At 39.0% G+C, this 144,179-nt stretch overlaps 2 protein-coding genes across 9 annotated transcripts; both read left to right on the top strand.

Moving 5' to 3' along the window:
• Positions 1 to 44,390: 44,390 nt before the first annotated feature.
• On the top strand, positions 44,391 to 99,039 carry STK38L (serine/threonine kinase 38 like). Of its 3 annotated transcripts, XM_062008603.1 has the most exons (15): positions 57,721 to 57,755; positions 72,683 to 72,827; positions 74,708 to 74,759; positions 76,058 to 76,180; positions 76,778 to 76,861; positions 79,364 to 79,487; positions 80,070 to 80,224; positions 81,087 to 81,189; positions 81,980 to 82,041; positions 83,264 to 83,381; positions 83,776 to 83,899; positions 86,571 to 86,666; positions 88,317 to 88,408; positions 89,922 to 90,093; positions 93,387 to 99,039. In XM_062008603.1, exons 2-14 carry the CDS (start codon positions 72,694 to 72,696, stop codon positions 90,047 to 90,049), a joined length of 1,395 nt encoding a protein of 464 aa, XP_061864587.1. In that variant the 5' UTR covers positions 57,721 to 57,755; positions 72,683 to 72,693; the 3' UTR covers positions 90,050 to 90,093; positions 93,387 to 99,039. The 3 variants fall into 3 exon arrangements, with proteins under 3 accessions (XP_061864596.1, XP_061864587.1, XP_061864581.1); XM_062008612.1 differs by lacking the exon at positions 57,721 to 57,755 and adding an exon at positions 44,391 to 44,526 and having other exon boundaries at positions 89,922 to 99,039; XM_062008597.1 differs by having other exon boundaries at positions 89,922 to 99,039.
• A 5,106-nt stretch (positions 99,040 to 104,145) lies between these two features.
• BMAL2 (basic helix-loop-helix ARNT like 2) lies at positions 104,146 to 141,542 on the top strand. Of its 6 annotated transcripts, XR_009819803.1 has the most exons (18): positions 104,146 to 104,371; positions 112,510 to 112,657; positions 113,972 to 114,007; positions 118,107 to 118,145; positions 120,578 to 120,735; positions 122,962 to 123,041; positions 124,046 to 124,138; positions 126,128 to 126,245; positions 127,031 to 127,174; positions 128,778 to 129,018; positions 129,936 to 130,042; positions 130,625 to 130,775; positions 132,027 to 132,082; positions 132,837 to 132,945; positions 136,277 to 136,364; positions 138,018 to 138,126; positions 139,486 to 139,906; positions 140,905 to 141,542. XR_009819803.1 is itself a non-coding variant. In XM_062008560.1 (17 exons), the coding sequence occupies exons 1-17, from the start codon at positions 104,311 to 104,313 to the stop codon at positions 139,620 to 139,622; spliced, it is 1,875 nt and encodes a 624-aa protein (XP_061864544.1). In that variant the 5' UTR covers positions 104,146 to 104,310; the 3' UTR covers positions 139,623 to 141,542. The 6 variants fall into 6 exon arrangements, 4 of the variants coding, with proteins under 4 accessions (XP_061864544.1, XP_061864548.1, XP_061864556.1 ...); XM_062008560.1 differs by having other exon boundaries at positions 139,486 to 141,542; XM_062008564.1 differs by lacking the exon at positions 113,972 to 114,007 and having other exon boundaries at positions 139,486 to 141,542.
• Positions 141,543 to 144,179: the final 2,637 nt, after the last annotated feature.

The raw sequence follows: 144,179 nt of genomic DNA, 5'->3' as shown, positions 1-144,179 counted from the left end.
CACTGGTGAGAGTTCATCTCAAATACTGTGTCCAGTTCTGGGCCTCTCACTATAAGGACATTGAGGTGCTGAAGCATGTCCAGACATGGGCAAGGAAGCTGGTGAAAGGTCTGGAACATAAATGCTGTGAGGATCAGCTGAGGCAGCTGAGGTTATTTCTCCTGGAGGAGGCTGAGAGGATATGTGAAAGGAGGTTATAGTAAGCTGGAGGTCAGTTTCTTTTCTCCAGTAATTAATGATGGGACAAGAGGAAATGGGGCTCAATTTACACCAGGGGAGGTTTAGTTTGGACATTAGGAAGAACTTTTTCCCGTGAGTTGTTAGACACTGGCATGGGCTGCCCAGGGAGGTGGTGGAGTCACCTTGCCTGGAGATATTTGAAAGATGCATAGATGAGACTCTGAGGGATATGGTTTAGTTTAGTGATGGGCTTGGCAGTTGGTTAGTGGTTGGACACTATGATCTTAAAAGTCTTTTCGAGCAAGGAAAGGCATTATAAAGAAGTTCAGAAAGCTGAAGGTATGTCCAAAGGGAGAAAACAGGTAGGATCATAAACTCTGGCAGATTAAATGTAAAAATGCAATAAGGGTGGCAAAAAAGGACTTTGAAGAACAAATCACTAAAATTATCCAAACTACTTATATTTAAATTTTTTTTTTTAATACATCAAGAACAGAAAACTTGCCAGAGCCTGCAAGAGCAGCTAAGGACTGGGGTGCCAGAGGAGTTACCTGGAATGTACTTAAAATGAGAAGCAAAGCTTAGGGGATTTCCCATCTTGAAACTCATGTCACATCCAAGACCTATAACTAGAACTACTACCCCCAAGTGCAAATTAATGCACCTGGGTAGGGGCAACCCCTCATATCAATACAGGCTGGATGATGACTAGATTGAGAGCAGCCCTGTGAAGAAGGACTTAAAGGGTACTGGTGAATCAGAAAACTGGACATGACCAACAATGTGCAGTTGCAGCCAAGAAAGCCAACTATATCCTGGGCTGCATCCAAAAGAACGTGTCCAGCAGGTCAAGGGAGAGTATTCTGTCCCTCTGCACTGCTCTGGTGAGACCTCACCTGCAGTATTGCATGCAGCTCTGGCATGAGAAGGTCATGGACATGTTGGTGCAAGTCCAGAGGAGGGACATGAAGATGATCGGAGGGATGGAATACCTCTCCTGCGAGGAAAGGCTGAGAGAGGTGAGGATGTACAGTTTGGAGAAAAGGCAGCTCCAGGGAGACTCTATTGCAGTACTTTCAGTACTTTTAAAGGAACAGAAGGTAGACTCAGGCTAGATATAAGGAAGACCTTTTCCACAATGAGGGTGGTGAAAAACTGGAACAGGTTTCCCAGGGAGGTGGTAGATGCCCCATCCCTGGAAACATACAAGGTCAGGTTAGACAGGGCATCTGAAGTTGTCCCTGCTCATCCCTGTCTTTAAAGGTCCCTTCCAACACAAACTATTCTATGATTCTACTTTGCACAATGAAACTTCATTTCAGTAAGCGAATTCTCATGCTTTTGGACAAGCCAGTCTCCTTCTTGCAAATGTCCCCATTTCTATTATACTACCTGGTCTAATAAATGAGTACTCTGATAAGGGGTAGTGCTACAGTAAAAATTTTCTGCTAGGTGGTACTACTGGTGTATACAAGGGCCTGACAACAGATCTACAGACAGCATTTGAACCATAGGCCATGAATCAGTCCTTCTGCATCTGTCTTCTGGAATGTGGACATGGCATTACAGAGGGGATCTCAGGCTGCAGAGAGATGTCTTGGGCTCCTGTAAGGAAGGGCTGCAGACCACAGCTGCCTATGGTACATTTAAACATTGCAGTAGCTAATCCACATTGTATCATCTCTTTTTTTCTTCCTACTTTGTCTTCAGGGAGCTACTCAAAGGTAGATGAGGCCCTTGTGCAGCAGTTATTCCTACTGGGCAGAGGAGGTAGTCACACTGTAACCCCAGGGACACCGATGTTGAGACGTGGCATGTTTATCCCCCAGTGACCTGAGCAGTTATTAGGGCCCTCCAGGCACTTGGCATTTTGAGTGGCATAACACTTCAGTACACCTCTCAGAGCTTGCTCACCCCCAAAACCAGCAGGCCTAATATTAAATACCTACTCAGATTGCTTCAAAGATGTAGTTAGAAACATGAAATGACCCTTTGAATAGAGTTACAGCTGTATCTGTGGGTGTGTCATCCATCCTCTGTAGGATTGTGTACTTCTTCACTGAAAAAAGAGATTAATATTATACTACTTTTCTCTAGCAACAGGTAAACATTCAAAATGTCAGTGACATACACAGGTAAGGAGTAATTACTATATTTCCATAAATCCTGCTGTCAGAAAATAATGCATACTTTACAAAAATGTGACTTCTCTACAAGTACTTTGAATCTTCATCATTTTTGTGCCAGAAATAAAAAGAAAAAAGACCCTTATGAGTGGTGAGTTAGTCATTTAAAACAGTCTGTGGAAAACTGACATACTTCCTTATTTATCTTTCAGAAGGAACAATTTCATTAGGTACTGCAGAAGAAAATACAGTGCCACATTATGCAAGGGAGTTTCCATTTAAAATAATTGAGTATTTGAAATTCATTCTCTTGCTTACTCAGTAAAGCACTCAGCAACTCTAAAGCTGGAAAAGGCCATTAGTATTATCTTATCTGACACTTTCCATAACTTCATCCAATTTCCTTCAATAATGGATTTTTTGGTTAAAGCTGATTTTCAGAAAATTATCTAATCTTGATTAAAAAACTTCCAGAAGATGATTTGTTGTGTCCCATGTCAGTCTGTTCTAATGCATAATCATACACAAAGGTATACTGGTTTTGGGGTTTTTTTTCCTGACTTTACATACCAGTCAGTTGTTTTGCTTTATGCCTTTCTCTGTCAAAAGGAAGGATGAGTTCATCCTTCAGTTATATATAGCTGTATCTAATAAGATTTGAGTATAAAAGTAGGAAGACTCTAAGTTTCAAAACTACAGAAGAAGCTTAAGAAAAAAGTTAAGGGGGAGAAAACTCAGTCTCTGGTAAACCTATTTGTTAGAAGTGTCTAGAGTAAAGACACTGCAAATGAGGATCAGACCATGCCATTAGGAAGGCAGAATTCCAGTCTTCACTAAGACAAAATATGCATCAGCATTGGATGGAAATTTGAGCTTTATAGTGGATGATTAAGGATAATAACATGACTTTCCATATTTAAATGTATTTTAAATATTTCTGGTAAGTGCCACATACTTTTAATTTCCCTTCTTATAGGATTTTTTTTTATTCCACTGGTCCACTGTATATGTTAGTGCAGTTGGAGACATTTAGAAATCTGCCTTTCTTGACAGGGATTTTACAGTATCAAAGGAAAGGGTTTATTACAGATTCAGCATAGCCCTTGAAATGTTTTTTCTGCTAAAGACATGACTACTTGTTGAAATATTTTTCTGAATCAAAGCCTTATTCCCCTATTCATTAAGTCTGACTGATAGGCAAAACTAGTATTGTGATCCCAGGCTCTCAGATAAAACCATGCATCAAATAACACTGCAAATGCTCCCCATACATGCCAAGGCTCTTCATGCAGGGCAAACCCAGGATGGGATTAGGAGCCTACATTTTTGTCCTCAAAGGGCTGAAGTTTCCTGATGTTTTTCTCGCACCCAACCAGAGCATTGCTCTCCTTCCCACCAGCTTCAGATTTTTCAATGGGGGGGAGGAAATCTGTGTCGTGCACGCAGTGCAAGCAGGAGGCAGAAGGACATGGCTCAGGGCTTTCTGCGAGGGTGCTGTTTAGACTGAGTCAGATATTCCGCAGGCTGGGTCAGGAGGGCTCAGGACAGCCTTGCCCAGCAATATGAGGAAGCATAATAAGGGTAAACAAGCTTATACCCATGTTCCCATCCCTCAAGCCTTCCCCGAGTCACCCACCACTGCTACTGCCTTCACTCTGTCCTAGCACTTTGGCTGTGTCCTGTCTCTGCTCCATGCAGCCCTGTTTGGTGAGACTTGGCTGGGTTAGCAGTCCTCATACTAAAGGTGGAAAGCACAAGGCACAGAAAATAATCTGACAGGACTGGAAACAAAACCATTTGACCTCTCTCACATGGCTACTCTTAGTGCAAGCACAGAATAGTATTTCAGTATCTTTAGAGGTGAAAAACTAATCCAGTACATGTAGAGAAACAACAGCTGCTGGATGCCTGCTTTGAAATGTGTAGTTGTAAGGCCAATTAGTGGAAGACTTTCTATCTCTAAGATCTCCTCTTTATCTTAACAAAGGTAGATAGTCTGGTTAAAGTGTTTGTTAATACATTTTTCATCTTTCTGTCATCTGACTTCACAGTTAACAGCATTCATAATTTGTATTCCAGAATTTTTATGACTCTTTTAACACCAGTGCAACTGCATAGCAGTAAGGGCTATTTTCTCAACAAATTCTCTGCTAAGGAAAGAGAAGGTGAGGCTCACTATTCCTTCCTGACAAAAGGTCTGGCAATACAGCATGAAATCAATTTTCCTCAAAAAAAAGATCTTTGCAGGTATTACAGTAAAATTAAAAGTCACTTACAGGCTTACCTCTTAGAAACTAAACAGTAACAGAGCTAACTAGAAAAGGAGGCAATTTCTTTGGCTTTTCACAGAATTACAGCATGAATCTACTGCACTTGGATTTTGATGTAGAAACACATGAAACAGTGTCATTATTGGGTTCGCATTCACTGGATTATCTTCTACCCGACAGTCAAATACTTCAGTTTTTTCCAGCTTATCAATTCCAAAGACAGTTTCTTTTCACCACTGAATGGAGGAAAAGCGGCAGACATTTTATTCTACAGCCTCAATTAAGCAGATGCTGATGGAGGATGAGAAGACTTTTGGTGCTAAGGCTTGTTCTGGCAACAGTCCTAGTCCTTACCAGTTGATTTTAGCAAACTGGAAATAAATCTGCAGGATGAGAATTTCCAATGGAATGAACGTCCAATAGACTACCGCATTGGCAGATAAAAAGAAACACTTGTGTGATTCATGTTCTGTTTCCAAAAGCACAGCATATTTTGGCCCATGCAGAGCTTCACAAAAAATGTCCTCCAAAATACAAGAAACTTATTAAAGCATAAAAAACAGCAGGACACAAATACTACAAGTTACATGGTGGCCTGGCCCTTGTAATCAAATTCAGGCCTTAATATGAGACTGGAAGGGTATAAGTTGCAAAAATAACATAAAAGTAATGATGCTTATAAATCATCCTGACAGTGGTATGTTACAACATAGTTGTTTTCCTTTCTCCAGAAAGGGCTTGCACTCATTATCGGTCAGTGATTTTCCCAGATATATTCATTTGGCTCCATTTCCCCATACTTTATCTACATGCCAGAATAAGTGCTTGCCAAAGATAAATTCACAAGCAGACTAGGAGGAGTCTCAGGAGATCACCTCGTCCAACATCCTGCACTGAAAGCAGTCTAAAAGTATCTGGACAATCTCCCTGACACTCTTCTCCAGTTTGAGAAATCAATATCCCTGGGTCCAACACTTTGCCACACTTTCAGCTAGAAAGACTTACCTAATATCCTGCCTTTAGGTGAAGGTGAAACTGATTCTTTCTTGCCCTTACCTAAACAGACATGCAAAGTAACTTGCAGTTGTTGCCCTTCCATGACATTTCTCAGTCTTCTCTTTTCAATCCAGTGCCTTCACCTTCCTTTTTATGAGTAACATTTTCTACACCTCTTATCATGCATGTAGCTTTTCTGTGCTTTTCCCCTGACTGTGTCTACTTACTGCTTCCAGTTGAGACAAAGAACTCCAGCTGGGACTTCACCACTACTTCAGAAAGTGGAACAATTGCTACTACTGCCTACATAAAGACAGTTCTATTGTCAGAATAAAGTGCATCTCTTCCTCAGCAGTATCTTACTATTGACATATACCTAGCTTGAGCTCTGTAGTGTGGATCATAGAATGCCAGAATTGCAAGGGGATAGAGACTATTTAGTGAATGACACCTAGAAATCTTCAAAAGATGTTTGCTTCACTTGTTCTTTAAAAACTTCCAACAAGGGAGATTCCTTGATTACCATAGACAATCTATTCTGGCAATTCATTGTCTTCACATTGAGATGTTAGGAGACAAACATGTTACCTTAAATCATATTGTAGGATCCAGTAAGAAAAATCTCTCTAGTGCCGCCCAGCCAATATCTGCAGTTTTGTGCCTGTCTGCTAAATTTCTCCTCCTTAAGAAGGAAGACTTCTGTATTTATCTTTGATGAGTTTCAGCTGTTTTGATTTCAGATCCTCTCTAATTTTGAAGCATATGTTGAATTCTGATGCTCTGTGTGTCCACAGAGCTTGCAACCTTGGCCTATGCCACTCCCATTCACTAATATTATGATCATAGTCTCTTAGGGGTCCTCCAAACCATCAAGAGAAGTATTGAAGAGAGCCAAGTCCAGAAAAGAGCACCACTAAACTGCAGCTGAAACTTGTCAGCAAACAGCTGATGAGTGCTCTTTGAGAGAAAGGTTTCAAGCACTGCATACCTTTCTTCTGATGACCACATCTGCACTGTATTTCATTAGTTTCCTTAGGGAATGTCATGGAGAAGTGTCAGAAATTTCATGGTGATTGAATGACACTCAGTAAGAGAGTATTGCATTAGTTGTGTCCTCTATTTGTTCCTCACTAGGCCACTTAACCAGCCAAAGACCGAAATGAAATAGTCTTGACACAACCCATTCTCAGCAATCTTTGTTGGCTATTTCTTGTATCTGTTGATAATAATTTAGGTACTCACAAAGGATTTTTTTTTTTAACAGCTTGTTCCAGAATCTTCTCTGGAATCAAAGTTGCACTGACAGATTCAAAAGAATAACACATCTTCCTGTATGAAAACACAGATAGAGCACATGTCCACAGAGTTTCCTAATTCCTCATATCAGAATACAGGTCTTCTTTCACACCTGAAGCATTGCTACTGTTATCTCATAACTTCAGTTGCTACCTTCAGGTCAATAGCCTCAACAGAGGCTCAAGCATGTTAAGAGTGACATTTCCAGTGGTTTTCACTGTTAAGCACCACTGAGCATTTACCTACTGTTTTTCTCAAGGGTTTGTGACCCAATGTAATATATTCTAAAGGAGATTTTACACCAAATGACTAGACACTGGCCCAAATCAGACAGCAATTCTGGAATCTTTCTCTAAGAGAACAAAATTATATTTTTTTCTCTCCTAGTTCCACTCTTGCAATTGCTGAGTTGTTTTGCTTGAATCTTTCAAGAAAATAAAGCAATTATGGGGGGTGAAAAAGGCAGTGTCCTGGGTGGAATACCACCCCTTGAATGGAAGTTTGCACTGCTACTGACATTTTGGTTATAACTCTTCCTGGTTGTCCTACATGGAAAAAAATCTTTGTGTCCCCACCATATCTGTGTCTCATATGAGTGCATTAGAAATGTTGAGCTATGTTCACATAATTTTACAGGAAACAGAAATATTATTACTCTCTTATCACAGTCAAGAAAACATAAAGAGGCTTTGTTGAAGGTTGACGTGAGTCAGCAGGGAGCACAGGATGAAACTAAGCTAATCTCATATATTAATAACTAAGACAATATTCTCCTTTTTTTATCCCTTTCAGAGAGTGTTCACCTGCATAATCTTATCTTCAAACCAGAAGAGCTCCTCAGAGGTCTATAGTGGAAATACTGGTGAAGGTCAAAGGGAAATGAGCGTTCTCACTGGTCTATTGGTTTACAATGCCCTACAGAATGGTTAGGGGGTATAGTGTGACTAATGGACAGTTACCGAAGTTAGCTGTAATATAGCACATATTTTCTTACAAAAAATAGCTTTATAAAATAGAGATATCACTTACAGACCCATTTATGAGGTGAAGAGTACCTTTGTCTCCCGGCTTTTTTTTTTAACTTTAAAATACAATGAGGGGGAGATAAATCAGAATTGCAGTGAGGCTGGTCTGAGGGTGATGTTGCTTCACAGAAACTTTCAGTACATGCGCATCACTCTGGAATCTGAACAAGGACTCAGGTCTTCCTTATACAAATACCCATTGCTCTGAATAGTTATAGGCCCTTGAAGTAACTGGTGTTCTCACTTCAAATCACTACAGCTGGACTCTCCAGAAGAAAGTAAGTAAAAAACCTATGACACACTGGATTGTGAGGACTGAAGGAGAATTTACAAATATGATCTGAAATGTGTCTGAAGAGCAGACAAGTAACTGCATTTCTCTGCCTGAAAGCCAGTGATAGTCTGATCAGTGAATGCATATATTTTCTTATCTCATTTGAGAGAGTTATTTTTAAGGCAAGGATCTGTGTAGGTGCAATTCAATTTTTGGAATTTCTAACACTGCCAAAGGCTATTGTGTAGACAAATATTTAATTGGAAAAAACACTGAAAGTATCATTCTACCCCTAAGCTACTCTGTGATTCTGTGTGTGATCCATTTGGAAAACAGAATAAAATAAGGCTCTTATGTGGCTGCATCTGAGATGTGTTGTAGTTGCCACTTTCATTCACGGGTTTGCATGCACAGCAACAAATAGATACTTGAAAAGTTAGGTATATGGAATAAACTTTATCTAGAAAGCTTTAGCTGATAGATGAGCAACTCAAGGGAGCTACTCAAAGAACTCAAGGAGCAGTAGGCAAGAAAAAAAAACTCACAAAGACACTTTACAAGGCTGGGAAACATAAAAGTAACAGCAAATTATCTGTGATACAGCAAAGCTTTTTTCTTTTTTTCACTTCCATATAATCATATTTTGTAATATTCTTTCTTTCTAAAGGTCAGGGTGTGTTTGAAATCATAAAATCAGGAAAGACCTGCTCTTTGAACAGGATACAAACTTCTGCCAGTTATTCTACCTAAAGGTTTGAAAAATTGAAACATGACAGCCCCAAAAGCTTGGAAACTTCAGATCTATTCTCTCAAAAAAGAAAATGGGAGAAGCAATCTCCACTATAACCCCAAAGGTTTGTTTGTTTGTTTGTTTCCCAGGGTTAATTTACCTGTGCAGTTGGGCACTAGTTTTCGTAAGTCCAGAATACTATATGGTGAACTGATGCATTTGGCAAAGTGACAAAATATGGCAATCACATTCAGTGTGGTGTCTTTTGATGAAACACAGCAATTTATAAATTATTAGGGGTAGAAATTACATTTATTCTTTATCAATACTTTGTAAATACTGCCATAAGAAAAGACTAAAGATAACTGTAAACCCAAGGACACAGAGCAGGATGGTATAGGCTGATTATCCTGTTGGAGTAAGGGATGAAGAGAAAGCATTAGTGTAAAGGTTGGTTTAATTCGTGGAAGATGCTGTCTAAGTTACAATTTCTTGCACATGCTTGCCGTGTGCCCTTACAAGGTCACTTAGGACTAGCCTCACAATCATTAAATGCCATTGCTGATCATAGAGTCACAAAATTATTTGGGTTGGAAAGCTCATCTAGTCCAGCCTCCATGCAATGAGCAGGGTTGTCTTCAACTAGATCAGGTTGCCAGAGCCTCGTCCAACCAAACTGAATGTTTCCAGGGACAGGGCATCTAGGCAATCTGTTCCAGTGTTTCACCACCCTCATTGTTAAAAATGTCTTCCTTATATTTAGTCTGAATCTACCCACTTTTAGTATAAAACTATTACCTCTTGTCCTGTCAAAACAGGTACTACTAAAAAGTTTGTCCTCATCTTTCTTATGAGTACTAAAAGACTGCAGTAAGGTCTCCCCAGAGCCTCCTCTTCTCCAGGCTGAACAACCCCAGCTCTCTCAGCCTGTCTTCGTAGGAGAGGTTCCATCCCTCTGACCATTTTTGTGGCCTTCCTCTGGATTCACTGCAACAGGTCCATGTCTTTGCTGTGCTGAGGACTCCAGAACTGAATTCAGTACTGTAGGTGAGGTCTTATGAGAAAGGAGCAGAGGGAAAAAAATCACCTCCCTTGACCTACTGGACATGCATCTATGATACTGGCCAGAATCTAGTCTTCTATGCCTAAGTTACCCACCTGTAAATTCCAGACAACAATACTTTCCTATTTTAGTGTGGTATTAGGAAGATGGATAAATACATTCAAGACATTGAAATTCTGTAGTGAACACAGTCATGCACGTAGCAAAGACAGAAAGAAATGAGCCTCAGTTTGCAATGCCTACCAGGATAGAGAGCACAGGGACTGGAATCAAGGAAGAAAGAAACAGGAGAGAATAGAGCTGCCAGTCCCCACAATACACTTTCCTAGAGGGCAAGAAAGCCTAGTTTGAAAGATGACAGCAAAGTCAGTGCCTTTCACAAAGCAGAGGATGGCTGGGTCTATTCTGTGAGCAAGATAAAATCCCCTATAAAGCCTGGACACAAACCAAATGCTTTTCTCTGTGCAACTGTGCCTGTCCCCATGTCTATGGGCAGGTGCGCTTTGATAGCTTCCTCTGTGAAAGGGAAAGGGTGTTTGTGTATTTTATTTAATACCTCTCTCTGATGGTTACTGCCCTGCGATCACAATTTTAAGCTGCTAGTATATTTCTGGCATTATACCCCAAGAGGAGGGGTATAATGTGAGCAGGGCTTAGAAAGAGGCAGGTTTTGTTCCCACTGGACAAACCACTTAATTTTTTTTCTGTCTTTCTTTCCCTATTCCCAGCAGTGTCCCCAAAGGCTGTAGTCCCCAGGGAGGAGAGATATCACAGGTTGACATGACTGGGTGCCTTGTTTTGAACTCCCTTGAGAACTCACAGTGGCTATTGCTGTCTGATCACTGAAAAAGGGATTTCCTAAAATGTTAAGCTCATTAGGACTACAGTAACTCTTCTTATGGTCTAAAAGGAAACATTTTGATGGAGAATTTGCACTGGCCTTATGAACAATGTGGTTTGCGTCCCTTTTTTTAATAATTTTCTTCCTGAGGAGAGCTGGTGGGAGATCAGGCAAAGCAACCCACCTGTAGCATCAGCCTCTGAGAAGTCCACAGAGTATGCTAGCACACCAACAAAGCTTGGCACTACACAAAGGAAGATGCAGAAACCCAGCTCAGAAAGGGTTACTTAGATATACCACCACCTACTTCCCTCCCTACTGGGAACTAGAACTTTGTACATGGCACTAGTTCTACTTGAGGTTTTAATTACTGTACAAATATTGATTATCACTTAAAAAGAGGAGCTCAAACGGATGATTGTCTCTGAATTGTTGTTATTGTAGTCACAAGAAATCACACTTCCTTGCGAGATATTGTGTAAACCCTCAAAGTTCATGGACAATAAGCACATGATCTTTCTTCTGGAAGCACCCTACAGTATTCATTTGATACAGGTTGAACTTGTGTATTATGTTCCTTAGAAAAAAGAGGATTCTCTTCTCCTCCTACACAGCCCATCTCTTAAAAAAAGGACAGAAGTAAATGTTTAAGCACACCAGCTGATATGACCGTTATAAAAAAACCAAACAGAAGTAAATGAGCATATCCAGTTGTCATTGATATTCTCTGCTCCTTGAAGACCTGATGTGGACTAATCAAAGGTGGCAGATTTCATGGGACACTGTTTTCCTGTAATTTGCATAACAAATTTTTCTTGCCCTGTTATTTTTGGTTTTGAGATCAGATCTTGGCAAAGCAGAAACAACTCTTACACAGTATATGGTATATTTTCACTGTAGGGGGGAGCAAAACTCTTGTCAGCAGGTTTTTCATTCATGGAGTTCTCAATAGCTACTCTCCCTTTCTGTGCAACAAAGCAGGTTTTATAAATCCACCAGTACTTCAAAATATGTCCTCTGGTGGAAGAGAAAACATTCTCCTTCTTTCTTCTCTTACTTCTGCTTCTCTCCCTTTTTTCCAATTCCAATTTTAGCTCAAGAAAAAAAATACTGATGTATCTCACTCTTTCAAGTGAGAAGGAACAAACGTTCCTATGGACCTAGTTCCAAACACACTGAAGGTAACACTAAGTCTTCCAAACAATTCAACTAGCTCTGCATCAAGCTCAAGAAGGATAAAAATATGCCCTCCATGTAATGAAAATAAATGAACATCCAGATTTTAAGCTTCTGACAGCCTATCTGGTAATACTCAATGAATTAGCTGCTGTCAACTCCTTGGCTAAGCCGAGTTAATAATGATATGAAACAGGTGAGGAAATCAAGCTGCAAGTGTGTGCTTCTGAGTGGCTCCACAGCAAACCTACACATTCTTAGTGAGATGGAGATTTGGCAGAGACTCTTACTTGATAGTGCATCATAGTGATCCCATCATAAGCACCCTGGTGTCTAAATGAATTATTAAAGGAATATAGCCACATGAATACACCACAAAGAAGAATAATTCTTTAGAAGATGGTTTTGTATGGGAATTGGTCCAGTATGCTGGTCTGCTCCTAGGTGGGAATTGTGTTCTTCTGTCTGAAAGTGAACACGCACAAGAGAGATAGCAAAAAGAACAGTGTCTTACTCTACAATGCTGTACTGGGAGGGAGGTAGTAAGAAGCTTTATCCCAAGAAAGCCCAGAGGCAGGAGAACGGTCAGGGTCTCAGTGATTTACCTAAAGAAAACATGGTGCAGAGGGAATCAACTGTGTTTAGGAGACACTTTCAAGAGAAAAAATTCTCTCCTTCACAAAGCAGCTGGATACAGCTCTCTTCTCTTCCAAGTATCTATTTGCTAGAATAAATAAATACCTCAGAAGAATTTCCTGCAGGCCCCTGGTGATAGGAATTGGTCATTAAAGATCCTGTGGTAGCTTCAAGTGGAAGAGGACTGTCAAATCCCAGTTGATGATGGCATTGCCTAGGCAGGTTCCCTTCTCACTACTCTGCCCAGCTTAAAAAGGATTCACTAGCCTTTATTTTCTGCATTTGCACTCTCTAAGATGCTGATTTTCTGCTTTTTCCCACACTAAAGGGAAATTCTTTTCAGCAACTGCCAATTTCTACTGTGTAGAGGTATCATATAGATATGTTCATTGACTTGGAATAGATTTAAGACCATCAAACAAAACATCTAACAGAAGTTCAGAAAACTCCTCTCAATTTTGTCAAAGTGCTAGTCTCAATGTTTTAACTCCAGATAGCATGTTTCCAAATCATAGAATCATAGAATGGTAGGGATTAGAAGGGACTTTTAGAGATCATCTAGTCCACCCCCCCCCCCCTATTTCTTTTGTTTCTATGCTGGCTGTAGTAAGAACTAATGCAAAACAATCTTTATACATAGAAATAATATTCTGGCACACTTTGCTGGTGTGTTTTCTGCCCCTTTTCATCCAGTTGCTACATCTGAGGCTTCTGGTAAAAGTGCTTGGACTTGAAGAGCTCTACCCTCCCCAGACTTATCCGAGCTGGCCCTAAAGTCCTTGACCAGAAGAGTGAAACAAGGCCTTGACAGAAGACACTTTTAATGGGTTTTATAGTTTTAAAGTCTAGAATTTTAACCCCAGCTACTATAATTCACCATACATTTTGATCTGTAACCGTAATAAAAGCCACTTCCTATGAAGCTAAGCTGTGCAGAAGTGGCTGCTATTTTACTGGAAAATTAAAAAAAACCCAACCCTTACATATTACAAGAGACTCTGGGCCATCACATGTGGTCTCCAGCATTTATTATCTGATTTGATGTGTTAATGGCTGGTTATTCTCATTAGCTGCTCTCTGGATTGATACAAGCTGTTTTTCTGCACTTAGACTGTGCAGCCTACTGTGTAAAGGTAATTAGAACAGTGCCTATGGACTAACTGGAGAATCAGATGTCAGCTGTGTTTCCATTCTCTAGCAGTAGCCTGAAGGAAATGATGCTTCTGCAATGGAGTTAGCTATGCAATGTCAGGAGACCCTGACTGAGATGAAGGCACTGATGTACAAACAGGAAGGCAGTTGATGCCCTTATGAACTTGCACCAGGGAAAGAGGAGGCAAACAAGGTGGAGGTGAACCACAGAGATTATCTGTTAAACAGGAATATGCCAAGTGGGAGACAGGGCTCTGCAAACATGCTTCTTTGCAGAAGAGTGCTAGCTTTTAAGCAGTTATACCTGGCTGCTCCATTTGCTGTGACAGATCCCTCCCTTGTGTTAAATAAAAGGTGTTAAGGCAATCTGTGAAACAATGATTGATCACTCTGTACTAGGACCAATAAAAGATCAAATGAGAGAAAACTGTGGAAAGCTACATTAGCAATTTCAGCAAAGCAACTCTTGTCTCATGAGGCCTGACATTTAAGTGTACAGACATTCTCTTGCGTGTGAGGTAATGCTGTCCTCAAGGGCAAAATCACTTTAAGTGCTATGACTGCAAGAAATATAGTACTTCACCTTATTCTTAAACCATCTGAGAACAGAAAGCCTTTTGTTTTGCTCTTTTGTAGTCAGAGTGAGTTCAGCATAGAAGTTGGAAACCAAGAGCATAATCCTTCATCTGATGCTGAAAAGAGGTTGTCTTTACAGCTGGAACAAAGAGCTATCAGACTTCAGCTTTCAGGCATAAAATCCTTGTCCAGGCTGCATGAAACCTTTCTGTTGCCACAAAGTATTACAGAAGCTAGTGACAGATCCTAGATGGGACCTGGAAACAGATCTTGTCACCCAGCATGGCAAGATTACTTGCATGCTGCTGATGGATGAAGCAAGGCTGGTAATTGCAGCCGGCCTGCTTAGCATGCCCAAAACCCACATAAAGAAAGCTAAACAATAACACATACAGAAAGCAAAATTTTGAATGCATTTTCATATTAGAGGAGGAAAAGCATGAGGAAAGCATAAACAAAACGTCAGAAAAGACAAACCTAGTAGCTTAGCCTGGGATCTTAAAAAGAGTATTTGAGAAAGAGGATGAAAAAAAAAGCACACGTGGTCAGAAGGATTCAGGCCCATCTAGATCACTTTGAAAAGCCTAAATAAGCCCAGCCAAGGTTTGTACCTAAACTGAACTCATAAAACTGGAGCATGCCAAGGAAGCCATAGGAACTCACCGTGTTCAGTGTGAGGGACATTGGCAAAATAAGAATGTTGCCATTGATATACACTACTGTATCCGCAATACCAATTGTTGGTTCACTGGAGAAGCTGGTCAGCTGAACAAAAAGGTGTAGACAGACTTTGGCAAGAAGCCAGAAAGCCACTCATCCATGACCCCTAGCATCCGTATTGCCCTATGCTTAGTGTGGCTTGTGGTAACATTATTCCAAGGCTATGGCTGTTGCACTACACTTCTACAGCAGGGTCTTCTGGAACTGTATGGTAATATGTTGGCATTACCAATTTACAAGTGCTAAAAAGTGTATCCTGTAAGTATGTTAGGTGCTAAATCTAACTCTAAAGCAAATCATTTGAGTAGCCATGATGTGAATGTCATCCCACTGCTCTGAACTTGCAGGGGGCTAAATCAAGGCTAGTAACTTAGATACATGGTTTCTGGCAGCCAATTAATATTTAATACATCTCCACCCAAACAAACCATCATTATGTAGGTCAGCCATATTGACTGCCTGGCAGTCAACAGATGCTTATGTTCCCCTTATACACCCAGCAACTCACCAAAAACATTACTGAAGCCTTTTAGAGGAATCACCTAAAGACACAATACTCTTGTATTCAGAGAAGTAGGTTATTCAATCTATAAAACTGTTCTGATTATCAGAAGTATCTATTAGTATGCTCTCAAATTATCATGCACAAGCTAAAGCATGGTAAAGATTTGACCTGTAATGATGGTTTTGAAGGTATGTGTAATATATCAGCTGCTTCTAGCAAACTTGGTTTGGCCAAATATGGGAGATGTCAGTCCATCTTGACAACAGCTGATTACCTTTCAAATAGATCACTCTGAAAAAGTATTGCACAAGCAGAAGCCAGAAGAAAGAAGTGGGGAGATGATTCTGGCTCTTCTGCAGCTGCCCTACAATGGCATTCTCATTAGCTGCAGGAAAGATAGAGAGAAACATTGGATACACTGACAGTGATGGGGAGAGGCAAATCGTGATCCACCTGGGACAGAAATATTCTCAGATATTAAAGTAGAGGGTGACTGTCATGATTAGGGGAAAATGCTAAACACCACAGCTGCGCATACATCCTAACAGGATCTTGCTGTTCCAGGGTAATCACTCACTATCTATGCTGAAGGAGCAAGCACTGGTGACCTGCACAGCTGTCATACATTCACATTCTTATAAACTCAGGCAAACAACCCTAGCCTTTGAGGAATAATCACAATGAGCACAATGGGAGAAAAGCAATCTTATCTGCTCATCCCTGTGAAACCACCCACAGGCAGACACAAAGCTCAGCAGTTGAGTCCTCAGAGACTATTTTACATCAGTAACTGGAAGATGTCAGCCACAAGCAGCTGGGGCAGCATTTTGGGCAAGCCAAGTGGTAAACTGATGGCATATAGTGACACAGATTCAGTCAGCCTCAAAACAGCCTGATAGGGGGCAAAAGAAGAGTGAGACACATGCTGCTGTCAGCTATGCCATCATGTGTGACAGCTGGAGGCCCTGGGCTTTGCCAAGCTGTCAGCCATACGGCAAATGAGGTAGAGAACTGTTAATCTACACAATAAAGCTCTTCAGATAATGAAAGCAGGGGGCCATGTTAGCACACTACAAATCTGTACAAAAAACAAATGACACACACGCATCCCACATGCACTTGCAGTTCAGGTAAATAGGGAAACAGTTCATGGTTCCATTGACCTAACCTCACGGGTGAGTCACCTGGCAGGATGCACGTGGGATAACAAGGTCCTGCTAGCCATGCTTGTCTGAGCCACCCTGCCAGACCTGGAAACAGCACAGAGCTCTTGCCTTTCAGAAAAAGTATCTTCTCTTAGGAGAGTTATCAGGGTTAAAAACTGGGCTAATGTTCAAAGGATTTGGTTCTAGGGTTAAAGGAAGCACTGAGGCTGTTGAAAGGGGAGCCTTCTCCCTCTCTACCCCCAGTGGTAGGAAGCTGATGTGATTGTCCTCTTTGAGTTTTGCTTTCACGAGTTAAACAGGAAACCTTGGACTTCCCCCAGGGCTGAGCTACAGAAACAGATAGGATGAAGCACTTCAAATTCCAGAAAGATGCTGTAATAAAATATGGAAATCAGATGCAAATTATTTACTATATTTATGATACCACATTATTTACTGGTACTGCAGTTTGACACTCACAGCAAAAATTTTCAAATTACCTTTGCTCAGCATTCACTCTCTTTTATGAGTACCAAAATGCTTCCTGTTCTTAAGTAGAGGGGATTTCTAAGATGTATCCTATGCTCCTAAATTGAAACAATTTGCAAATGAGTACAGAGGACCAAAAGGGCAAAAACAGCAGTGAAGAATTGTTTCTTTACAGACAACAGGACATTCAGTTAATGTTTTGTCATGGACCACACAAAAATTGTCACATAAAACACTACATTAAACTCATGACTCCTAATTCCCAGGTAATGAGGAAAAATAAACAAAAAGCCACTAAACCAGCTTTCATAAGAAATGTTTACTTGTTATGTTTACTTGCTCCTCATATACAGTGATTGTCTCTAACTGTGTATCTGACGAGCATGCATGTCCATGAACATGGTATAGCTGAGGAGACAATCTGCACCTGATAAACTGCACCCTGGGACATCTGCTCAGTATTGACTTGCTTAGGTCTAATTGTTGGCTGGAACACATGGTGAATCAGGACATCAGATATGTGCCAGGAGTAGGTGGAAGATCAGAAATATGATCCTGGGAGCCAGTATCTTGGCATACTACATATCCAGGCAGGTGGTTGACTATGAACAGGAAACTTTCCTTTCCTATTAAATCAATTACCCATTAACAAATTAGCCAGAACAACAGTATAAAATAGGTCCAAGAATAAACACAGCTAGGCAAGACATGCTGAGTATCACAACTTCTAAGAGGTGCTCAGGGAGAACAATCTCACAAAAGTTATCCTCCATCAAAATGATCTGACTCCATATGAGGAGACACTGAAATATAGCTGTTCATGATGGTCATCTTTCAGCTGTGTCTTTCTGATGTCTGCACTCTGGGATAAAAGCAGATATGGATTACTTAACTGATGATGCACACGGTGTATATTTTATCCCAGAGACATGTATTAAAAAAAGCACATTTATATGCTTATTATGTATAATGCAATACAAATTAAAAAGCAAACCTAAACCAATTAATTGCTTCCTTGAAAAGGTTTTGCTTAATTATGTGCATGGTTGTGCTGAGTAATGCTGTATTGACTATGCTGACACATACTCAGCTTAGTTTACTCACTGATAAAAAGAGAAATGTCAGTGAAATACTCATTCACATTAGCAATTTAATGTGTTGTCTCATTCTTGTGTTTTTGATAATTAAGGATGTTGTGCATCATAGGGCAAGATAGCAGGTAGCAATTAGTTATTACCTGCACTCCATGCAGTGCAATATATCTAGTAAGGATAAGCAGAACAGAAAAAGCCCAGAATGAAAATATGAACCTGCTCACATGCTTTCTCAGGAGCCCTTTGAATTTACTACAATTAAAAGTAGTAAAAAAAAGTTTTGCCCACCTTTAAACTACAGCCTTTGTTGTTGTCACACTAGGATGAAATTTCTCTCGTCTAACTTTGCTGTCCTGAAACAGAGGTATTGAGTCTACTTCTGTAGGCTGCCTTTCAGGCTAGTGGGGGAGAGCAAGGCATCTCATGAAACCTGCCCCCTTTAAGAGTGCTCAAAGCCAGGAGAGTAAATCCCTCTCATGGCTCTGTACTCATGCACGCTGGCAAGAAGTGCACATGCATTAGATGGACACATTAACGGTGCATCTCTGGAGAGACTCTGCAGTGGTGCTAGAAAATACTCTAGCATTTACAGACTTATTTGAAGTATGAGAGTCAGATCCTTGGCTCATAACTACTTGTATCCACTTGCAAGGGCCACAGAAGCTTGCAAGTACCAAGTTCTCCAAAGAATTAAGCAGTCAACAGAAGCAGTGTGTTAACACAAAGTATGCTAGCATAGCCATAGTGTAGCACCTTTACTCCAGAGTTACCAACCTTATTCTCACTGCAAAGTCAAAGTTTCTCCCTATCATCCCTACACCATTGTCCTGGTTTGGGCTAGGATAGAGTTAACTTTGATGAGGAAGTAGGAAGGGGCACAACATGGGCAGCTGACCCGGGCTGGACAACAGGTATTCGATACCATACTGACATCATGCCCAGTACCTAGAGGCAGGGAGCTAGTCGGGGGCGGGGCTTCGGGAGCACAGGCGGGGGCTGCCGGTTGGAAGGGGTCGCGTCGGGTCCCGGGTGGTGAGCAGCCGCGGCACGCACCATTCCTTTTGTATATTCCCCTCATTTACTGTTAAAACTGTTCCTTTTCCCCCCTGAACTTGTTTCTTCTTATTGTTGTTCTATTAAACCGTTCTTATTTCAACCTACGCGGGTTTCCCCCCTTTTTCTCTGGTTCCCCTTCCCGCTCCACCGTGGGGGGGGGGGAAGGAGTGAGCGAGCACGCTCGTGGCTCTTTGTTCCCGGCTGGGCAAAACCACGACAACCATGAAACCTACTGGTTTGCAGTATCTTGTAGCTGTTTCACATCCAACATTTTATCAGACATTTGTTGGGTAATTACATGTCACTTACTTAAAAATTCTGTCTTTCCTTCCTATGCTATGAAACCAATTATGCTTCCAGTAACGCCAACCAGCTGGATATAACAAAGCCTGAAATTACTTACACATTTCAAATTCCCTATCTGTTATTTCTGAAATCTATGCATTTCATGGGAGGTTTATTACTCAGCCATACCCTTTGCAGTATTATAATGCAAGCTTTTGCTTGTAGGACAGAGTAGGTATTTGTATTTCACATTTACTTAACAATCTCACCATGAGGCTTCTGTTCTACTACAACCACAGATTGTCTTATTTACAGACTGGGTAAAACTAATAATTAGTCTAGAGAGACAACTAGGCAAAGGCCATCAATTATCAACTGTGTAAACAAAACAGGTTTATATCAGCATTCACAAAGCTGAACAGCTGACCTTTCCATCATAGCAAGCCTTTTCTTGTCTGCTTCTCTTGTATTTACTGCTGAAGTAATTTACCTCGTATTTAGTTGTCAGGTTGCAATGGCCCACAAGGTGCCCCTTTTGCCATCATCCCCACTACTGTAAAAGCTGATCTCATTTTCAGATAGTGCATAGGGAGGAGATCCTGCCAGGTGGCCCAAAGTGCTCTGCAGGAATGTGTCAGTGTCAATGAATTTCTGATGAAATCCAGGCTGGTTTCTGGGGGAAACATGCCTGCCAGGTTGATATACACTGGAAGGCAGGCTGCACCCTGTTAGTGTGCCTGCCTCACACTTGCACAGCTGTTATGGCAGGCAGCTCAGCTGCCAGCTTTCTCAAGCTCCCAGTTCCTCAATAACTTGCCTTTGCACTTGAGATCATCCAACTCCTTGGCAAATAGGAGGTTGTTCCACTTCCCACTGAAAGTGTGTTAGCAACTGCTCTCTTTAGATCTTAGTAAGTATTCTGATCACTTGTTATTTTTTTTATATTTCAGGTGACTTTTTTCACTTCTTTATCATCTGCTGGCTCTGCATTTGTGTTAGGTACATTTTATTGTCCAGGACCACACTGGTTTCATTGCTGCGGGGAGAATACAAGACACCTTCAAGAAACAGCACAGCATTGTTCTCAGCTTCAACCTTTTTGTTATAAAGTCCTCCCTTCCTCTTGAGGCTGAAGATTTTTTTATCTGTGTTCAGCTCTTCTTGTGGACCACATGTATTAGAAATGAGACATATAAAACAAACTGACCGATGGACTGGAGCAGAATGCTGCTGCAACTGATAGCAGCAAAACATGTTGTACCAGCAGTAGGCTAGGAAGGTTCAGGGAAGTGTGTGAAGAAAAGCTAAACATATAGAACAAGTGGAGAGATATTGGCATATTTTGATTGTGCTCTGCACACCCTGAGCTTCCATCTTACGCTGGGTGGCTTCTTCTGGTCTGTGACACACAGACACTGTCAAGAGCTCAAGCTCTTAAAACTGGATCCAATTGTCAAAAGTCCATCAACAATCTGTTCTTCTTGTAACGCTTAAGGGCCAGATTTTTTGCTGATTCAGCTAACCTTTTTTTTTTTAAAGATCATCAGAATGCTTGACCCTGTGTGGAATATTCAGTCACTCAAAAAATCCTGCCAAAAAGAATAAAATGCATAGAGAACCTGTGCTAGTAAACCATAGCACTCCATAAACCAGAATAAAGCAAATAGTAACCTCTACTGGGAATTTGTACCCTTGCAGGAAAGGTATTGGCTTTGTTGCCAGTGCTGCTGTAGCTTAGTGAACATGCACCCTCTCATTAAACATTTTATTACAAACCATGAAATAGCTATCGACCAGAAGCTATATATTTTTTTATAACAATCATAACAGTCCATAAGATTCATATGGTTCTTTGTTTTTCCCAATACAGAATTTTTGCCAAAAACACATTTGAAATAGATAATGCACCATGTTTTGGGTAGCTGATGAGACCATTACAATTTCGTTACCTACTGAGGCCTTCACATTTCCTGAAGGATTTCCTCTGTCTGCTTGAATTGTGTGTTTGATGGAAATACTCTTTAGCCTCCAAGTCTAAAAAGTGCAGGTTTCAAACACATCTGGTTTTCTTCTGGGTATATCTCACTCTGAAGCCCTGGAGAAGGATCACATGCAATAAGTTTGCATTGGTCTATGTGGCATTTTCTGTCCTGCTGGAATAAAAACTGAAACTACTGTCCATCTATGAAACATTTCCCATGAAATGCCTTTTGATTTATAAATGAACCTTGAATAGAGTTACCCAACAAGAGCAAAGCTTCCTAAGAGAGTTTTTCCCCTTAACTTGCAGGGACCAAGGCTACGTGCTTATGCACTGATAAATTCCTGAGACACCTGTATTTACCTGTTACAGTAAAGAAATATAGGAGTGGTCAATCTGCACTTTAGCCCCACGGCATCTGCAAGACAAAACTAGCTCTATCTTGTTCAGTTCTGATTCCAGAAAAAACAATTAAATTGAACCCTGAATGGCCCACGAGATAATGATGAAAGGTGTGCTTTACCTGCCTTTGGTAAATATTTGGTCACCAAAAATCTGTCACAGGTGTAAACAGACTCTGGCTTGCAGCCCTCCATGCACCTGCCTTTTGTTCTGCTGCTCTCCCTTTACTTTACAGTTCCTCACTCCACAGCTTTTTCATGATAACTACAAATAGAAGTGATCCCAACAAGAGAAACCAAGAGAGGCTCATGCTAAAAGACACTCAAGCATGGTATTAGGAGACTTATTTTCAAAGCCCCACTGCAAATTAGTAGACTCATGTTTCCAAAGTAAATACCTGCCTTAACTGCCTTAACATATAGCTGAACTGCAATGCAGTTTCTCTTTGTTTCTGGGCTTTTTGCTTTTCCTTAATATGGCAGTGGCTCACTTGGATTGGGGAGGAGACTCAAAAATTAACTTTATGCAGAAAAAGAAGAACAAAGAAAATCATCTACTTCTATCTCCATACTGACTTTCAAGATTAACCTTAGGCATACTCCTCTGCGTTTCCCTCTGGCTGATTTGGGGAGTTTCTTGGTCAACTTGATGCTTTCTCTGAATCTCTTTATCAAACATATATACTCCAGCAGAGCACCTGTACAGGGCAACACAGTATCTAACTTGGAGCCAGTTAAACTAGATGGCATGACAGATCCCTTGTCAAGGAGTTATGTAATGCAGTGCATAAACCCATCTGTAGATTTCTGTCCCACAGAGTTTGTAAGGCAGATGGGGAAATCTGATCAATTCCACGTTCATGGCTTCATTCTTTCTAACCCTTGAAATACTCATAGAAAGACAAACTGAGTATGAACAAGCAGTATAAATTCCTTCTTCAAATACTGCAGTCACCACAAGATTTCTGTTGTTGCAAATCCTTAGTCATGAGAGCTTCCAGCCCTCAGCTTGGATATATACAAGGACTAACAACTTATTACTGTGACCTCTGCATTTATACTGATGCTTCATGATTCAATTCCTGTGGTTCAGTTAAAGCACCTTCTTACTGCAAAATTACTGCATTTGAAGCATTTCGCTCTGGTATTTTTAAAGCTTTCATGGGTGATAGGTGGCAACTGAGGCAAGATCAATAAATACAAGACCACTCTACTTGTTCCAGCTTTGAGCTCCTACTTAAAGACAATCTGGAAATGGGAAAGATGTAGGGCATTTTCTTTTAAGTTTCTCTTCTGATGTAAAAGCAGATGTGAAATAGCTTGACCTCACTTTAGAAATATCAAGTCTTGCTTTCATTTCCTTACTGGAGATTTCTTTTGGAACAAATTCTGCTTCTTTTTGAAGGAGATTTTAAGCCTTCTTGGGATGAAGCTAAGGGAAATTTAACTGGTTGCTAAACACTCAGAGGATAAAGAACATGAAAAATGTAAACTATAGTGAAGAGAGTGCAGAATTAAGAGTTCTAGGAAAACAAATTAAGTAAAGTTAAATGTAAGATGAAAGCAGAATGCTAATGAAAAGCATAAATACCATGTAAGGAAAACCAACCAACACTATTGGGTATCCAGTCTTCTTTGAAATTCAATAAAACAATAAATTTGTGGAGCAAAATCCCCAATCACTAAGACAATACTCAAAAGGATTACAAAAATGTCAAGAGATAGTGTAAAAGTGAGAAATGTAAAGTACATATGAGACCATAAAAAAGTTACTATTGCCACAGACTTACCATTTCCCATCCTACTTTCCTCAAAACCTCGGTCCTGCTGTTCTTCAGAATTATACAGTAACTGCTTTAAGCACAAAATATTTACACAAGTTGGAGAATGGGAAAAAATTTAAAATCTCTCTGAGTAAAGTCAGGCCGTGCTATAAAATGCAGTGCAATTGTGAAAAGAGCTCAACCCAATTAAACAATAGTATTCGGCATTTGTACAGTTCCTTCATTCACTTGTAAATTCTTCACAGGTATTATCCAACTTAGAGCATAAAAGACCTTCCCAAACTGTTTGGCTTTTTGGCACAAGCTTGAGGTTCCTGTCCACACAAAAAGCTCTGCCTTTGCTGCTTATCTGCTCCAGTGCAAAGCCAGGGTGGTGAGCTCAGTCACTTCCAGTGACGTGTTATGAGGAACACTTACCTGTATTCTCATCCTTCAGAGGGATGGCAACACTCACAAGGGATGAAATAAAGCAGTATTTTCAAGTGCTCTTGTTTTGTAACGTAGATATGTTCTCGACCTCCCACTTGAAAGACAAGTAAATACTGTTACTCCTAATGGCAATGGCACTCCTATCTCAGAACTTCTTTTGGAGTACCATTGCAGACAGAAAAAAACTCCAGCCTGTCCCCTCTCCTACTAAAGCTGTTGACGAGGTGAAATGATGATTTATTGGTGCTGCATTTCTGCAGCACGGAATTTTGGCAGCAATAAATCTCTGTCCAGACATATGATGTAATAATCTGAGCCTTCTACAAACGACTTAATGTTTCCTGGTGATTCCTACAACAGTTCATATTTCTTAATTGAATGAGGAAATGCATAGACAATTTTTCCTTACCCTGAATCAGTTTCAGAAAAAGGTTAGTTGTTGTGTTTTTTTTAAATTGTCCTGTCCTGTCTGGAATGGTAAATTGGTCCAGTTGGTCATAAAACAAATACATGCAATTTCTCAGCCTTTTCCATCTGCAAATTTTCAGGTGCCTTTGTGACTCATACGATATAAGCAAATGGAGAAAGACATAAATCTGAAATCCAGATCTGAATCCACACACTCCACCCTTCTGAAGGAGTCTGAGGCAAATTTAATTTCACCAGCATTGTGACTGTGCTAGAGAGGCTTTTGTGGTGGAGTCTAGTTTCTTCAAACACGCATGAATACATATAAACACATGCACACCTATTCTATAGTTTGCACAATGTCCATGCATCTCAGTGATCAATTCTTCTAAATCATGAAAATTGCCTAAGGGATACCTACTTTATATTTGGTTGATATAAAGCTTTCATTTGAATGCAGTAATCCTGCAAATAGTATCTGTATTTTAACAATAATCAGGGCTAAACAACCTTCCTAATGCTACCCAATGAATCAGGAATAAGTTCTTCTGGTCTTTGTTTCCAATTTTCTGCACTAACTACTTTGCAGCTCTAGGTTGCCAAGAACTAATGGCTGCCTTGCCTTTTTCAGGTTTCTCTTTTCTTTCTAAGAGTGTACATATAGACACTTAAGCTACTTTCCTCTTCTTCAGAGCTCATCACTTCACCATTTCAAAAAGAAAAGCTTGAACAGAAACAACAGAGCTGAACTCCCTGAACTTTAGAGATAGTGATATCTTGATGCTGTCTCTGTGTTTTGTGACTCACACATCTTCGTAGCTTTGAAAAGTAAAATAAGTAAATTGCCTCTGTGTCACTTTGTCAAGACAGCAGCCAAACTAGCCAAATTATTCTATCTTCATGTAGATGCTTTGCTGCAAGAAACAAAGCAAAATTATGCAGATCATCTGCGAAAGCTACTTGTTGTGCAGGGCAATGTATTTTACCATTATGAAGAAACTGCTGCGGGGATAATGCACATCATATTTCATCATTCTCTCCTGCCTGTTTCTAGCTAGACCAGCTGGGTAAATTGATGACAGTAAGGCATCAATAAAATAATTTGTGATGAGATCCTTTATAAAGTTCGTAATTAAACAAAACGATCCCTGATTCCCTACGTAAATCAAATTTACTGAAATCTTGTATTTCTTTCTGACTGATTTCCATAACATTATATTAAATTACAGTGATGAGATTAGCTAAAAAAGCTGTGTCCACCCTTTGCATCCTCTGAAATACCTGCAGGACAATTTCCCTCCAGGGATCAGGTTACCTTTCACTTGACTAAACAACAAGTTCTTAAATTTTAGCAAAGAATACATCTCGACAAGATCAAATATTTCAGTTTCTATGTCCATTTAAACATCACTGAAAATGTTATATGTCCTTGGAGGACACTTGATACAAATTAAATCAGAAGGATCTATACACATTTTTTCATGTCAACTCCCTTTCTCTTTTGGGTAAACAGAAGGTTTCTGGGAACTTCAACAGAGATAACTCAACATTTTTTTCCATTATTAATTCAGTAAGGAGGCATGGATATGGCAAAGAGTGAGTGAGCATCAGTGATTCTATTTAGATTAACCAATAGGACACTAGAACTTACACCATCCAAACTGGAAATCCAGTATCATGCTTCATCTTTCCCCAGCCTGGGACCAGCCCACACCTTCACTCCACTGCAGAGCCACTGTCAGCTATGCACACAGCTGACAAGTGTCACTCATGGTACCAGCTGAAGCTATGGGTCAGCACCTACAAGGAGTCAGACAGATGATACACACACTACAATAGGAGAGCCCATGTGCTCAAAAGAAAGCAGCTTACTCTATTGCTCCTCCACAAGGAGATTGTCCTTCAGCATATCTTCTGAAGACACGCGCTAATTTCCTTAGTACTGGTTGTGTTACTTCCCAAAGTCGGGCAAATTTTAAAAAGCTCCTTCTGTGAGGTTGCTTATAAGACTAGCACTGAGTACAACAGAAATCGCCTGCCCAATTACTTCTCCCAAGTAATAAATCATACGACAAGAGGAAACAGCATCAAGTTGTACCAGGGGAGGTTTAGATTGGAGGTTAGGAAGAACTTTTTCACTGAGAGGGTTGTAAGACACTGCAACAAGCTGCCCAGGGAGGTGGTGGAGTGTCCAGCCCTGGAAGTACTTAAAAGACACATAGGTGATGTGCTGAGGGACATGGGTTAGTGATGGGCTTGGCAGGGCTGAGTTCGTGGTTGGACTTGATGATCTTGAAGGTCTTTTCCAACTGAAACAATTCTAAGACTCTGTTGGTCCTCTGCACCTAATATCTATCCTGAACTTTGAGCCACTCTGAACAGGAAAAATTTACCTCTGATATGTGGAACATCCCATCGCCACCCAACAACAACCAGGATTTCTTAGATGTAGATCCAGGACACCGATGTATTTGATACTAGATGCTGGACAGTTAGAGTGACAGATCCTATAAGATTTTCTTCTCAGACAACAAACCTGTGGGACTTGTTGCTTTCATAGCATGAACTGTGTGTTTGCATGCATAGTGGCACTTGGCAATAGGCACTGACTTGCCCTCTCCATAAGCAGTGGGGTTCTGTAGTAGGGTGTTCACCCTGATAAGCATTCTCAGCCTGAAAGCAAGTGGGCTGGGGAGGACATTCCAAAATCAGGCTAATTAGGGAAAATGGAGTGAATAATTTCTCCACTTAATTGATCTTCTTAACATCTTACATAGACACGTCTTTTTCAGATGATTCAATCAACGTTTTACCCTACACTTCGAGCACAATGACAAATAAAAGTTCTGTTAACTTTGAGTACATCTTACCCTATTGACTCGTGCATGCTTGCATAACCAGCTTTACTTTAAGCTTTCATTACATAACTTTTTTGAAAGTAAAAATCACCAACAACTTATTGCCTTTTTACTTCCCTTTAATTTCAAGAGTCTTAGCTCAACAAGACCTACAGTTTGGCTTGCTCTTTGTTTCACACTTTTATGGTCATTCCACTAACATTTTTTTTCCTGATGACATAGTCCTTTTCTGTATTTTTAATTAAAATATCATCATTAAAATGCACACAGATGAAAAGATGTAAAATGTGTACAGAGTCCTTTCCTCTCTAAAGAATAACTTTGAAGAATAGATATTGCATTGATAAAATACATTAATGAGAGAGAAGAGTCAATGTATCAGTGATGCAGTTGTTGCTCTCACCTCCATCACTAAAGTCATAACTTCATATGTGCACATAAGTTGTGGAAGCTTCATCTCACATGTGATGTCTGAAGGGAACAACCCCATGGCAGGAATAGGAAGGCAGAGATTAGAAGATTGGAAGAGCAACATCCCTTGACTTTAACAGTGTAAGACTGAACTTAGCTGTGAACTGTAATTCGATGTTGCCACGTTCTTTCATTAACAAATGATGCCTGCTTTTTTTAATACCTTACTTGAAGAGATCTTATTTTGGCAATAATGGAGTATTTCTGAACACTTTTCAAGAGAGCTTAAGAAACTAAGTTAAGAGGTTTAGTGCCAGTTTTAAATATTACAATAGCTTGAACTTTTGTCAATCACTTTCACATTCAGGAGCTGTCTCATCCTTTCCTGGCAGATTTATTTCAGAGGTGTCACTTTAAGAAGGGTGTGATGGAAATTTCGGAAGCAAAAGGGTGTAGTCTTGCGTGACATATCTAATTGAGATGTGTTTGTTGCTTTTATTTTTGCCTGACTGATGTTACTGCACACCTAAGAATACTATTTCAGGCAAGAGAAGCAGAAATTTGTCACCTGCTTCATGGCATTGCATGCAGCTACCCCAGTCCCTGCAAACCTAGCCTCGTCACAGCTGATGCATTTCATGAACAGCATGCTAATCTTGCAGATCTCAGGCTGTTTGCCCTGTCTTATCAGTGCTTATATCTATCTGTTTCATGGGTCATATATGCTTCAGTCCATACCTGAGGTTGATGTGGCAACTACCAAGTTGCTGTAATAATAAGGAAGTTCTCTAAGGAACTGGTATTTTTGGCTACTTGATCCAGCTTAAACAAGGCATTGCATGGTGCTTTAGACATGAGGTGAGGAAATTATGTCAATTTAAATAAAAATCAGGAACTTTCATCATTAGATAAGCCAAAATTGCTGGACCAGATGTGGTAACACATGAAGTAGCTTTACCAATACATTACTTACAAATTATTCCTCTGTGAATGTCCTCCTTTTGAGGGACTCTTAAGAATTTCTTTGCAATTCTACTCAACTCAAAACAGCTCTTAAATGGAGTAATAGCACAATGGTGTAAATTCTGCTTTCTTGGATTTAGTTGTGCCACATTATACTTTTTAAAGTCCAGCTAGTGATTTTTACTCTCAATGGAGGTAGCTTTTCGTCTTCTTTTTACCTCATCAAGAGTAATGCAGAAATCTTGCACTAGGCTGCAGACAATTATTTGTAAGGCCGTCAGTAGTTTGTTCATTGTCAAGATTAGCTCTGTTCACATAGTTGGTAGAATTAGAATTTCATGCTTAAAATACAGGATGTGAACTTGAAATGAAACGAAGGATGGATATAAAAAAGCAAGCTCAAAAAAACTCAGATGTAGTGATTGCTTTGCTAAAGTTAATGGTGTGGCTTAGTCTGACAAGCCAGAACAGTAGTAGGATAAAAACTCTGCTTAAAATAGATTCTTCTTGAGTGAGTAAAAAGTAGAGGTAGTTGCAGTGTTTCAGTTTCCCCAGTATTTTGTAGAGGACTGTAAGGAATTCTTTTAACATCTATTTTAATAAAATGGATAGGGTCTTCCAGAGTGGGGAGAAACAAGCAGAGCACTCTGATTAGCATCTCTTGTGATGAAACTTATATTGCTGTACACCTGAAGTTAGTGTGGAGAGTCATAGCTTTGGATTTTGGCCTAAGCCTCTCAAAGCATTGTGTGCCTTGGTGAATAGAGGCATTTAGTGAAGTCCTACTTCACTAAATGTTATATCTATATACCTACTTACTCTAAAGTACGTTCTGTGCCCATTTGGGCAGCAATTGACATCTAACAAAAGTCATCCTAAAGCAAAATCAGAGAAGATCAAATGAGATTAAAACCAGCCTCATGGACAGCCTAAGAAACACATTGACCTGCATGTTCTATACAAGCATTCAGTTGCCAAAAAACCTCTAATGGTCAATAAAATGCAATAAAATGCCTGACTAAATTAATGCACCGTTCAGTGTGCCTTCAAGAACTCTAAACTCAGACTCTGGTGTATCTCCTGGGGAAAAAAAGATCTCTCAGCAAGATGTCTTAACATGAATACGTTGTACTAGTCCTAGAGCTTTCCAGAGAGCTTCCACGTGATCACAAAAGCTGAGCAGCTGAACTTGATTAAGCTGAATTGTGATTAAGCTGAACTTCACAATATTCATAGGAATATATGGGAAAAAGGAGTTTTCAGATATGTTCAGGGCTATTAGAGATTGCAGCCGACACCATTTACAGGAAATGGTAAATAAGAAAGCATCTGTTGTTGGTTATTACTAAAGAACATTTTGGGGATTTTCAGCCACAGGAGCAACTGACAGTACCAGCTATGAGGCTTAAACTGTTACCAGTGGATTCATAGCTTTGGAACATAAAATATTAATGTTTTAATAATGAGAAGATGGGATTTGAACCTAAAGAAAAAAAAATGTCACTGGATCTCCTTAGTCTGCTCTCCTATCTATGGCTGATGTTCTTGGACCTTACTAGGTCTGCTACTCATATGCAGACAGCCACATGATACTCAGATAGAACTTGCATAGAGAACCATTTCTCAGAACCAGTTACAAAAATGCTCACATAGCAGTTTTGGCATCCTGTAAAGTGGATGCTCACTAAAGTAGTATGATTATTTTTAAAGAAGAATTAAAAAGAAAACAAAAGTACTTGGAGAGAAGTTTTAAAGATGACAGCCAAACTCTCTTCCACAGTGGCAGATGGCATAGGAAGATGTGGAGACCACAAACTGAGTATGACCCTCATTATTGACACTGGACCTAATCTTTACTTGCTGACTTATCTTCCCTTGGCTCTGCCTCATTACCACAGACTCACTTGATCTGGACTCCTGGTTGACCCAGCTGCCATCCCAGGGTGGTCCTGCTCACATTGCTTGGAGGCAGAGATGCAGTGCCTGGCTAGTAAAGCCCCAGTCCTGAGGATCACAGTATCATGTTTGGTTCCATATCCCCTTGGGGTACAGCCAGTTCCTGATGAGCTCCGACAGATCAGGAAAGAGAATTGGCCTTTCAAAGACACGTCTCTTCTGAAAGTCTTTCAAGAATTCCTTTTTCTTCTGGAAATAGCTTTTGAGATTTTTGCCTTCATGTTCTGTCTCTGTGAGCCCATAACACTCTTAACAGAGGTGAAAGCTCTGTGTTGGGACTCCAAAGAATTACTTGACGCATAAGTCATAAAAGCCTTGTATAGCAGCATTACTGTGTACACGTTGACATTGGAGACATGGCTCTGACTTTTGGTTCACTGTCTATATCTGACCTAATTTCAAACTGGAGTCCTTGGCACTGCCAGCATTCTACTGGCAGCAGCCTGAAGCTCATAGCAGGCTTCCAAACCATACTGATAAGAGCAACTGCAAAGGGGATTATCTGAACTGATCTCTGGGCTACTCTGTCTAGATTCCTTCCTATCATCAGTCTCCCGGGGCAGTTAACCTGTGAGAGTCAGGCTGGTACTTCATCAGAGTATGCATGGGGCCAGAACTAGTGTAGTAGAGAGTAGGGGTCCTTCTGTCCAGTAGCAGAAGAGTGGCAAGCCCAGTTCTTGCTCTGTATCTGCCACTTCTCTTGCTGATTCCATGCCTGGCAGAGGTGGGAAGCGCTCAGCCAACTCCAGCCCTTCCTTTTTAAAACAGGAAAGAAACCCTAATTTTTCTTCCACAGCTGGGAAGCCTGGAGACAGCTCTGTTGTCACCAGTTTCCAGGCTGGATGGTTTGTTCTGGTTTAGCAAGGAGCAGCTTTTGCTTGGTAACAGGGGGAGCGGGTTGCAGTGAAGACCCAGTAAAGGGTTTTTTGACTCTCTCCTGGCTCCTGGGTTCACACCACCTCTGGCCCGGCTGGGCCAATCTGGCGCCTCTGTGATCACTATTTAGGGGACGGGAATTTGACGTGCTGGCAGGGGGTGTAAGAGTAATACAAGATGGAGGTGGCCATGCAGACCCTTCAGTCAGAGAAGGAGGAAGGAAGGAGAAGCAATAGACCAGAGACCCCTCTGCAAGCCGTAGCGAGAATGCAAGCTGTACCCCTGCAACCTATGGAGACCCATGGCAGGACTGAGTTACCAGCAGCTCCATGTGAGTGAGCCCGGAAGGGCGAGGGACTGTGTGGGGAGACGGCCATGGCCCAGGCCGTGCTGGAGAGCCTGCACGTCGCAGAGCAGCCCCACATGAGAGGCAGAGAGGAGCTGCAGCCTTTGGGAGCAGCCCGTGCAGGTCTGCTATGCGTGTGAGTTACCCCACGGACTTGCAGGGAGGATGGGTGAGCAGCCCACCTGTCCTGAGGAGTGACGAACGGCAGAAGCTGTCGGGAATAGACTGACTGAAACCCCACTCCCTGCCCCCCCCCCCCCCCAGCCGTTCGTGTCGGGAGGAGGCAAAACCCCCAGGATCAGGGCTATGAGCCCGGGAAGAGGGGAGGTGTGGTAAGAAGGTGTTCTTAAAAAGGCTGTTCAGACTCTTCATTGTTGTATTACTCTGTGTTGTTTTATTTTGGTTATGTTTTGGGGTTTTAAGGTTATGTTTTAATTGATGTTGCATTAAATTATTTTCTGTTTTCTTCCCCAAACCGAGTAGCCTGGTCTGTTTTGTCCTGAACCTTAAGAGGCAATTAAGCTCTCACTGCCCTTTGGCAATTCTCAGCCTCTTCGGTAGTTAAGGCTCATTGTGATCTTTTGTTCCCTAATGGGCCTAAACCACGACATGGTTTAAAACTTGCTCCACAGGACTGTACAGAGGACGCCAGTATAGACTTACTTTGTAATGCAAGTGAAATTTCACATTATGGTCAAAATGACACCTTAGATTTCCCTGTGTACTGTAAACAGTAAACATACAAACAGCACATGGTATCATGAAAGTGAGTATGCAGCTAATAATGTTTCACTCAAAGATATTAGATGTATGTCCTCTAAATGTTAGCAAATTGATGTATTTTTCACTAGCAGTGGAACTTGGAAAGACCTTAGTGTCTTTTTTATCAGTTTTTAATGAGTAAACCTCACTAAAATTGTTTAACTCCAAACTAGAGCAGGAGTAGGGACACTGACAGATTATGATATGAAAACATCTCAATTTCTGCTGTTTATGCTACTTAATGCTGGTGGCACTGGGCTTTGAGGCCTGGAGTGACAGAAGATTGAGTAGGTCAGGTTCAGAGAACAAAATCTTGAAAAAACAGATACAAAATGAGCATCATTGAGTACGTGTCTTCATTTGTCTTCAGTTATCTGTATCAGGCAATGACAAGTGGGAAAGGGAAGAAGGCCACTACTTACATGATTTTGTATGTCCTCATGTAATAAATACAACTAGTTCTCACAACTCAAGAAATCAGATTTTTGGCTATTGCTGTTGAAGGGTAAATTCTCCCACTTTACTTAATAGCTGATATAAATTGCTGAAATACGCAGAAGGTCATCTGTGAGCAAAATAAAACCATGGAAAAACTACAAGGAGCTAGAGATAACAAAGGGGGAGTAATGTATATGCAGCTAGCAATCCCTGACCTGTGACTACACTAATAAGATAACAATATGAAAAATTGTAGAAATGAGAAACCTACTTAAATAACAAAAGAGGGTGTTACCGACTGAAGTAGAAATTATTAAAGCACTAATAAGCAAAAAAAAGCAAAGGAAGGACAATGGAACAACAATTAAACAGTGTGGGTTGTTATTTGGGCTGGGATGAGGGTAGGAAAGAGAAAGAAACTGAGAAGGTGAAAAGAGGAATATATGAGAATGCAAACAAAAGAACTGACTGAGGTACCTGTGACAACTCTGCACTTAACCTCTTCAGTTTAGAGGATAATAATCTTGGCTGTTTCCACCTTATTCATATCTGACTTGCTTTTCTGGTCGGGAGAGACCTGACATCTTTCCTTGTCAGGGCCTTTAGTCCTTGCCCCAGTTATGTTGTAGATATTCCTGTGTCCAGGCCTGTCTCTGGCACTGTTTCCCAGTTGGATGTCCAAACCATGTTCTAAGTAACCTGTATACTGTCCCCTGGACAGCCCTCAGATCTATGTTATATTCTTGTCTTCAGTTCTGTCTTGTGCTGCTCCTGACTGGATTCCCTAGACAGACTCCAGACCTCATCATCACCTTGTCTTGTCTGGGGCTGTTGAAGGATGCTGCACACCCTATTCATACACAGTGGCACTGTGGCCTGGTCAGTGAGGGCGTGATCTGTGCTGTGGTCACCCTTGGCCTCAGCTTGTTTTCACTCACAGAGAAACACTGCTCTTGCTGCTCCCTGATTCTAATAAACATCAACAAAGGAAGACCTAGAAGGTACTATCTTAGTACCACTACCATCACATCACATATTTGTCTCCTGGTATAAACTCTCTAAATTACTTTCTGGATCTTATTTATTGCAACAAATGTTTATGAAAAGTGAGCTTCCATATTCTTCTCCCCCTTCAACAACATATTTCGTCAGTCACATCTGAAATATTTTTTCCAGTACGAAATTCCTCCAGCTTCTCTGAAGAATTTGTTTGGTGTTTGCTTTTGTCATATGTTCCCTTTCCATATTCATTGCCATGATGTTTTCTTAGCATATGTTACTTAGAATGCAGAACCAAAGGCTTCAGTCTTTTATTTTACAGTTGCTCCACAGGCCACTCCTCTGCCTCTACAGGAAAAAGGACAAGAGTCTTATTAAAGAGTAGGAATTCATAGTTTGTTCAGCTTATGAAAAATTTCTAGCTAATTAAATGTATGATGTATGCAATCTCTTTGAAAACAGCTTTGGAACTACTGTTTTTACTAAAAAATGTTACTGTCCCAGAGAGATAGGAAACTAGTTAAAAACCTTAAAAACCTAAGAGTTTTCATCCATGCCTACTTTTTAGTATGCACTTCCTATCACCAGGCTGCTTGTTTTAATAGTCTCTCACAAATCTAGGTTAGATAATCAACTTCTTGTTGTCTTTCCAAGGCCACTTTCTTTTGTCAGTAATCCTTTCAAGTATATTGCTTTTTTCAACAATTGAGTTAACTCAGGTGGTCAAGCTCAAGCCATGCAGCGCTAAGTATAGCAGAAGGAGAAAACTGAGTACATTGATTAACATTCTGTTCCCTTTGGAGAGACTAGGAAATGACTTTGGCAGCTCCAGATTTACTGACACCCTGCTGGCAGCTTATTGCCCATGTTTTCTGATTTGCAATCGTTTTTGAAAACTGTGGTTGATCCTTAACTGTTGACTGGGAAGGTGAGAATGGAGTTCTTGGGATTTGATGTTTGATGCCCTTTAAAAAAGCTTTTTTCCACTGGGCCTCCTGTGGCCTTTCTCCGCAGTGGACTTAAGCATTGCAGGCTTGCTCTGTTTCCATTCATGCACAGAAGCCTCAGCACAGGGCTCCTGAGGACTCCAGAAGAACCTAATTCTTCTCCAGAAGAACCTAATTCAAGAGATATCCAGCATCACACAACTAGTCCTGCTAAATGTGCCTGAGCTGACTGCTCGACCTCTCAATGACATTATACTTCCTCAGAAACAATGCTGAGAAGGCTATAGAAAAGTGCTCAAAACCAGGTATTTTTTTAGCTTATATTAAGACTTGAAACATATATATTCTCTTTAGGGTTCTGCCTCATCTTTCTCAGACCCAATTGCCGCCTTCATGCTGTGACAATTAATTGGATTATGCTCATTTGAGGATCCAAGTCCACAAGATAAATGGAAAGAAACAGAATTGTTTTCCTTTCTCTTGCTCTCTCTCATTAGTAGTCTAGTGTATGGCTGCATTAAGTTTGTGACTATTTTGTTAGCTTGGAATTGCTTTCTTCTCTCTGCAGATGGAGATAATGTTTAGATCATTTTGTAGTGTGTGCTTGTGGCATATTAAAAGTGAAAAGGCTAGTTACATAATTTACATTTTCAGTTACCTTAATAGTGAAAAAGAAGGTATGCCTCACAAAGAAGAGCAGCTAAAAAGGGGGGAACTTATTACATGTTTGCATATTTTTTTACTACAAAAGCAGCATAAAAGGTTAGCTAATCAAACCTCTGTGCTCAGAGGTTAAATTGAGATGATAGTATCCTTGCAACCTCTGCCTGCAACACAGACATGACTTAAAAATGTTACTCTGTTTATTATGCATGTCTTCCCAAGGTGATTGTCTCAATTTCTTATGAGCTTGACCTAGAAATGTAATGGTTGATCAGTTCCTGTCCTCAGTAAACTTTGCAAACTATTACAGAAATGCTGAAACTAATGCCTAAAGGGCCACAGTAGTTAACACTTCATGTGGAAACCTGCAGAGGGTTGCTCTTGAGATGAATGGGAAAAGCTCACACTGCATTAGCATTGCAGACTGACTGATCATTTATTGCATATATCCTTCTGTGTATGGCAATAGGAAGTAGCAGTTACTTGTTTTTTATTGACATTGAAACTTAAGAATGCAAGTGATCTTGTTAACATAGGCCAGTACGAGTGACATCTTCATGTGCCAGATTTAATGACACTGTGTGTGTATGTGCTTGTGTGTAGGACAGACAAAAGGACAGAGTCAGAAACCCCACAAAATTTATGTCAACCAAGAACTGCTTCTTTATATTTTATCAAGCCTTATCCAGCAGCAAAATTGATCTTTTAGTAGTAAAAGAGTACATTTTCTGGACATTTATAGGGACTGTTTAAGAGACATGAGTAAACTGATTATTTTATATCCCCATTTTAAATTAGAATTATACTTTGATCTTGAAATGTTCTGTCTATAAACTTCTACTTCGCATTAGATGATACATGGTAGCTAAGCAAATTTTCTGAGGAGACAGTTTATTTAAGAACTGACCTTTGCCAAGCTGAGAACTAATATTTTTATATCCCTGTAGTTTTTTACCACATTTAATTGATGTATGAGAAACACTCAGACCTCAAGAGCTGACAGCTCTGCTCCTGCAAAGAATTCCCTCTCTCTTTGCTCTACATAGCAGAGCCAAAGTTTACTCTTTACTGCCAAAGCTGGAGAAGTGCCCTTTCTGCAACTTTGCAGTAAACAGCACCTTCCTCACTGGCAGCCTACAGCTCTGAGGGAAGAGCAGAGGTGTAGAAGCACAGTTATGGTAGAAACAGAAGGGGTTCAAGGACTTGCCTTCAGTGCTGGCTGAGAGGCAAAACTTCTCAAGAGAGAGACAGATTAGTGTTAAACATTTTGAGGAGACCTCTCGTTATTAAACAGCATGCAATATGGAAAATGCCCCCAATACTGTTCAGTAAGGAAGAGTTAATAACAAAAGACATATCATAAGTACATGCTATACACACATTGGAACAAAGGAGAAGCTGTGCCAATTCATTAGTGGGTTGGGAAAATCTGATAGGAATGTGCAGGGACAGTCAGGTACTGTTAAGGGGACTTAGGGAACAGGGATGGCTCTATGAAATAGGGCTGGAAGATAAGGAGAAAGGACTGGAAATGTAAATGAAGAATGCAGCAGAGCAGGGATTGCATCTTTGTGCATATTTAGTTTCAGCCTTTCAATTATTCCAGTGACATGAAGGGCAGCTGAGGAACAGGCAGAGGAAATTAAATAACCAAAGTACTTGACTAAACCCCAGGATTTCATCACCATCACCTCCCATCTTCTTTTCCAGACTCATGATTTTGTGAGTTTTATGAAAGTTTGGGAGGCAAGAGCCAATTTAAGATTTTTGAGCACTGAGGAGTTTGCAGAGCTGCATTAGTCTTGTATTAGCTTAGCTTTGGGCAAGAAATACTTGCAAAGTTGTTTCTGGTAATCCCTTTACGCTGACTTTACTTCTTCCATCATGGAAGGAGTTAAGTATGCTCTTGAGACTCCTTGATCCTTGGAACTGTGGTTTTCTTGGGCCACCTGTGACCTTTCCTCTAGCCTCTTCCTTCACCAAATACTTCTTTAAGTGCAGCTCCTCTGAGCTATCTACAGCTGGTCCATGCATCTTAGTAACAAAGCACCTAAACATGAGTGCAAGCATGTGTTCTAAGATTATACCAGACATTTTTTTGACAATTTTTTCATGATCTTAGAGACATTTCTTCAAAACACCAGTGATGTTTTATCCCACCTCCTTGTAACCCAACCTCCTACCTTCCATGCTGACTCCATACTTTGAGCTACAGACTCTGAAACTAGCTGCACATTTTGACTTCCTTGCAACTCATCACCCATATGTGAAGATATCACGAGGAAGAGAGACTCTAAGTCCATGGCCTTCTGGCAGGAAGCTCATCACCTTGCATAGGCAATTTCAATGCCATTCCCTGTGTCTGGTCATACACAACCCTATTCTATGACCTGAAGTGTGGTGGTCCAAGTTACAGTAGAAGAAACAGGACAGGTCTGTTTCCTGTCAGGTTAGTGTCCATGCCTCCAGTGCCTATTTTGTTGTATTTGACACTCCTATGAGAGTAACACTATGCTGCCATGCCAACCGTCACTTCCAAGCAAGAACATTATCTCCCCAGGCTCTTCCAGAAGCTGGTGTTCCACGGGATAGCCCTTGATTTCAGTACCAGGCTCTAAAATAGACACATTAGGGTTGAAAAACAGAGAACAGAATGTAACAGCAAGTTGCATCATTTTGTTTACATCTTTTTCCAGTTTCTTTTTTTTTTAAATAGATTTCTTTTAAGAGCCAAAAGCTGAACCAGATAGCTATATAGGAAAAACAAGGAGAAAGCAAACATTAAGTAAGAAGACAGACTGTGTAGTATGCTTCCAATATACAGATGATCTCCCATGTATCAGGATAGTATGAAAATAACAATGGATCTAGCAAAGAATCTGCAGAGAATCTCTGCTAAAAGGAAAAACAAAAGCATATGTTCACTCCTGAAACAGTGTAAGAACAGGTCAAATATATTAAATGAGAATAAAATGACTGAGGAATAGGAGTGTTATTGTTAAACGTATTATTCTGTATCTGTGGGGTTGACTGGAAAGTTTGTCAACCTCATTTTTCTCTAGAATTTTAAAGAAAGGACAATGCTTACTACACTAACTGACAAATAATATTGAGCTTCCTTAATAATTAAAAAGTTATTCTTAGTTAGTGGTTTTGCTAACTTTTCTTGTTCCAGACTTTCCGTGTTTCATTGTTTATGGAAAAAGACCATGTACTAAATATGTCTCTTGCAAGTCCACCAAGGATTTTCTCCAAAGATAATCCAGGAATAATATTTTAAGAGATGGCATTGTTTAAGTGAACTCAACTATAAATATTTTAATTGCTTACAAAATGAATCAAATTTGTCACATCCTTAAGTCTTGCATGAAGAATTTGGTATCTGTGCCAAGAAGAACCATCGCTGTGGGTTCCAAATGCCTTCAAAAGTTACAGCCAAGCCAGAAGTTCATGCTAAAAAATAAAATAATACTGACATAGGAAAGAAGTAATTTAAATGGTATTGAAAATTGGAAAAATGCTGGTTTGGAAGGATGGCTGTGAATTGCTAAGACATTCAGAATACAGGTTAACAGACTGTAAGATGACTATTGTAATTTCCTTGATTTTGTATAGCTGAATGAGTTGCTTTGTTCCTTGGATCACGCATGTAGAAATGCAAATGGTTTCCCAGTGACATGGATCTTTCTGATATAAAGAAAATTATCTGGGCTTTCAGGGAAATATAAACTAAAACTTTTTCAGAGGTGTTGAAATAGCACAGTCTATAGTTGCCTGTATTGGACAGAGATGGATTGTTGCCTTCAAAAGGCAGCTCATTTTGAAACTTAACTAATATTACTTACTTGCTGACATTGCTTAACCTTGTTACTATTTTTAAGAGGCATAGCAAATGGTGTATTTTACTTTCAAATTAAGAGGTGAGGCAAGAAGTATATGCCTCTGGATAAATTCATGGTTCATCTACACCTTGAACAGCAAAATTCCAGTCTCTTTACTTCCAAAATAGAAATGCAATAGAAATGGAAGTTCAGAGATGGGTAACAAGGATGAGGAAAATTATGGAATGGCTTCCACTCTAGGATCCTTTAATTTGGATTAAAGACACCTGGGAAGATATGAAATATCAAAAATAAAGAGTAGCAGTGCCAGAATGTACATAACTTGATAGTACACTGTCTATGCTGACACCAAAACCAGGATCCACATCAAGATGCTCTCAGTAACCAGGTTCGGGACAAACAAAAGAAGGTGATTTTCCACACAACAGACAGTGGAACTCCCGTGTGCTGCGAAGGCAAGGTGTTTCCAAGGTTTTAAAAGGAGACTACATAAGCACTTGGAAGAGCAAACTGTTGGAGTTAGTAACTAGATAGACCCCATCAAGCTCAGGATAGATGGAGGGTAGAGGGGTTTTAAAGGAATTCATTGTGCACTTGTTCTGTTCTTCCTTTTCACTAGGTGTCTGCTCATGATCACTGGGAAGACAGAAATGTGACCTAGACAGAGGCCAGGGCTGAAAAAGCACAGTCATTCCTGTGTTGTTTTTTTAAATATTGATATATTTGGGCTCGAGAACTTCTGGAGAGAGTCCAGCGCAGGGCCACTAAGATGATCAGAACATCTTTCTTATGAGGAAAGGCTGCAGGAACTGGGGCTGTTTAGTCCAGAAAGCAGAAGACTGAGGGGGGATCTTATTAATATTTACAAATATCTAAATGGTGGGTGTCAGGAGGTTGGGGCATCCCTTTTTTCTATAGTAGGACAAGGGGTAATGGGATGAAGCTGGAACACAAAAACTTCCATTTAAATATAAGAAAAAACTATTTTACTGTGAGGATGACGGAGCAGTGGAACAGAGGGGTTGTCGAATCTCCTTCCTTGGAGGTCTTCAAGACCCACCTGGACATGTTCCTATGCGTCCTAATCTAGGCGGACCTGCTTCTGCAGGGGGGTTGGACTAGATGATCTCTAAAGGTCCCTTCCAACCCCCACCATTCTATGATTCTATGACAGTTTCTTAAATATGGAGTCCCACACAAGAAACAGACAGATGCGTAAAGTTACTTCTGCGAATAGTCAAACAATTTCAGTGTTACCTAAGTCTTCGAGGTTGCAGGCCCAAGATCTTCTTACTTGTTTAATTCAACTGGGAACCATCACATATCAAGCACAACCTTCTAAGTTTCCATTATGCCTACTAAGACATCACATTTTCTTCTATACTGCAACATTTTCTAAGTATTTGATTCATTACTGTGCTCCTCCAGAATCAAGCAACTAAAAATCTATGCTATATTCATCCGGTGTGAAATCTTGTCAGAATTGTGTAATAGCATGATAAAGCAGATTAAAGGATTTGTATTTTTTCCTGGCCTTCTACACATTACAGAACAAAAACATATACTTCCATTATTTAGGCAGATCAGGAAGTTACAAGTAAAATTTGGATTAAAAATAGTATCAACAGCAGCTAAAAAAGTCATAAGAAGACAGTGGAAAATCTGTGTGAATGTTTCTGGCTTGCAATATGCTTTCCTAGCTCTGCATAATTTCTTGACTGGACTTAAAAGTTTTGTTATTTTTTGGCTGATTTTGAAGAAGTATAAATTCTTTTTCTAGAAAAATAGTAACAAAACAAGAAAGTCAGAATTTATCCTAAATGTTACATTAAGTAGTCAGTTGCAAACGTTTGTAAATGCCTCCAGTGAATTAAACATTTCTAGGTTATTTCTGATGCTGAGAAGGACTATTCATTGTTGAAAACCCAACAGAATTTTCCCCTCATGACCAATATAGCAATTGGTACTTTGTTACACCAATTTACTGTAGAAGAAATGTATGGCAAAGCCTAACTTAAACGTCCTTTCACAGACAAGATATGCCCCTTTTGAATTACAATAAGGACAACATCGTTTTGGTTTGCTAGAGACCCTCCCCTAAGTTTCTTGAAGGCTTCAGAGGTTCAGTGGACTTTGATAAGAGCTATTTAGACTTTTGTGTTTGCCTTAATTGCTACACAGCAGGGTGTATCCTGATGCTGCTGCTGAACCATCTGAGCAGAGGCCGTAAAACGTTTTGCTGCTTGTTGCAACTTGCAGGATTGGAACATTATACAGCTGAAGAAGTATGCATAGGTCGAGCAAAGATTTTCTTTCAAGGTGTTTTTTTAAGGCCTACATCTGGTAACTTAAAGACATGTTGTCCTTCTACATAGTGAATAGGTTCTTATGCCTCTAAACTAAGGGTAACTCTGTAAATATACAGAAATAGAAGTTACTGGGCAAACACTGCTGTTCATAACTGTTAGGTTGCATTACAGTTTTGGTTAAAATCTTATGTATTCTGTAACCATATTTTGTTTCTCTGCACAGAAATTACTTGCAGGTTTGTTTCTGCCATGGTTCATTTCAGGATGAGGATTTGGTAGTAGCTTTAAGTGTGCAGACCTTCAAAGACTATGGACATGCTTAAGATTAGGTATCCCACTGACTTAAACTGCAACAGTGGTGATCTCATTGCAAGATGAAGTAAGGTAACCTTCTATGTCTGTAACTATGTAAAACAAACCAAACCAAACTAAACTAAAAAACCCCTCCCGTGTCTGTTTTGCAATGGGAAATGCACTAACATAAATGCTTTTACAGCCACATAAAAATAGAAACATAAAAACTGAAGTTTCTCCATAGATCTCCTAAGTAACACCCAGTGATAATGTTATAATGTTTTTCTCTTTTTAATTGGACTACTATTTAGGAAAACTCACAACTCTAACTTATGAGGAAAGTTACATGGAATTACAAGGACAACTTATAATGTAAACAGACATGTATAATTAATCTAAAATAAGAGCCTGGTTCTTGACATGCCAGTAATTTTTGTAGTATTAGGAATAATTTGTTTTCTTTTCCTCTCATGAAATTAATTAAACTAATAGATGTTTGCCCCACTTCCCCCTCAAACACACACATACAGAGGACCAACAAAACTCAGTAATTTTCCACTGACACAACAGTCTTTCAGTGCCTGCCCTCTGCCATGCTGGTAGGACCCAGAAGAGGAGCAGCAGCAATAAATCAGGAACTCTGACATCATGTTTTGAATATTCATTCAATTTTCGTTGTCACAGTTGGTTCCTATAGTCTCTGAGATTGACCTTGTCTCCCTAAACTTCCCTTTGACAGCCTTAGAAAAGAGGATCAGATAGAAGGAAGATACTGAAATTAAAACTCTCAAGACCAGAAATCCCCAGTCAAAATCAGTACTCATTCCTGTCAGGGAGTGCATGTGTCTGTTACTCCCATTTACCATTGTTATTGATAAAGTTTTTTTACAGGCTTTTACTCTGGGAAGAGTGCTTTAGTGAAATACTGCATTTCTATATCCATAACCAGTTTATTTTAAATTTACTTATCATAGTGCAGAAGTCTCATTTCCTCTTTTGCCAGTTCATTTTCCTGGGTATTTGTGCTTTCAACACTGCAATGTGGTAAATAAGAGTGCAGATATCACAAAGGGCAGTCCTTCTAGGAAGCACTCCTGCATTGCATTCAAGTTAAAACATGCTAATGTTAGCCTTCTGTTATTTCAAACCTACCAAATGTAATGCTTCTGAAAACCAGTCTCAGCTGGTAGGTCCACAGTGTTCAGGGAAGCCCACGGTGAATTTCCTGTCTCTGCCTGCAGGTGAAGAGGACATGTAGATACACTTGCAGGTCCTGAGATTAAGATCTCTGGGCAACAAACTGGCTTCAGCATACAGACCTCTAACAGCTTTTGTCTCTAATGACCAATGAGGTGAAATAAATTAAATGCAGCTGCCAAAAAAAGTCTTCTACAGCAGCAAGTATCCTCAAGTGAAGTGACAATACTAGGACAAGCTTTCCCTAGTTTCCACACATTGCTGGTTGTAACAGAAGCATAGCTGGCTTTGTAAGAAAGCTGTATTGCTGCGTCCTTGTGATAGCCGCTCTCCCAGTAAGCACTGCTGCTTCATTTGATGATCAGGTAGTACTAAAACCAAAGCAGGGTTTCATTTCTGCCTGAACATCCTTACCCTTCTACTTCAGTGGTGGGACAGGATACAAAAGGCCTGTAAATGCAATATTTCCAAATAATTCTGCTGCCTTCTGTTCAAGCATCTGGTAACCTAAGTACACTCAAGGGAAGTTTACAGTGCCTTTCTAACTGAGATTTCTCCACATCTACAAGCCCTTCGGTGAAGCTCTTACGGCCAGAGCCTTTTAAGAACGAAGGTTTATGCCGACTCTTTAAAATGAAGAGACAGGCTCTCCCTTCGGCCCGCGAGGAGCCGGGTGGCCCCGGGCAGCACCTGCGCCCCAAGAAGGGCTGGAGGTCAAGCCCCTCGCTCCATACCACCACTCGGGAAAAACTCTGGACTGTTTTGAAATAGGCGTAGAGACTCCCGGACGCACCGCGGCCACTGTGGCACCTGCCTGCGGGCCGCGCCGCTGGCGAGCGGCGGGAGCAACCAATTGCGGCCCGCTTGGGCGGCCCCGAGCTCTCGCGAGAGCCGCCGAGTAAACATCACTCGGCCGATAGGTCCCGTTGCTCTCCTCTTGCCATTAGTGTGGAGGAGGGAGTTGTGCTCGCAGAGGCGCCGGTGACGAGCAGTGAGCGAGGAGCCGGCGGGAGGGCGGCGCGGAGAGGTGAGTGCTAGCTGCCGGGAGCTGGCGCGGCTCTCCGCCCCGGGAGCGCTGCTTGGCCCAGCCGGCCCTCTCCCTGGAGGCGGGGGAGCAGCCTTCCCCTGGCGCGTGCGGAGGGAGAAGGGACCCTGTCATTAGAGACTGGAAATCTCCCTCTGACTTCCCTCTCCTCCTTCACCCCCGCCACCGTGAGGCAGCAGGAACAGCTATAGCCGTAGAGTCTGAGGGAGGACAGCCTTAGTCCTCGCTGCCGCTCAGCCCGCTCTCGGCTCAGGAGCCGCCAAAGCAGTTTGCCGGCCCCCCTCTTGCGCGCTGCCCGTCAGGTGACTTCTCCCTCTGCTTCTGGCGGGCGAGCAGGGGCTGCTGCCTCCCGCTAGCGGCACAAGTTGCTCGAACTGGTCCGTCTCCCTGGGCTGGGGGGGGGCGGGGTCTGTCTCTTTAGGCAGTTTCCAGTGACTAGGTTAGAAGTTAACTGCTAAGGACTCTTGAGATGTCTCCTGTTATTATTTGATTTTAATTAATTTGAAACGTCTTGGGTTAGAATAATAAGAGTTCACATGCATGCTAAAAGGCTGCCTGCACTGATATTGTATACCTGATTTCCCGTTGCAAAATCCAGAACGGCAATAAATGAGCCTTGATGTAGCCTCTGAATAAAAGCAATGCTAAAGTTTGCCTTTAGAGGAAAAAAAAAGTTTCTTACGAGATATTTGGTGGGATATATTCATGTTATTTTACTTTTATTTGCTCTTTAGCAAAGAGCAGTGAAATTTATTTTGGCGACCACAGATGTTGGGTTTTGTCACATATGCTGATTCAGTGCTTTGATTATAGTTTTTTGAAGTCACTTGAAGTGGAGGGATCTTGTTTGTGAGTGTATATAACACTAATAAATCTCAGTAAATTGCTGTGCGTGTTCCATAAAAGATGATTGAAAAATACACAGAAATCTTAAAAACTGCTGTAGTTTCTTAAGCTTCAAGATTTTAGAGATGGAAGTTTAACAGTCTTAATTTTAGTCTGAGCAGTTAACTGAAATAATAGCCTATAGGCTTCTGACCTGAGAGATAATGAGCAGTGGCCTCACTCATTACATATGATAAATCTGTTGCTGTATCTAGTACAACTGATGCAGTTTTATCTTCTTTACTATATGTAGTATCTTGGATTAGGAAAAGTCAAATTTGCAAGTTGAGTTGACTTTTGCTAATCGATTTTCAATGTAAAATTGAGCTGGAACTCATCTATTTTCTGCATTGTACATGACATAGTAAGTGTTTAATTGAAATATTATTGCTTAATAGACCTTAAAAAAATCTAAAAGTAAACATTTTCTTTCTCAAACATTTCAGGTGAAAAGAAATCCCTAAACCACTAGTTAAGCAGAATTCAGGAGTAAATATTTACAGTGGGCAGCTGTCATGGTTTATTTCTTTCTTAACTTGCAATGGACCTGGACTGGGCCCCTATGCTCTTGGTGCACAGTGGGGGAATGTTCCCAGGAAAATAGACATTTTGGATTTCTGTCAGATGATCCCTTGTGGACCTGCTGGTGCTGACCTCTCAAGATCTGATCCTATGCTTAGTGGGATCCCTGGTGGGCCTCTGGTGGGTTGGAATGGGGTAGCATGGCACACTAAATTGGAGTTCAGTGTATGAATAGCATCTCATGCATTTGGGTGAGGTTTACCTGCCTGTTGTTTCTCAGAACTTCTGTGTAGCATCCTTTTGGCTCATCTGTCTGTATGCACCTGAAGCTTCAGTGGTGGTAGAAGGTTTTTAATCATTTAAGTTACTGGCTTTAGTTTGGGATCTTTCTTGAATCCTGTAGTGATTACAAAGAGCTTAGTCACAGTTTGCGAAGCACTGGTTTTGTCCACCGTGTCTGTCTAGGCAGTGGGTTTGTCTTGATTTTAAAGTTCATTATCTCCCTATACATTCATTTTTAATTCAGTTAATGTTTGTTCCAATAAAAATATACTTCCCACCAAGTTTAAGCTGAGAGTTAGTTAAAGTATAAAGCCAAGTGATAACCTTTGATGTTTGTATTCTAGGAGATGCAGGGTAGACATATAAATTACAATTGAAAGAATGACTTCTCTGAATACAGTATTCATCAGCACAAAGACTATATCGTAAATAGTTTGCTTTTAGTCCCCCAGAAAGAGGCTTTATGTGTCTTAGGGTAATGAGAGTTGACATAAATCATGCATACCATTGTCCACAAAATCATTTAATTTTCTCTTGTTCACAGCCAATTCAACATACAGCTGCACTTGGAGCAGACCTGGCATCAGTATAGCATGAAAATGGGGATTTGATAAATAACCAACTGAAGTCTAATTCTTTGGGATGGATCAGTGCAGGATTTTTCAAAGTCTGGTGACTAACTAATGCCTTTTGTTGTGCAAAAAAAATTAACAGTGAGGGTAAGCCAGTCTGATGTTATGGGATATGAACTTGGGGTGAAGTTATTTGGTGTGTGGTGTGAATTTATACGGTGGACTGTTTTAAGTATGGGATCTTTCCATGAAGGACCATAAGTTAAGTCACTGCCAAATGCAGCAGAGTAGACTTATCATTTGATTGCAATGAATAGTCTTGCAGCTCTGTCGCCTGAAACTACAGAGTAAATTTTGGCATTCCTGCTGCTCCTATGTCTGCACAGGGAAGCAACAGAACATTTTCCTTTGACAACAATAAAAACAAAAGAGGGACTGAGGGGGTGAATGAATTTATCAGAGAAAAAAAAGAGTTATTTTCTTTGTCATAAATAATTTGATCAGCACAGGAAGCAATACAGTTAGAGTTATCATTAATACTGTCTTCTGAAATTAGGTAATTTTGTGAGACTTGTGTTAGTATCTCAATACTTTGTAGAGATTAAAAAAAAGGTAAAGAGCGGGTTGGGAAATAATCTTATGCTTCAAATACCTGTTTTTCTGATTTCTCAGTAATTTTGGCGTTGGATCTTGCATTTTGGTTTGAACTGCAGATTTGGAACTTAGTTCATGATGTATGTCTTAAATATTTATACCTATAAACTTGCAATTTGCCAGCTGATGTACAGTTTTGAGAGCTGTAACTGAATAGAATATGAAGAATGTAGATGTCTAAAACTTTAATGTAATGAATTTGCCTTGGATGACCACTTACATGAAGTGTTGATTGTCAGAGGAACAGTTGACTTCTATAGTTTTACTAGTAAAAGGGAGCAATGGCGGATTTAAATGGCAGTCTGGGTTTATGGGATTTCACAAAATAGAAGTCTCGTGAAGCAGTAAAAAGAATGACAGCTCTTCACCTTTTAGTAACATGGAACAGACAATGTTAAGTAATAGTTTGGTTTGAACAGGTTGCACAGATAGGTGGTAGAATGAATGGGAGGAAGTAAGGGATAACTTGAATCTATATGGGAAGAGGAACTGTTTAGAGCAGAGCGATTACTGTATTGCAGGTTTTATTACTTATGCCTTTTACGTTACAGAGTTTTGTCCCATCATCACTGATGTGCTGTAGAGGAACCACAGAATTAGCAAAGACCTTGGCATATCAGAATTTGTTAAATTTTCTTCCACAGAAGTAGAAACAAAAACCTTTTGTTATCTTTGAACAGATGAAAAGTTGTGAGCCTTTTTCCTGCTGTGTGTAATAAAGATAGCGGTTTACAACTTTCTGTGAATACTGTGTGTAATATCACATTAAGTGAGGCACTGTTAGTGCATTTTTAAAATGTGCTAAGAAATGTTAGTAGTTAACTCTCCATGCAGTAGAACAAAACCTAGCAAACAGCCCCCTAGATGAGCAAATGGAAAACCTAAATCAAGTGGGTGTATTACCAGAAAGAAGTATTTGATTCAGCGTCCTTTTTATGAGCCATTATAGTAGAACAACATTTATTGGTAATACAGTTGCGCTGTATTTGTTGGGTGCAATTAAGACAAAGCTATTGGGTCACGCTGAGCCATAGGAATTATAAATACAGTCAGCTTCCATACACTGGAGCTTAAACTGGGGCAGGGAAGTGGGGGCGGTGGGAGAATGAAAGTAAGTTGCTTTACTTAACTTCAGTAAGACACACCTAAGGACACAACAAAAGAAAGTTGCTTGATAGAAGCAGCTTCCTGCAAGTTGTGTGCTTAGGGGGCTCACCTGGTTTTAGAGAGTTACCCTCCATCTCTCTGTCCCTGATGGAACTGATAAGTGATCCAACTTATCTAGCACATTTGTGCTCTACCATGGACTTCTGTCAGCATCGCTGAGTGCCCCCACAAAGTACAGATATGTCATTTTCCTGACAGACCACTTGCCAGTTTAGAGACTGAGTTTGCAGTGTGGGAAAGGATTTTCCAGGGATGATGTCCATTTCCAGGGTAGATTTGCTTCTGCCCTGTATTAAAACTCAAATTTGCCAACATTGCCATCAATCCGAGCTCAGTTGCTTGTGGAAAATTACTTGACAAAGTGGAATTTTCCCAGAGATCTCTGTTTTCTACTTCATTTTTTCCAGAATGAATGAAGCTGAATCTTAAATAGAGGCCTGAGTCAACTGCCATGTAACACCAGAATAGCTATAGCTTCACTTGGTAGGAAGCCTCATTATGAGTGCACTAGTTAAAAGTGAACCTACTTACAGCTGAACTCATGGTTAACTTCTGAATGATTTTGCAGTGTCTACAGGAGAGCTGTTTTTTTCATGAGCTAGCCAATATGTGGATTACCTAGCCCTCTTACCATTGAAGCTGAACTTATGATTAGCCATTTTAGATTTCCCTTTTCACAGATGAGCAGAGGGAGGAGGGTGACAAGACACAGGTGTGGCAAGGTATCTCTCCTTTATTTCTCTGTGAAAAACTGCCTTCAGAAAAGGCAGGAGCAGTTCACAGGCTAAAGTTTCCCCCTCTTCCCATGAAAACAGAGAAAAACCTTTTCCTTTCAGGAAAAATTCCTTTTAGGCATGTAGAAATAGCAGACCTTAGTCCAATGGAATCAGGCTCCTTCTGTCCTGCTTTGTATATTGGAAAAGGGTTCATCACAGACCATTCTTAAAATTTGTTTTAATTATTTTTTGCAATGAGTAGTTGCATAATGTGTTCCCAGCCCTTCCCTCTCACTAGTGCCTTGTAAGGGAGGTAACCAGAATGCCAGCCAAATATCAGCCTAATGATGAAAGAATTGTTCCACTTCAAATGTCACTAATTTTTAGCGTGCTGAGTCCTGTATGAAGAGGAAAGTTTGTATTAGTAGCTCCACAGACAAAAGAATTGTACTGCATTGTTTGAAATCTGTTGTTGTTTCTTGAAGTTAAAGATAACTGGATTCTTCTGTTTTGTGGTATTTAGTGTTTGACAGAGAAAGAAAGGAGAACGATTTCAATTGTAAGGGAAGAACTCAATAGGGGTACCTGTTTTTACAAACTGTAGAAACTGAATATGAGGAATAAAGTCTGTTTAATGATAATTAAAAGAAAAACTTAACTTTCTTTTTCAAATTTAACACCTGGAACTGTAAGGGAATGTTGTGTTCTATGTAGGACACCAGGCAATCATGCACCAATGAAGGACATGGCTGTTACAAACACATAACAGCCAACTGTTAAAGCACATTCCTATTTAGTGGAGTAATGGCCTTTGGTTAACAGATATTTGTGTAGCAAGTACATTTGATGAGACTTACTTACCAAGTAAGGTTGTTGTATGGTGCAGATCATAATAGTTGTGTGTCTCAGAAAGCAGTTATGTGCATCACAGCACACTGATGTGTCAAGATAAAGTGAAAGAAAGGAATTTTATCACTTCTGATGTCATTAATGTGAATCTTTGTTACTGAGTTTTGTTGAGTTTCTGCTTGGCTAGTCTGCTTAAGTGGTAAGAAGCTCTGGTTGAACAGGTGAGTTGATACTCTTCCTGACTGACTGCCATATTTCACTTCTGTTAATCAAAAATTTTGTTGTACCTAAAAAGAAATTCTCATACTGAATTACTTTAAACTGTAAGCAGGTAGATTAATTGATTTCCTTCACTTAATTAAATTAGTTACAGCATGAATTTTGGTTCGAAGTAGTAAAGGAAGCATTCACATTCAAGCTGGGGCAGGGGGGAGGCAACCAAATCACCCTGGTTATATTGTAAGTACAGTTTCTGGTAAAGTCTTACTGTTTAGTCCTTTCCCTATCTTAGCAGGTGTAGGCAGCATCTTACGAAGTTTTGAATAAGGGCAGAGAACCAAGATTTACCAAAATGGGAGATCTCTGTGAGTTCATCTCTCAAATGAGAGCAAAGTATATAGGTGACCATTTTATACTGAAGTGTATTAGATGGGTTCTCTTAATTGTTGTATGGAGATTATTTCTCTACTCAGACCTCTTTATCTTCTCAGGGAGTTTAACAGAGAAGGAAAGTTTGTATAAAATACGTATTACGTGAGCATCTCAGCCTACTTGTACTCTGGATATGGTAACCTTGCTGCTCAGCTGCATAAATAGCAGTTAGAAACTTTTCTGTTAGGTTTTTCTTTTCCTATATAGAAAAAAAAAAGTTTTGTTAAAAACACCTGGAATAATCTGTAAATTTCTTATGATTTAAGTCCAACTAGAAAATAATAGAACTTGAAGCCAGGCAAAATGACAGATGAATAAAAATCTATATAGTGGAGACTGTTTTGAAGTATTTGAAAAGCCCAAAGTACGGAATACAGACATTAGGGGTATTCTTATAGGGGGAAATAGCTCAAATCTCTTGTGAGCATGGTATATAGGTGACCATTTTATATCAAAGTGTATTAGTTTTTCTTGGTATACCTATGACAAGATGACCTGCTTAGTGGACGAGGCTGAGTTATACAAGTCATGGAGGGGTTAGCAACAGAAGTTAAGGCTGTGGTTCTCAAGTCCAGTGAAGCACAGACTCTACTGTCAAGCGACAACACACTCTCAAAACATCATGTTGTTTTTTTTTAAAAAAAACCCTCCTGTTCTGTTGACTAGCTGCTGACAATGTCTGTGGACTACAGGTTGGAAATTAGAAAGTTGTTATGAGCTGTGGTATTAAGAACAATCATCTTCAGAAACAGTAAATGAATTGCAGGTAACATGATTTTGAGAAGGACAGCTTTTAGAGGAAGGGAGATAAACACATGGAAACCTGAAAACTGTTATTTTGGTTTGGAAGATGGAGGAAGTAGAAAAGAGAATTTCTTCCTCCCCCTGTTAAATCTTTTCTTTCTCCTTTTTCTTCTCTCTTTTTCACGAGCCAGTGATAAATGTAAAAGAACAAAGTGGAATGCTTTAGATTTTCAAGTTCTACTGGCAAACCTTCGAAGAAACTGGAAAATGTTTTAGCTTCTTTCTTGTGTTGCAGCACACACCACTTCCTGAGTAGCTCCAATTCCCAGTAATTAGCAGTGTTCACAGTCAACATTGATCCATTCTTTCAAAACAGGAAGGGACCTATTGAAGTCACTGTGAGCCCCACGTGCACAAGAAGATGCCAAGTTGTCTCCAAAGATTTGAGACCATGTAGCTAAGGTAGCATTACATGAGAACAAATATGTGGGATGAAACCTTGAATTTCAGCTATGCTGGCATGGTAGTAATATATGGAAGGATGGAGCTGTCCAGGTGAGGATTATAATATGCTGACCAGTTTGAGCTCATAAAACTTGGCATTTCCAGAGGGCTGGTTAGACTTGGGATGTGATTTAGATGCAAGTGAAATTCTATCTAAGTTTCTTCTGAAAGGAATGATAATGTGTCTTCTTGTTTTCTGGGTCTTACTGCTCGGGACTTTGTTATGAGAAGTGCAAAATTAATGCTCTGCTCATGCAATCAGTCCCACTGATGGTTCTGTAAATCTCATACTGTGGATGTGTTAGTGGGGAAACCAGTATGTGGATATTCAAGTTGACAATATATTGCAGCTCTAATCCCAGCTCCCTCAATCAAGATCACTGGTGATGATACTACTGTAGGGTGACCTAAAGGAACTTTCCAGTTGTACTTCAGATGCCTCCTGAAGAACCAATCTGCCATGTTCCCTGCTGTCATGGTGCCACTTGATTTAGCATTGTACTAAAAACTGTTAACTGTTTATTTTTGCTCACAGACATATAAGCCAGTTGTGTAGTGGCAAGTGAAAAAAGTTGAACAAACTCCTTTCCATATTCAGGAAAAATGGATGAACATTGTATCACCCAAACCAGAGATGAGAGAATTTCATGAGTCCTGACCTCTGCCCCTGACTGCTGACAGCTTGTGCTACAGCATGGCTGCTAACAGAATAACTTTACTGAGCACCTTTGCAAAGAGATTCCTTAGAGCCTGACAAAAATGCTACTGCCTTCACCTTTGTTTTGTCAGTAAGTTGCAAACTGGCCATGGTTAGGGTATAATGAAGAAATATGCTTGCCCATTTTCTGTTTAAATAGACAAAATAACTTTCTGCTTGGTAAAATAATCTCTACCATCAAAATCAATATTTAGAAAAAAACAATAGGTACACAGGTATTTTTTCATTCATACTTTAGATCACTGAATTTAAAAGGATTGAAAGAATAGTGGAAAGTCAAATGTAAAAAAGGAGATAATTATGAGGTCATTGCGGGGAAATTGTTATACTCTAATATAAAGATAAGGAATTTTAGCTCATTTTCCCTCTGCCCTTTTTACTAAACAAGAAGTAATATGTAGAAAGCCAATTTCAGTTTCAGATTTTGACCCCCCTAGGTGTTGGATGAGTCTGTATTTGGAGAAAAGACTGCAAGAGAAGAATTACGATAACAATTTTGGTAGTACTATCTATCTTTTTAACAAAAAAATACCTGGAGACCTCTTAGGGTTCTTTGTATTTTTTTCCATGTAAAAGCTGACTTTTGAAAGTAGTCTTGACAGTATCTTTCTTATTTCTATTTGACTGTAATTTTCTCAATCTGAGAAACACAATGTAAAAATATTTTATTGATTCTTTTGCCTATGTGCTCTGAAGTGGTCATGTCATTTTTAAAAGAATGCTACAGACTAAGCAGATAAAAGCGTCTGTATTCTTACTTAAGACATTAGTAAGTGATAGCGAGTCTTCATCTGCCTGTGTGCAACTGAAGAATGCAGCTGCATAGCGAGATTTTCTTCTGTCATTGTGGAATTTAAGTGCTTTCCCTCCCTCTCTTGCCTGCCAAGGTGGTTTTACCACAATGATGTTGGTTAAGTAAAGTATAGCCCTATATCCCCCACCCCTTCTCTTTGAATCATAAAGTAAATCCTCTCCAGGTACTGCAAACTAATAAACCAGAGCAAAAACAGTGTAGATTAAGCTCCATATTTGTCTTGGATAGAAGGCCAGACTTCTGTCTGGAACATCTGAATTGGTGCTTTGGGTGCAACTTCCTTCTATTCAAGGGTGGTGATCATCTCGTCAGCAAAGCATCTGAATAATTAGATGAAGTGACTGACAGAAGTAAGCTTCCATAATACATGTACACCTAAGGAAGGCAATAAGGGCTGTTTGGCTTGTGCTATATATAACATGTGCTGTACCTGCTTATGCTTCTTCCTCCTATTTTCTTTTGCTTGGTTAGATCTGGAATGTATAGTTTGTGGATGACCAAGAATGTAGAGTTTTTAATGGAAATGAATTTGTCTAACCCTACTTTTTACAAGGAAGTTGCACTGAATGCATTCTAACTGCTTTCCCGATTAATTGAATCTGAATTAGTATTTGGCAATGACTAATGTATTAATAAAATAAATACTTCTGAATTTGGTTGTAATTCTTGGCTTCCTTTAGTGCCCTAGTCACTGCTGCCTCAAGAAGTCAAGAAGCCTCTTTTGTATCTACAAAGAAACAGTCTATTACCCATATTGAGTCCAGTGGTATAATTCTCATCATCTTTGAGGGAGAGGGGACTGACAAAGGATAATGCAGCCTCTGTGTGGATGCCTAGGACACTTTGAAGTGACAGGTAAAGACAGAATATATGAATGTACCAAGGTCTTTCTTAGAAGTACTTTTTCAATATTGAAAGATCTGATGTTCTTTGAGGTACTGACCACATTTGACCCTGTGTACTTCAAAAGCATTGTTCAATCAGTTTAGCAACTGCTTACAAGGCATGAAAATTCAGAAGACCTTCATCTTTGAATAAAACACATTTTTTTTTCTCTCAATGCAAATCTCTAAATTTCCTTAGCAATCTGCATACGATGAAGTTCAAATTAATATAATCACTCTATTCTTCAAAACTATTGCTCTGAATTGTATTTGTGACATGTATGGCTTTTTTTTTCTAGCAAAGTTAATTCATTGTGATCTATATGATGCTTTCTTTGAGTGGGGGGGATTTATTATAAGATTTTGATCCCATATTGTCTGTGACCTATTAAAATGTCTCTATATTCTTAAAGCAGAATTTAAAATATTGTTACTTTTTCTTAGTTTTCTAGATTTATATTACTTGCTTCATGTCCCTTTACTGGCTCAGAGACAAGGGAAGTATTCTTAATGATGCAAGTCCTTGAAATCATGCAGTTTATTCAAGGAGAGCCTATATTTGTATGCTAAATTTTCTTATTGAAAAATACGTGGAAATTCTTAGTCTTTTGTTGGATCCAGAAAGCAGAAATGCAGTTAGCATGGGGGATAGGAGTGTTCGTTTTTGTTGCTCTCCTTTGGCATGACTCTTGCATGTTGGAATTCACCATCTTGGTTTTTCCTTCTGAGAAAGGGTGGCCTTATGTGTATTAAAGAAATACTCAATTAGTTCATATTTTGTAAAAACATAGTGGAGTACTTTCACCAAAGATGGTAACAGGTAAAAGCATTTCATGTTTTGAAGGAACATGCTATTTTGAGGAAGGATAATTCATTTTCCCCACTGCATTCAGTCCTTGGCCTTTTGAATGGTTTCAACAAAGGAAGTGACTCTTGCAGATGCTTTTGTGCTGTGGTTCCTAATTTATTGGAAGCTGGACTGAGGTCCATTGACTCATTTCACGTAAGCTACCAAAGAGCTATTTCCAGTTAATGCCTGGACCAGGTTTTTGAGCTGAAAGTTGCTGTCTCTGACTGCCAACCATGCTTCACAAGAAACATAACAAACTTGCTTTACAAATATTTTAACATTATAATTTAGCCTTTGAAGTTTTGGCACTTATTTAGCAAAGGATGCCTCTGAAGAGGTATTTTTAGAAAACACTATGTATAGAGCCTCTTTTTTTAATTTATTTTTTCTTCATGTGGAGAATATTTTTAGTCTTTATGAGGTGCCCAGAGTTAAAGGATGTAAAAATGATAAGATGCTCAAACCACAGTTGGATTCAAATTATCTTAAGTTTGGTGGGAACTGGGTCTTCCCATGTTACAGGGAGTTGCCCAGTCCTCCTCTGCTGAAGAGTCCAGCACTCTGTGGTGCAGACAGGGATGGAGGAGGGGTGCTACCTATTTTGTTTGCTTCATTTTGCCTTTGGAACATTTTAACTGCAAATCCCATCCATTGGCAGTAGAACTACTGTTTGAGGGCTGGGTTTTCTAGAAGTGCTTGAGAAACCTGTTACAGACATGGCCAACAGTTACAGGCCTTTGAGGTGATCAGGAGGAGTAGACTTATAAATTCAAAGATTAATTCCAGTTACCCTCATCGTAACAATGGTTGGCATTTTATCAGCCACCAGGCAGGATTCATCTGTGTCGTGGTTTGGCCCAGCTAGCACAGCAGCACCACGACAGTCTCTTGCTCGGTGCCCCCATTCACCTCCACTCTCTTTAAGATGGTGGAGGACCCAGTGAAATGGGAGTAAAAAGATAAGCAAGATTGTTGTGGATTGAGACAAGAGCAGGGAGGGCTCACTGCCAATTATGGTTCTGGGCAAAACAGACTGTAGTACTCGACTTAGAGAGGAAAGTAGGAAAGTTTATTCTACAAGAAACAGAACAGAATAAAAGCAAAAAAAAAAAAAAAAGGGAGTAGGATGATGAGAAAATTACAACCAGCACTTTAAGATCTCCCTCACCCATCCCTCCTTTCTTCCCGGGCCCAGCTCACTGCTCCCGATATCTCTACCTCCTCCCTCCGCAATGGCTCAGGGGGGCAAGGAATGGGGAATGTGGTCAGTCTCTCACAGATGGGCTCTGCCGCTTCTGTCTTCTCAGATGAGGACGACTCCTGGCATTCTTCCCCTGCTCCAACATGGGGTTCCTCCCCCGGAACACAGTCCTTAACAAACTTCTCTGGTGTGGGTTGTTCCCAGCAGCTGCGGCTTCTGCTGATACAGGGTCCCTCACATGGGACGCAGTCCTTGGTGAATATCTCTGGTGTGGATTCTTCACCGCAGTTGCAGTTTCTGCAGTTGCAGGGTCTCTCTCTCAGGACAAGGCCTCTTCTGGGCATAAGTTTAATGAGCTGCTTTGTCGTGGGTTCCTCCCCACAGTTACAGCTGTGGATATTGAGTCCCTTCCTGAGGACATGGCCTGCTCTGGCCGCAGTGATAAAGGGCCCCTCCTTCGGGACAAGGCCTCCTCCGGCCAAAATCACTGTCCCTGGCTCAGGGCCTTTAATGAAGTGAATCACTGCCCCTGGTCTGGGGTCAGCTTTAGCAAAATGTGTCTCTGCCTTCTGCCTTCTGTGAGGATGTCTATTTTAGGACTCTGTCTCTACAGCTCATAAAACAGAGGTTAACATCTTTTTTGTGAGAAAAAGATTTGTACAAGCAAGGTCCCAGTGGACTTCTGCTTGTGCAGCTTGTATAGACTCTAATGTGCCTTGTAACTTCTGACTGGTTTCCTATGGCAGTTGAAAATTTCAGCAACAATAAAATCTGCTGGCTTCACCTTAGTAAAATATCCCTGCAGGTGCATGCAAAACCTTGTGAATTCACAGACTCCTTTTGTTTTGCAGACAGCATAGTAAGAACGTTTGTTTTTCTCAAAGAGCATGAAGAATGTGCTTCCTCAATAGCAGCTGTGAAAGCCTCAGGGCCCCTGTAAACAGTAGTGTTAGTTGACAGAGCTCCTCTGCAGTTGCACCTCTGAAAAAACTCAGGTTCAGATAAAATGAGCATTTTTTGGGTTTCTGCTGTAATTCGAGTTTTTCCCATAGTCCATTGTGCCATTTAGTGTTAAAAATAGGACTCCTTAAGTGTGCGCGTTTTATTTTTCCAGCATTTATCTGTATGAAGGCTTGCCAGAGAAACAGCTTGCCTTTCCCCAGTGCTGACCTGATCTGATTGTAATACTAAACTCAAGGTAAGAGTCAGGACTAATGTAGCTATTCTGTGTCTCAGCTCTTCCTTTAGGTTTCTGGCAGCTTCTGCAAATTACACTTCGTGCTTCAGATACTGGTATGGTGTTGCATAGATGACTTTGAAAAAAATTTATTTTGTTGGCTGTGATTAATTTTGTTGTGCCTCACTTTCGCCATTTCTAAAATCAGATTGAAATTGTCCTCATATTTTGAAAACTGTGGAGAGTGCTATCTATGCCTGTCTTGGATCTATTTCTACTCCTATATGAATGAAGTTGGAAGGGTTCTGTTTCACAGACTGCTGTAGTGTTAGAAGACAGGGTTCTCTGGGTTCTCAGGGTTTGCAAGTTTTTCCCTTGCGAATACACCTTCAAAGCCTTCCCAGGATTCAGCTTGAACTCATTTACTTTCCTTCATAGTGAACAGTGTTGCTTTACCAAGATGATGTGGTTTATGTTTCAGTTTTGTAAAGTGCCTTGAGATCTGTGTGGAAAATACTTTAAAAGAACAAAACATGATTTACTTGAAAGCTAGGAAGAAGGTATATCACATAGGGAAGCAGAATAAAGCTTGCAGCTTCAGTTCACTGGATGAAGATGCTTTCTGGCATTATTGACATGAAGAATAACCCAAAGGAGAGGAAAGTTGCTTGAGGCTTGGTAACAACCCCAAGAGACCTTTACAGCTTTGGGCATGCTGAGAAGGAGGAGGGCATACTTTCTCCCTTTCCCAGAGGCTGCCAGCAGAGCAGCTTCCCTGTGCTTTCAGGATTTGCTGAATTTTTCATGATTTATTTTATTACTGATTTATTTGGCAAGAGTTTACTCAAGGATATGGGGGGAAAAAGACCTCAAAACAGACTAGCCTCCAGATATTGCTTGAATCCTTGTGTTATCACCTGGGGAGAATAATGAAATGTTTATTTTGCATTAGACTAGGTAGGGCTCAGTATCAATTGGGACATTATCTGTGGAGTAAAAGTGCTAGGTTTTTTGCACAGACCTTTTCTGATTGCCGGGAATACTCCTAAAGTAAAGGTTTTTACTGGATTTTCTTTTTGTAAATGAGTGCAAGTTGAAATGTATTTTAATACTCAACTAAAGAAATAATTGTCTGAGGAATCACAGATGTGAATGTTCCTGATTTTTCACAAACACTATATTATTAGACTTTTTTTTAGTGTTCTTTATCTTCTCAAAAATGAAGAGAATAATAGCAGAGCAGCTGCTTCCTAGTGATTTTTGAAATTGAGAAGTATTCTTCCTTGCCCTGTGTTATGTCAATGTGACATTCCTTATATTACATGTGGCTTTGCCAGGAAGCTAGTAAAACTTTCCGAATATCCATTTATCAGTACTTTAAAAGACAGCTGATTAATGTTATTTGCATATGAACAACAGAATGTGTAAACATTGACTGGAGAGTCATCCAAATTAATGCTTTCAGCTGGATTCACAATCCCAGTGTTTTGCCAAGGCTGAGTGTAGCTCAACTTGGAAATGTTACCATGAAATGTCCACTTGCAGTATATTAATATTTAATTGTCCTTTCTATTGCTGGTTTTTTTTTTCCCCATAGATTTTCCTGCAATTTCTAAAATCAGAATGAGACTTAAACCCTATCCTCAGAACAGTGAAAATCATCTTGGTTGCATACATCACCTGCAATTAGAAAAAGAATACTAAAAATATTCATCATTTCAACTCTTGCATCATTGGCAAATACCATCAATTTAATGTGATTTGTCCACTTCAGGTCACCATTAGAGGCTGTGTTGCGAACAGCTTTGCTGATAACTCCTCTGGTAGAGTTGTTGAGTAGAGTGAGAGGAGACATGTGAAGGAATGAGTGAGAAATAGGGCAGGCCTCAAGGTGTGTTACTGTAGATCCAGGTACCAGGCATTACTCTAAGTCTTTGTTTTTCGCTTTCTTCATGTGAACATAAAGCTGTTCAAATTAAAATACAAGTTATGTCTGTTTCTACTGCACAGTAGGCACCTCTGCGTCATGTCAGCATTGCAGTTTGAACTTGCTTGTCTACGATGGACTTTGCTCAACATACAGGAGCCAAGCAGCACTCCAGGAGACACTTAGTTTGGCTTCTGAAGCAAGCAAAAGAAGCACGTAGTACAAACCCTTCCTGGTCTTTGTAAATACAGCTAGGGTTTTCCATGAATGCTACAGCACATGGTACATCATTTAGGGGTCAGTGTTTAGCTGGTCATTGTGGTTAGGCTCACCATAACCATTTTCATCAAAATCAAATTAATTGTGTTCTTTATTACTGCAGCCTAAAGTAAAGGAGGTGTGAGAAAGTAGTTATAGACTGTCTTTAGAAAGCCTTGCGAAGCTGTTCTCCCCATCAGCCCATTTCCAAATGGAGCCAGCAAAAGTTGATGCAAGAAGGATGTGACTCATGGCTGAGAATTAACATTTATTTAACAGTTGTCACTGTTAAGACTCAGAGTTTTTATGTTGTACCTAATCTGATACAACTGGCCACCGTGAAAAGCAACAGTCCTGTCCTGCCATTGCCGGAAGTATATCTAAACCCTGCTTGGATGTAGTTCAAATTTATGTGCCTGCAAAAGAGACAGTGTTGTTCTCCTCGTCCTCTGACTATCCATATTTTGTTACTTCTCTTTGACTAAATTTAGCAGTTGCGTAGTTAGGAGGCAAGGCAAAGCAACTTGCTGATTTTGTGGAAGAATGGTCTCCTTTTTACAGGAGCATGGTGATGACTAGTAGCTCTGTTTTGTCAGGCTGCTGAGTTTACCTAGCTCACTTGTGTCTGTGGCTACATTGTTGGGAAAACTCTAGAAGTGTGTGGCCAGGACTGGAGGGTTCAGCAAAATGTGAGGAAAGGATCTCCCCCTGCCCCTCAGTAGCAATTCATAGGCCTGCACTGACATTTCTTGAAACAGAACTTGGCAGCAACGTCTGTCCGTTTTGTGTAAGGACCTTGTGCATTGGGCCCATCCCTATAAGGAAGTGTTAATGTTAAATAATATTTCAAAAGTGGAAATGATCTCATTCTTCCTACGGCTTATGTGGGGTTTTTTTCTCTGGTTACTATTTATGGAAAATAGTTGGTTGTATCCAAATTGTCAAACAATTCAGATTGCTGCCTGGTAGACTTCTTTATTTGCCACTCTACCAGTCTGCATCTTTACACATTGTTTGCACTAAATTGCTATTTCCGATTAAATTTCCTGCAGGTAACTCCACTTATCTTCACCTCCACTTAACAGATAAAGAAATGGAGATGGAATGACACTCACCTTAAAGGGCAATAGAGACTTATACCTTGAAAAGGAACAGTGAGAGCCATTCTGCAGGAACACAAGTGGTGTTTTTCCTTCTACTTTCCTCTACAGCCCATACCTTTGTATGAGCTGACCTATGTTCCATGAAGAGTCCTTCTTACTGATGAGTCTTGCACCTTTATTTCAGTCAAGAGTGTGCCTTGCCCTCTGGACTTGCTGCAAGACTGTTCTGTTCTGGAAGCTTTCTTGGTGGGAAAGGTTTGCTCTTAGTGAAGTTTTTGTTTTGGTCTCTTGTTCATCTTGAAAGTGCGTGACATCGAACTCTTAAGTTGTTTTGGTGGTTTTTTTTTTTAATCTGGAAATTTGCCCATCCTTTTATGTTCAGCTGTAGCATAGCAGCTACATACAGCCTTAGAATCTTACAGAAACTTAAGTAGATATTCTCTGTTCCTTTTCCTTCTCAATTTCTCTTGCAGATGGATATAGCCAGAGCTTTTACTCACACCCTGCTTTCACCTTTCTTGTCGTTTAACTAGGAAACCAGGTAATAGAATCAAATATCTGAGATGTTCTGAGGGAGCTTTCACAAGCCAAGACTAGTGGATGGCCTTCCACAGGAAACTAATGCCCATCACAAGCGTCATCATCTTTCACCTAGGTGCAAATCCTATATCTCCTCTTCCTTTTTTTTGCCTCTTACCTTCCTAGAAGGGTGAGTGTGTGATTATGTAGGAGGGATCATGTATGTATACAGATAGCCATAACTAAGCACTTCTCTCGTCACTCTTCAGCCCTAGGTAAGATGAATGCTTGGGACATTAAGCATTAGGCTGCAGGAAAACTCAGAGATTTGATCAAGGCAAGACTCTGAGGCTGACACTGAAAGAGCTGTTTTTTTCTATATCTAAACCTCTAAATCTCAGAAGGATAAGCTGAAGCTACCCATTTTGCAGTGTATTTTTGTTCTTAAAGTGACACATAGATTGCTATATATATATATATATATATATATATATATATATATTCTCAAAGCATTATAAGCATTGAAATGCAAAACCACAATTGTATTGACTGTTCTCCCCTCAAACAGTTTGATATGGCAGAACAGTAATGCTTTCTCTTTTAAATTGTCCTTGTCATCACTGTAGCGATCAGATTTTGCCATTATGGTTCCTTCATGAAATAATACTTCTTTCTCCACTTTTGGTACTGATGGCCAAAGCTCCTGATGGTTTGGTGGTAAAAGTATGGCACAGCTCTATCTCCACTGTTCCAAAGCTTCAGGCACTAGGAAGGTGGTACTGTGTACTCACTGCACGCATCTTTTTTATCCCAGTGTATCCTGGGCCTCATCAAGGCAATTTGATTTGTGTCAAAAACTGTCTCCTTCTCAAAAAATCATAGTTCAAGAAATGAACTGTTGTAGTGGGATTTGAATTGGCAAACATCTGTTCTCCGGTATTGCATATACTAACAAGATGCACTATCTGCATTTGCAGCTTTTTATGGCCAGGGGGATCTCTTATGTTCATTAACGCTAGACTAGAGGCATTGCACAGGCTGGTCATTGATGGTCTGTGGCTCATTTAGCAGTCAACTCCTTTGCTGGCACAGACTTATAATGTGTAATTACTTAATTTGATTGAGATGATCTAAAAAGAGCTTAGCAAGAGTCAGGCAATCAAACATGTATTAGTAAAAAGAAATACAAACTTAATGCCCTCTTCTCTTCCAGCCTTCTCTAATGTGGAAGGTCCCTCCTAGTTCCCAAGGTGAAGCCCACCATCTGCTCCTGCTTCTTTGGACTCCTTAGAAAATAGAAAGGCTTTTAGAGCATCCCTAAAAGAAAATGTATTACAGTTTCAAGGAAACTTTATACAGATGCCGTGTTAGAAGCTCCTTCTCTTTTCTGCTGTTTTAAGTGGTGTCTCTTGGCCATGAAAGAGCCAAGTGTAGAGAAATCCACTGTGACTGAGTTTTACTTTAGACAGATATACATGTTTTGGAGTCAGACAAATCTTTCATTAGACCTGAGTATATTTTTTTTATCTAGAAAACCAACAACTGAGGAGTAAACAGGCATTTTGTTGTTGACCTTACTTTGTTTATCATTTATTTTATGAGCAAAAATATTGCAGCAAAATATTGAGCATGGGCTTTTTTATGCTGGTTAATTTCATAGATCTTAAAAGAATATTTTCTTGAATATGCCTGGATACAAGTACCTGCTGAAAGTTGACAAAATGCTTAAGTGCACAGGAATGCAGTTGCTTCAGTAGACAGAAGAGCTTCCTGTTTTTAGATGCTTCTAAGAGGACAAAGATTTGCAGCACTGAAACTTGGGGCTAGGCAGGAGAAACAAAATATATGAGCAAGCTAAAACAAGCTATGAAATGCCATTTCACTGCACAGTATTGTTAGCTTTTCAGCAACCTACTCATTTATTTTATTGCCATTAAATTAAAATGCATCAATTTATATGTCATGGTAAACTCTGGAAGAGAAGAATGGCTATACGGGACTGCAAGTCTAGTTCCCTTATGTTTTGTGCTTCATTTAGTCATGCAGAGTTTTGTCTTGAGCTGACCTCCATTTGGAGCACTCCTTGGAAGACAGAGCAGTGTATGAATACACCAATACCACTCTTCTCTTCCTGTTCGTAACTCTAGCCCTCTGTTCTTGCTGATGGAGCAGAAGTACAACCCCTCTATTTTCTCCTCTCTGCCTACATGAGGTTAAGGTGTGGGGTGAGAGGGAGTCCTATGTTACTGCTAAAATCCAAGTGATTGGATTGTCTTCAAAACCCTTCTGTAAAGAAAATAAAATTCCTTACTTGAAAGGACTGAGCTCATCAAGATTTTGGTATGTCATTTCAAGTCATTCAATGCTGAATGGTTATTCTAAGTACAGCATGTCTCAAAATGTACTCTCAACTTTGAGACAGAGCTATTGATAGTAGAGCATAAGGAATGGAATTGTATTGCCAAAGATTGAGGCAAGTGGAGCTGAGCTGGAAGGGACCTTATTGGCAGATTTATGTTTTTAAACTTCAAGTGGCCAGTGTCCTGTTGTTAGTGAAAGCACAGGTTGTGATGTTTGGATGAAAAGTTTTCTTTGCTACTTGTAGAAAGTAGAAGCAAGATTAAAAGGAAGAAAACAAAGTGCATATATTTAATATAAGTCTTGATATACATATTTTATACATATATATACATACATAGATATTTTTGTATATACTTAAATAGTTTCGTGCAGCCCTTATCTTTTCACATCAGGGAAATAAATTTGTTTCAGCTGCGCTTGCTGCTCATTGAAAGCTGCAGAGAACTGAATCACGGCTGCTGCTCATGGGATACTTCTGCTGTTCAGCTTTGTTGAATTGCAGGAAATCCTGGAGTGCAGCACAACTCCAATATTCAGTTTTTATTCCATATTAGGAAATATTTCCTTATCATTACTGCAGGTGTGCTGGAATGATTTGTGAGATTAATTTCTGTGAGCCAAATTAAAAGATGAGGCCTTGCTGCTTACTTCTGGCTTTCAGACATACTCCATGGGAAGGAATGGCCAGTCTCAGCCTGGGGAAGGGTGGCCCTTTTTGGTCAACACAGGTGAAACTAGCCTCACCAAAGCTGTTTTAAAAGAAATGGTTTCAGCCCAATGTAGTTCCCCAACCTGAGTTGCACAGCTTCCTGTGCTGGCACAATGCATCCAGTAGCAACAGGAGGGAAGTAGACAGATAATTTGGTAGAAAGTAGGATGGCTTCTTTCAGAAACAGTACTGACTAATACTGACTTACAGTGTGCATACAACCGTGGATGGAGGGGGCAGGGTTTGTGCTGGTAATTTTCAGAGGGATTTTTTTGGCTGGTCTACTCAGAGCCTATCCTTGACATTTTTTGATATTTAGAAATTTAGGAGTCTAACCCAGGGTAGGAAAGTAACTTCCTGTGTTTTGAAAGTATCTTGGGTACATTGAGTGAAAAGCTTTTCTGGAGTTTAGGGGGCAAGTTGAAACCAGCCACTAACACCCCAATTTGCTCACAAGAACCTTGTTCTACCCCAATATTTTCCTGGTGTCATCAGGCCTAGAAGCACAGCAGCTGCTGAGGCAGCAGGTCACACATCCAATGTTTCTGTCCCCGAATCCTTTGTGTCTCTTAATATCTCCTCAAGTTTTTTTCACAGTTGTGGAGGTCAAGCACTGGGAGTGCCCATTCCTTTTGGTTTACGAGCTGAGGCCCAGCAAGTTGTGAGGGCTCTGGTTTTAGCTGTGACTATAACTGGCAAGTCACACAAATGCTCCATGGGGAAAGCAAGAATGACTTAAAATGGCTAAAACATTCAAACATCTTTTGCTTTTAAATAGCAAAGCCTGTTCTGAAACGGCTAATTTTACTAGATTTCTTAGTGCTACTCTAAATATAACAAATGTAATTAATTCTGTAACTTTCAAGTAGCAAAACTTATTAGAACATAATGCACATTGGGAAATGAATAACAAGCTAAAGGAAATGAAGTATATAAATGAGATAAATGAAGTACTGAAGTGTCAGTGATGTCTTGTTGAAGTCTTGTAATTTAATTTTCTCTTCTCGGATCGGGACTGTTGTGAAAACTGGAGAGTGTCAGAAAGATCTGGTCTTGGCCATATGTCGAAGAAGAATCTACATGTGAAGTGTCTGATTTTTTTATTTGACAGGGAATGTTGCTTCCTTCAGGTAGCATATTAAATAAAATAGAGGCTTGTGAATGGTGATATTACTGAAAACGTGAATTACGTAGGAGCCTAATATTTATTTTCCTTTCTGAAACATACCTCAGAGCAGTGCTTGGCAAACATGCTGATCTGATGACTCTGAACTTCAGTAACAACAGTAGCACAGCTGGGATCATCCAGATGCCAGAATAGGAGCATTAAGTCAAAACCTATTGAGCTGAAGACTTATTCCATTGACATGTGAACTTTGGACAAATCTTCATTCTCAACATGGAAGGCTGTAATAACACAAGTATCAAGATCAGGCTCCAAGAGTTGAAAAATACTGGCCCATATTTTATGTAGATTGGAGCAGTGGAGTTTCCTTGTTTACTTACTGCTCTGAGACTTTGAGATGCGGTAATGTTTTGTTTAATTTCAGAAGTTTCTCAGAAGCTTTGGAAGTGGATTTAAAGTGGGTTATAGAAAAAGAAGGCAGGGAACCTTTCCAGGAGGAGATTCAGTATAAACAATTGGATGGTGGAAATATGCACAGTGTGGTTGCCAAATTTGTGCTAGCAGAAACTGTAGCAAAGAAAGTAACTTTCCCTCTGGGCTGATATCACAGTATGACTACTTTCTCCTTCTTTTTCATCTTTGTAACTATGAGCTGTTGTACAACATTTTTGTCTTTGCTTTCAGTTTGTGTGTCAGCTCATACCATGTACAGAAGTTGTTCAGGACGCCTGGGCGGCTGCTTTTCCAGCTGCTGCTCTCTCCTCAACCTTGCTGGTGTGTCATACCACCTCCTCCTGCTGTGCCTTTGGTTGCTTATTTCATTTATCTGTCCCTGCCCACTGCCTTTTGGTGTGAATCATACTGTTATTTGTGTATGGTGGGCTGTTTTTCTCATACATTTATATATATAGATATATATATATATAGATATATATCTTCCATCTCTCTTAAAGAGCATCCAAACAATTTGGAGACAGCAAGGCTTATGCTGAGACTTGAAACCTTGTTGTATCCATGCTGCTTTCCTAGATAACACTTCGTTTTTAAAATCTAATTCTTGTCAGTGGTGTTTTTTAGTGCCTGGATTTGAGAGTTTCTTTGCTGTGTTGTCTGTAAGGAACCAAGAACCATTACTAAGTCTGCTCTAGCTTCTTTACCTAGAAGAGCTCCAGCACTAAACACTGTGGTGATAGCTGGCGTTTCTGAAGGTACACGCTTTATTGAACTGTATGCATTTACTTTGAAACAGGTCTGCCACCAAAAGTCTGTCTCGTTCCTCTTACGTTCTAATTCTTGAAAAAATGTTGTTTGTGTACTTCATTTCAGGAGCAAGTTGCATGACAAAATGTGTCATACTGAGAAAATGGAAACTTTGAAAGGCAGAAGTATGTTTCAGTATTTGGCTTTCCTGGAGCCTTTCATTCAAGAGCCAAATTCCCTTGGAATGTAAATAGAAACTTTATAAACTTTGCATTTTTACCCTTTTTACTGCAATAATGAACCACCTTCCTGATTGCTGGGCTTTTGGAGATATACTTGGGTATATAAATAAAAATTATCTGCCTTTCTTTGAAGTGATGCAGCTGTTTTGCGTGGAAGTATTGCTGTTCTCTATCCTGTTGAACATGTACTTAGCTTTACATTTTAAATCTGAATCGGAGATCCAGCTGCATGGATTAAGTAGCAAAAGTGCTTTTCTCTGAGAGAATTGTATGTGGTGTTTGCTCTCTAACTTGTATATGCACCAAGTAATGAGTCCAGAGTAAATTTATTCTAGGACTCCTGTATAATAATACTACACACATGGTTTCCAAGATAAGAATGGTTTTTCCATTGGGACTTAGGTCCAGGTTAATTTGAGAGTATAGATCCAGCCTTATTTTATAAAAACAAGCTATATGGTCTAAAAGAGTTGTGCCAGAGACTTATCTGTAAAGGCTGACACCTTCAGACCTGTGCTTACAGAAGTGAAGCCCAGTCATGATACCACTAGCTGGCACAGACTTGCTCTTTTGCTGGCAATCTGTGTAAAACAGTAAAACAAAGCAAGAGTTGATCAAATAGGTTAATGTAATAACCCACAAAATGTGAAACTCTCTCACAAGGAGGACATCTGGAAAGATTCATTTCAGTTTTCAGTGCATGTAGCATAGTCTTACATATTTGTATTATTGTGGAAAGTGAGAGATCATTAAGGAAGTAATAGTGGAAGGTTGGCAGAATGTGTTAGAAGGATCTGAAATTATGAACTCGGCTGTCTTGAGTAGTGTGTTGCTTTTTGGTGTGTTTTTTTTCCTGAATAAGTACTTGAATCTTCATCATTACTACAGTTCAAATGTTTAGTGAAGTACTACAATTGTGCTCTCTAATTCACATCCTTGTCCTGTTGCTCCATTGTAAAGGGTGGAAAGTATGCCATGGGGTAATAAAATGAGCTTCTTGAGATAGTGCCACCTGTGTCAGGATCCTGTTTCATCCCTTGTTATTCTTTTCTCTTTAAAGCCTAGAGCTACATGGATATGCAGAAATAGGCTGTAAAATGACTTAAGGTGATCAAACATCAATCCTTCCTTCTGGCCAAGTGACAGTTCTGTGCACTGCCTCACCTTCACATATCCTGTATGCTCCAAGGTGGAGCTGTGAAGGTTTGAATTTTGTGAAGCTATCCCAAAGTACCAAGTGTTTCTTTCAGGGGAAAACAGTTCTGCTGATGCCTTGATTTCTTTTATCTCTCCCCTTCTGAGCTATTGTAGCAGGTAGGATTGGATACCTCGGTGATTTTGCTCTCATTAACTGGAATGTTAATCCAGTGGTCTAATATGAAAACATTAATGACAGACTGTGGGAGCTGCCAAGAAGCACTCCAGAGAGGACATGAGTTTTGAGTTAGCAACTGTGTATAGGGCTGGATGTGGGGTTTTCAACAGTGAAAATTCTCTTAGGAAAATCAGTCGAGGGTTTTACTTAGACTTGTTGTGGTAGATGGAAGCACAGATAGAAGCTGTAGTAAATGCTGCTTGGCCTTTCTGCTTCCCAATAGGGAAAGATCTGGAAATAAAAAGATCAAATTAATTATTTGACCAGGAAGCATTTTTCTAGCAAAAAGGAGAAGTCCCTTCCAACTGAAGTCTTCTGTTGTTTTCTGTGGTGGATGAGAGACTTGTTTAGAGGAGACTTGAATTTGCTGGCATTGGGCCTGCTGTTGCTTTTCTGCTTCTCTCCCCTGCTCTCCCTTGTCCTTCAGGAATATCCTTCAGGTCCTACCCACTATGCCGTTGTCCTGCCTGCCTCTGGGGCAAGATCATCCCTGGTTGCCCCACCTGTAGGTGCTTGCTACTGAGCTGATCAGGCATCAGGAGAAAGGCTCACACTGGGAGCAAAACCCTCCATCCAGGAGACACAGGCTTGGTTTCTGGGCCAGGCAGCACATACGGCATCTCTGCTTCTGGCAGCTCTGAGACATTGTCCTGTGGGCTCTGTGCTGCTCCATCTTTGTTGATTAGATCAGTTTGATGTCTCTGTCATTCACAGACGGTGGTGTATCATTTTTTTCTGCAATAAAAGGCCCTTCAAAAAGAAAGGTCTTTGGTCCTCATCGGCCAGAGAAGTTTTAGCCACATGTGGCTGGCTGCTATAGTATGACCTTCTTTGTGATCCAGGGAGCTTTAATGCGAGAGCAGTGAAGCAGCAGGAGTAGAATGGTTCCGTTATGCAGATGGAATGAATTTGAGTGAATTAGTAGGTTTTTGAGGGCATTTCCAAGAACTATGGGTGGCATCTTTTCAAAACATTCCTGTTAATGTGATGAGGTCAGTAGTAGTAGTGTGCTGTCAATAAAAGGCCCCATTTTGAAGCTTCTTCCTGCCCCCAGCCCCTCCAGCACATGTATTTATAAAGGTCATACTTAAGGACTAGGTTACTCACAACTGAATATTTTGTTTGGGATGTGGATTTGTGCTTTGTTTAGTGGGTTGTGAGTGGAAGCAGAGAGGCAGGAGGAAAAAGGTTGAAGAGGTTTTCTGGGTTGTGAGTTAACATCGGGTTTTGTCGGGTACCTTCCATCTCCTGCCAGGTCTGTGCTTTATCCACTTGGTTTAGGGGACCTGGAGAACTTAGGGCACTTCTCTGTTTTACAAAGCTGGGTTTTGGTGGTATTTTTTTCCCCTCCCACAGTGGCAGAGCTGATTGGAGAGCAAACTGAGCAAGGGTAAAGTAAATTTCGTCTTGAGGAAATGTATTGCGGTACAGTGTGGTCTGGAGGCAATGCTGGTGGTGTATGTGCAGGATGTACAGGATGCTGGAAGCAAACTTTGGTGATGTCTCCCTCCTGCTTTGGCAGAGTTACATTCATGGTATGATGATGAAGTGAGTCAACACAAGTTTCTTCTCTGGTAAATAGCTTTCTCTGAGCTTGCCAGTTTTGCAGATTGGGTTCTCATCTCTGTTTTCCTATTGTAGAACCACAGTGAGAGTCAGCCCCGCTATTTATAGCATGGAGTGTGCTACTGCCAGAATTGTTATCTCCTTTTTACAGGCTTAATAAAATCAAGTGACTTAGATTTGCTCTTTGGTAATGTCTGCATTTGTGAGTCTAGGAGCATGGGGAAAACAATTAACAGGAAATAAAAATTGCAGTGTTATTTTATCCTACCTGGAATACAAGTTGTGCAAAGGATAAATATCCTGTTGCTTGCTGGTGCTACAGTGTGCTTAAGTAACGATTAATCCATTTCAAGCCTGGGTTAATGCTACACTATCCTGACACTCCAAAATGATCAGAAGGCAGGTTTTTACGCTATGAAGTAATTTTTTTTTTTAAAATGACTTAATCACAGATGCCAGCATGTGGTCAGCAATTGCTCTGTTTGATTTGGGTGCATCAATACGCTGTAGGTTTCACTCTCAGATACCTGGTTTGTGTTTATTTTTTCCCACCTATCAAGGTAAGAAGAGTGTAATATCATACAACAGACTCAATAGGGACAGCAGTGCTAAGTTTTCCCAGCTTTTGGAGAAGCATCCAATATGAGGTATGTCTGTGTGAAGAATAGAACCCCTTAATTTTTAGTAAAGACTATTAAGAGTAGACAGCTGTAATCCTCCTTTAGTAGAAAATTGAAGAGGATAAAGTATTGATTAGAAAATAGAAATATTGACATCACCTAAAAGCAGCTTTAGTGCTATTAAAACCTCTTTGTATACATATAGAAAACCTCTTTGTATATGTATAGAAAGATACATTTTTATTCTCAGAACTCTGGCGTCTTCCACACTCCAAAATATTCAGCTAAAATAATATCTACAAACTGCTATAAAACGCCTTTATTTGTGACACAGCAGCTGCGTTTCTGGCAACAAATATCTATTGTTGCACCAAATCCAATCAAAAATCCCCAAGATTTTTTTATCCTCACAGAGGATAGCAGACAAATGCAAAACAAAATAACCCAGCAGAGTTAAGCAGTCTTCCTGTCCTGATGTGGACGTGCAAGTTTTCTTCTGGGTGAAACTCTTAATCAGTTCACCTTTTAAGATCATAAACCTAATTTGGGATTTGTCTTCCTCAAAAATCCCCATGTGAAATAAGAGTCACGTAAATAACGAAAAGGAAGTGTATGTACTTCTGTGTAATTTTCCAAAACCAACCCCTAAACAACCTGAACAAATGAGCATGGGGCTGAAATGCTGCTTTTCTTGGCTTCTCTCTGTGAGGCTCTCCTGAAGTGCTTCAGCCCACTTCCAGGTAGGGCATGACACCTAGGATAAGCTGTGCCCTTTTAAATTTGTTTTTTTTCATCTCCCCTGGCTTCCTAAAACCAGCTCCAAGGGGCTCAGGACTGCCCTAAGATGTCTTTTCCCAATGTTAAAAGCATTGTTCTATTACATCTCAAAATTTTGAGTTCAAGATGAAAGCTCTAGCGGAGAGTAACCTTTCTTCTTTCCTCTGTATTCCCACTTTTTTAACCGCTCAACTGACCTACAAGTACTTTATCTGCATAGCTAATGTATTTCTGTCTGCATAAGATTTCCCTCCTGAATTTGAGAATCCAAACACAGGGAGCCTGTAAGAAACAGCTGCTCCAGAAAATGCTCTTTTCATTGGTGTCATGTCACAGAGTTGGTTGGAAAGGAAACAAACAGAAAGACTCATTGCCTAGTGGTCTTGTGATGGAGAAGGGTTTTTCTGTTCCTGATGGTTTGTTGTTGCTTTAAAAAAACCCAGTCAAACAGCAACAGAAGTTTTGAATTCAAAATATGACAATTCCATTATTTCATGCTAATGTAATGATTTTTATACATTTCCCCAACCATCCACCTACAATTTTGTTGCGTGGCTTTAAAATTCAAAGATATGAGAGAGCCGGCTGCCTTCTGTCCTTGAAATAGCTTCTTCTCTGGGTAGGATTAGTGTTCTTATCCATTTACTTTTTCTTTTTAGCCTATCCTTTTTTTAGCATGTAGAATTTTTGGAGTCTGAAATTGCCATAGAGTTGTGGCATGTGCAGCTGTGGTGCTGCTTGGGCCTTTTCCTACTTCCCTCTTTTCCTTTGTGCTCTACCACCTCTTCCCTCCTCCAGATGGGGCTCAGGTCTGCTGGAGGTGCATTTTCTTCATTTGTGGACAAGTGCTGCTCAGTGAGCTGCCCGTAGCCTGCATAATTCTTTGCTATGATTCACCCTTTGTTTTGCCAACATGTTGTTATTTTTTTAGAGAGTGGGTAGCAAGCCCTCCTGCTGTCTCAGGATAATTTTATGATACTGCTTTCTAATAGAGTTATTGGTATGTAAAGAACAGTGCCTTTCCTGGGAATTCTGCAGTGTCTAAGAATTTGGAGATGGAAAGTGGGAAAGAGGAATATATATATATATATATATATATATATATACATGTACAAAAATTTTGGTTTTTTTCAAGTGAGTAATGATTTGACATACTCTGTTTCAGTACATGTTACCATGGCAATGACTGCAGGGACTACAACATCCTTTCCCATGAGTAACCACACCCGGGAGAGAGTGACGGTGGCCAAACTCACGCTGGAGAACTTCTACAGCAACCTAATTATACAGCATGAAGAGAGAGAAACCAGGTACTGGCTCTACTTCCTCTCACCCCTCTTCAGCTTTCCTTTGTTGGCTTTTGGTGCTGTTTGTACAAGGGTGCTTTGATCCCTATGCACAGAACAGTTCTCAGAAGTTTTTCTGTACTTGGTAGCAAGGAGCTAATCCCCAAAGGGCACAAGCTGCCTTTTTGGCTGCTGGCTGTGCTGATAGAGCTGCGATCATCCCCCGCTACTGCACCACACAGTCACCTGAGTGACAGATTCTCCACTTTTGATGTTCTCATACAATTTATCTCCTCATCAGATTTATTACTACTTGGTGGAAACTGCTCTATGCAGGGTCTCATTTTGCAGCACATGTGAGGTTTCTACCTCTGTGTGGTAGGTTGGTGACCTCTAACTCTTCTGCATGTGGCACAGGGAATAAAGTTGATACTGGTAGGTGCTGCAGAGCTGCTTATGTGTAGTAATTTGGTTTTGTGTAAGGCAGTGGCTCTTGGTGTCTATTCATGATCTGCAGCATGGAACTCCTGCCAAGACTCATAATCCCTACAGAAGGAAGTGTATAGGAAGTAGGGAACAGGACTGATGGGAGAGGTGTTTGGCAGAGTGATGGGATAAGGAAAGGAGGCACAGGGCTGAGGGTGGTCTAGGGTGGAAATAAGGGGCAGTAAAGAGCATAGGGTTGGTGATGGAGGGTTTGAGAGGCTCTTGGGTGGGCAGGAAGAATTTTGAAGATACTCTCAAATACCCACCTCTAAATTCTTGGTTAGTGTTGACCGCTGCTCCTTGCATGGGATTATGCATTGATCATCTCCAGTTTAACTTCTCTCATCGGTGCCCGATTCTGCCTCTGATGTGGTGAAATGCGACTTGAATTGTCGAAGCACCAAGCTTTTGATTATAACAAATGTTGTGTTTCAAATTGTTGTCAGCCTGTGAAACTATCATTCTCCTGGTAATACGTTTTTAATTGAAGGGTTTTCAGCTGAGCAGCAGGGTTTCTCCATCATGTTTAATCATTATCTAATGTAACTGAGTAGCTTCTAGCTAGGAGAATAGACTTCTACAAAGAGCCTTTAATTTAAGGGACTGCTGTGCTTCCTGAAGTGCAGAAAGACTAACAGCAGCCTGGCACCCAGCCTTCAACCTTTTGGCTGCTGCTAGTGGGTAACCAGCTTTTTGGAAGCTGCACCGGCAGTTGTAAGGAAACATCCCGGAGATGAAAAAAGAGGGGTCCCATACACACATACTATGTGGTGCTCCCAGGCTTCACTCCCTGCTCAGACCCTCCCATGGCACTGGAGGAGCTCTGAGGTCAGTGAGCCATGGATGGGGCAGGATACTGGGAGGAGATTATGATGTTGATGAATCCAGGGAGACAGGGTTAGTTGGCATGAGGGTTAAGGACAGTGGGACCAGTTGTGTGACCAGGAAAAGGTCATCAGGGCTGGGTCTAGGTGAAAGCTGGAGCTGGCTGAAATGTTGGAAGTAGGGCTGTGATAAACAGCAAAAAAATGATTTTCCCAATTTGTAATCCTAGTTGGTTAAAACCAGCCTTACTGAATTCAACAAGTGCATATGAAGAAATATATATAATTAGAGTGATTATATATTTGAATCTTTAATACCTAACACATGCATAAGTATGTGCTTGAAGTTGCTTGGACATTTTCAACAGATTTGGTCGCAAATGAGTAAATAGATGGAGTGGGCAGTAAGTCTTCAACTTTCCATTTGAGGCCAATTCTTTGGTGTCTGGCATATGTGAAGTAAAGGCTTTGTCTTGCCATAATGTTATGTTTATAACATTGTTAATAAGTTAATATTGTTAATATGTTCATATTAACTTATTAACATATTAACAAGTAGTAAAGAAAGCAATATCCTGTTTCTCCCCTTTGCAGGCAGAAGAAGCTAGAAGTGGCTATGGAAGAGGAAGGCCTCGCAGATGAGGAGGTAAATACTACTTAAGTAACCTTTGAAGAGACTGCTTTGCTTTTGTCACACAGCTTCACACTGGCATATGAGGAGCTTAACAGAAACTCTAGCAAGCATGACATTAAGTTTTATTTTGTAAGTGAGTGTTGCCCCTGTGAATAACTTGTTTATTATGGAAGCTGTGAATATGCTTTAGTGGTCCTTGCAGTAGCTAAGGCCTTTCCTGTCACCCTTATTCCTTATGAGACACATGGCTGCAGCAAGTGTATAGCATGCTTTTCAAAGGTTACAAGTGTTTGCCATTTTCTTTGGCAAGAAAGAAAAAAGGTGAGATGCACTTGGAAGAAGCGAGTAGAAGGCAAAATGCTGAACTTTTTTTTTTTTAATTTCTTGATGTAAACAATACACTGGGCACACACCATTGCTCCATTCAGGAATGGGTGAGAGATATCTGTCTGGTTGGCATCTCTCAGAACTTTGGTAATAAGTTACTTTTCCGAGGTCATTTACACCATGGCTACTCGTACTGCCTTCAGGATGGGCAGGGAAATAAACAGGAACAGTGCCTCAGTGATTTTTCCGAGTTTGTGTGGCTGCTGTGACTTCTGGGAAGAGGGAAACGGGAGTGTGGGTTCGTAATGCCACCTTGTGGTTTTAAGTGGCTCTGTCATCCTAGTTTAAAAGCTGGCAGGTGCCTGATCGATGGTGCTGTTACTAATCTTGGAGATCATCTGGGCATCTCTAGGTCAGCGTTTGTGTTCTCTCGGGGTGAATCCCATTGACGTTTTTATAGAACAAAACACATGACAGGATTTGGATAGATTTTTTTTTTCAAATACAGGTGTTTGCCTGCCATAAACCAAATGGATTTTGCTATAGATAGACTGCAGAGATCCAGCTTACACTGTTTGCCTCCTTGTTGCCTATCATGTCTTTTTGGTGGTGCTGCAAGTTTTAGCTTTTGATGATCTTTCACACTGCCCAAAAGCAAGAGTCCTTGCCTCAGCTAGGGACTTTGGCCTTTGCACTGATGTACTTCATTTGAACCAGTATGATTTTTTTTCACCCTTCTTTATTTTTTATTGTTATTTCTTTATCTAGGTAACAAAAAAAGAAAAAAAAAAGTTTTCACTGGGTAAATTGAAATTGGGTGAAACTGGTAGAGGCAGCTATGTAAAAGACTATTCATGCTTTCAGAATTTCATAAAGACTTTTTCACTTTACATTTTCCCTGTAATCATAAGGGGAGGAAGGTTGTATGTCTTGAGTTGGTACTGTCAAACAACTTCTAAATTTCTGTGCATGTTTCTCCTTAGAAAAAACTACGCAGATCACAACACGCTCGTAAAGAAACAGAGTTTCTGCGACTGAAGAGGACTAGACTTGGCTTGGATGACTTTGAATCATTGAAAGTTATAGGAAGAGGAGCATTTGGGGAGGTTTGTAGTATTCTTGCTTAAACAGGATATTAAAATTAGATTTAATGTTGAAATAAAACGTTTTAATTACTGAATAAAAAGTTCTATTTGGCGAGTTTTATTGCAGAAGAATACCTATTTGAGTAATTGTGCAAGTGTGGTAAGTCCAATAATGAACTATGTTCATTGATTTCTCAAGGACCCAGGCAAGGTACTTAGTTTCCCACAGCTTCCCAAACTGACCCAAACTAGATATTGCCCCTATGTCCCCCTGAAAGCATGAATTTGCAATTGCACAACTCCTTTCCATAAACATCCTCACTGCCTTGTCTCACATCACAGATGTATCTACTCCTGAATTTTAGCATACATGATCTCACAGCTACCTCGAATTTACTGTGCCTGCTAATTTTTCCTAGAGCAGTAATTACTTCAAAATATCTTTTCATCATTAATGTTAGTGTTGTATGTGATGTAGAAATATTTCTTTTACCATGTATTTTTTAAATGTTTAACAAAAGAACATTAACCAGTGATTTTGAGCCTTCTGGTAGATTCCACGCTGGGGACTAGTTTCTGAGGTAGAAAAGATTGATTGGGTTATATTTCTCATTACAGGTACGCCTCGTTCAGAAGAAGGATACAGGTCACATTTATGCAATGAAGATACTGAGGAAAGCAGATATGCTGGAGAAAGAGCAGGTTTGTGGTGTATGAGTCTCCTAGATTTCAAATGTAGACTCTCTAGAAAATTACCTAAGGTCTTTGTGACAGATATTATTTGGTCATATTTTCTACTTCAGAGGTCCTACTAATTGTACAGTGGTCCAAAGCATCTACAGCATTGCTGCCAAAGTACAAAAGAATAAGTTAAGACAAAAGGTGATGTAACGGTATTTAAAAAAATGTTTTATGTACAAACAAAATGAATAATGATGATTTTTTTCTCTGTTCCTTTACCAACACAGACCTTATAGTACTTAATCTGTAAAACTACATTTCAAGGAAAATGTCTCTTGAAAAGTAAGCCAAAGTAAAAAAATTGATATTTTCTGTTGATGATTAGACACCATCGGATGTCACATTGTTCATTGACTTTTTGGGTTTTTTGTTTTGTTTTTTTAGCTGGTTATTGTCTTATTTTGCTTTGCTTTCTTTTTGTCAGTTTGGTTTTCACTCACTTTTTAGTTAACAATTCACTGCACATTCTTGGTAGGATACAGGAAGTACTTAAGTACAAAGCAAAGAAATCAAGATAAAAGAGGACTTTTCCTTACCAATCCAAACTTCACCCCCATCATTTGCTCTTGTATTGCATTTCACTGCAGTGGTATGGGTACTTCATTTTTGTCTTTGCACAAACTTTTTGTCTCCTCAAGTCTGTGCCATGAATATAAGGAACTAAAGGAGCAGGATGTTCTGGACTGCAGCCAGGATATGTGTGGCCCTCTGGTTGAAGCCCTGCCCTTATTTCATAATCTGATGTGGCAAAGAGGCTGAGCTCACACTCTCCATTTAGTTTGAGGCCCTCTTCCCTGGAGAGCATTTATCTGCTGTAATTTTCATTGTCTGATTTGTTCAATGGAAAGCAATTACCAGACACAAATACAAGAAAATTACAGTTTTCCTCAAGCCTGATTGCACTGTGAGAGGTTTTAACACTCTATATTACAGTTACATTGAGGAGAGTGGAAAGAAATATGTTCTAACAAAACCAGAATGAACTAGATAAAGTCAGGAGTGCTTGCTACAGAGAGAGAAATCATTGTCCTGTGAAAAGATTACATTTGTGTAAAGGTGCACCTGGCCAGTAGAAATGAGGAAGAGATGCAAAAAGACTGTTTGCTGCTTATTGGAAGTAAACCTCAAAGCTGAAATAGTGGTACATATTTTCTCTCCAGAAGTTGTTTTATGGTGTATCAATAATGAAGATCTTAGAACTGTCAAGAAATTTTTTTTTTCATGCACGTGTCTTTCATTTTCCTCCAGGATGAGAGTATGGTCTAGTTCCAGTGAATTCATGGGGTAGCTCTTCTCCATATTTTTTCAAAGCCTCAGCTGGGACCAGAACATGCTAAGCAATGTCAGACATTCCCAAATACACTTGCCTGGAACCAACATCAGCAGCAGTGGTGGCCGTTATCAGTTCTGGGCCACCATCATTCACATCACTTTAAGGAATGGCTCCATCTTCTATTCTCTTTCCCTGCTCCTTGAATAGCCCAGTACCCTTACTATTTTTGCACTGCTTTAGTACTGGCCACTGAGCTCCTTGCTATCTGTTGCATTCTGCAAGGGCTGAAACTCGTACGAGCCCTTTTCCCACTTGGCAAAGGCCCTTGCCATGCAGTACAAGTGAGGTTTGCCATGTACAGGTGTAGGGGCAGTTGCTGTGAACCATCTGGAAGGGATTCATGGACCAGCAGCAATGTGTCCAATGTGGGATTGGGAACTGGACGCTAGTTCACTGTAAGTTAGGCATTTTCTCTCTTTACAGTGGTAAACAAATCCATTTTGCAGGAAGTAGTTAGATGCTCTGTCACTCTTGCTACAGAAGGTTCCTCAGACTTATATTGCCAAGTTTAGACTGAAAGATCTGTATAGAAGTAGCTATTATCTCTTTATTTTCTCATATACCTCTCTAAGGAATCTGGTAACTTCTGACAGTAATCGTAACAGCATTTACTATTTTACTTCCTGGTTTTTGTGGTCTTTAAGACGTTCTGTCCTTTTCCAGTAATTTTGACAGTATTTGCACCTTGAAATTTCTGTCTGAGGTTGCAGTAGGGACACTACTGCATAAAGCTCTGGTCCGCTCTAGCCTTTGTTTTTTAATGTTCCTATTTTACTTTAGGGTATAGTATAACAGGGAGTTGCACTGTTCCACTAGCTTTGTCAGTTCTTTGCAATAAACAAAACCAGATTTAACAAGCTACACTCTGTTTCTAGAGGTGGTTTCAGCAAAGTTGTGTGAACAATTATTTTGAACATTGCATTGGCTTCTGTGGGTTTTTGGTGGGTATTTTGTGAGGATTTTATAGGGTAAAAAATTGTGAAATGTGTGACTGTGAAAAGAGCATGAAAAAGAGTTTCTTTGCCAAAGATCACAAAAAATATATTGTAGTACTAGGAACATAATATGGTGTTCCTTGTTGAAATATATAACAAGTATTTTAATAATATTAAATTTTAAAAAAACTTTAGGTGGCCCATATCCGAGCAGAAAGAGATATTTTGGTTGAAGCAGATGGAGCCTGGGTAGTGAAAATGTTTTATAGCTTTCAGGATAAAAGAAATCTTTACCTGATCATGGAGTTCTTACCTGGAGGTAAGCGGTATATTATGGTTTTACATGCTACAAATACTTTTTACATAGCTTTTGTATTCAGCTTCGTTAAATGTTAGAAACAAGCATGCTGTGTAATTTTTGATAATAAAAACTTTTAACACTATTTCAAATGAAGTCACAGTAATGTAACTATTCCTGATTTTTAGGGGAAGGAGAAAAGTTATGCAGGGGTGTTAAAATAGACTTGTATTAAATAACTTTTCTAATCCAATATTCTGCTTTTTTACTGCTTGAAGCTATTAACAGTAAAAACAAAACAAAAAAAGCACCCCACTCCTGTTTAAACAGTTTATTTGTGCTATGTATCTATTTTATGTTAAAATTAATTATTTCTTCCTGGCATATCCAATTAAATTCCCATTTAGGATTTTCTGCAGTTTTGCATCTAGTTTACTAAAAAAGTATTTTGGGTTTGTAGGTCGTTGCAGTAATAATTTTATAATAAGTAACTATAAGGCCAGTTACAAGGTTAAATTTGGACTCCACTGGGGTTTCATGTAGAATTAGTCTTGTGATTAAAATGTTCTGATTTCTAAGCCATATCTTCTTCTCTTTGATTAGGTGACATGATGACCTTACTAATGAAGAAAGACACATTATCAGAAGAGGAGACACAGTTTTACATTTCTGAAACTGTATTGGCCATAGATGCTATTCACCAGCTGGGATTCATCCACAGAGATATTAAGCCAGATAACCTTTTGCTGGATGCTAAGGTATGTGGTGTGCACATAAACTGCCTGTGCTTTAAACATTTACAGTGGTGTTAATAGATGGGAACAGTAGTACCACACTCATGACTTAAACTAGCTGGAGTTACAGGCAGAAACTGGTCACTATCTTTTCCTTGTAGAACAACAATGTACTTAAACAAAGCAAAACCACCCTTGTTGTTGTTTTTGTTTTGTTGATTTTGTATTTTTTTTTTTTGGAAAGCCTTTTAGCCCTTTTAAAGCTTTTAAAGGCAAGCCTTTTAACCCCCTTAGGGTTTCTGGATGCTCATATTGATGCACATTAAGAACTGATACATTTAGTTACTTCAAGGCAAATGGAAGTATGAAATGTTCAGGCAATGCTAAGTAATGACTTCAACTCCTATGCTTCTCATTTAGTTTATTATCTGCTCGCCAGCGGAAACATTCTGTCAGACTGACTAAAGTGAGACATGAAATGGACGTGGTGAGCATCATACACAAATCTGTGGACTGTGCATTGATGTCTGGAAACTGATTAAAGCTAGGTTACCATCAAAACAAAGTGAAGGAATTGTCCCGGAGGCTTTCTCAGTCTTAGTGGTATCCAGTTCTAAACAAGAACAGGCAAACTAGCTGCCACCAGCTGTTGCGGAATTGTAGATGTAATCATTCCCAGGGGAAGGTAACCTGTTTGAGACAACACATAGTCTCACACTACACCAAGATTTAGTAATTTTTGCATACTCGTCCGAATTCAGTAGTGCTATGCAAGTCCATCATGGTCTGAGAAGGCACATGCAGTTGTTAAAACTTTCTTTTTCAAGCACTACCGTTCTGAATGATATTTTCATCTTCTCTGATTGTGTTTTGGGGTTTTTTTTAGGGTCATGTAAAACTGTCTGATTTTGGGCTATGCACAGGTTTAAAGAAAGCTCACAGAACTGAGTTCTACAGGAACCTTACACACAACCCGCCAAGTGACTTCTGTAAGTATAAGGTGTCCTAGTTAAATATGTAAATAGGTTTGAGCTGCAGCTGTGCCACATCGTAATTTATTTCACTGGGATAAGCAAGATTGATCAGGCTGATTGCAGTGAACTGGAAAACTGGAAATGCATGTTTGCCAGGACAGGGAGGCATTTCATAGGAAAGAAATGATGACTCCTGCAGTGTTTACATATTTTTGCACATTTATACACAGATACAAAAATGCACAATGTAAATGCATCTGTATTTTAATCTATTTTTCGTAACAATGTTAGTGAAGTTACAGAAATGCTCTTTCACAAGGGACATGGGTTTCATATGCCAACTTAATGAAGTCAGTGACAATCTCATTAAGGTTTTCATAAGAGTAAGGTTATTCATCAACACACCTTGGTGAGAGATCCACATTAGCATTTGATTCTATAAATGTAAAATTCCTCTGCAGTTCTTCTTGAATTCTTCACTTGTTGCTTAAAAAAAAAAATCCGTGTCTGAATATACGTTGTCAGCTGCAACAGTAAGTGCTGCTGATCTCAGATCAATCTGTAAAACTTTTAGCAAGTTCTAATTTAGAAATGCTGATCATGTGTCCTAGTTACAGGAGTTTCAGCTCCAACTGGACAGTAGTTATTCATTAAAATTTTCCTGTATTCAGTTATAATGAAGTATTTGTTTCTAGACTAAAGGATTCTTAAAGATACCAAATAGTTATTCTTTGAAAACAGAATGTTATCAATCTTTTAATTCTCACAAATGCATTTATCATCTAATAACAATTTTGTAAATTAGCATTTCAGAATATGAACTCAAAGAGAAAAGCAGAAACATGGAAGAAGAACAGACGACAGCTGGTAAGTTAATAGAATTATGTATAACTTTTTTTGCTTTTAAACTAGTTACAGAGAACATGAAATAAAAACCTCAGCATTAATACTACTAGTTTTTAAAAACTGAAAGGCACTTATCCATTACCCATGTCACTCTGTTCAAGCTCCCAAAATTGCAAGTAACTCAAAAGAAGGTGGTCTAGTGATTCCAGTGTGGAATAGCTCAGAGATCATGATGGCTTTTTCTGTCCATTTCCAGAGCTGTGACTAGCAAGACCCTTCTTTTTCTGTATGCCTTTGTTTCCTTTATGAGCATCTGGACAAACAAACCTGAGCAAAGCTGTGTCTTGAGCAAAGTTTATCTTCTAGACTGACCTGCTATTAACACTGTGTGTGAACTCCTGGATTTAATTCCTGCAGTTCAGTGTCAAAAGAAGATGTGTAGCTGCATAGTTCTTTTCCAGAGAATTAGGGGGAAAGCTTGTTTGTCCTTCTGCTGGATGGGAATACGAAGAAAAGGCAGTGGGGAGGATATTGCACCAGAGTTCCGCAGAGTGGGTTTATAATTGCAGAGCCACAGAATCTTCAGGGTTGGATGGGACCTCCAAAGATCATCTATTCCAACATCCCTGCCAGAGCATTTTATGAGTAGTCAAAAAAATAATGGGAGATCTGGAATTAACAGAATCAAAGGAAACTATCTGTCAGCCACAGGATTTCAGAATTTCATCCCTGCTCATGATTTTCACCACAAGCAGTTACAAAAATCTGTTTTGAAATTTTGGAAGTTTTTGTTCTGCACACGGTTTAAAAAGTAATATGCTGCAGTATTATGAAAAAGCCCTTGGATTGTTTTTTCTTTCCTCATGAGACATGATGAGATTAGATTGTAATCCATGGCCAAACTGGTTTTGGTGGACTTTTTTGGTTTTGCATTTTTGTTGGGTTTTGGTTTTTTGTCTTCACCTCTCCCCCATGTAAAATTTTCCATTGGTAAAGAGAAATTCACAGATAGCAGGAATATTCTATGATTTAAGAGGATGGTTTCCGTTTACTTTCAAGGTTCCCTGTTTACACATGCGAAAGAATAACATTCTTGGGCTTTTAGATACTGTGAATTCTCAAATTAAGCATTCTTTTCCATCCAAATAACAAGACCAATATACATGAATTCCCAAGAAAAGAGGATTTTGCATTGTAAAAATATAGTATTTATCTTCTAAAGCGTTTATTTTTTTTTCTCCAGGCTTATTCTACTGTTGGAACCCCAGACTATATTGCACCCGAAGTATTTATGCAGACTGGATACAACAAGCTGTGTGACTGGTGGTCTTTGGGAGTGATCATGTATGAAATGTTAATAGGTATGTTAAAGACCCCAACTTAAGAATCATTTAAAGGATTCAAAGGTAACATAAAAGTCTGATCCCCTGCATAGTGGAGGTTCCAGAACTTTTGATTCATTTCTACCTAAAGTAAGCCCCAAATTGATCTTCTGGAGAATTGTGATGTCCTCTTACCTTTCCAAGAAGACAGCAAGCAATGATGCTTCGATTAGTTGTATCAGTGAATTAGTGTTCCCTATTAAATATTTTTGAGGTTCAGCCTCACTGCTTGCAAGGAGCAAAATAGCTTTTAATGTTGTATTACAAAAGATAAAATCTGTGGCTAGTACTGCTTGTTAGATTTGTGAGCTGTAGTGGTAAAAGCAGGGGTCCAGGTCACTTTTCTTGTTAATTTTCCTATTTCTTTGTGCAGGGTATCCACCTTTTTGCTCAGAAACGCCACAAGAGACGTATAGGAAAGTTATGAACTGGAAAGAAACATTGGTATTTCCTCCAGAGGTGCCCATTTCAGAGAAAGCAAAGGATTTAATTCTAAGGTCAGTAACAAAAGCCCACTTCCAGCTACTCATTCAGACGTAGTCATCTTCCATTAGAACTTTCTGTTCTGCATGAAAGAAGCTTTAGATTAGAGGAAAAGGTGGTTTCTTCTGTGTTGCTGCTCTTGATGGATTGACTTCAGTCTTTTTCCCTTGCCATTTGTTTACCGTGAAGGAATAAGCTATTACGATCTTGATTTGTACCATGGCACCAGGAGAAACAGAACAGACAGCAGATATAGCAGGAAAAAAAAAGTGGAGGGGGAAAAAGGGATTAACATAATTTTTCCCTCTTCTCAGAGGAAATTGCAGCATTTAGCGCACTGAACAGAAGTCTTTGGATGTCTTGGGTTTACTCGCTTTTCCCAAAATGACAGTTTTTAATCCGTTTGGTTTGCATTGAAGTTTTTTGGGGAGGTTTTGGTGTCAGAGTCAGGCAGAAACTTCCTCTGAGGTTTAGGGAGGGGGGAAATGTGGTTTGTGGTTTTTCTGTTTGCTGTTTTTATTTTTCCCCCCAAAGGTAACATTACAAACTTACACAATTTTGTGACAGGCAAAAATAGAAATGTACTTCATAGGCAGAGCCAAGAACTAGAATGTGTTATTAGTTTAAGCAGTGCTCCAGTATCATACAACAGAAATAACAAATACAACAGTCATTCTTAATCCAGTTACAGTGATACTGACCATGGAAAATAATTATTGCTAATTCTCATTAATAAGTTTGTGCTTAACAGTTTTATTACATCTTCAGGATGTATTTCTCTAGTGTTTCACTTAACCTGTCCTGCCTGTTGTCAGCATCTTGAGTTCTTTGCTGGAATAAGTGTTCCTGTTGAGGATTTCTTCCTCCTTCCCAGTCTTGCCTGTGTTTGGGGCATTTTTAGATATTTCAGGCAGTTCGGTTGTTAACATGTCTTGCTCGTGAATTTACTTATAGAGTGACTACTTGAATTTATTAGTTTTTCTCCATAAATGGAATGAGTTAGCATCTTTAGTTATAGAAAATTTACTAAAATGGGGTCAAATCAGCAAGTTAGGCAGCAAACACCTGGGCATTGGGTACCTTGTCATTACAGCTTGGACAATGTATATTTCTACTTAAAGGAAGATACAGACAAAAAATTCTTCATTTGTATGGATACAAATAAACCAAATTAAAGTAAACTTACGTTAAAGCAAAACCTGACAAATCCCGAGACCTGGTCTGACTAACTGTTGTTACAAGGTACTTGGCATCAGCCAACAGACTGGGCTGCAGTTTGAAATACTTGCAGGTTTGGGTTTGTTTTTTTCTCCAAATGACACTCAACTACAAGTCTGTAAGTGGAGGCAGTTTATAGCCTAACATGCTACATTAGTGTTGAAGATCTCCCTAACTAGGGAGAAGGTGACCTTTTTAGAATTGCAGTATATTGATGTGAAAAGTGGTTTGCAAATCTGGGTAATGTGATGGTACGGAGAGATGGTGAGTTCAAGATAACTAAGTCAACAAGAAGAGGCTTTGCTCATCTAGGCAAACAGGATTTCATTTAACAAAGGCCAGCTGACCTTTAGAACAACAGGAGGCCCACACCCCTACACTACCAAGTACTGCCCACTTCCCGGAGGTTGTCAGGTGACTCCACACTTGGCAAGACCAAGCTTTTTGTTTGACATGAGCATTTTTTTCTTGTTATTGTAAACCTCCCTCTTCGTGTCACTGTGATACCTTTTGCCATCCTCAGAGAGACTGCAAGGGCACTGAAAAAATACAGAGCAGTTGCATCTTTGCTGGCACACACAAAACACAGCTAGGATGTAATGAGCTCCTAGGCTAATCATCGGCATGCTCAGCATCTCCTTGGTGAATTCAACAAATTCCTTATGTCACTGAGTTGCTGTCAGAGAGCTTCCACCTCCCTGTTTTTCTTCTTTAGGATTTTATGCTTTTCCTTGTTGGTTTCTTTCCACCTGCCTATTTGAACAGGTAACATTCCTCTTCTCAACAGTCCTACCTCTGTCTTCAGGTTCACTTTTTTCTTTCTTGACTCAATGAACTTTCTTACAGATGTTTCTCATAAATTGAGAATTTCGTCTGGAGTCTGAGAAGAGGTTATGCAGCTGGGCCATATCGGATATAGACCATGGGTCTTTGTACCACCAGTACCTGGACCTCTAAGGCGAGGGAAGTGGGGGTGACTGGTAGAATAAGGACGTGGTGTGTTTTGAATGTGTCTGGCTCACTGTGTTTTCAAAATGGGACATCAGAGAGTAGTCCTATTTCACTGAGTCTTAACCGTTCCTGCTAGTTTGATTTTGAAACGTAGATTTTAAATAGTTGAGAGCATGCAAAGTTTTTAGTGGTAGGGACTTAAGCCTTTGTTCCAAACTAGCTTACAGGGCTAGAACTTGCTGCAGCTTTTCAGAAACCTTCAAGATAAGGATGCAACAGTTTATAAAAGTTACTGTCATTGTAGCTTTTTGTTTCGGGGCTCCAACAGTATCCTGCTTCTGCTATTTCCTCTCTCTCCTAGATGCAGCAGGCTACTTTTTTGTTACCCCAAGTGATGGAATAATTTGAAAGAACTTCCTCAAGTTCCTGATATAGGATACCATGGCAGTTTCATTTGGTGTGGCATCTGTCTGTGTTTCTTATAACATTGCCTGTATTTTTTTTTTCCATTTTCAGGTTTTGCATCGACTCAGAAAATAGAATTGGTAGCAATGGGGTAGAAGAAATAAAAAGTCATCCATTTTTTGAAGGAGTGGACTGGGGACATATCAGGTACATATACATACACATTTTATAGAGAGAATAAAAGCCATGAAAGAATGTAATGTATTGTAATATCAAGGACGTGATAATAAATTTCCAATTTATCTTGTATTTTGAAAGGCAGCTACTGACAGTAGGTGTGTGACAGCAACATTTTTCAAGGCTTGCTGATATTCATAGTTCTGGTCAGAGTTTGAGATACCTTATATTGCCCTAGAATGCCCAGAATGGAAAGAAACTGTGGTAGGGTGGCTGTATTATTCCTGATGTATGCTCTGATAGCAACAGAGAGTTCCTCTTCCAGTATTAACATGCTCTGCAGCTATTGCTGTATTTGACTTTTTTTGTAGTAGGAACACATGAAAAGCAATCTCTGTTCCAAAAATGCAGGGGAAATAAATGAATGAAGAGGAGAGGCAGCAAGTAAAAGTAAAACACAGGGCATGTCTTTACTGCATGCTGCAGATACTACTCCTGAGTCAACTGGTATGTCTACAGAACACTGGGCAGAGGCACTAACTCACCTCAGTCATAGCCTCTAGCCAAATTCTGCTAAAAAGCCTGGGTATTTCTACCAAAGCCTGGGTAGAGGTCCTAGCAGAGGCAGCCGTACCAGTTCCAGCCTGAGCTTGTGCCTGGAGATTGAGCTACATTTGCATGTACCCAAAGTTGTAACACCTTTAGAGCAGACTTGTTGAGATACTTTCAGCTGATAGGGTGGCTACTGTTCACCTCTGGAACAGAGGAAGTAGTCTCCTTTTTTGGTAATATTTCAGTTTTCTATGTGAAAATCCATACTGTGGACGAGCGACTGTCCAGCTCTTGTACTTACCATATCCTCCGGTGCAAAAACCTCATTCAACTTATCTTTTTTAGTGTGGGAGACATTAATAAGCACCAAGAGCGCTAGCTTATCTAGTCATGCCACATTTTGCAACCTGACAAAACAGTTTCCCCATTCCACCCATACGAGGATTTCACTGTAACTGTAATAATTCCAACTGTAACAAGTTTACAGGTATAAATTAATAACTTTCCTACAGTGAGGTGTTGCAGTTTGAATGCTTTCGTAGGACAGATCACTTAAGCAATTTTGAAAACCACCTTAACACTTTTTAAAGGGCTGCCTAATTGTTGAGCTAATAAAACAGTAACATGTCAGAGCCAACCTATTTTGAATGAGAGATAATGGTGACTGAGCATCAGAAATAGCTACAGTTGAAAGGTATTGGGATGAGGTCCAGGCTGATGTGCCCTGGAATTGAAAAGTAACACATTTGATGGCTTCAAATGCAAGTAAAATCCTGTTCAACTGGGTAGGCTGAGTTTATGAAATAAAGGTAACCACAGTGATTCTTGGTGACGACCAAGATCACAGCAATAGCTATGTGGCAGGTAAGTGTGGAATGCAGCTTCAGTTAGTGGGAAAATTGTTTTCTCCAAGTTTGCCAAAAGATGCTGATGCTAGATAGGAATCTAATAAATCTCCACATGATGTCAGCAAACAGGCAAGTCAGATACATCTCTGATGGACTCAGTGGAGCCTTAATGCTTTAAAATAATGGGATGTTGTAACTGTAAAAAGCTAAGTTAAACAAAACTGGAACTTAGTGTATATTTTCCTAGTATTCACTGTCTGACATTTATTTCTGCTTGCAGGGAAAGACCAGCTGCAATTCCTATAGAGATCAAAAGTATCGATGATACTTCCAACTTCGATGAATTTCCCGAATCTGATATTTTACAGCCAGGTAAGACCGTCATTATAAATCCCAAACTTGTATCTACAACATGCCAGAATACTCCACAGATGCTTTTGTTGTTGTTTATATTCATTTTTTTATATACTGGTTAAGGTAATACAGACTTGATCCAGAGACTTGACTTCAAATACAAACAAAAACCTATGATCTCTCATAGCTTCTGCTTTCCTCAAACTTTGTCAGCACAGGGGTGGGGGAGGAAGCCCACAGATTTTAACAGTTCAATTTATTACTAAAAGTGGTCTGCATAGATAGTGAGCACAGAAAATAGTACAGTTTTCTACCATACACTCTGTGTAACCAAATCCTGCTTCCGATCTTTAATGACTTTTGAGTTTCATGCCAAATGTCAATGTTCATGTATTTTATGGACAGAAATCTTCAGACAGGTGATTATTTAACATAGTGATTTATGAACCTGAGTGGCTCTGCAAATCGTGTAACTTTTTTTAATTGCTCATTTCTATTGGAAAGCAGTAGGAAACTTTTTTATACCAATGAAGCTTGATTCTCTTGCCATGCCAAATTCTCCCATCTCCCACTGTTTTCAATTAATTGTTAATGACTTAAAGATGAGCAGATATATAATAATGATTAGTTGATGACAGATAAGTTTAGATATGCTAACAACCATAAGAATTATCAAAAAGCTGGGGGTTTTTTTTGAAATGTTTTTTATGTAATGGCAAAGAACTTTATCCTTTTTTAATGCAAAGGCAATCAGTCTCTGGTGCTTAAGTTAAGCGAATTAAGTCCATATTTGGATAATGCCAAGTACATTTGTATTGGTTTTGGCATTTAGACCCACTAAAAATGTTGCTATACATTTAGATATCCTAAATACAAATTTTGATATCATTGTGTTTGACATCTTGTTGAAAATACTGTTGCAGAACTCTAAAAGCAGCGACCAGAGAGCTAAAGAGCGCAGAACAGCGAATATCTGTATGGAGCAAGCCAGCCACATGGGCTGTTCATAAAATAAAAAGAGGCTGTACAAGCCTCACTGAAGGTTTAAGCAGAGAGGAAATCCAAGGAGAGAAATGTTTGTATGATACTTCTCCCTTATGGGGAGAGCTTGGATATATCTTTTTCTTCTGATTGTGGTGAGGGTAACACGTGTATACCTGAGGTTTTGTTGTTCATGGAGCATCTTACATGTTACGTTTTTGCTAACTGTATATTCTGTGGGTGTTGTAGAAGTTCCTGTCAAGGTATGGGAGCCTGTTACAGTGTGTAGATTTACTAAAGAAACGCCAAAATCCAAGCAAACCAAAATAACCTCTTTTTCTGCTTCAGAAATGCATGCCAGAATCATAACTCTTCTTGAATCACTGACAAAAGGCAATTGACCTGATCTAGGATTTTTTGAAAGAATTTCTGATGACTAGAAAAATAAAAGCTCAGGGCTGTTTATGTTAGCACTCAGTGATAAGTCCCATCAGAAGCAGCGCTGATTTTAATTGTTTCGTTCTGTTTTTACTTTGTTTTTGAATTTTAGTGCCAAACACAACGGAACCTGACTACAAATCCAAAGACTGGGTTTTCCTCAATTACACCTACAAGAGGTTTGAAGGGCTAACGCAGCGTGGCTCCATCCCTTCCTACATGAAAGGCGGGAAGTTGTGAAACAAAACAGAAACCCACAAAAGAAGTACAAATCCAAACCTCAGGTAGCTGCATCACCAGACCTGCTTGGCATTAGTTATCAATACATTGACTCTGGTGCGCATCAGTTTCACAAGGAAATTCTACAGGCTTAGGATTTCTAAGACTACTACAGGAATTAGTTGGCAGTGCCAGCTGGCTTTTGATTTTGGGGGGGGGCGGTTGTTTTCTTTTTTTTAAATATTTGAATATTTTTGTTAACTTTATTTTACAAAGGTACTGGAATAAAAGGAACATGTATCCCTTTAACTGCACTGCCTATGTGCGTACAATGGTTAATGATGCCTCTCTGTACTGTGGCTTTGTTTGTACTGTAAACCATCTAATCCACCCAGGAGTAAAACATATCACTTTATGCAGCATTGTTATTATACTGCTTACCTGGTGGGTTTTAGATATGCATTATAAAAAAACATTGCCTGCATTTACAAAATTCTCTGAGAAGTTGCTCCAAGGATGTTCCACTTGTGGTCTACAGAAACCCCATGAGTGTGGCAACTTGAATTACTTTAAATAGCAGTGTCCTTGTATCTGCCTACCCTTGCTCTCCCCACTGGAGAGGGCTTTATCAGCCAATCATCCCTTCTTCTCTGTCTTTTCTGCTGTGTGGTGGTGAGACAGTCCCTGTGATCTGTTTGGTGGCATTTCTGCTTTAAACAATAGTTAATGGGTATTACTGCTCAAAATGGGACCTATTGGCAACTTCAGAAGAATAAAAAAAATCCAAATAAAAATTATAAGGATTTTTAACAGAAGGGAAACTTTCTGATACCAAGTTCTGAAGAGATGGCAGCATTTCCAGGACTGTATTCCTTTCTGTGTTTTAAAGCAGATAATCTTTTTGCTACTCATAATTCAAACAGTCTTTTCTGTCTATTTAAAAATATGTTCTAGAAAAATGTCCAAAATGCTGCTTTTCCTTTTTATCGTCCTAAGAAGTTCCAGGTAGAAGGGATCCTGCTCTAGTCTCTTCTGTCCAGAATTACCCTGTAGCAGCCTCTGCCAAGCTAGAGGAAATGAAGCACCTCACTAGACTCAGAGTTCTCCTGCGGTCTCCATCATCTTGTGGTATCGCTGTCTAGATACTAGATACAAAGGATCATGTGAGTCTGCAGCCCAGTTTTCAGGAACCACAAACCACCATGACTGAATTGGGCAGAGCATCTAAAAGCTTTTCTCTCCAGTCTGCAAGATGGTGCCAAACAGGCAGCAGAGACAAGTCCCCTTCTCCTAGGTCACGGGAACTGAAGCAGGAATCCCTCCATATGCAGGGTATGGTTTTGCTTTTCAACGTAGCAGCAGTTCAGGATAGAATTGCACTCCTCAAACGGTTTGCAGTTATCTGATCAGTGGGAAACGTATCTTTATGTCTCTGCCTATACCAACATCGTATCTGCAGTACTTTAAATCTATCACAATACAGTAGAGATCTCTGATGTCATTTTCTGGTTACAAGAGAGATTTACAACAATGAACAATGTCCCTGTAATGGAACAAGCAGAGTCACTGCTGCCATCTTCCTCTTCTGGACACAAGTGAAAGGTGGTCTAAAAACTGCAACACTCATTCGAGTGAAGCACAGGATGTTTGTGCATACAGTAGGAAAGGTTCTATTAGACTGGCTTTTGCAGCAAAATTGAAGTGACTACAAAGCCCTTACAGAAATATTTATTGCTGTTAGGCACCATGGTATCAGCTGTTCTGCATTATTTGTTATGCTTTAAAAACACACTGGTCTGTCCATCTGCTGCATAAAAGACCATTTACCAGCAAGACTTCTGTGTATCAGTGGCTTACTGGTGTGCATGTAGTCTTCCCTGATCCAACAGCTACTAGGTTCCTTGGGGCTTCAGTGATGTCTTTCCCTCCAAAATTCTGTCTACTTTCAAGCACCTAATATCTTCTATTTATGCTGCATTTTTACAAAAATAAAAAAAAAGTAGTCTTCAGTTCATGAAAGAGGAGTAGCCAGTGCCTCGGGGCCCATCCAATTTATATAGTGTTCTATCAGAACATGACTAAGCTGAACTTTTACCTAAGTGCTGGAGTTAGGTGGGAACGGCTCATTAATCTTCTAGATTTTCTTCCCAGACCTTATGCTAATTAATGACCCTTTACTGCTGTAGGGGCAAGAGCCTCCAGAAATTCTCCAGTGTTGTTCTTAGTCTTGTCAACATTGTGAAGCTCAACCTATATTCATGCAAAGGCTGTCCAAAAACAATTTGCATGAATCCGCCTTTACACTTTGATTTCATTCGATAGTGCTCTAGCAGCTTCTGAGACTTCTCACCAAAGGAAGTCTTTTCTAAGGTCTTCAATCCATTCTACCAAGACAGAGGATCAATGGGCAGAAAATATCAGAGATGCAAACTTGGCTTCAAAGGGCACTGCGATACAACAGAGAATTTGTAAAAGTTTTAATTTCTAAACTCATTCATGGGGCACTGTGTACACCAGAAGTGGAATTCCTGCAAACAATGCATTTCAAAAGACCACAGTAACCCTATCTGTGTAACATAAAAAGAAGTCTTTGCTTCAAATTCCTAAGACAAGATAAGTTTCATGGAGACTGCAAATGCTCAGTAATATTGGTGATTTTTCTTTTTCCTGTGGGATTTAGGGGAGGGAAGATAAATACACACTTAATTTAAGGCTATCTATTAAACAGCTCTGTTTGTACATACTCACTGGTTTACAAACTTGGGGAAAAAAGCTCAACCCTTCTATTTGTAACACTAAAGATAATACTCATTTAAAATTGCGGATGATTAATCATATCAGTGCTCACATAGCAGTTATATCCATAAGGAGACAGCCTGCAGCCTATTTAGCATAAAGTCCTGTATTGTGGTAGTTGTTTTTTTTTTTTAAACAAAACAGCATTATTTTAATCAGTCAAACAAAATATTAACTACTGCTTTTAGGATGATAGATTTGTTTTGTTTTTTTAAAAAAAAAGGTGAAACTGTGATACTGTAATGGATTAAAGAGAACAGAGGGTTAATCTCCACTGGCTTTCAAACAATGGAAGTACAACATATTTTTTTGTTATTTTTGTCTTATTCCTTTGGATGGCTGTGTTTGGGTTTTTGGTTTTTTTCTTCCTTTGGCGATGTTTGTCACTGTGCCATTTATTTTTCTTATTCTTGGAGTACCAAAGATCCTGAAATGGCTTGATGATTGCAGCCATGTGAAAATTTATTTTCTGGAAGTATGTTTTGTTAATGTTTGTTAAAATGTGGAACTGTGTATGCAAATTGTTATTGGAGGTTTTGCTGGGAAATTTAACCTGTTCCAGCAGGGGAAACTCGAGTGCATCGATGGAAGTGGTGAGCCTGGATCTGAATACTCTGAAACTGGGGAGGAAGCTTGGATTGGGAAACGCAACTGAGCTTTTGCCCTTTGCTCCATCTCCAATCAGCATGAGCTGAGTGGCCTTAGGTACAGGACATCAGCAGAGGTTGTTTCATGTGCAAAAGGAGTTAAAAAAAAAATTGCCAGCATTCAGAAATCAAATATTGTTGATACTGCATTTGCACTGCTAAATTTGCCTTGCTGGAGAGTTATGTAAGTGTTATTTTTATAGGTCAATTGTTAAAACACCTGAGCCATTGGATACAGTATGGAATAATAGCATCTGACGTGGGTGAACTCACCTAAGTGCAAAGGGGCTTAGCTCTCCACGCTACAAGGAGAAATGGGCGTAAGTGCGGTGTGAAGGGTGTTGTGTCAGCTCCCGCTAACAAGGTGACTTTCATCCTCTGCAAGCAGGGAATACTGCCGTGTTGCCCAGTTATACTCTAATGCTTAGGAAGTGCTCTCACTTTTTCAATAATGCGAGCAGTTACGAGCATTGTAACATACTGTACCTTGTCCTTTTCATGTTGATATATTACAGCAGCTCATTCTTGGAGTCGAAATGGCAACTGCTATATTTTTCCTAGACTGTTTCATTAGCTGTGGTTGGGAAAGTTACATAGAAGCATTATAAAAATTTATATGAAGCTTTTTACAGCATTTGAAAATAAAAGTAGCATTCTTTTTGTAAAGCTGCCATTCTTCCTTTGTACCTTTGTACTGAATTTGATGATCTTCTGACTGGGAGACATCTAAGGAATTGTGCACTACTTTGTGTATTCATCTTGAATTCCATGGACAGTGAAAAGCCCAGGGTTGCTGCTCTCAGTCTGAAAGCAGAGGTCATGTAAACTGCTCAACTTGTGTCAACTGGAGTCACGCAAAGCTACTTCTAAAGTGGTTAATGCCCTTCACAGGAGATGTACCTTCTTCCCTGTAGGCCATAATTTATTGAAGAAAGGCTTCCATGGGCAGTTGTGCCCTATAATTGACTATAGAAACAGCTTTGTCCTACTGTACCCTGTTCCTTGCTGAGTTTAGCACAGTGGCAGCAGATGCAGTTGTGAAATAGTCACACGCACAAAAAAAACTATGATGGAGTTGAGCAGCTGAAAGCAAAGAGGAGCTAGAAGCTAGTGACAACTGGCCTTCTCTGGAGCCCTCCAGTGAATAGTAGCCCTCCCTCCACTTGAGAATGACTGCTCTCAGTAAATGACACAATTTTAATAGAATTTTATGAATTCTATTTAACCGGATTACACTTTTTTCCTCCAGTAAAGACATATATCTGAGCTCCATCTCATAAGGAAATGCAGGCTTGTTTCTTTGTCTCTTCGCATGGCCAAATTAAGTATTCCTCCAAAATACATCACTTCAGTGGGAAACAGAGTGGCTACGTCTTCAGCACCTGCAGAAATGTGGTGATGGTTTGGTGGGGTTGTATTTTTTTTTTAAATCAACCAAACATGCTGCAAATATCTGTTGTCCATTTTTCATTTCTTATTCTTGTACCAAAGCAAAACAATTATGCTTTGAACAGTGAAAGTTCTTTTCTGACAATATTCCCATGGAAAGAGAAGGAAATGTTCAAAACCAATCTGTTGTGGTAGGAGAGATTACAATAGTGGTTTCCAGATCTGGGCTAGACAGGGATATATTTGCAGTGCAGGAAGTACTTAACGTCCCTCTTTAAGGTACTTTTATTCCTCATGCATGTATATTTTAAATGCCACTGAGGTTCTAAAATGCCTGTTCCATAGCTGAACTTCAAAGATGAAAGCAGGTTTTAGATGTGGGTGCCAGCAGCCTGTAACCTTCCAGCCCTGCTGGGTTCAGCAGTAGTAGAGTCTGCTTTTCAGCCTAAGAGAAGCCGCTGTCTGAGAGATGCCAGGAACGGTAATGCTGGCACAGCTGAAGGGCAAGTAGCAATGTATTTATAATACAATGAACTTACTTTCTCTTGATAGTAGGTTTGTACATTTCATCACACAAGAATACTGCTACAGTAAGTCTGAGGGGAAAGGAATCTTCACACAAGCAGAGAGTTTGTCTCACCACCTCCTCCTCCAACCACCTCTCTTCAGGTTACCTGATGGCATAGAGGTTACTCTGGGGAAATGGGGCAAGTCAGCTTGAACCTTCTCATGCTGAGGAGGAAAATTAACCCAGTTTTTCTCATTTCCCAATTAAATCAGAGTTGTGCTAGGAACAGTTTGTTTCTGATTTGAACTGACCCTCGATGCCACATCTTGTTTCTGTATCGGCTGCTTTAATCTGTTTCTAGCGAGTCACCATCTGCTGCCACTTCTCTAGGAATACGTGCTTTCTATACATGCTGTCCCTGGGCAGTCTGCCTTCAGTTGGTAGCAGTTTCTTCCCATCCAGGTGCCTCTGCCCATCCTCCTCCTTCCAGAGACAAAATCTTTGCCCTTACCTCTACATTTCCTGTCCACAAAATTAAAACAATGTTGAGTGAGGCAGCTTGACAGCAGAGTATGTGCTGTGACCTTGAAGCTGTTGTGTAAAAGCATAACCACAGCCCTTGTTCCATATTTTGAAGAAGAGATGGCAGCTACAGCTAGCATTACATACACACCATGTCTCAGGAACATGGAGGTATCAGAGCTCCAACAGGAACCAGGTGCCAAGACATTTCCCCCAGTCCACTAAACTTTGAGACTCAAAATAACAAATGAGCAGCTAGGAACTTCAGTGGCTTCTTGATCATGATGGAGTGAATCACTGGTAAACTAAACGCAACCTCAGGGAGGCTGTCTTTGAGGTCTCATCCAGCTCCCACTGAAGTCAGCAAAAGATCCCTATCTAAAGCCCAAAGAAACCAGGGAACAAGTATGATCTCACAAGCAGGCTGTTGCTGATGCCATGTTTTCATATTCTTTACAAATAAGATATGAAAGATTATACTATCTATATGACTCATTTGGTTGAAAAGCACTACTTGAAGAGGATGCCTTTTAGCTTCAAATACAATGGTGAGAAACTTGTGCGGTACTTCTGCTGTTGAAGAAGAAAATATTACTTTGTTTTTAATAAGTGTAATTAATGTCTCAAGAAAACTTTGCAAATGGCACAATTTATTTAAATGCCTTCTTCTGAAATAGCATGCTACCTAACTGGGCCCTAGTATGGATTTTGCTGCTTGTATGAAGCAAACAGATCAACATGACTTTGTGAAGTTGACAGGTGGTGAACAATGAAGGTAACACGTTCAGCCGGCACAGTCCTGCTGAGCAACGTTAGACTCTGCAAAAGTTGTCAGGTTTCTCTTTTCAGTTCATTCTGCTTTGACATAGGGGCAGTGGTTTGCCCTTCTGTATCTTGGCATTGCTCCTATACCAGCTGTTTAACATAAGTCTGTTAACACTTGAAAAGACCAGGAATCTGGCTTCCAGACAGTAATGTAATGCATTGTCAGGACTTTTGTAGGCAAGATGAATGCAACAGCTGTAGCAGCTCAGAGGTTCACAGATTGGTTGTATGCAAAGCCAAGAAAAGAAAGGTATTTTGTCTTTGGAGCTATGCTACCCTTGCTGCTGCTTTTCTCTTATAGCCACAGCAGCAGCACTGATTGGGATCCAACTGATCCTGGAAAGGCAAGACTTGGCTTGGGGGCTGCCACTTGTACACCATGGGCACATTTGCATTGCTTTTCAACAGGCCTCTTAAGCAGCTTGCTTCATCCTTGCAATACAACAGTATTTCAGAGACATTCAACATTAAACTCTTGTTACACATTCAGAAAATAGCAGTTTCTGCCAGGATAAAAAGGCTATTTAAAAACAGAAGAGCCCACAGAAATGGCACTATCGAATTCAAAGTTCCGAGATTTCCAAGGAAGTTAATTACTTTGTGGGTACAAAACTAACCAGCCATGCCTCCAAATTAAAACAGGCACTTTGGAAAATGCCCATCTTTTTTACTTGTTTTGATTTGGTTAGAAAACCATGTAGTAAACTTGTCATTCTACTGGCTCCAATGCTAAGATTGTAGAGGGAGAAGAGCAAGCAAGATTTGGGAGCTCTCCTCAAGCTAAACTTGTTTCATCATGAATTAATCCATGATTCACAGATCTTTACAGCCAGACAATGTCACTACCACAATCCACAACCTGATGTACTGTATAACATAATCCATACTTCACTCACTGTATGGTGACAGCACAGTGCAGCCTGTTGCTGGCAAATCCTGAATTCTTTTATGCTGTTTGTTTTTTTTTTTTCTTTGTTGAAGGGCTTCTGTACCTATCACTGAGTGAAAATAACTTTAAAGAGCTTATTTTTTTATTGCTGGCTGAATGTAGTATGACTACACTATTTGTATCACTTTTCAAGCAAAAGACTGTCTGATTTGAGGAAGAACTTTTGCTTTAAAGTGATTTTACTAATGCATAGACACAGAGTTTATAGCAAAGTCCACAAACTGCTTGTGGTCCCCTTAAAAGTAGTCCAATAACTTTCATGCACAAACCACAGACTAATAACAGATATTTTAAAAAAAAAAAAAATTCATTCTTCTGACTAGCTAGCTTGTTTACATGTACTCTAAAAGGCTCACTTGATTCAGCTCACAGCTGTTGTTCTTCACATTACTTTGAGCCATGTAATACCATGGTCTGAGAGAAAACCACAAACATGTTCTGGAAGAGAAGTCTCTCAAAAATCTGTATTTGTATTTACAGGTGTGCTGAGTAACTGGAATTTACTGGTATTGATTTTCAGTAGAAAAAGTTAGCTAGCTCACCCACCCGAAGCAGTCACCTAAGTATGTTTTTATACGAAGCAATACACAGAGTGAGTCTTGGTGTCCTCTCAGAGAGGGAGAGTGTTTTTTGTCTAGTCACTTTCAGCTTTTGAAATAGGTCTCTTAAGCATGGTGTGCATGGAACCAGCTTAGCCTCAGCACATATACAATCACATCTATGTCAAGGTGGTATCTCACAGAAATGCTGACCAGATGTTCTTTATGTCCTGTGCAATGGCTAAGACATTATATGCTCTGGCTGGCATTAATCATTTACAGAAAAAGGTATAATAATAGAGATACCTTTCTTCAACTGCTCAGTCTCAGGCTATTATTTAACTGTTCTGAGGTTTGAGTGTTATTTTTACCCCTTAAGCAAGTTGTTGTATAAGTTGTTGGAAAAAAATGAAGCTATCTGTTGCTTACATAAAGCATTCTGTTCTCTGTTTTATAGCTAAAAGCTACTTAAGAGAAAGTGCTCACCTAAAAACAGGGCAAAATATCAAGTGTGGCCTACTCAAAATCAGTGCCTTACATAAACTGCCAAGACTCTAGGCTAACTACATGAAATAAACACCATAACTGGTCATATATGAAATGTATGAAATGGTTGATTAAAAGACCAAGCATTGCTTTTGCATAAGAAAGAACAATAAATGATGTTTAAAACCTGTGTTAATGAATTGGCAGCGCATTATGTTTATAAGGACTCTCTACATGCAAGAGATGTGACATTGACCATGGATAAAAAAATACACAGAAGAAAACCTGACAGGCAGAATCCTTGCTAAGAGACTGATCTGATTTTCTGACCTAGATGTACCATGAAGTGCCAAGAATTACTGCATTGAATTACAAGTACTTCTGCCATTGCACTAAAAAATATTTAATAAAGTGTGAATATGGTACATTAGCTCTGTTTCTAGTGAGTCCTTTTTTTAGAAAAAAAATTGCATTTTGAGTGTCCTCATTAAATGTTCCCATATGGAGAGTGATTGTATTTAATAGCTGTTAAGCTATTAAGTGTGTTAAAAACTGTTTTCTGGAACTATTTCAATCTTTAACTCATTGAGCTTTGTAACGATGGCCATATTCAACTTTCTGTGGTTACTGAGCCTCTGAAACACCTTCAGTCCATGTGGCTGACTCACTTCTGAAATCTTAACATTTGTGCATCCACTGATGATGCAAAGTTGGAGGAGGGAGCTCCTACCTTCAAAACTGGGGCAGAGAGTATTTTAGCAGGGCCAAACATGACATTTAAGCTTTCTTTAAACAAATCCTGGGAAATTTGTTTCAATATCACTTGTATGAATAAAACAGATGTGCTTTACTGGTGATGACATTCTTGAAGATGGCAACACCATCTCCTGTTTTTTAGCTCTTCCTACCGCTTTTTATTTCATTTAGGGCAGAAGCAGTTCTTAATTGATTTTGTCCAATAGAAATTCTATAAGACTAAGTGAACCCAGCATGGTGGAATATATCTGTCATTCCAATAGTAACTATGAGATTACATATCACTTAAAATTCTGAGATGAAAATTGGGATTTGCAAGGGAAAAAAAACCAAAGTACCTTATGTAAAAGTATGCATTGAGACTGTCATAGTAGCATGATTGCATTTGTCCAGCAACACTACCAGATGGAACCCCACAATTCCCTGGCCAGGTGAGCATATACTGTTAAGAGCTGTTCACTTGCTCGGCCTTTCCACATGCATAGTCTAACCCTTGGCCTTAGCTATGGCCAAGATGTTGAGCTGCCCACTGACAGACAGAAATGTGTTGGGAGCTTCAAAGTATAAAAGATAGTATAAATAAGAGTTCTGGAGCTCATCTGAGCAATCATTGTCAAGACTGCAGCTTGGAGTTCAGGCAAGTAAATTCTGTCTAAATCTTGGGAAGTTATGAATAAAACACATGCTTGCTTTCTGGGGTTTTTCCCAGCTCTGTCATTGACTAGGCAAGTTACCAATATTCCTCCACATTAGGTTAAATTCATAGGTGTTCAAATGGATTTGACTCATGTCATTTTCTGAGGATTCACTTTCTCAAGTTCTTAGAATCACAGAATTGCAGAATTATCTATGTTGGGAAAGACCTTTAATATCCTCAAGTCGAACTACAAACCTAACACTGCCAAGTCCACCACTAAACCATGTCCCTATGTGCCATATCTACACATCTTTTAAGTACCTCCAGGGATAGTGACTCCACCACTTCCTCAGGCAGCCTGTTCCAGTGCTTGACATCCCTTCCAGTGAAGACTTTTTTACTAAGATCCAATCTAAACCTCCTGTGTTGCGACTTGAGGCCTCTTCCTCTCTACTTAACACCTGTTACTTGGCAGAGGAGATCTCAACACCTGCCTTGTCACAACTTCCTTTCAGGTCCTTGTAGAGAGTGTTTTGGCAGATATAGATGTTTGTACGTAATTGAAATAAAAACAATACTGAAATGCTGTCTTAGATGGGATGATGGAAGCAGAGAAGCAAAGATTTTATGAGACTTTTTTACTATACAGAGAAAACAATACAAACAGTAGTTTTATAGGTATGAGGCTTTTGGCAAGGTATATCAAGTTATAGTAAGAATATTTAGAAGGACTCCAAAATTTTCTTTATTTTGAAGGCAGGAAGAAAAAAAGCTTTCTTTTTTTAAGAACAGTAAACAGTCTCTTGTAATTTTATAAATAACCATAACCACCTGCAATCTTACCACCAGTGGTGAGGTGCTTATAAACACTACTACAATGGGGTTTTTTTGCACTGTTTCTACAGCTCCAGATGCATTGTTCCAGATGCATGTGACTATCCTCTTGAAGAAAATAGCCTTTCAGAAAGCTCTTTCAAGCAATTTATTTTTGCAAGAGCAATTTTATTACCTATAGGTTTGGCTTAACCCTTTGCATGCTTGCAACATCCTTTGACCTGGTCATATAAGTGGGCATTCACATACATATACTTCCCCTCAGCATAATGCAGTCAACGATGAAAACACTTATGTAAATAAAACTATTGCTTTTATCAAAACCACATGGATCTTTTTTGTATATTTAGTCCCACTTCCTTTTTCACTTTTAACAAAGGACGTTTTTCTTTTTATATTAGGAGCAATTTTATCATGCCACCAGATCCAAGAAAACAATCACTTATCTGCAGTTCAAATATATAAATTTTATCTGCTTAGATATTAACCCCTAGAACAGATGACAGAAGAATGTAAGATGTACTTTGCAAAATATTACACCCACTTTTCTAAGTTCCAAAGGACACACCATTACTAATAACTGCCATATGCTCTGAAAGCCCGCTGAACAATGCACCTGCAGAAGTAGCTTCTTTCACACAGGTCACTGATGATTTAGAGCCAGCCTTAAGATACCAGCTGCACTGTACATCTAAGTTCCTTCATATTTGACTTCAAAAGACAGAAGCAGGCTCATGTGCTGCCCATGAAGACAGTACAAGTAAGCAAAAGTGGTGGTTTAGCCAGGTGTCCACCAAGTCATAATATAACTCCACCTCCTAAACTGGACAGGAGAGAGAGAGAAATATATCGAGTGGTTTGTGAGTTAAGGACAGAGAGATCTCTCAGCAATTACAGTCATGAGCAAAACAGACTCAACTTAGGGAGAAAAAGGTTTATTTATTAAAGGAACAAAAAGAGCAGGGAGATGACAATAAAACTGAATCTTAAAACACCTCCCCTCACCCCTCTCTCTTCTGGGACTCCCTTCCTCCCCAGCAGCACAGGAGATGAGGGATGGGAGTTGTGATCAGTTCATTACAGATGGACTCTGCCACTGCTTCTTCTCAGGGGAGGCCTCCTCACACCTCCCATTGCTACAGTATGGGGTCCCTCCCACAGGAGACAGCCCCTCACGAACTTCTCCAGTGCGGGTCCTTCTCATGGGCTACAGTTCTTTACAAACTGCTCCAGCATGGGGCCTTCCATGGGGGCAGCTCCTCACACCCTGTCCCAATGTGGGTCATTCACCGGGAGAACAGTCCTTCAGGCACTGACTGCTCCTGTGTGAGTCCCTCACGGGATCACAAGTCCTGATAGCAAACCAGCTTTGACGTGGGCTCCTCTCTTCCCACAGACTCCCAGGTCCTGCCAGGAACTTGCTCAAGGGTGAGCTTCCCATGGAGTCACAGCCTCCTTCAGGCACCCACTTGCTGTGGTGTGGGGTCCTCCACAGGCTGCAGGTGGATCTCTGATTCCCCCATGATCCTCCATGGACTGCAGGAGGACAGCTGCCTCACCACGGTCCTCACCACAGGTAACAGGGGAGTCTTTCTTTCAGGGCAATAAGCACCATCCTCCCCTCCTTCTTGGTATCTGTGGAGATGTTTTCACATTTTCCCTCCCTGTTGCTGCTGCAGTTTAGCAACTGCGCAACAACTTTCTCTCCTTCTCAAATATGTTATTCACAGAGATGTTACCTCAGCCACTAATTGGCCAGGCCTGGGTCAGATACGGGGTCCATCTCAGAACTGGCTGGCATTGGCCCTGTCAGCTACAGGGGAAGCTTCTGGCAGCTCTTTGTTTAAAGAAGCCACCCCTGTAGTTCCCCTCACTACCCAAAAAGCAGGCCCAGACAAAATCACTACAGCAAAGTAGGACAGTAAGATTATCAGGGGACTGGAGCAACTTTCTTATGAGGAAAGGCTGCAGGAACTTGGGCTGTTTATCCTGGAGGAGACTGTGGGGGTATGTCATTAATATTTACAAGTATATAAATGGTGGATATCAGGAGTCTGGGGAATCACTTTTTTTTGTTATATCCAGAGACAGGACAAGAGGCAATGGAGAGAAGCTGGAACATAAAAAGCTCCATTTATACAGAAGGAAAAACTGTTTCACTGTGAGGGTGTGGGAGCCCTGGCACAAGCTGCCCTGGGAGGGTGTGGAGTCTCCTCTGGAGATTTTCAAGAGCTACCTGGTTATGTTCCTTGTGTGACCTGATCTAGGTGGACCTGTTTTAGCAGGAGAGTTAGAGTAGATGATCTCTAAAGGTCCCTTCCAATCCCTACCATTCTGTGACTCTTGTGAGAGGTTGTTAAGGAGAAGAGGTACTGCTGAGGTCCTGATGCCTGCATTGTACATGTTGTAGAGGTTTCATTTCAGACTAGATCTAGTGGGGTCTCATGGAGTGAATGCCTGTTATCAGCTGCAGCACATACACTTTTAAGGGCTTAATCTTGATGTCTTTGTGCAAAAGGAATACACTTCACACAAACCACGGCTACTCCAGGATATGAACTAAAGCACACGATGGGTAGACTCACTTCAAAAGTACATTCTTGGTATTGGCAAAGAGCTACAACCTCAACATCTATTGTAACACAGGTCTACTAACACAGTTTGACATACTGATAGAAGTTATCCATACTTTTATGCTATATTTCTTGACACATGCTACTGGTCTCTACCCTGCTCTGACCACACACTGATCCAGGTGATCCAAAGACACCACTCCCAAACAAAACTATTCTAAGATCCTGATTCTTCCTCTGACAAGGTGTCCTCTGCACAGCACTCTGAAAGTACAACAGGTATACAAGCCAAAGCAATGCAATTTGGGGAACTTCCCTCTGTATTGCAAAGACCAGCCCATGGCTACCCTGGCCCAATATGCCAGAAGGCAGCAGGGGCACTTCCACCATATATTCACCACGGCTGGTGTGGTGTGGCGTGGCGTGGCCTGTCCAACTGCCACGACTATCCTCGTGTGTCTCAGAGCTCTAGATGGGAGCTGTGCGGGTAGCACCAGCCTCCCGCTGCTCCTCACTTCCAGCCCTCCTCTGCGGAAACTGCGTGAAAGCCAACGGTGGAGACAAAAGCACCGTGTCGCCTTCCCCGACCACCAGCCGCTGCCTGCTCCCGTGCGGCCCGACGTCTCGCGAGAAGTGTCGCGCCGTGCAGGCCGGGCAAGGGGGATGGCGGCGCTGCTGAGGCGGCACCAGGGAGGTGGGAGGCTGGCGGGGCGGCCGTGAGTCCTCCCCCGGGCCGGCAGGTTGTTTCTCCTTAACTTAGTTCACCTCCTGCATGCCGCCGGTGCCGGGAGCGCTGTGGAGTAGGGCACGGGACGCCCACCATGGCCGAGGCAGGAGCGGGAAGCGCTGAGGGGCCTGAGGAGGACCGGCGGACCACTGAAGGTGGGGGCAGGGGCGGCTTTGGGGCGCAATCGTTGGCAGGCGGCCGTGGGCTGTGGGTGGTGCGTGTCACTGGCGCGGGGTGGTGGTGTTGGGGAGTGTGGTGGTGGGTGCTTATGGAGTAGGGTGTGTCTGTCCGTTCATCCGTCCGTCCGCCTCCGTGATGTGGCACGAGCGAGCCCCGTGTGGCTGTTGTGAGGCTGATACCCGTGGTACAGGGGCAGGCTTGCGTGTCTCCAGGCTTTGCGTGGCCGCCCGTTAGATATAGCCTTTCTCGGAGGGCACTTGGGTCGGGTCGTGTTCCCAGTATCGCTCAGGGGAAGGGAGGGTTAGTTCACGGTGTTGTCCCCACGCTCAAAGTATGACCGGGACCTATCCTAACTCCTTTGTCCTACTCAAGTTCAGTAAAGGTACAGAGGAGTGGATGCAGAGGCGTTATATTGTGCGCATACAGAGAAATCCCGAGTATCATGTTCGTTCGTGCTTCCATTCGTTACTGATACAGATGTGTCACCATACTGATGTGGACAGAAAATGATCTTGTTTTCTTAACTCAGTGTGTCCTTTACTGTTTCTGATCTGCACTTAGCTGTTTCATGTGTCCTAATATGCTAGTATGATTGGGCTTTTTTCATAGGTAAACATAGTATTTTAGATATGTTGTTTTTGGCTTCTGTGCTTGTGCCTTCATGCCCATGCTTGTATGGTGATGAAGGTTTGATGTTCCTTCCTTGTTTTTAATCATAAGTTTCTGGTACTCAAACAAGGCTAGTTGTAAACCACCGGCAGTCATTCGTGCTCCTGCTGCTTTGAAATGAGAGAGAGAGAAGGATGGAATTTTGAAACACAGAAGTGAACGAGTCTCTCCTAAGTCATCATTGCAGTACTGTTTAGTTAGCACCGATTCTTCTAGGTTTAATAATTTGTTATTTTCTAAACATCTAGTGGATTATGTGTGTTTCAATGTATACAGGTATCCTGCTTGACTGGAATAACTGTCATTTTTCTGTCTCTGCTGCTTGATTGTTTAAAAACAGCTATACTTTTGAGGCAAGTAATGTAGTATTTTAAAACAAATTGATTTGGTTTATTTGTTTTTTGTGGGATTTCTTAGAATTTTTGCAATTTGTTAAATGGTGCTTAAAACATAGATTTATTGTTTCTATACTATGCTCATACTGTAAGGAAAGGAAATAATCAAAAAAAGGAAAACTCAAGATACAGGAACATTTTTGTTTACAAATAAATTTGGGAAAGTAATGAACTGTAGACTTTCATGCTTTATTGTGAAAGAAACTCCTCTCCCTGGTTTTGTTACCTGTGTTTATACCTAGACTTGTGACTGATATAGGAGTTAGGTTTGGGGAGGGTTAGGCTTAAGGTTAACTCCTTTTTTTTTTTTTTTTTTTTTTCACTTGAGTGTACATGTTACTGCTGATGTACTGGCACATTATGTAAAATTCTCAGTTGGACAGTTCACACCGACTAAGAATTAGATTGATTGTAAGAAGAAATAATATGGTGGGCAATTGTGAGAAGTGAATGGTGGTGAATATTCTGCTGAAAATTCTCTGTTTGGACTGAAGTGCATGCTAAAACTGTGGAAGTTCTGCAACTGATTTGTCAGGGATCAGTGTTTTATAATAATATGAATCAAAAACTTATAAGGAAGCAGCTATCTTCCATTCCTTTATGATTGGAGAAGTTTGGGGTTTTTTTATTTTTCAATAATGAGCTATGATATACAAGACTCAGTTTCTACCAGTGACCTGGTTTGAGCCTGAAACTGACTCAGAAAGCAGGATAGCCTTTCAAGGTCTTGTGTAGTATCTTTTCATTAGCTAGTTAGAGTCATGTGTTTTAATAACTAGTCGATTTGGCCAAATATTTCACATCTGACATCTGTTAAGCGAGTATGTTACTTAATCGGTAAAATGTGATTCTTGAGTACTTCTCTGAAAATAAATAAGTAAAAATAGGTGCAGGAAATAAATCAATTGACTATATTAATGTTTTATTTAAATTTCTGTAATTTGGGATATTATAATTTTTCCTTTCAGAATTTTGTGACATAAAAAACAAATCCAGTATTCTTAGGTTAACCTGCAAGAGGTTATTCTCTGCACAGTGTTGTTCAGAAGATGGTTTCATTACTGACGTCTCTGTATCTTGCTCTTGCATTATACATTCTTATAAAATTTGAGGGGAAGAAACTCCCCACTGTTTTAGACAGTACATTTCTCCACTGTTTTCATAATTTAACTCCAATGAAAATTGTTGCCTCAAATTTCAGTGAGAGATAGTGTGAGCTATGATCTAGATGCCAGACTTGCTGTAAATACTCTGAGCATGCTTTTCATGGCCTATTTTAAAGCTCTAAAATAAATAAATAAATAGAATATTTAATACAGCTCTTGCCTCTGTTTAGAAAACGCAGTTCTTTGTGTTATAGGTGGTCAGGTCTGCAAGATCTCTAAAGGGATACATAGCACATTTAACATTCTTCCTCATACAGTACTGTATGTATACAGGATATAGGTATAGTTTTCTCATTCTCTGATAGAAATTTGTAGTAAATATTGATAAAACTAATTTTAGAAAAAGAACTCCAGTAAAATAACGCCATTTACATGACAGTTTTTGAAGTTGTTTGACTGAAGAGCTATTCTTTGTGTGTGCTACATGGATAAATACGAATATAGCTAATTGCTTAGATAATCAGAGACATCTTACACGTTAAAAAAAGTAAAATTAGTATTTCAGTTGTGATAAAATTTTAAAATCTAGCTTGATGTCTTGAGTAGCACCTCAGTTTAGGAAATTTAGGTTGCTTGTTTGTCTAGGTTTGTGTGTGTGTACGTGTCTCTGCTTTTTTCCTATGACTGCACTCTTAAGGACTTTAGACTGAGACCCTGAAATCAAGGAAGTACTTGGAGGTTGTGTGCACTTTAGTGTCTTGGTTCAGAGCAAGACACTGAAGTTTGAGTTGAATCTCATCAACTTCAGAGCAGTTTTGGTATAAATGAACTGGATTCCTTCCAGAACAAACTAAACTAGAATTATTTTGTTTTTGTAGCAAGGCTAGTGCTATTCCGGACACATACCAAACATACACCATCTCCAACCATAAGAGACAGAACCAGTGACTTGTTCTAAACAGCACTGTAAGGATTTTTGGCCCAGTGAACCAGACTAAACGTGATTTAGTGTAAGCTCCCTGAACTACTTATAAATTAGAAATGGGGGCTTCTGCAGCAGCTGCTTCTCTTGACTGACCTGTTGCTGTTATGCCGTGATGAGTGCTTGTGTGAGTGAGTTTCAATTTTAATAACCCATCTATAGAGACTAAAGAACCCTTTTGTGCCACTTGAACTACAATCACTTCTAATGTAATTTTGACTTTTTTAAACCTGTCAAACCTTGCATTTCTAGCTAAAGGTGTTTGTGCTTGCCAGGAACATATACTTGGAAAATAGACATTTTAATAGCCTGTGGAATCTGTGGTCTTAGAAATTTCAACTGAAAGCAGCTTCTTTCTTCTCTTTCCTTCTGCCAGAAAGTGTTTCATACTGGAGAGCTGAAATCAAAGTGCTGCCTTCTTGGAAAGGTTGTGCAGAGCTGCCATGTTTCTCCAAGTCTGATGTGTACATTTATTCATAGACTACAAAGAGTGCCACCTATAAGTTTTATAAATATACTTATTCATTGACATTTTATTTCAAGTATATTTTCCTGTAATATCCCAGTAGATGGATTAGATGTTCTTTTTTTAAACCGACTAAATGAGAGCGAGTTGACAGCTTTTAAATTAATTTATTAATGCTTACATGACTTGTATTTTTATGCTTATTTTTGGAGTGCATGTGTATATTTTGTGTGATTTTGAGAATTCTAAAAAGTCAAAACAATATTGCAGTACTGAAATAATATTTTAGGAAAGCCTATGAGGCATAAACCTCAAAAAAGCTAACCTTTCATAGTGGGGTGAATGGGTTATGAGGTGGTAGCACATAATTAAGGCAATAATTTGAATGACTCTCTTGGGCTTAAACTTATTCCATGTGACACAAACAGATGCTGACTGTGACTGTTAAAATATATTTTAAGAATTACGTGATAGTTCTATAGCCACCTTGTATGGGATTCATCTCATTTAGTTTTAGATGTCTACAGAGTAGATACCCAAGTCTGAGCTGGTTACTTTTGTCTTTGTATAATTACTGAATAGAACTAGGCATGCATGGACTGTATTTCATCTATCCAACTGTAGGAATCTATTTTAGATTGGGATGAATCACCCTATAAATGTTGTATTTCATCTAACCAACTGTAGGAATCTATTTTAGTTTGAGATGAATCACCATAGAAATGTCCTTCCCTCCAAAAGTGACTAGAATGGCTAGTTTGGATGTGGACATCTTTATTTGTTCAGGTGTATGTCACCTTTATGAGTGATGGAGTTTGGCCATAAGCCTTTTCTTGTAGATTGTGTGAAAACCTTAGAACCATTAGTAGAGAAAACAGCTCAGAAATGTGACATGCATTTAGAAAATATTATTGTCAGTAACTGCAAAAACTGGAGTCTCCCAAACCTTGTTTCTAAATGCATTGCATGTGATTTGTGCAGAATGTTTGGTGAATATAAGAATATAAATGATTTTGTATATCTTTATTTGATATCCCACCCTTAAACAGTCGTTACATTTGCAGTTGTTAATTTCCTTGCTAACCCTCATGGGGCCTGTAATTTTCTTTTTTCTTCTAGAAAAACAGGGTAAAGGTGGGAGTTCAGTAGAGTATGGTCTTGTATGCTGATGTGATATACTAAGGGTAGTGTGAAAATAATAGGGTTTTTATTTCTGAGTGTTTGTAATGTTTAGATATTACAGTGGGGTTTTCTTTATTACTTTCATCTGTTCTGATATGCATAACATACCTTTAAAATATTTTAAATTTTTAATATAGATAAGCATATATGCTTAATACTCAGAACCAAACATAGATATAAATAGGCATGTGTGTTGGAGGAACTATTCACTTAACATTAAAATTCACTTATCAGTATGACAGGACATTAGCAAAATTTTTAAAAAAACAGTAATAAGGAAAAGAAAAAAAAAAAAGTGTGATTTCCTAGTTGGAATTTTATTTGACTTGCAGACCAGACTAGTGTCAGTCTTTGGGGTAGTAAAACAAAATTATCTCTAGTTGAATGAAACTGTTTGTAGTAGTTTAAGAAATGACTGGTGGTTTTGTTTTTCAGGACAATAAACTTTTAATAAAGAATGGTCTCTCTGGGTAATATTTTTTATGAAGCAAGAGTGTTATGAAATTGGGAAACATTTAGTTTTTTTCTAGTGTCCTCAGGGTTGTTTTGATGTTAATGGTATGAATATGTTCACAGCAATTGAAAATATGAGTAATTCAGCCAGATGAACAGAAGAAAGGTAAAAATCCAGCTTTTTCCTGTCATGACAAGAAGCACACCCTAGTTATTGGGGTGCTTTCTAGCTCATTCTCTTTGTGAACCCAAAGATTTTTAAGTCTTTTATCCGGCTGTCCTAAAGCAGTATAGACAGAGTAAAGAAATCTGTCGTCACAGACTATGTGAGGTTAAGACACTCTTCAGGGAGAGGGCAAGCACCTTGTAATCGCCTAGTATCATAATGGCAGCTATTATAAAGCCCTAAGAGGTTATTTTAAAGCGTTCTTACTGACTTCTCAAAGCTGACTTAGCTTTATGAACTGTTACTGTCTGCTTCTTGTGGAGTAAGTAGTAGGTATTGAAAAGATTTGCTCGTCTATCAAATTCCAAGCAATTACTTTTTTACTAAGTTTGGTAGTTCTGAAGGTTTAAATTTATGTCTTTATTTGCTTTCTTTTGTGGTGTTTTTTGTTTTCTTGAGTTTGATTTTGTGGCTTAAAGATTATGAATAAAGCATATATACTGCATGCTGTACATGTCAGGGATCAATACAGATTCTTCACCTTGTATTTTTGTCTTTGATCAACCACGTAACTTATTGCCATTTAATGTGGCATTTAGTTTGTCAGAGTGATAGTATTTGGGATTCAGTTTATCACCTAAAAGTTGTAGTGTAGAAGTTCTTAATAGGTTGTTGTTGCTGACAGTCTGAATTTTCTTTTCCTTAGTTAAGAAAAAGAGAAAAGAGTGTTGTTAGGAAATGCATAGGAGGAAAGTACAGTATTCAGAATTCATTGCTTGAGTGTGAGGAAAAAGTAGTTACTTTTTATACTACGAAGGATAAATTGGAAAAGCTCTAAATGATGCATTTCATTTTGTATCTTTAAAGGGAAGTGGTTTAGAAAGCAGGCTGGCCATCTGTGTGCAAAAGAGTATTTAGGTCAGTGGGTCTTGTTCTGTCCTGCTTTGTTCCTGGACGAAAGGATCTGTTGTGCCAAAGGCATTCCTGCCTTTAATATATGTAGGTCTCTGTTTACTAAGTACTCTTTCAAGAATATTCATGAAGTATGATTATATTTCAAGAACCTAATCTAGTAATAATAGACTGCTATGACCTAAGTGAATTAAAGTGATTCCTAAGTGATTCCTTCGGAATCGTTGGGTGTTTTTTGTTTGTTTTATAATTGAATGGATTCATAGTAGAAATATAAAATGAGACTATGATGAAGTGATGATTTAATCATAAAAATATTTCAAATATCTATCATTTGTGCCCTTGTAGCACTCTGTCATTTCTTTTAATACTTTTTACCATCCATAACTTGAATATGTTCTGTGTTTGAAGTAACCCATTTTTTTCTCTGTTCTTGATGCCCAAAGGCTTTTACTTATTTGTCAAGTATTTATTGATTCTTTGAGTTTCCACCTCTTTTTTTGAAACTTCCTGTGTGACTTAATGAGTTAAAGAGCTTTCTAAAATAAAACAGGGGCTGCCTCTGTGTAGTCTGACTTAGTAGAGAGGATTAGTGGAAGACGAGGCAAGCTGTTCAAGCATTAGCCTGTTTTCATTTAAGTCTCCAGAGTCATATTCCAACAGAAAATGAGAACGTAGAAGGTAATTTTTCTGGTGTAATATGTGCTTACATTTAAGAGGAAAAAACCGTACACTGTGTATCGTTCTTTTTACATATTTTTACCTATCATTTACAGAGAGCACAGATGCTAAAAAAAAAAGGGCAAACTCTCAACAAAGCATCCTTTTTTTCTTCCTAATGGATTTTGAAAGTACTTGTCTTGGGTTTTGCCTCCTACTAAAAGTTGGAGATGCTTACTTTCTCAGTTGATCTCTGTCGGTCCCTCATCTGTCCCTCCATGGAGTTAATTGTGTATTGTTTCTAGATGCATCACATAGGATACTTTCCTCACTGGCAAAGGAAGCCAAATGATAGCTGAAACAGTTCTGCTTCTTTACATAAACTTCGTCTGGGTGGATGATAGCTGAAACAGTTCTGCTTCTTTACATAAACTTCGGCTGGGTGGATCTTTGTGATAGCTCTGTATTGCAATAGAAAAAAGAGTAATAGAAGTTAGATTCCATGAGACTGTTTTCCTTTTCTAGTAGGTCACTAGGATTATTTTGGCTTGTAACTACTCTTCGGTCCCTCCCAGAACCAAAGTAGTTTTCCTTGAGAGGAGAATTGTGAAAGAAACTTTGAAATAGAATTTGACAAGCTTTTAAGATTCTTCTGATTGACATTACTGATGTTACCTGTTATTGTAAATTTTGTCAGAAACATAGTTATGTTGAACTTTCATTTTTAGCTTGTTTAAAAAGTGTAGTTCACTATACATTTTTAAAGTTTCCTTTATTGTTAGTTGCAGTACTTTGATCTGCGGACTAATGTCACATCCTGTGATTTTTGCAGCAGGATGTTTGACATGCTGGTGATTTTAAGTGTAGTCTGCTAAGATTATGTGAGGAGAAGAATAGATGGATATTACACTGCATTGATGTGTTCGTTGAGGACTGCTGGAAGTCAATGTACTCTTCTGTATGGAGGTTGTAGCGGTGTAGTCTTTCTGGTTTTTGCATTAGAGGCATAGAAGCCACTCATTGATATTTCTGGGGTTTTCTTCCAAATGAAAATCAGAATGAATGCATTATGACATAACTCTTACTGGGCACTGAGCTTTTTTTTTTCCTTCTCATTCACAGATAACTTTTCAATAGATGGAAACCCATGCATTTCTTCTGGAGTCCTGAGCCTCATGAATCCAATAACTAAGCCTGCTACCACCACTTCTTTCAACGCTTCTGTGGCGGAGATTCCCAGGAAGCGCAAAGGAAGTGATTCTGATAACCAGTAAGTAAATGGATTCCGTATGTGTCTCAACATAAATTTGAGACATTCATCTGTTATTTATGCAACATGGTGACTGTCCCGTCTTCTTTCCTTTATTACCATTATTTGTTAAAATTTCTTACAAATGCATTGTTTGACAGGTGTGAGTTGTTAGAACTAAGCATTATTTTTCTTCTTTTGAAGTGATATATGTAGGATTCTATAATGTAATTTCCTGACCTGAGGGGTATGGGTAATGTGTCTCTAATGATGAAATTTCAATCTTCACTCTTTTGTTTCCTTCCCTTCCCACCCCCCCCTCACCCCCTGCACTTCCTTGCCTGCAAGTAAAGACAAGTTCTTTTTTGCAAAAATTAAGTTACTTGAAGTCTCACAAGTGCACACCAGAATACCACCTTAAAGGATGAAATAAGATTACTAGTTAAGCTCTTTGATCTAGAACTGCAGAATCAGAACTGCTTCTTCAGTGACCATGATAGCTGTTTACTTAAAGATCCAGGCAGACGTGACCTAAAAATGAGGACTGTCCTACAGTAGTACTTGGTCATACTTGACTACTGAGATGATACTGTCGACTGTTTTATCCTGTTTTATAACTGCCAAATAATCATTTACTTAGGAAAAAAAGAAATTCAAAAAGTGATCTATTCAAAGCTGTATTAATCAACTAGAAGTGAGGGACACAAGTCAGCCTGCAGATCTAGTGCATTACAAGTATCTCCAAACTAGTGTGGAAAATCCACTTTTAAATAAAGAGGTGAAGCATGAAATTTACATGTATTGATGATTACTAAAGTGTTCTCTTTAAGCAGTTCTTCTTCCATATATATAGTCCATAGATCTACAGAATGCAGTCCATTGATCTACCATACCGTGGTTGCTGATGTAATTGTCAACTTGGAGATTCAAATATGTCTTGTAGATCACAAAAAACTCCAGAAATACATTCATTCCTGGGGGGGGGGCGGGGGGAAGTCTCCATTCTGTTTCAGTAGCATTTGTTGATTTTAACCTGTTCAATAAGAGTGATGGTTCGTCTGTAGTGTTTCCCTGAAGTCTGGATCTTGCTCTGATTTCATGAAAATTCTGTGGTTAAAAAAAAAAAATCATATCCATGTTGAAATACAAATTGAAAAACTGTTGTTTTATAAGAACTAAGAATTAGTTTCTAAAAACTAACATTCTTGGTGAAAATAACTGATCAAGTGGGGTTTCCACTAAAATTTTTCTGTGGCTTGTTTTCATTGGGTGTATGAATTCATCCTTTTGTGCTTCAAACTGCGTTTTGCTTAATGTTATTACCTATTTCTGCAGGGATACTGTTGAAGTTGATGGTGATCCTCAGAAAAGGTACTTTTCATAAATGAATCATTTTTTTTTCAGTGCTGTTAACATTTTCCAGTTTGGCTAGGTGAGCTGTGTGTTTTGCCTTAAGGAATGTGTTGTCTAAGGGCAGATCTTTGAACAGCACAAGGTGATGAACATATAGCTAACTAACAGGATGGATAGGTCCATCCAATGTTAAGGTTTTCTGATATTTCTTTCTAAGATGCCACTTTTGACTTCCTTATAACTTTACCAGACTTCTTGTTATTGTAGTTAAGGTTAAGAATGGGAATGAATGAAAAGTAATGATTAAATAAGAGCAGGCAGGTGAGGGAGAGGTCTCACGCTCTTCTAGGACTGGTGCATAGAAACATTTTTTGTTTGTTAATTTAAACCTCATGTCATGGTTTTGTGTGGAGCAGTTTCTGGTAATGGGCTAGGGACAGTAAAGATGGCTCCTGTAAGAAGTTGCTCAAAAATTTCCAAGGCTCTGAGTCAGACCCACTTCTGGGGCTGAGCCAATTGGGTGCCTCCATGATCACTTTTTAAGAAGAAGCCAGAAGAGGAGGATGCTTCCTATTCTTCCTTCTTTTCCAGCTGGTGGTGGTGCAAGGAGTTGGAAGAGAGAGAGAAACAGCCATGCGGGCCCCAAAGTCAGTAAGAAATGAAAGGAAGAGGTGTGCTGGAGCAGACACTCTTCTGCATCCTATGGGGAAATGACAGGCTGTCCCCCTGCATCCTGTGGGGAGGACTGGCGAAGCAGAGATTTCTTGGCAGTTCGTAGAGGACCCCAGGCCAGAGGCAGTGACTGTGCCCGGAGGAGGCTGTGAATTGGATTTGTGGGAGGGCAGCACTGCAGCAGAAGGTGCACAAAATGCTGCTGCTGCAGAGGAGTCCCACGCTGGAGGAGTTTGTGAGCAGAAGCTGTAGCCCTTGGGAAGAATTCACACTGGAGAGGTTTGTATCCATTGGGAGTTACACCGTGTTGGAGCAGGGGAAGAATGCAAGGAGTTGTCCTTGTCTGAGAAGAGAGAAGCAGCAGAGACTATCTGTGAGAGACTGACCACATCCTCCATTCCCTACCCCCCTGAGACATTGAGGGAGGAGGAGGAGGTAGAGACATCAGGAGCAGTGAGCTGAGACTGGGAAGAAGGCAGGGAAGGCTGGTTGTATTTTTTTCTCGTCATCCTGCCCTGGTTTTGCTGTCTGTTCTGTTCTATTTCTAGTAGTAGTAGAATAAACTGTTTTACTTTCCTCTCTAAGTCGAGTAGTGGAGTGTATTTTGCCCAGAATTGTAATTGGCAATGAGCCCTCCCTGTCCTTGTCTTGATCCACAAGGTCCTTGGTTATGTTTTTTCCTCTCATCTCACTGGGGCCTCCACCATCCTAAAGAAGATGGGAGTGGATGGGGGATAGAGAGCAAGAGACTGCATGGTGCTTCATTGCTGGCTAGGCTTAAACCATGACAAATACTTTTAAAAATAGAGCTATCACAACTATCTTAAAATAATGCTATTACAAGGTGATAAACCAGAGTTAAGATTGACTGTGCAGCGTAACTAAACCCTTTGTGCATGTATGTAATAGGATAGTTATTAATTACATAGGTTGTTTTTATTTCTTTTTCTGCACGTGACTACTTAGAATGTATGCCTGTTTAAATGTAGCTGTGCGATATTCTTTTTTTTATATAAGAGAACAGAATGCTTCAGTTGGAAGGGATCTAGAACAGAATGCTTCAGTTGGAAGGGATCTACAGAGATTATCTGATCCAACTTCAGGACCACTGACCTAAAGTCAGTGCCTCTGACCACTTCAGGGCCACCCAAAAGTTAAAGCATGTTGTTAAGGGCATATTCCAAGTGCTTCTTAAATGCTACGGGCTTGGAGCAACGACCATCTCTCTAGGTAAAGAAATGTTATCTAATGTTCAGTGTAAACTTCTCTTGGTGTAGCTTAGAATGCATCCTTTCACTAGATATCGGGGAGAGGAGATCAGCACCTACCTCTCTACTCCTTCTCATCAGGAAGCTGTAGAGAGCAAGTAGGTCACCCTTCAACCTCCCTTTTTCCCAACTAGACACAGAATCCTCAACAGCTCCTCTTCACCAGCTTTGGTGCCCTCTTCTGGGTGCATTCAAGGACATTCACATCCTTCTCAAATTATAGGGCCTAGAACTCCGTGCAGTACTCAAGGTGAGGCCGCACCAATGCTGAACATGGGGATAATCACCTCTTTTGTCTGGCTGGTTATCCTGTGATTGATGCACCCCAGGATACAGTTTGCCCTCTTGGCTGCCAGAGCCTGCTGCTGGCTCATATGGAGCCTGCTGCTGTTCACCACCCTCAAATCACTTTCTGCAGGGCAGTCAGTGTTTGGTAGATGGCTTATTGGGTAGTATGAAAATCTTTCTTTGGTGATAAGTTGTTCATTTCTTTGTGAATTTTTTTCCATGGTGCTCATGACGGAAAAGTGTGAATAAAAATTCTACTTTTCTGTCTTTAAAACCTCTGCTTCTGTTTTAGAAGAAATGGGGAAGTATGTTTAATAAATCAATTGAGGAAATAGAGGAAAAGGTGATATTTTTTGTTTTCCTGATTAAAAGACATTCTATTTTTTCTAGTACCAGTTAAGTATATCTACATTATAACCATGAGGCAGAATTTCACTCCATGTAGTCACAGTAGTTTTAATGTAACTATTTATATCTGTAACAACACAAATGATAGGATAGAGGCTATATAAATCTGCTGGAGGCTGTGAGTGTTTGCTTGAGCAGCAAATTTGTTCTAGTTTCTTCCCCAAGTGGAGCTCCTGAGGGAGGAGATGTTAATAGGCCACATGCTGCATTACAGTTGGTCCAGCTCCCTTTTTCTCATCTTACAGTGAGACAGTGTAACTCCTGTTGGAGTTCATCACATGTACACATTTCTGGAAAAAGTTTCTTTTAAAATGAAAGAAAAATATTAGTTATTGTTATCTAAATCTGAAACAGTTTCAGTGATGAAAATCCTATGGTCTCACGAGCCCAACCTACTCCTGTGTTTGGGTTTATCACACTGTCTAGAAGATTCCTGGGTTCCTGTGAAATCCTAGGTTGAAGAGCTGGATCTCTGAATTGTCTGTAAATTTACCTCTGGCTGCTGGATCGTTGCTGGAGTCAGTATTTAATTACAGTTACAGAAGCTGCTTTTGTGGACTTTCCTAAGGGTGTAGTCTCCAACTATCTTACTTCCTACTTCCATTTTCTCAAAGGAAAGAGCTGCTGACTAATAAACCTGCCTCCTTATAATCCTTCTGGTACAATTTAGGCCGCTTCTAAAAAGGTGATAGGCTGGCAGCTCTCTCCTCTGGCACGGAATTTAGGTAATACATGACATGTTTCCACTGAATTAAAAAGGCTGAAGAGCTAAGTGTAGTAGAAAGAATAAAATATTTGGATCAGTTTTTCTTTTAAAGAAAATAGTAGCCAGTATTTGTATGGGAACTGCCGCTCTGCAAGTACCAAACTGCTTATAGTGAATGGTAAAGATAACTGCTAGGTCACGCTATGAAAGTCTTAATAGATGGTGTTGAAAAATAAAGTGACTTGGGGGAAAAAGATCATTGCCTTTGTTTGAATCATCTTTAATATTTTCCTCATGTCAAATTTGTATCATGATATGGGTACTCTGACTGGCTTTCACTTTCTTTTTCTGACTATGAGCAATTGAAGTGTATTTTAGACCCAGTGTAGGCTAAGGTTGCTTTTTTGGTTATTTGACAATAAGATTTTGAAAATAAAAACCTGAATAAATGATCTCTGTTGTAAAATTTTAATTAAGAAAATCCACCCTGAACTTGAGAGTTCCATTAATGTTGTTTTTTTCCAGAATTAAAAATAGCTGTGTAATTATGAAATAGCCTCATAATACCTTCACATAACTGTGAAGTTGTGCTTTGGTCTCTTGCTATTATGCATCACTTATTAGATCATTTTGACTTAGGAATTTTTGAGAGTTTGCTTTATGTCAGAGTTGTAGTAAATTTGTAGCATTTTCTGTATCTTCTTGAATTCATGGAAGGAAAGAAACACCTAGTATTAAATATGTGATGTAAAACTCTGTATCTTGTTTTCTTTAGGAGTGAAGATGAAGAACATGCCAAAGTAAAAGATTTCAGGTACTAATTTACAATAAAAGTGCATGTTGTGCATAATGTTCATCAAAACTGACAAATAGTTAACAGTAAATATCTTCCTCCTAAATGTTTATTAATCCTTGAGGATTTTATTTTCTACTAATTTTAATGGAAGTTGCATTACAGAATGTCTCAGACAATCTAGTGAAAACCTAAGGTAAAAATTTTCAAGATGAGAATTGAATGCAGTACACTCAAATCATGTATAAAGGGGAGAGCTGATCCTCTCTGTGAATTTGATAATTGTTTTCTGGATTGTTTTAGTCTTGAAGGTATTTAAAGTTTATCTCTCTTCAAACGGATTCAGCAAAACATAGAAAAGAATTCTTGTTCTGGAGCAATTTTTTGTATGGGAAATTATTCAACGTTTGCCACTGCACTTTGAATTCATATCTTACCTGAATTGTAATTGAAATTCACATTGTAAAATTCTAAATGCATTACGACTGAATTCAGTGATAATTTGTCCAAAGAAATATTTTAAACTATTGAAAAGCCACTTTAAAAAAGCTAGAGCTGGTTTATAAAGTTGTTTTAAAAATAAAAGTGTCTTTCATTTGTCATGTGAGCAGACATGTCAAAGCAGAAATAATCCACTCTATCAAAAGAATATTAGTTATACAGTATGCTAATAAATAATTATGAAGTGTTCCTGTAAATGAAATAAAATGGAACAAATGAAAGTGTTCCAAAAAATATTGACAATCTTTTGTTTAACTCCAAAATTCATTTTTCTTTACTGAGTATCCCAGATTGCTATACAAGATTGTGTTTTGTACATTGCTTGAATATCTTTGATGTTGTATTGTTATTTTTTTTTTAAGTTTTGCTTCATCAGTTGAAGGAAAAAAAATTTTAGGGAAGTCTTTGAAGATTTGCTTCAAAGTTATCTCCCTCCAGTGTTTCTTTTCTCAAGCTTACTGAGGAGCTTTTCTCAGTTCTCCATTATAACTGGGGAATGTGACAGAAGACTTTTTGAGTCATCTAGTTGTCAGATAAATTTCTCTATCCACCTGTTCAGGTTTCTGTAACTTCTTCCTGACTCTTAGAAATGTCAAAGATTGTCTTCTTTCCACAAATGTTTGTATCTGTCTTCCTGAGGGTCACAGTTCAAGGAGCATACACGATGTATTTCTTGACTGTTCCTACCTGACACTAACAGAAAAGTTGGGTGAACCTGTAGAGCTGAGAATAACTGATAAAAGTCGTTTTTAAAAAGGCTTTAGAGAGAGAAAAGCTAATTGCTTGGATGAATGATCCATAGTTATTTGTGTGGAGAAGAGATTTATTTCTGTGTAAAATAATAAAATAACAGAAGGCTGGGTCTTTAAAATGATACTTTATTCTTTCTCAACAGACTGGGTGTACTTAACTTTATTTATTACCTTTAGTATCTTCCTCTTACCTGAGAGGAAGAGTTTTGGAGATAGGTTAACCAAAACTTGTTGCCCCTGTCTCAAACTGTGTCTGGTCTCATCAGAAACAAAAATAATCTTCATTTTCATTGAGTGTCTAGCTTGTATTCTGAGTAAGGAGGGAAAAGAATGAATTCAACTTTTTTTTAATCTCCTAGAGGATGTTAGAAGGGAGGAGATCAACTAGAAAAGCTAATACTAGAAATAATTAAAGAAAAGGTAGCTTGAAGTATAAATATATGATGTGCACTGTTACGTGCCTTACAAGGGCCTTTAAGATTAAAACTGTCCAGGAAGAAAAGCTTTCTGTGATGAGTTTTTGGACAGAGTTTTTACGAAGAGATGAAATCTGAGGCTCAGAGATTGAAACCGCTTCTACCACTTCATCAGGTGAAAGGGGGAGGGCTTTCTGAAACACCCCGATGAAATTACCTGAGGCATAGCTTTTTCTTTCAGTTTCCACTGCATCTCTTATAAGCACATACCAATGTATTCTGTGTTGCTTCTGCTATGCTATGAATAAATGCTTGTGTTTGCATCAGTGTTTGAGTAATTTTTGAAGTAATGAGATAACAAGAAGATATTATTAAACAAACCAAAAAAAAAAGCTGCAGACCAAATACCACATCATAGTTATATAGGTCAGGGAGAGATAGGGTCAGGGAGCAGAAATGTCCTCCAGTAGTTACTGCTGACTTCAAAATATCTCAGGTACATGGCAAAATGTCAAAGTATTCACTTGGATGGCATTGGTCCCAAGAAAAATTTAACTTTTATAAGTCTTGGCAGCCTTTTGTTTCTGCTTCACACCATTGTGACAACTATTTCTGTGTTGTTCAAGTGAAGCCAATTCAGTTTTCAAAATAGAAGCATTGTATGAAAAACTGTTTCAGTGTGGTTGTACTTCTTGTGATGTGTTCCATCACCAAGAATGTATTGTTAATATGATGAGGAGAATCATGTGTTCTGAATCTTGATTAAAATAATTTTTCTTCTTAGAGAGGCTCACAGTCAAACAGAGAAACGAAGAAGAGACAAAATGAATAATTTGATAGAGGAATTGTCTGCTATGATACCTCAGTGCAATCCCATGGCACGAAAGCTAGACAAGCTTACAGTGCTACGGATGGCTGTGCAACACTTAAAATCTTTAAAAGGTGGGTTTAGGAAACTAGTTTTCAATGTCTTTGTTTTATCGGGAGGTATACTATGTATGACCTTTTGATGCATGGTTATTTATTTTACGTTTCCTTACTGGATTCAGTTCAGATTACATTCGTCATTTAAATTATGTTTGTGACTTCCAGAACCAAATTTCTACTTTTTGCTTAATATAGCAGGAAAAAAGCCACTCTTCACTGTCTGATATTTTCTGACTTGATGCCTTGCAATCAAGCCACTCCTTGATTATTTTGAAAAATTAAAATGACCAAGCAAGTCTGTTTTTCTTTATATTTCAGCCTCCAAATGAAACATATGTTTTGTGATCTATCCACTTTCCGTCATAGTTTCTTTAATGGTAAAACCTGTGGTGCTATACCAATGCCAACAGCTATACTGCTAAAAGAGAAGCTAATGGTCTTCATACTCGTGTTTGTTATTCCCATATTTGTGATTACATTAACTCTTCGTCCCTGTATTGAAATTTCATGTTTGTCTGTTGACTTAAAAATTTACAATATCAGGGAAAAAGATGATTTTGAAAAAAAAAAAACAAACCCCCACAAACCAACAAACCAAACAAAAAACCAACAAAAAACCCCAATGAAATTTTGGGAAGTCTTTAAGTTGAAGCCCAAGTCATTTATATGAAATCCTTCTCATGAGTTATTTTTTCAGTACAAGATTAGAAAAAAAAAATCTCTTCAATGATGGGAAAGTATGCTAATGCTTACCCAAAGAAACTGATGTAGGTAGTTGTACTGATAGGGAGCACAGAGAACTCGCTTCAGTGATAGGTTAAGTCTTTTACGGTGTAACTTCATAAAACCAAAAACAGTTGTATAGAACTAAAGAAAAAAATCTGTTTGGACATAATAATATTTAAAACGTTTTTTTGCCTGCAAGTCATAAGGGATGTTTCGAGACAAAACGTTCTTTAACAAAATGGTTGATGACTTTGTAAACATAGTCTTAAACACCATGAAATTAGAGAGAGTGCCAAGAAAAAGAGTTATCAAAAGTTTATATCTTCAGTCAACTAACAAATTCAATCATGGATCTTGGTGAATGCTTTAGTGTTGGCATCAAACTAGAATATCTTCTTTCCTCTTCTTTTGCTATTGCTGAGGTTGGGGATTTTTTTCCTCCCCCAAAAAAATATATCCAAATACAGGATGCATATCACGTGGTCTGTCAGCAGCACACAAAATTTCAGGCTTTTTGGCAGCACAGTTTCAGAATAATAATTTGATCTACTTCAAGCAAAATGTCTTAAAATCGTTATGAATAAACATATCTAATAAGCATACTATTAGCCTCAAGTCAGAGGAGTGTAGGAAATGAATTATGCTACTATCTTGCCAGTATATATCATAAATAATTTTGGTTGGAAGGGTTTTCTCAGCCTTCTTGGCCCAACAGACCTCTATAATTTTATGTAAAGAAATAATGTGACAAAATAGCAGGACAATAATTACATTTGCAGTTTAAACAGGCATCTGCAAGAAATCTTCAGCTCAGACATTTGTATTTTAACAATAGGATATGAAAACTGGGCTCTATCCAGCACAGCTATTATATGTATCTTCAAGACAAATGCTTTAAGAAAAACAAGATACTATGTGGAATTAGAGGGAATGCTGAAATTTGATGGAAAGTTCAACTGCTGTTTACCTCAAACATGCCCAGAAAAATTTGTGTAAATGCTTGTAATGGCTAAAATTACCTTGGAGTACTTGCCATGGGTGCTGGAACAGTAAATGTTGTGAGTCAGTCTCAACACATTTGGTGAGACCTTCAGTTGACTACAATAGAGGGTTTTTTTGATTGTTGGATATATAGTACTAAAGAAGTGCTATTCATGCAAAAAGGCAATAGATTACATTGGAATTACTCATATTCAGCAAATTTTAAGGATTCTGAAATACGCCTACAACATGTTTCTAGAAAATTCAGTTCTTAAAATACCATTTCTCTAGCAGTACATTAAACATATCTGAACAGAAGTTTCCTTGTTTTATGCAAGTGAATGGAGGGAAAAAGCTGGTTTTGTGCCTGTATTCATTACCAGTGTATGTTTATGAGCTGGTTTCATTTTTAATATTTGTAGAATTTAAAATATCTTTTTTTATTCTTCTGTTTTGGTTGCAAAGAAAATTTATAAAATACAAACCAAGTATAACTGTGCTAAAAGTAAATTTAAATACAAATCTGTTTTCCAGGTTCCGGTAGCTCCTATACAGAAGTCCGATATAAACCTTCGTTTTTAAAGGATGACGAGCTCCGACAGTTAATCCTTAGGGTAAGTGGAAGATGATTCTCAGTTAAATGGTGTCCTTAATATAGCTTGCCATTAATTTGAGTTTTTAATTTGATAGTGCTTTTTCACCATCTTTTTCTTCAAGCTTTCATGTACTTGATAAGTACTGATATAAAACTTTGTACACAGGCTTTTTCATGAAGGAGTACAGAAGGTGATTTGTGAGCCTGGCAGACAGCAGCCCTGGGAGGGATAATAAATCTGTATACAATCTATGTATTTAATATATAGTTTTAAAAATGTTGATATTGAAGGCTGCATGCAAGAATAGAGACTGCTTTTAACTACGTATAAGTATACTGCAATTGCTTACTCTCCATTTAGATTTTTTAAAGATGTACTTTGAAAAAGATGCAGAAATAGTACCCGGAAGGAAACCTTTTTCATTTTTTCACTCTTCATTGTATACCCACATCCCTTTATCCTTTTCATTTGCAATTATTTTCTTTTTCCTTTGCTGCAATAACATACTTTGCCAAGATCTGTAAGATGCCTGTGAAGCTATTTTGCACTTGGCTACCTCTTTTCCCAAAGCCTAAAGAAACTTTAGCTGTCTGGTGTTGAAGGTCTCATTCTGTCCTCACAATCTTAATTGTTTTTTGGTGTAATTTCTAAGTTACTTAATTTTTAAAATTATGTTATCAAGCAACAGGACAAGGGGTAATGGAATTAAGCTGGAACACAAAAAGTTCCATTTAAATGTAAGAAAAAACTATTTTACTGTTCAGGTAAGGGAGCACAGGCCCAGAGGGGTTGTGGAGTCTCCTTCCTTGGAAGTCTTCAAGACCTACTTGGACATGTTTCTGTGTGACCTGATCTAGGTGAACCTGCTTCTGCTGGGGAGTTGCACTGGATGATCTTTAAAGGCCCCTTCTAACCCTACCATTCTATGATTCTGTGTTTAAAAGTGTACTTCCTTATAGTCATCAATATTCATTGTATATTTTAATGATATGTTTTTAATGGCAATATCTTTGTATTTTCAGGCTGCAGATGGATTCCTATTTGTGGTTGGATGCAACAGAGGAAAAATTCTGTTTGTCTCAGAATCAGTTTGCAAAATACTTAATTATGATCAGGTGGTTATAATTGAGTTTTATGGTTTGCTTTTACCTTGCAGTTTCTTACAATTTTTTAACTTTTCCATTTTATTGTATATTACAGAAAACAAACCTTGTGTATAATTTCTCCTTCAGAAGTGAGGTTGAATATCCTGGAACGAAATACTTGCAAGTACAGTCAGTGTTCCTGACCTGAGTAATAGCACCAGATTTCAGTTGATCATCTTTAAGAGACTTGCTAGTCTGAGAGAAAGGCATAATTTGATGATGTCCTATATTCTATCTCCAAGAGATTTTCTTTTAAATGTGAAGCTGTTTGGGTTTATTTAGGCCAAGGAAAAGTGGTAGTTTGGCAGGGGAAGTTAATTAAAGCTTGCCTTGGTAATGCTTTTATGCTCAGATGCACTACATAACACTTCATGTACAATAACTGTCTGTGTATGTACTCTTATCTGGAAGAAAACTGATATAGTGTGAGTTAGCTTAGCCTGTAAAATAAGAGACATTTAAAATTGTGGACAATTACTACAAATAATCAAGGCATGATAACTTGTTCATGTATCTATGACTTCTCCAAAGACAGAGGGTAAAACAGTTAGTACTTCCATCTGTCTACTTCCATAACTTCGAAACCATTTCTGCTATATTCATTTTCTTCAGATATGGAAGGGTAACCAATCTGGACTCTGTTTTACAGACTTCTAATTAATTTACTTATTTCAATTTTAAAACCAAAACCCCGTCTTTTTAAATTAAAATGCAGTTAACCATCTTATGGGAACAAATGTAAAGCAGATCTTTGTAAAAACCTCTACACTGAATTTACTCAAGGGCTAAAAATTACGTTTTAGAACCTCTTACATCAGACATACCTACTTCCAGACCCATAAGTCTTTGCTATTCCAGCCAAAGAGGTTCAGAGAACATGACTGAGCTCACCTCTGAATTTATTAGCTAATCTAGAAGTCGTCATACTTATGAATCCTATCCTGCAGTCTAATGTGTTTATTACACCTATATATTTTGAAAAAGCTGCTATTAACCCCAGTGGCACTCAGCATTTCCCTTTGCCTTAGGGTTAGAGAGGGATTCTGCCTTCTTAGAACATTAACCCCACTTCTGACTCTAGCTGACAGGAAAAGCGATCCCCTTTACGTGTGCAGTAATTGTGTGATTTGAATCTAGAGTACTGCTTGTCAACACAGCTCCTTTTTTCCCATAGATTTGATCTGCTGTAGTGAAGGTATGTAATAAAAAAAACCAAACTAGCCCAATTTTATGAGAATTCCTTCCAATTTCAAAAGAAAGTAGTGCAGCAGGCCACTTTGGATCAGTGGAATCAGCAGGCTGAATGGATCCCAGCAAGAGAGATTCCGGTAAATATCCTCTACTAAGGAGTGCTGGGGTGGACTGACCCGTGCTTCCAGACAGCTCCTGGCTCAGTGGTGCCATTTTGTCCAAGCAAATTAGAACTCAGTCATTAGGTAGTGTGAATAATACTTCCCAATTCCTTACCTCTCCCACACCACCAGCTCTGCAGTTATCTATGAGTGGAGTTATTTTGTGCGTAACCTTCTTTGGCTAGGATAAGGAATGATGTTATGTACAGAAATAAAACATTCAGATTTACAGAACTGCTTTTTAATATCCAACTAAGTCTGCTATTTTTCAAAGGGGAAATTTATCGAACTATCCTAATCCTACAAACATGTATCCAACTAATTCCAAGGGAAATTTATCCGATTAAATCTACTATTTTTCAAAGGGCAAGTAACAAATTACATGTTTACTACCCTGTTTTTATTTAAAAAAAATTTGAAAATGCCAAATTAAATGTAGATCAAAATATTAAAGTATCGATGTTGGGAGTTTCGGTATTTGTATTTTTCTTTCATGCTGTAGAAAGTAATATGTGTAGTATATGACCTAAAGTGATGTGGTTCTCACTTCCTTTGGGTTTTGAGAGTTTATTTTGTTTTTTGTTTTTTGGTTTTTTTTTTTAAATAGGCCAGTTTAATTGGACAAAGTTTGTTTGATTACTTGCATCCAAAAGATGTTGCAAAAGTTAAGGAACAACTTTCTTCTTCGGATGTCTCTCCTAGGGAGAAGCTCGTAGATGGGAAAAGTAAGTTGTGCTTGAATATCCTCAGATTTTTTAAAAGAGGTATTAATAAATATAGTTATTATGCAGTCGTGTTCATATGTACATGGATGTACAAATTTGAGATATAATTTATGTGAATGAGATGTATTTGAATACTTAATTGCTGCTTAGAATGTACTTACAGTTTATAAACTAGTGCGGAAAAGAATTTATTTTAGATAGTAAGACGTACTGAGATTTGCTTTGTTAAACATTTACCAAGATGTGATCTGACGTTCTTCCTATCAGGCATACTACTTTTTTTTCTTGTATTTGATAGGTCTTGTCAATACAAAAGACCTGATGTAGTCGAACATGGGATAAAATACTTCAATATCAAGAATCACTGTCTTCTCTGAAAATGCTAAGTGTCAATCATAATTTAACCAAATCTTACTTTGTTTACAGTTATTTCTAATATGGAAAGCCTTATGTACTGTGCAGCTAATGGCTATTTTATAATTGGCTTTTATTATAATATTTACAGTTCTTCCTTATACCAAGTAGAAGTTGAAAGTTTATAAGGCATATTTAGAAAAATACCATTCAAAATATCAAGAAGAGTTTAAAGAAGATTGGTAGTTCTTTTTAATTTTGGAATCTGTGTGACAGTCACATTTTCTTTGCCCTATTTCTTTTTAATTTTTAATTTTAAGGACAAAATTTAGGCAACTAAACATACTGGAAGCTAGATTGAAGAAAATGCCTTGTATTCTGAAGTTTTGTTGTTGTATTTTGTTTTAACTACGTCACTAAATTTTTGTAAGCTGGCTTGCAAGTACACACAGATTTTCAGACTGGACCAGCTCGACTCAATTCTGGTGCTCGGCGTTCCTTCTTCTGTCGGATAAAATGTAGTAGAACCACAGTCAAAGAAGAAAAGGAGAGTTTGCCTAATCTGAAGAAGAAAGGTATTCAAATAGTGTAGATGAAATGGGGGCTTTCTGTCTTGATATTTGGTATATTTAAGTTCTGAGTCAGTAGTGTGACCCTTGTAGTTATTACTGACTTCGCAAACTAGCTGTAGAGAAGTGTAAATATGTACTTGGAGATTTTGAAAACTGTAATTGTACTCTTTCTCCTCCCTATTCACTCCTGGAAAAGAGGGAGGGAGGAACCTGAGTACCAGTGGCCATTTAGGAACACATGTTCTGTTGTAGTAAAATTGTAGAAGTCTGAGGGAAATTTTTGAAAGCACTGGCTCAGATCAGAAGAATGAAACTAAATGACATATGTCTTGAAGGTAACGGTGTGAATAAGGCCTGCAAAATCTACTGTTTTGAAGGAAAAAAAGCAAGTAAACCTACTTTTTTTTTCTGGTTCACCTTTTTGTGTTGTGTGTATTTAAAAGTCTGAATTTATTTTTCTTCTAATAATAAAGTTAGTTTATAATTCCATTCATTTTTCAATAATTTAGTTCATATTTTTGTATGTCTGTACTGCAGTATATTCTTTTAAAGCTTCCAGTGAGTGGATCCTTTTAAATTGTAATTTCCAGCTTTTATTTAATAACTTAATACTGATTTTTGCAAATTGTTTGACTCTGAAAAACAAAAGTAGGAGAATTTTTTAAATGTAATCTGTTATAGTTGAGATACACCCTACAATAGCAAATTATAAAATAGATCTGTAATTGTAGGTAAACAGAATTCAGTCTTGATGTGCCAACTAACTTGGTGAGATAAGAATTTAACTTGTGTAGTAAGCAATATTGAGGGAAGGCACCTTGACAGCTTTAGAGACTGTGATAAAGTTACAGTAAGATAACTCAGATTTTAATTTTACAAGGTTAATATATGATACATGTTTCTCATGGTTCACAGGAAATCAATCTATATAAAGCATAATTTATTTTGTGAAAGGTAATTAACGTAGGATATAATGTCATCTCTGCCTTAATGCATATGAGGGTGTTTGCATGTTATATAATCAGCAGACTCCACCAGCCATAGGAGTGAATGACTGTACATGCTGTAATTTACAACATTTAAAGGATTTATGTTCGCAGAAAACAGGCATTCAGAAGCCTAAGATAAATAGAAAATAAGCTGTGTTGTTTTGGATTGTTCTCTCGAATGAGTATTTTAGGAATTGCAGTAAGCATATGTTAAGATCTTCATGTTCACAAAAGGTAAATTGACCCAGAAGCTACAGAGTTCCTCTCCAGTTTATTTTAATTTACAATACACCTAAAACCATATAAAAAGAAAGAGATCTGTAGGTTACCAGACTGTTGGTTTGGATTTTTTTTTCTGTGAGCCTATATTTGAACTACCAACACCTGTAACTTCTCTTCCTAAATCTTACATAGGGTTAGAAGCACTCTCTCCAGGAAAGCCAAAATTAAGTAGTACAATGTTATTTAAATAAATACTGTGTAAAATTATCTATAGCCTTATACGGTTGTTATAGGTAAGCATAACATGTAGTTGCTGGTCTCATGGTAAACAGAATGAAAAACAGTAATTGAGCTTACTTTTTGAACCATAATTGCATCTTATTTCCTTTTATTAGATCACAGAAAATACTGTACCATACACTGTACTGGGTATCTGAAGAACTGGCCTCCTAATGAGGTGGGAGTAGAAGAGGAAAATGATGTAGAAAAGGACAGTAGTAACTTTAACTGTCTTGTTGCAATCGGAAGGTTACATCCTTATATTGTTCCACAAAAGAGTGGAGAGATAAAAGTCAAAGCAACAGAATTTGTTACACGGTTTGCCATGGATGGAAAATTTGTTTATGTAGATCAGCGGTAAGCGTTTTCTGCTTTAATGAAGGGAAAATGAAAATGACACCACTAGTTAAATTTTTGAATACGTCAGAACTGTAATTTCTCAGGCAGTATAGAATTTCTATTTGCTGTCTGTACACAGGACTTAGTTCATTCTGAATCTGAATATTTGGGCTTTGATTCTTTTGTCAAATGTAAAATCTATAATGTATACAAGTAAGTGCATTGTCCTATAGGAAAAGGTGAGCTAGCAGGATTAAAATATGTCATAAAATGCACTCATGTACTTACTTATAAAGAAAAATCTCAAGTTAATGCTTCATAGCAGTGCATATGGCTTAAGCAATAAACACTTAACCAAAGAATATTACTTCTTGAAGTTTTACAGTTGGGAACAAATACATTCTATCTAAATGAGGTACCGAATTATTTAATGAGAAATGAAAGCTAAGTTCCTATTTTCTGAACTTTCTAAAACAGGCTTTCATTTGTTGTAGAGACACATTTGCTACTTTGCATTTTAAATTTAATTATTGTCACTGAAAGCTTTTTTAATTGCTTTCAGTTATCTGTCTTTCATGTAAAAATGTCAATTTGAAGCTGTTCCTTAAAGTGGCAGGGCAAAATTCAACTACTGATTTTTTTTTTTAATGACACGATATATGAGACAATTACCCTGACTGGCTAATGGGATGACCTAATGATCATAAAAATTTTATGTGCACATGTGGTTTGCATGTTTCAACACTGTTTATTTCAAATGGATAATTTACAGTGAATAATATTTCGTGGATTTTGAGTGATACTAATGCTATCTCTTTTTCCCAAATGTGGACACAACTGTGTCCTTCTTTAATTTTCTGCTTTTTCTGATACTGAAGAAAAGAAGCTTTGTAATTGTTTGAATCCACTGTAGTTCATGTTTTTATTTCTAACAGTGCAACAGCAATTTTAGGGTATCTGCCACAAGAGCTTCTAGGAACTTCTTGTTACGAGTACTGCCATCAAGATGATCACAATCATCTAGCTGAAAAACATAAAGAAGGTACAAGATAATTGGTCCTCCCAGACTCCTTACAACTAGATGTAACTGCTGTGTGAAAACACTACAGACCAAAATATCAGAAGCCAAGAATTAATTAACTAAATAATCTTAGCATTGTCCTTTTCTACATCCACATTAAGACATGCCTATATAAAGCTTGTAATAAAAGCAGGGAGAAGCTTTCGTTGTCTTGGATCTTGGAGCAGTGCTTTAACTGCAAGGGAATCATGTTAATGCTTTCAGCCATCTGCCTCAATTCTTTCTAAGAGTGAGGAAGGAATTCTGAAGAGCCAATGTGCCTAATTGTATAATTACAGACACTGATTATGAAAGTTCACCCAGTTAGGAGTCTCTCTACTGGTGGTTTGCAGAAACTTATTGCTTGGGCTTTAATTTAAGATTAATAACATTGCTGAAAGTATCATTCAGCTTTAGTAGGGATCCTGTCTTCTCAGTTTTTCTGTCATTTAATTTATATTTCTGTCCCATCAGAAACATTAATTTTGTGATGCTGTAAAATAGATTTGTTTATTTTTTATCTAAATTTAAATATGATTATTGCAACTTTCCTTTCTTATCTAGTGTTGAAGAATAAAGAAAAAGTATTTACAAATTCCTACAAATTTAGAGCAAAAGATGGAACTTTTGTTACTTTAAAGAGTCAGTGGTTTAGTTTCATGAATCCATGGACCAAAGAACTGGAGTACATTGTATCAAACAACACTGTGGTAATGTAAGTAATTCATATGTATCCCCATGTTATTTTTTGCCTTAACTACAGTTAGATTTAACATAAAGGAAACTGTTTAAGAAGTAGAACAAGACTAGAAAATACCAACAGTACAGAAAAAGTGTTGAATAACCTGGAAGAACATTTTTTTGCATATACCAATTACGTTTTTCAGGCTTAAGTCATGATTTTGACTCTGATAACTGTGCTATTTCCCATTAGAAAAAAATGAGATGAGAGTTTCTTATTAAAGGAAGAAACTTATTTTTTAAGAAAAGCACATATGAGTAAGTGGAAATGGAAAGTTAGTTCTGCTTTTCTTTCTTAGTTTTACAAGACTGCATATGTCAGTTGACCTAATTTTAAGTGCTGCACTACCTGCCATGTGTCAGAATGTGGAGAAGCATAGATTGATAGATTGTAGAAATGCAAGGCAGGACAAAAAGATAGTTTCCAAACTGATTGTAAGGTAGGAGCCTATTAGACAGTAAATAGGTTTGTTTAATTATTTTTTAAAATAATTTTAAATTATTCTTTTTTTATTCTCTGTGCCTTGCAATGGAGCTGTCATTTGAATTGCCCTGATAACACTGGCGAGCTTTGCCAGTGACTAGTTTTTTGAGAGAGGGACGGAATTTTATTTCCATTAAATAAAGTTGTCAAGGGGACCTTTTATCCATTTTATAGCTGGTTCATGTCTGAAATCAACATCACCCACTTGTTTTGCCCATGTCTTTTTTCCTCAAAAAGACAGAGAAGAGCAGTTAAGACAGTCTATGCTGCCCAACAGCCAAAAGCCATTTTTGCCTGCCCTAGAGAGCTGGGCATCTGCAGCTTTCTAGATGAAGGAAGGTAGGCAGCAGCTGGTGGTAGAAAGTAGCTACTGACTTATCATTGTAGCAGTTGTTTCTGATTATCTGGTCTCCATCCTCTCAGTAAAAAAGACAGCCTTGTTCATTTGTCATGGAACATAGTCAACTATATTAGCCTTTCTTCTTCATTTGGAGAATAAGTGGAAATTAGTATTTCACCAAGTGCTTGAGAAGTCCTGCTAAGGATTGAACACTGAAACATGTGAGGAATGTTTCTCTTTTTTCACTAGCTTGAAGATGTTAAATTTTACTGTGTAAACGTTGCTGAAGTTAAGCATAAATATTGAGGGATCTGCCTTTGAAAAGCATGCTCATTTTTTCTTTTATTTTCTTTTTTTGTTTGTTTGTTGTTTTTTTAAAAAAAAAAAAAATTACATCTCAGAGGTCATAACGAGTCAGCTGAAGAACAAGTCCTGTATGGTTCCCAGCCTGCAGAAGGCAAGTGTGGCTTCTTACAGTTATCATAGATGCATCTCCTGATCAGTCATTACAATTTTGATTTACTCAAGCTAGGAATTTTTTCATCTAGGTTATTGTGCAAGGAAGGATTAATTCTTTTAAAGCCAATTTTTAGTTAACTCACAGTGGCCTAATTCATGTAACTGATCAGAAATGCTTATCTTTTCCTTCTAGCAGCTTCTACTTTAATTAGGATTTTGGTTGATAGGATATTATGCTTCTGTTACAGACTCTTTGCATATTCTGCCTGGTTTTCTGAAGAAATGCAATTGTACTGAGTTTACCTATAGAATATAGGGTGATACTGATATATATTTTGTTAATATTATTCTGATGTGCATATATTCTGATTTCTACATGCTGTTATATCATCCTTCTTTGAGGTTTCTTAGTTTTGCTTTTGAAAAATCTTTTTAATAACCGATTTCAGCTTGTGAAAAATCCAAGGTGTTTTGCATTGTCTGTGAGCGACTGGAAGTGGTAATGATTAAAGCTAAATTCACTACTGGAAATCAGCAATTTTCACAAATATATTATTCACTTATCTTTATATTTCAATTGAGACTTAGAACACTCTCCCCCATGAGTTAGCGTTTAAAGGAATTTCTGAAGAGATGAAGAATACAAAGTGCTTTAAAATGAATCCTTGAGGTGATTGTTCCAAGCTGTGTAATGAAACCGCTACAAAATTGAGGTTGTATTTTGTTTGTTTGTTTTTTTTTTTTAACTATAGATGCTTTAAAACAGTCTTTAGTAAGTGTACCTGGAATGTCCTCTGGAACAGTTCTTGGTGCTGGAAGTATAGGAACCGAAATTGCAAATGAAATACTAGAATTGCAAAGGTAATAAACACATAACATAATACATTAGGCTTTTAAGTAAAGACTAGGCTTTAAGTAAAGATAGAGGAGAGACATACCTGATTAAGTGGGGGTTGTTAAAGTTTCCTTTTTATTGTATGTATAAAACATTTTTAGATTGAACAGTGGCATTATAAATACCAAATATAAGCTAATGTTAGGGCTGTGCATGGCAGAACACATCACTGGTGTTGATAAATACTTTTGTTCTGGGCATGCAATTTCCTTTATTAATGAAAGTATTAATTAACTTAAAAAATGTTACTGTGATGCAGCTTCTTCAGATGATGTTGAAATGGGTACATAAAACATTCCTGAATGGAAAATCAGTTATCTGGGAGTAGTGTTTATAGTTTTCTGATAGCATCACTCTGCTGGGAAAACAGTCCTCCGAGGAGCATTTTCATAGCCTGTATGTCCCTTTCCTGATTATCCTAAATGTAGACTAAAGAGATAGCACAGTTCTCTGCCAGTACTCTGTCATCGATTAAAAGAAACCTCACTGAGTCATTACAAATGGAAGTCCATAGAAGGTTCAAATTTGTAATTAAAGGTTGATCCTTTTAAAACTAACTAGTTTTAGCAGGTACACAGTAGGGCCAAGGCATTCAAAAGGAAGAAATATCATCTTAATGTGGAGATATCCCATGTATTTTTTTTATGTTATGCACTCTGACATGCTTATAGAGGGAGAGGTTGTTACATTCTGTGTCAGGTGTCCACTGTATCAGCATTTGTTGCATACAAATGTTTTTAAAAAAGTCTCTGAGCCTCCTAATCTCAGGTGTTTGGGATGCACACATACAGAAAAAGATCTGTTTTCAGTCACAACTCTTTCAAGAGTTAAAACTTCATCAGAAGGTCCAACGAATTTTGTTAAGGTCAAATTTAGGATAATAGTACTCTCATCTCAAAATTTAGGATAACGGTCTTATCAGCACAGGACGAGTTATCTAAATGTTAGCTTTAGATAATGAGGCTGCCCCTCGGGCTTTAAATCCTATACTTCCAGTTCCATGTAAAGGAATGCCACGAAACTTTTTATGTCTGCAGAGCACTGTGTTCCAAGTTCCCATGTAGTTCTTTCCACTGGCACTTTTGCAACTGAACCTTAAAGAGTAGTAATATTAATCACCCAGGGAGAAGTACACCAGTTTTGGCAACAATGGTAAAAGTATAAGGAATAGTTTTGTATATCCTGAGTTGGAAGGGACCTGTGAGGATCATCAAGTCCAACTCCTGACTCTAGGTGGGGCAACATAAACCATGTATCTAAGAGTATTGTCCAAACACTTTCTGAACACTGGCAGGCTTAGCGTCATGACCATTTCCCTGGACAACTCCTTCCAGTTGACTATGCTCTCAGTGAAGATCTTTTTCCTAATATCTTCCCATGATTACATCTTTAAGCTATTCCCTAGGTTCTTTCACTGGACACCAGAGAACACTTCAGCATTGCCCTCTCTGCTCTCTTTTGTGAGGAAGTTGTAGACAGCAATGAGGTCACCTCTCATTCTCCTCTGAGCTGAACAAACCCAGTATTGAACACTGGTTACTAAATGAAACAATTTGGTAGTGCGTTCTTTGGGAACAATCATCTTGTTTCTCAACCAATAGACTGAATGTCACAAGGTTTTGAAATGAAAAATATTTTGCTTGCCTGCTTCATAAGTGATCTGAGCCCTTTTAGACTTGTACAGTTGTGTTTCTTTCAGTGATCCTGGACAGTGGAAGTAGAGAAATAAACTTGTGCTGAAACTACTAGCCCAAAAATTGCAATACAGGTGAACAGGAAAGTCATGCAGAATAAGAGAAACGGTGACCAAAGTGAGGGGAATTAGGAAAAGAAGCCAGCTATAGAAGGGAGCAGTTGCACTGTGTAACTGAGATGTCTGGCATCATATTCATCCTACAGTCCTGTATCTTGGGGGAAAATTAATAAACTAAAGGCGTTCAGAAATGCAACTGGCCATTGAAGGCCTCATCAGTAAGATCTGGATATTTTTGGAGATGTCTGAATGTGGTTGCTTGTACACAGCTGTGGTTCACTTTTCCACAATCGTTCCTGAGAACAGTGCTATATTTCTTTCCAGCTGAAGAGTAGAACTTTTATTTCTATTGCTATTTCTTCCTTTTTTTTTGTATGAAAGCAGTTTATTATCTTGCACACACAAGATTCACACAAAGTAGACAAATGACTGATGCACAGAAGCTCACACCAGCTAGTTTTCATCAAATACCTTTGTGACTACAAACATCATCAAATATGATGAGTATCTTTACTACCTGTGTCTGCTCTCTGCATTTTTTTGCCATCAGTAAGATACAGGTGGTTCTCAAGCTGTTTATCTGGCATCACCAAGTTTTTTTAAAAAAATTCAGGACTATGCCTTCAGCTCTCTTTACAAGCATATCTGAATTGAAGGAGCTTCTAATGAATGAGCATTTCAGTTACAGCAGTCCTATAAATCTGTTAAATCTGGAGTTTCTGTCCCAGCTTTTAGAGATGGCTGTACTGCTTATCAAATGGTGCATTGGACATTGGAATGCAGGGAACTAACAAATATTCCACACAAATTACTCTACTTACAAGATAAGCTGTTTATTCACTCATTTTCCATCTTCCTTCCAATCCCTTATCACATTTCAAATCTGAAAAAGTGACACAGAAATGAAGGCATTCAGAGTGCCCCCGTTCTTCTATACCTTATCCTTTGGTTGTCAGGAAGAGCAGGGAGAGATAGGAGCAAGCAGTTCAAAGGGTCCTAGTATGACATTTTCACTGTTAGTTTCATATCTGGCATGTTTAGTGAGGAGGATGAGCAGCATCTTAAAGGGTGGCAAACAAATGACCTTTATATTTGTTGGAATTTTATAAAAATATAGAAAGATGGGTGTAACAAAATAATAGTAGAGGAAGCATTAGAAGGATGTGTTGTTTTCCCTCCACTGTTTAGCAGAACTTCCTTATGTTGTCTCTATTCTGTAAGTATTTGAATTGTACCTATTTGTCCCAGTGTGCATGATTCTGAAACTCTTTGATCTGTCAGTGTGGGTGATTCAACAGAAAGATAAAAATGTGTTCAAGTAATTGTGATGCATGACCTTCATTGATCTCTTCTGCTTTTCACCTCATCAAAACTTGGAGCAGGAGAATTTAGAGCCTTCAGGAGAATTTAAGTGAACATTATCTGAGATTAGCTGTCTCGTGTTTCATCACTGGGGAGGTCTGGTGGGTTCTGCAATATGTAGGCTATTTTTAACCTCATCATCAATGTGACTTGGTAAATGAACTAAACATATCCAATTTTAGGTTGCATTCTTCACCATCTGGGGAGTTAAGTCCATCACATCTCTTGAGAAAGTCTCCTTCTCCAGCTTTAACTGTAAACTGCAGCAATGTGAGTATGACACTGCCTATAAAAATCTAAAAGATTAATATCAGGTACCTCAAAGCCTATGTTTTAATCAACTCACCCCAACTGGCAGTTTTTTCAGAGAATGTGTAAGGTATCACCAACTGCCTGCCAGCTATGAAAGTATTTTGAAAGATGTGGCAGTAATTCCAACCTCATTTCCAGGGGCATCAGTTCAAGTCTTAAGGGGCTACTCCCTAAGCTGAGAGAGCTGCAGTCTCCACTCAGTTATTAGGATCACTGCTGAAGCTCTACAAATATGCTAAATATGACTGTGAGTCACATGATGAAGACTCTTCTGGATTTGGAGTTACATTAAAATGTTTGATAAATAACCATCAGAGAATAAAAGTGTTTCCACCTGTTAGGTTTGACAATCTAAATAAAATACCAGGGTTTTCTCTCACTTGTACTTTTAATCTTAATGTTCTTGAAGACCTTTTTAAAAATGTATGCTATATGTTCTTTGTTTCGAAGTGTTTAAAGTGTTTACTTTGAGGGTGTTTCAGTAGTCCCCTGTAAAAACCGATAGGATATACTGATATGGTAACCCAGTAGAGACAGTAACACCACAAACTGTGACTATTGTAGTTATTGATCATAGCTATGGAATAACATTTTTTCCTAAGTACATTGTATGTGACTTACTGTGCCTTGTATGAACAAACATTTACTTCTCCATTGGCAGTTGTTTGAACATAAATTTCTTTCCATTTAAAAGGTAGTTTGTCTTCCCTTTGCTGCTCTAGGCTAGAGATTGTTCTGGCTTCCTCCTGTTTGTTGGAAAAGACCTGTGATCAGTTCTGCCTTGCTCCAGGTCTTTCTCCCTAAGAGTTGGTTGACTTGCTGATATGCAGCATCTCATCATAAGGCTAACTTATTTGTATTCATTGGAGATTTTTCTCAATTCTATGCTTTGGTGTCCCATTTGTTCCTAAAATGCGTTTGTAAAGCATTTCAATGTTACGATTTCCAAGTAGAATATACAGAAGTCAGGCATTCCAAGTAAACTGTCCTACTAAATTCTGTGTATGTGTTATATGAAACACATGAATATGAAATTGTTATGGGTTGGTTATGTTTGGGTTAGGATAACACCCATTTCTGTTGTCGTTAGCCTCATTTTTCTGAAGTGCAAAATATAATTTGAAACTACTTAGATTTTTATCGTGATGATAACAATGCAAAATTATAGAAAAGTTTATAATTAATATAGTTTAATGCATATAGAACATGGAAGGTATGAGGATCTTTTTTTATCTTTTAGCTAGAATATGTCGACATTGACAAACATGTCACTGGGAATTTGTAGATTATGGTACTAGATATGGAAAGTATATACCAGTACAGTTTGTTGTGCTGGATTTATTTGCTGAATATTGAATTAGATCCTCAATAAAGCAGCTGCCATCACTGTGAAGTACCTTTAACAGATATGTAAGTAACAGCTGTTATTTAAGGAATGTACCATGCTATGTGAACTTTTAAAACAAATTACTTTTAAATGCAGTAAGTCAATACATATTTTTCGTTTACTTTGTTTAGTTCTTAGTGCTTTAACAGCAATTTACAATGTTTCTGTAATGTAATAGTTGTGACTGAGTTTAGGATGTAATTTTACTACTTCTATTCTTTCAGATACCAAATAAAGAGCTGATTCAGTTATGTCCTTCGGAAACAGAAGTTCTAGAGACTTCAGAACAAAACCAGGGTGCTATTTCATTTCCTAGTAATGAACCTCTCCTCAGTAAGATTTGTTTCTCTTGTGGATTTTTTGGGGGTTTCAGGGGAAAACATTTCTGATCAATGGTGTAATTTTTGAGCGCATCACTTTCCAACCATGTATAAATTGTAGCATGTGTCTGTCTGAAGATGAGAGCACTCTTAAAACATGCATGTTATGGCTGGAAGGCAAACAACAAAATTTGATCAATGATTGAATCTCATGACAAAAATAACATCCTATAACAGATATTTACCTTTAACATTCTGGAAAATTACCATTGCCACAGTTTTAATTTAGGTACTTATTCTCTCTCCAGAGAAGAGAAATGGGTAAGGAAAAATATTTTAGTGCAATGCAATGAGACTGGTTGTAATTTGTGAACTATTGTCCTTTTAGCACTTTATCTCTCTCAAGTGCAAGCCATGAATAGTAAGCATAAAGGGCTAGTCAATATGTCTCAGAAATTTTGGAGCTGTTTACTTTCCTCTTGTTCAGGCATGTACTAAGGCAGCAATTTGACTGGATATACAATTCCCTGGCCCTGTAAGAGGAGAATGCCATTTTATTCTTAACAGAAAAGGCAAAGTGCTGTAAAAGCAATGTTGACGCTTATCCTGTATGCCAGCTCTTGGAAACTTCTTGGCCTCTCGTTTATTTCAGTTACTAGAGCTTTATTTATATTTATAATCTAGAACTTTCTTCCAATTTAGCTAACCAAAAACCAAATTTAGAAACCAAACCCAACATCATTTATCCAAGATAGGCAAGGGAGTATTTTTCTTTGGTACTTGAGCTAAAGCATTCTCATACAATCAAAGAATGGTAGGGGTTGGAAGGGACCTTTAGAGATCATCCAGTCCAATCCCTCTGCCAAAGCAGTTCTATCTAGATCAGGTCACACAGGAACATGTCCAAACAGGTTTTGAAGACCTCCAGAGAAGGAGACTTACCTTACTATTGTTAAATGCAAAGGTATAGCATTGATTTCAAGAGCTAACATGTAGTGACTTGTAAGGTTTTAGGAGTTCTTCTGACAGTACATCAGGTGAGAATTCAGGTACATGATTGTCTTTCCCACCAAAGTGACCTAAAACAGTTTTCTGCTTCAGTGACATGAACTTGACTGCATGGATACAAGTTTTATTAGCTTTCAGTCAGAGGTAGTCCAATGGACTGGCAATATTTCAGTCTTTTTTTTAAATCAAGTGACATATGTCCTTACAACTGTCTGCAGACAGACATTACTTCTACTACTTGATGATTTGTTTTTTTAACAAAGGACTTCAAAGGAAGGTGCTAGTTAAACACAAATAAGTTTTGGAAGTTCCCATAGTCTTCATGCTTTGTACTGCTTACATTAATGTTTTAATAATTTTCTAGGTGGCAATTCCCAGCTGGACTTTGATGCAATATGTGAAAATGATGACAGTGCTATGACGGCTCTGATGAATTACTTGGAGGCTGATGCAGGACTTGGAGATCCAACTGAACTCAATGATATACAGTGGGCTCTCTAGTTCTTTTTTTTCAAACGGAGAAGGAATGTAAAATCCATAATGCACAACAACCATACATCCTCAGTACTGTATTATAATTTTTTAATGTTTCTTTTCAGTTTGTACTTGCTGTCTATATATTTTTAAAGACTGAAGCCTTGTTCAGAGAGAAGACAGTTTCTGCTGCACCTATGGAAAAATGCAATATCTTTTTTCATGATGGGGAAATTTTAATATCGAACCATCTGTAACTCGAATGCTCAAAACACATTACTATATTTTTGCTAAGAAGCTTTAACCAAAAGGTACTGTACAATGTACGGGAATATTTTTTTCTTAGTTTTAATACTTCAACTTTTAATTTTTGTTTCAAATGGTAGAATATTGATTATCCATCTTACTCTCTGTAGAACCTACTGTACTTACACAATTTAGGAATATTTATAACTGTTAAATTTTACTGAAATGACAATTCACACACACTACAGTTGTGAAATAAGGTATTATAATTCTCGAATGATGTGGTTTGTGATTCCTTGCCCTTTTCAGAAGTGCAATTTTTGTAGGCAGAAGTGAACATAAAGCATACAGTTCTGGGAGGGAAGGTTTGAATTAGATCACTGTAACAATCAGAAGAGAGAATGTCACTTCCTCAGTATGCAAATGTGATAAAGATATAAGAAAACAGCAACAAAATCTTAATTCCTATTTTATATTCTTTGTAATGTGTTGTTAGAGGGGCAGTGCGTAGAACCTAAGAAAAGTAAGGCTATAACTGTCATGAAGCACTTTGGTCTCATAACTAGAGAAGTTTAGATAGATTGTTTTGGTTTGGGATTGAGGCTGGCACTGTCTATTAGTGAAAAAAAATCTTAAAATTCTATAGTATATTTTATAGTTTATATGCTTTTTGAGAGATTTGGGTGATTTTTCTCTGCTTGAGTCTGTGACTTTTTAAAATATTTGTGTAATATAGTGCTGTCTAAGTAAATGCTCTACAGGATCATCTTTTGAGGACCAGCTTTTGCAGGAATTGTATTGCAGTTGCAGCAAGTTACTGGAGAACATGGCACTTAGTAGGTTGTGTTAGAACAATACAGCATTGATATTTAAAGTCGATCTTTTTATCTATGGTATTAAAGGTTTAGACAAATTCTCGCATAGATTATATATCATAAAAGCATAATTTTTCCGTTGTTTGTTAAATTTGGGTAACGAGAGGAAGGCATTTGAAGGTAGTCGATCCGTGTGTGTATTTTTAACCCGGGCATCGCCATAAGCACGGTTGCATCTGTGGTTGCAGCATGCTGAAGGTGGACGCTGGGCAGTCCGAGCCGCATGTGGAAGCCACTAGGTGTCAGACGTCGACCACTGCCTGACTGGCCGCCATTCCCCAGCGAACCGGCACCCGAGGTCGGCAGGCACTGACTTCCCACGCTTTGGCACAGCAGCTTTATATCTTATAGATATGAATCCTTTAGCAAACGATGACTTTTTTGGTGACTTCTTGCCCAAGTTTTCTAGAATAGCTTGTTGGATTGATTTTTTTTTCTTTTTTTCTTTTTCTTTTTTTTTTTTTTTTTTTTTAAGATTCTTTGCATTTAACTTGCATGGACTTTCCTGCATTCAAACTTGTTTTTTACAGATATGGGGCCAAAACTGTCTGTTCTCTAGCTTTATTAGAATAATTTTTTCTGTTTTGTCACAGAAAATGAATTTTGGACTATATCATGCAGCAAAGTGAAAAAAATAAACAGGTACTTTCAAAGAATTGATGGAATTCTGTATAAATGAAATCTGAGAGTTTCAATCTTTGCCATTGGAAAATATCTTTCCTTTTTTCTATTTTATTCTAGAAAGCAATTCTAAATAAAACAAGAAATACTGTAGCTAACACAGATGAATAAATAAATAGCTTAAAATTATACAGACTTTCCTCAACATGCTTTCTTTTTTAACTGAATTAGTTTGAAAATGGTACAGATTTTGTTCTTGAAGGAACATATTAATTCTTTCTCAAGATTTATATAACTATCTAGAGTCAAATCACTATTTTTGGATTCTTCTTGCATTTCCCTAAAAAAATAAAAAGAAAAATGTAACTCTTGAGTCTTTTGCAGTCATTGATAAATATGGTGACTCTCAGTTCGTAAGATGCTTTCTTTATTTGTGAGTTATTTTATGATTTAAAACAGTCTTACAAGAAGAAGTTTCTGTTTGCATAACAATACAAATCTAGTAAGATAGGGACAGTGGTGTTTTTCTTGGCATGATGAAAGTGATCAGCGAAGGGGGTTAAATCAGGTCAAGAGAATGTTATTCTGATGCACTGCTGTTAATCTGCTGACAATTTTCCCTAACACCGAGTTTAAATATGAAGCACTCATGCTTTCAGACCCCAGGCTCATTTCCTAGAAGTATAAATGGAGAGGTTAAGCTCATGTAGGTTTTTAGTAGTTCAAGATTATATTCTCTAACCAAGGTGACTTAGTAAACCAAATTAACATGCATTTTCTAGGTACTAAAAACACTTGACAGCACAGCTTAATTCAGCCATCTCTGGAAAAGAGAGTGCCTGTAGGCTGTACCTGAAATAGTCATTTGATCAGGAGCAAACAGTAGATGTATTGATTAGATGCTTAGGGTCTTGCCGCTGGTGGGTATGGTAAGTGATAAGCAAGTGTGAACAAGCTCTTAGAAGTCCAATTAGTTATCGAGGTTGTACTTGGAGATGGGTCAACTAATTTGTTACTGCAGGCACATAGATAGTTTAAGATACAAAAATCTTGACGGGAGAGGAGTTCTAACATAAGCAGTGGCTTATTTGGGAAACTAGTTCCTGTGTTGACAGGAAAACATGAGAGAACTCTTTTCAGAATTAGGAGAAGAATGTGGTAGAGACAAACAGCATCTGGATACTGTTGGAATAAGAAAGTGATCTGGCTGGGTAGAGTGTAATAAGTTTGCTGTCATCAGCCTGAGTCAGATCGGAAATAGGCTGCAGGAAGGCCTGGAATGCCACGTGACACACAGGGTTAAAACAGTACTTCAGAAAAATACCATCATGCCTTACAGTGGTGAATCATGGAGATAACAAAGAATTGTAGGGGTTGGAAGGGACTTCTGGAGATCCAGGCCAACCTCCTACTAAAGCAGGTTCATCTCCATCAGGTCACACAGGGATGCATCCAGGCGGGTTTGGAAAACCTGCAAAGAAGGAGGTTCCACACCCTCCCTGGACAACCTGTGCCAGGGCTCCCTCACCTGAAGAGGAAATAATTTTTTCCTCGTGTTCAAGAACTTCCTGTGTTCCAGCTTGTGCCATCACCCCCTGTCCTGCTACAGAAGGAGACTCTGTCCATTCTCTCAACACCTGCTCTTTAAGTATTTAATTCAACAGAGGGGATCCTTCCTGTGCTCCGGCAGGTGTAATTGCTTCTTGGGATCCCCTTGGAGTATATATAGTGCTATAGCATGAGTCTAAAGCAGAACTTAAGTCCATGTTTCTTCCCCATGGTGCACTGTCATTTTGGGCTTTTCTGTGGATTTTATACTTTTTAGGGTATGGGCAAACTTGATTTACTAAGAAGCACAAAGGCTAAAAATAGATCATTTTAGTGGTTGCTTGCAGCAGTGTGTTCATGGTCCAAACTGAAGAATTTGTTCTTGTTTAAAGTGATGCTGCTTCTCCCCAGAACCTGACTTCTCTGGCCTTTTTCACTTAGTCTTTTTCTTCCATTCTGTGGGTTGACATATGCCACATAAATTCATAAAATGTCCTGGAATTCCAGGAAGTAATAACCACTTTGTACCAATTAGAATTACTCTGAAGATGATAATTTTATTCCCCATCCCTGCATTTGTTTCGTGCAAATATAGAAGGCAGGAAGATACTTGGGGTCGTAGGTTCTTGCAGGATAAAAGACATAAACCCATGTTTCAGAGCAACAGAATTGGAGGATCTAGGAAAAAAGGCAAGCGGAGTGATGAATATGCTGGTGAAATACAGGTTCTGCTGCTGTGGCGCATTCTGTGCATACCACCTTTCCAGAAGACTAATGTAGATAGCTCCCTTTTACTGTGACAGATGGCAGTCAGGACTCAGTTTTCTGGGTTGTTCCTGGCTTGGTTGGTCTCAGAAACGTCATGTCTCCCTGAGGAGGAAAAGACAAGAGTTCCTGAGACCTGTCAAAAAATTCTCACGTCTTTCATTACAGGATAAGCTCACCTATATGGATGGCTACTACACATAACTTTTTATTCTTAATTTGTTTTTATGTCAAAACCTGTAGAAATAAACACACAATCTTTACAAATCATTAAAAGTTTTGTGGAAAAGATCTTCCTTGGTTGTTGCTCTCACAATGCTGGCCCTGTCTGGGTGGTAAGTTTTCTTCCCCAGCATTTGCAGATCCCAAGTGTATTTGACCTGACATCAGTAATCTATCCTACAAAACTTAGGGAACTTTGGCACAGCCAAGAGAAGGTAATTGAATTGACTATTTTGTAGTAATGAAGCATGTCTGTGTTTCTAGGAAGGACTGTAAAACAAGCAGCAGAACTTTGAACAATGCAATA

The sequence above is a fragment of the Colius striatus genome, chromosome 1 (assembly GCF_028858725.1).
Source record: "Colius striatus isolate bColStr4 chromosome 1, bColStr4.1.hap1, whole genome shotgun sequence".
NCBI classification, from domain to species: Eukaryota; Metazoa; Chordata; class Aves; order Coliiformes; family Coliidae; genus Colius; species Colius striatus.
Note: the sequence above shows the minus strand (reverse complement) of the source record. Positions and strands in the feature narration are given on the sequence as shown.

Bases quoted from the DNA above. Each gene is read 5' to 3' on its own strand.
- STK38L (XM_062008612.1), top strand. From the start codon at position 72,694: ATGGCAATGACTGCAGGGACTACAACATCCTTTCCCATGAGTAACCAC. The intron at 74,760-76,057 runs GTAAATACTACT...GTTTCTCCTTAG, and splicing joins AAGGCCTCGCAGATGAGGAG to AAAAAACTACGCAGATCACA. The intron at 86,667-88,316 runs GTACATATACAT...TTCTGCTTGCAG, and splicing joins GTGGACTGGGGACATATCAG to GGAAAGACCAGCTGCAATTC.
- BMAL2 (XM_062008560.1), top strand. From the start codon at position 104,311: ATGGCCGAGGCAGGAGCGGGAAGCGCTGAGGGGCCTGAGGAGGACCGG. The intron at 112,658-113,971 runs GTAAGTAAATGG...CTATTTCTGCAG, and splicing joins GGAAGTGATTCTGATAACCA to GGATACTGTTGAAGTTGATG. The intron at 120,736-122,961 runs GTGGGTTTAGGA...TCTGTTTTCCAG, and splicing joins ACACTTAAAATCTTTAAAAG to GTTCCGGTAGCTCCTATACA.